Source organism: Lytechinus pictus, unplaced genomic scaffold (genome assembly GCF_037042905.1).
Source record: "Lytechinus pictus isolate F3 Inbred unplaced genomic scaffold, Lp3.0 scaffold_19, whole genome shotgun sequence".
Taxonomy (NCBI): domain Eukaryota; kingdom Metazoa; phylum Echinodermata; class Echinoidea; order Temnopleuroida; family Toxopneustidae; genus Lytechinus; species Lytechinus pictus.
Genome location: NW_026974140.1, coordinates 2,498,678 through 2,642,856, shown reverse-complemented (window position 1 = coordinate 2,642,856; position 144,179 = coordinate 2,498,678). Strand labels below are relative to the sequence as shown.

Below are 144,179 nucleotides of genomic sequence, written 5' to 3'. Positions count from 1 at the left end.
CCATACCCCCTCGAACTATAGTTGATATAAAAGAGAGAGAAGGATTGGAAAGCCCCTGTGAACCACACCCCCCCTCTATTTTCGCCACACCGGGGGCAGCGGTGGGATTGAAGAGCCCCCGTGAAGCACATCTCTTTCCCCCTTCCCTCCATTTTCGCCACACTGGTGGCAGCGGTGGGATGAGATCAATTGACTGTTGTTAACTGGCATTGGAGAGTTAGCTGATTGCAGTGTCAGACTGGTTGCTGGAATCCGCTGCATAGACATGGAAAACGCGAGCTGAGTGGATGCAGTTACACTACAACATGTATGCTTGATTGGCTGATAGTACAGCAGGCGTGGCAGTGAATGGACCGCCAACAAGGAGGGCTGAGCTACGGGAAGGCAGCTAGGAGAAATGGCTGCTGAGAGGGAGCAGGTAGTGAGCTGAGTCGGCGGTAGTACAACCCACGTGCATCAATGCAGAGCTACATGTATATAGCAGTACCTAACACAACAGGTACTGTCCACTACATTCAACAGGCAGCAATACAGCTATAGCAGTACCTAACACAACAGGTACTGTCCACTACAATCAATGGGCTGTAGTACAGCTAACAGTACCTAACACATCAGGTACTGACCACTACAATCCACAGGCAGCAGTACACCTAGCAGTACCTAACACATCAGGTACTGTCCACTACAATCAACGGGCAGCAGTACCTAACACATCAGGTACTGACCACTACAATCAACGGGCAGCAGTACACCTAGCAGTACCTAACATAGCAGGTACTGTCCACTACAACGGGCAGCAGTGCAGCTAGCAGTACCTAACACAACAGGTACTGACCACTACAATCAACGGGAATCAGTGCAGCTAGCAGTACCTAACACATCAGGTACTGACCACTACAATCAACGGGTAGCAGTACACCTAGCAGTACCTAACACAACAGGTACTGACCACTACAACCAACGGGAATCAGTGCAGCTAGCAGTACCTAACACATCAGGTTACTGACCGCTACAATCAACGGGCAGCAGTACATCTAGCAGTACCTGACACAACAGGTACTGACCACTACAATCAACGGGTAGCAGTACATCTAGCAGTACCTAACACAACAGGTACTGACCACTACAATCAACGGGAATCAGTGCAGCTAGCAGTACCTAACGGCTAACACATCAGGTACTGACCGCTACAATCAACGGGCAGCAGTACAGCTAGCAGTACCTAACACAACGGCTAGGTACTGTCCACTACAATCAACATGTAGCAGTGCAGCTAGCAGTACCTAACACAGCAGGTACTGACCGCTACAATCCACGAGCTACGCAATCACTTGCAGTATCCAATATACAGCAGGTACCAGAGCCAGGAGACAGCAGGGCTGTGACGGCATGCAGAGCCAGGGAGACAGCAGGGCTGTGACGGCATGCAGAGCCAGGGAGACAGCAGGGCTGTGACGGCATGCAGAGCCAGGGAGACAGCAGGGCTGTGACGGCATGCAGAGCCAGGGAGACAGCAGGGCTGTGACGGCAGAGCAGGGCCAGGAGACAGCAGGGCTGTGACGGCAGAGCAGAGCCAGGAGACAGCAGGGCTGTGACGGCAGAGCAGAGCCAGTGAGACAGCAGGGCTGTGACGGCAGAGCAGAGCCAGGGAGACAGCAGGGCTGTGACGGCAGAGCAGAGCCAGTGAGACAGCAGGGCTGTGACGGCATGCAGAGCCAGGGAGACAGCAGGGCTGTGACGGCAGAGCCAGGAGACAGCAGGGCTGTGACGGCATGCAGAGCCAGGGAGACAGCAGGGCTGTGAAGGCAGAGCAGAGCCAGGGAGACAGCAGGGCTGTGACGGCAGAGCAGAGCCAGGGAGACAGCAGGGCTATGAAGGCAGAGCAGAGCCGGGGAGACAGCAGGGCTGTGAAGGCGGAGCATGGCTAGTGAGACAGCAAGACAGAGATGGCATGGCAGAGCCGCTTAGACCGAAATGCTAAGGTCGCAGAGCGAAAGTCGGGAGACACCCGTGATGAGACTTGGAGAAGCAGAGTGGTGGAAAAGCAGTGTCATTATGGTATAAACAAAACAAAAACCCGTCGCTATATGCAAGGGGATGGAGTGGTGAAAAGAAACTGAACAATCGGCCTTTAAGTTGACCGCTGTTATGGGCACATTGACAGGGCTAGAGCACTTGAAATTCTGTACCTGCTATTAGTGGGGATACAGTGCAGTTCTGTGTGCCTATGATTTGTGTGATACTTGGTAGCGGAGATTAAGTTATGTGTATGAGATTCACCGGAAACAGTTATATGGACTCTACTTCATATACAATTGACTGTTATATGCAAATGATATTCGTTGGACCTTCTGTCGCTACAACCACGGTGAGACGTAAGCAAACAGTGATAACGTGGATCAGTGGAGGAGCTGAATCACAATTGATTTGTGTATCAATCCCAACGATTGGCAGGACGTTCACACATAGCCTATAACAGAAACTCTACATTCTTGAATGGAGAAGGGCATTTGGACTATGACATCCAAGTTCAATCAAATCATTTAGTGAACGCTGGAATCATGGGCAGGAGGCCGCAGTAAAACGTTTTTTTCGCGGAATGTCAACTTTATTTGCCAGGGCGGACAGTGATAATTGTTATGGATTGAGTAAGCATCATATTCATACGAGATGAATGACACACATCAGGCAGTCACCAGTACGGTTTGTAAGGTGGAAGCAGACTGAGGCAGATGAACTGGTTGGAAAATGCTGGTCAATGGAATGAACCATCTTGCAGCCCATGTTAATCACCTTTTTGTTTTACGGAGAAAAGGAATGTTTCGACAAGGTTCTGTGTTGAATTTTGGAAAATCGATGACGTCGCATTAAACGATGCCTATCCAATCACACGGACTGGCAACACCAAAGAACTGTTAGGAGAAGCAAATGGTTCCGCAGTTTGGACCTGGATAGATGCTACGCAGGGAACTGGATGAGGACAATGAGGACACGAGGAACCGAGAGCAGCCCTTTCTACTAGAATGGACCAAGGGAAGGAGAAATATGGGTTGTGTAATGCCCCATCGATAATGATCTGAACAATGACTGGAAAGACATTGGGCATGATGATTGGTCTCTCTTTAAATGAAAGACGCAGGATTAAGAGACTGAATAGACTTTGAACCCTGATTTCTATAAGAGCAGTAGATTTGATTTTAGTGGGTCATGAGTATATCAAAAGCGAAGGACTGTATACCTTGATGACTACGTCTAATGCTTTGGCATTGATAGGTATGGTTCATTATTTTTGTTGATAAAACGTAGGTTCTATTGTATCCTTATTCTCTTTTCTCTTTTCCTTGCCATTTCTTCTCGGCACTTCAAATCTGTCACGCTACTCAGCGTAGTACTATCCTACTACTCTCCACTACTTGCATTAACGAATTTCCATACCTTATTCTTTTTAACAAACTTTCCTACCCTCCTATAATACCTCTGCAGACTACCTAGAAGCAGACTATTCTCCCTTCTTTTCTCACAACCTTCTTGTCACTCATCTTTGTCACTGCATTCTACTATCTATTCTCCTTGTCCTTAGCAGGACACGGCTTGAGTTATGTACGTCAATATAGTTCGGTACGTCAATAAACGATGGTTTAGAGTTAATACAGTAAGTGTCAGACTGTAAGGTTATAACTTTCTTTGTATGAAGTGTGTTTTCTGTAGGAAGGTGGAAGAGAATATTAGAACGTAGGTAGATTTTTGTTAAATAGTTGAATAGTCAAGGATCGGGTTGTAAGGCAAATTGGTAGGTGGTAGGTATACTCTCGTTATGCATAGTTATTACATAGATTGTGTGTTTATGGTGTCACGGTAGGCTTAGGGATTTAGAGAGCTAAATAGTCTATAATCTTCTAGTAATGAACTTGATTTGGTTGCGTAGGTATAAGTTATTATTATATTTTAGTAAGGCATTGGTTTCGTAGAGATACAGTAAGATCCCGGGTGCTTAATGCAACTTTGGTGTGCTCAAAACGGATAGGATATTCACTCAAATATGTGTGTTACTATAAGGGATATGGTAGAACACTAGAGGGTGGATGCTCAGTTGTTTTGTTTTGTATTGTGACTTAGCCGATTAGAGGGGTATAGCATTGTTTAGGAACCCCAAGTAGATGTAAGTAGAGCAAGAAGTTAGATGGAAGTAGACAGTTATGTAGGTCTTTTTTGCACTTTGGTAGGACGGTATTAGTCAATGTGTTGATGGAATGGAAAATATTTTGCCAGACCAAAGTAATTTCCTCGATCCAGGAGTATCGAGCTGGGGAGGGGGCTGTGTGACGAAATGTCACTTTGAGCTAGGTAAAAACCCGCAATGCAGCTTTAAGGTAAAGAACCCTCTCGCGGGAAGAGAGGGACAGGCAAAATTCTCTCCAGTTTAACTGTTTCACTCCCAGGCCGACCAACACCTACACGCAGTAGCACTGATTGACCATTACCCAGGAGTGGAATAGGCTTAAACTACCTTTTTATAAATGACCAAAATCTCCAGACAATGGAAGCTTGTGAAAACCTAGCACTAACCCATCCAATACCGCACAGCCCTACTTCCAGCTCCACTCCAGTAGTTAAGACAAAGTTCGAGAGGTATTGACTTAGCGATTAATTGTAACTCTTAGGAGTAGAGAACAAGGGAGGCTATGATCGAGGCCAGATATAGTTACCCTGGTCGGGCTATTTCCAGCCCCTGTGTTTAGAGTGGGGAGAAATAGCTGAATTTTAAGTACAGCTCCCTATGGGTAAAACTATCTTCCGGGGTTTACAATGCTTAATGAGCAGAAGTAATGCTTATGTAACTCTCCCAGAGTCTATGCTTGAGTGGTATAGAAGGGCTCGCTCGAAGGGTATAAATTAATAGGGAGGATTTTTCGGGTAAAACAGAGGCACTTCCAGAGCAGACTCGAGCAGGCAACTTCCGTACCGCCAAGCATCTAAATTTCAGTCGTGAGACTGGGGGGCCAGGCATCAACACCAATGTAGGTTACCATCTACATCCACCTTGGGTTGGGTGGGGGGCAGAAGGCTGGTATACAACGCCTATGGGTGGGCGGTGGTGCACAGTTACTAATGGGTAGCCTAGTAAATGCTCGAGCTAGCTTGCTCACACGAACAGCATCCATGTACTGGCTGTGCATCCCCAATTACTCTATGGGGTTTACATACTAGGCCACATCACGTTAGGTTAGTGGGGGATTCATAGGGCTTGTTACATCCTTGGTATGGGGTTACATAATAATACATGGGTCGAGGAACTACCTCGGGACTGCCTAGTATGTGTATTACACGAACAGCGTCCTAGCCTCCCCTACGTATATTATGGTCGTCTCATTGCCATGGCTGTTTGCATAGCCATACCAAAACAAGGGGGATTCATAGGGCTTGCTACATCCTTGGTATGGGGTTACATAATAATACATGGGTCGAGGAACTACCACGGGGCTGCCTAGTATGTGTATTACACGAACAGCGTCCTAGCCTCCCCTACGTATATTATGGTCATCTCATTGCCATGGCTGTTTGCATAGCCATACCAAAACAAGGGGTATCCATTGTTAGTATGGGGTTACTAGTGTACACTAAAGCACTGCCCATGGGTTTACATAGGAGAAGAGTTTAATAGGGTTAGGCAAATTGTTACATAAACTTGTTGGGGTTCCCCCATCCACTGTTTACACAGGGACTTAATCATTAGGGTAGGAAAGACTCAGGCATGTGGGCAGTTAGGCTGACAGGCGCAGTTGGGAAAGCAAGGGACAGCTTACTTTAATGCATAGTACATTAATGATGTACTCATATACCTGTTCCAAACCCCTTCCTCGCAATGTTTGCCAAGCCAGCCCCACAGTGCAATGAGAAGGGATTATGCAGATAGATTAGGGACCGTTATATATTGTTATGGGTCAAGGGATATATATAGTCCAAAACATTGATGCCTGCGCCGACCCAAGTTCTCATTGGCTTGTTCTATTATTATATTTATCATGTTCACTTTTTATATGGCCATGTATAATGCATTGGTATTGGCCTTCACTGTATATACACTGCATCAGTATGATTGGTTGGAAGTAGTATCAATAAAATGGGAGCTGTAGAGCCCCAATATAGTTGCACTGCAAGATTATGCTCTCCGTGTCGTCATTGGTTTAGCACCTATGTCATACACAATGCGTGGATCTCAGCCCCACTGTTGCTTTGTTGACCGCTCGCTACCAAGAGAGGGATTGATCGAGAGAGAAGCGCCCCGTACCCCATTTTCCCAGTACTACCCATACCCCCTCGAACTATAGTTGATATAAAAGAGAGAGAAGGATTGGAAAGCCCCTGTGAACCACACCCCCCCCCCTCTATTTTCGCCACACCGGGGGCAGCGGTGGGATTGAAGAGCCCCCGTGAAGCACATCTCTTTCCCCCTTCCCTCCATTTTCGCCACAATATATTGATAAAAATGCTTCCAAGGAGTCACAGGCCTACTCAAGATATTTGAAAATGGGATCTTTAACCTTCTCGCGAGAAGTGCGGTGAGTTAGATAGACTGCAAGGCCCGGGTGCAGGGTGTACACTGGAAGCCCTGGAAGATCAGTCTTGCTGAAGAGGCTGTGGTTGTAGTAGGTCCATGGTAAAATGAACCTTTGGCTCATTAGCTGTTAGCTGAATGCTGTTAAGTGTGTAGTCTGTGATAATTGGATTCATTTATCATGTTCTTGTTTAAGTCTGAACTTTTTCAATTCTAGTCAAGATTGGATTTGTTATAAATGTAGTTTTTTTTAATTGCCTTTTGATATTTATTCTCAAGAAAACCGTGACGAAATGAATGGTAACTTGCCTTCTAATAATCAGTCATCTTTTGACAGGCGCGTAGCCAGGGGGGGGCGGTGGGGGCGGTCGCCCCCCCCAAAAACGTCCCCAAAAAGAAAAAAAAAGAAGGGAAAAAGAGAGGAGAAAAGGAAAAGGGAAGAAAGGTAGCTTTGTGTTTTTTTTTTCTTTTTATTCTTTTTTTTTTCTCAAAAGAGAAACTCCTTCACTCTTGCTCTAAATTTATGATTATGAATTTTGCTTCCGCGCTGCGCGCGGTTAAATGAAAATATTGAAGATCTCCATTGTTTCCCCCACCCTTTCTCTAACCCTGTTTTTCTACCTCAGCTATATGTGTTTATTGCCAGTTAAAGTTCAAATGTTTACATTAGGGCATGGAATTAGAGTAAGGTTAGGCCGAAGTATATGAAGTTATCTTTTGTTTTTAATTGATCGCGCAACTTCTGGTCGGGTCGGCTCCGGGCGGGTAAAATCTTTATATCAATTTCTGCCGTCACCTCCATAAAGTCAACTTCTCCCGCTTTTCAGCTCATTACTAAACAACCATAATTTTTGGGGCAAACAGGTTCCTAATCCAAAAAGAGGAAGGTATAAAATTCGTATCGTATAAGGGTATTAAATAAAAAAGTACAATATTTTTTATCAAATTCTATTCAACTTCATGTCATTTCCCTGTACATTCATCTCCTGTCCTGTTTTTCGCCCTCAGTTTGAAATTTTGAATGACTCTTAAGTTTCTTTATAATTCAAAATGAAGCGCTTCAGGATAAGTCAAAGAAATTAGGCATCCTTTTTATATAATTTCAATAAATCACAGAAGTTTCAACTTTTTGCGCACTATTTTCCTTTTAATGAAGTTCAATAATCTTAGAAAATTAATTGAATGAGAGCCGATGGGGTATTGGAGATATCTGCATTATTTTGATGAAACATCCGCCCTTTAAAATTTCAGAGTTTCGTTGCTCTGCGCGGGGAGGAATATCTTCCTCCTGGCATATACACTTCTTCTCCTCTGTTTTGCGAGTTAAAGATATGCACTGTCGCTAAATTGTTTGTAATCAAATCTGATCTTTCCAAGGGAAGTATTCAATATATGTCTGAGAATATCCTTTTCTCGGGACCCTTTTCATGGCAAAAAATTGATAAAACGCTTTAGCTTCCGCACTTCGCGCGGGGTTATTATCATTTTAATTTCCTCCATTGTATTCCTTTTTTGTGCGTTCACAATCTTTTTTGAAAACAAGGTTCATGAAAACCAGGTTCAAAATCACAATATAGTCAACTGAATTGGAGCTGATATAGATACTAGAGACAAGAGAGACGAATCCTTTTCATTTTAATTTATGAAACACCAAAAGCTTCGAAAATTAAGAAATAAAGTAACCTCAAAGATAAGGAAGGCAAAAAAAAAACAATACTATGTTGATAAATTGTCCTCTGCAATGGGGAGATCTACTGAGGTTTGGAAGGTTTGAAGATCTGTTCTGCCAACGTCACGTTCCAGCAGTGGTGAATCTGGTGTAAATGATTCTGTAGACAAAGCTAATGAATTTAATACTTTTTTTTTCTTCAGTTGGCACAGAACTAGCCTCTATAGTTTTAATAATGTTCAACATTCTACAAACGATACTGTCTTAACATGCTTAATGCTAGCTTTACTTTTCAGATGGTTGCTGACGAGGACGTTCGGAAGGAAATATTAAAACTAAGAGAGAACATTTCTATAGGTTTAGATGAGATTTCATCCAAGATCCTGAAGATGTGTGCTCCCATTATTGTTCCATATCTTACCCACATAATAAACAGATCTTTTATCGAAAATGAATTTCCAAACCATTGGAAAAAGTCTAAAGTCATTCCTATTCATCAATCAGGTAACAGAAAATCTCCAAATAACTTCCGTTCTATTTCAATTAAATTCTACCCACTGCATCGAAATTACTTGAAAGATTCGCTCAGCGGCATTTGATATCATTTTTAGAAAATAATAAACTGTTATCTGAAGTTCAGTTTGGGTTTAGGAGTAAACACCCTTCTTTAGTTAGAATTTCAGATCAGTGCATGCGTCCGCTGCTGATCAGGGGAAATATAATGGGGCAGTGTTTATTGACTTTAAAAAAAGCTTTCGATTGTGTTGACCTTTATTTACTTCTTAAAAATAAAGCAATATTGGTGTTTCTGATGAATGTTTGCCATGGTTTAAAGATTATTTGCATAACAGGTTTATTTCCACTTGTCTTGGTTCTACCAAACCCAAAAAAGAATACTCTCGTCGCACTATCCAATACAGAGGTGCATCTCAATATAATACTCTTCCCCATCACATGAAATTATTGGAAAATATCGATGCATTAAAAAAAGGCCTTAAAAACATTTATCCAGACTTCTTGTAATTTTTAGTTCAGATCCCTCATTCTTTCTTTCTTACTTTGTTATCTTGTATATATATTGTAAATACGTTTCTTCTTACTTTTTCACATTTTGTCAACTTGTTTATCGTAAGCCAACTAAGTTTTTCTTTTCCTGTATTATATTTACATGTATATATGTAAAGGACCCCTCTGTAAAACAGCGTTGATATGTTATCAACGCTGAGTAGGGCAATCCCTCCGTCTTTTTAATGATCATTTCTTTGTAATTGTAAATATATCTATCATTGTTATTATTTTCAATTGACGGAAAATAAATACAATACAATACAACATTGCGTGGAATAAAAAAAAATACATTTTATATCTTTTTACCAAATAAACATGCATGTTCCCATTTTACCCAATATTGGGTTAACTTTTTTAGAGTGTAATTTACCCACCTCTTCACATTCAGTCTTCGTCATCATAGTCATTACTCGTTCCAGGCTTAATATGGCAATGGGTAGACTTATCAAAATATGACATTATTACAACGATATACACATACAGTACGACGTAATCTTAATGAACACGGGAAGGATGAAGAAGTGTATCATCCATGGTGAAAGTGAATTGAGTGGACAAATTTACTCTGTATTTAACTCCAGGCTTGCCATCGTCATTATTCTCTCTTTTTATATGATGCTCTAATCTGTGAAAATATCGACTTAAAGATTTTTTTGAACTGCTTATGAATGAAATACTGCAACCCTTGGACTCGATCTTTAATGATGAATATTCATGGAATATTATTTTCTTTGTAAATTGCCGGTAAAGGATCGGCGTCACAGAGCCCGTCCTCTCGGCGTCGTATGGAACAGACCTCCGGTCATTTGATATAACTAAGAGTATATTTAATAGTGACGGACAGTTATATCCTCTATGGTTTGATGTAACTGCTAAATTAGAAAATGAGAAGGTATTATGATTAAAAAACACGTCAGACTTAAAAAACAACAACCCGAGGTTTTAGTCTTAGATTCTAATTATAATAACTGATAAATTTAAAAGGAGATGGCCATGGTGACGATATATTGACATCGAACATAAATATAATGATAATGATGATGCTAAATTATGATAATTGCATGTAATATTAAATAATGGTAATAACGATGCTGATAAAAAGTGATGATGATAATAATGACGATAAAAATATTGCTATATACCAATAATGATAATGAAAGTAACAATAATTAGAATGATGATAATAACATATTGATGAATCAATATGTTATTATCATCATTCTAATTATTGTTACTGTCATTATCATTATTGGTACATGAACTTATTTTTAAAACCTGTATGATTCATATTTTTTATGACACTGTTGTACAACATGTACTTTGTACAATGTATTTATATAAGATAATAATCTATCATTGTATTACTTAGTTATGAAATTATGCAAAGTTGTAAAAAGAGAGCATACGTCTAAAAGCTGAGAAATAATAAAAATGTATATACATTGTTGGCTATAAATTACGAAACAACAACATTAGCAATGATAATGATGGTGATGGTAATGATGATGATGATGAAGATGAAGATGATGATAATGGTGATGATGGTGATGATGATGATGATGATGGTGATGATGATGATGATGATGATATGGTAATAATAATGATACTGATGATAATAACAGTTATAATAATAAAGATGATGTTGGTGATAATAAGAATGGAAATACTGGAAATGGCAACAACAACACCACCAACAACAAATTATTAAATTTGAAATTAACAGTGACCATAGACCACCACCCCCACCCAACAATGAATCGCCTTTTTCATATCAAGGTTGGTGTACGTGGTGTATAGGCCTATAGTCCATCTAGGTCATCAAGTTAGGGTCATCAAAATGATCATTGTTGTGCCACGCACGCAATCAACTTTGTATCTTGTTTTTCGGCCATCTCTGATATTTTAAGCATATATCCTGTTTATCTCTCTACATATAGCGTTATCCATCTGCTCTCATTCGATTTGAGCCAGATGTCCTATCCATATTTTCATTCATATATTTCTTGATTTCTTATCATTTCATTGTTCTTCCTGATGGTCAATGTACTTTGCACTCAAGATGGAAAATTAGATTAAAGATATAAATAATCACGAAGAGCATCGCACCTCACACTTTCCAATAATGTCTATCATATCGCACCTGTCTATGGTTATACAAGACAGCTTATTTCCCGTGTCGATGAGTATATAGCCTTCTTTTGTTAATTATGTGTATATATTTTATTCATTTCAAATTAGATACTCACGTTGGCAGGACATTATATTTACAACTCTCCATCCAGATGGACTGGACGTTACATGTACATTTAGCGCTTTCAACTCAGGTGCTCAAATAGTCCTTCTGCGATGGTTATATTGACCAAAGTCATATAGAGATACATTCAAATTTATCTCTGTGTTCAAAGTGAGGAATCCACAATATACAAGCTCTGCTTTCGAGTAGGATCCACCATTTTCACAAATCATGTATCATAATTTATTTATCTTTTACCATATTTTTAATCTATTCATATAAAATTTTACGATCATGTCTGTTTCAAGTCGATTTAATGACTTTATTTTATCTTTTTTTTTTTAAACTTGACTTGTTATGGCTGAATTTACTTGATTTACTTGGTATATATTATTGTGGAAAATGAAATAAATGAAAATATCCATATAAAAAGGAAAGTAAGGATGGTTTGCTAAGAAACATGAAGAAAGAAAGCAGTGAGCGATATAGGAAGGAAAGGGAATGGAGAAACAAGGGGTTCCGGAAAGGAAGGGTTAGAGTTCAAACAGAGTAGCGTAAAAGGGAGTGTCAATCAGTTGAAGGAAATATATCCTGATCACGCTTTTTGAGATAGAAAATGGCAAGGGCTATTTTAAATATGCACGCCAAAGCGACAGGCTATTTATTTGCCATGACATTATTTTCTACCTTTCCATTCTCTTTGTATTTTTGGGTTTCTTTAACGTTTTCCTTTTTTAACAAACAGGATGTGTAGGCATTTTTAACAAAGCAACTGATGTTAGTGAGAAGCAAAATTTATGACATACTGAATATATGAAAAGGGACATTATTGACTGTAAGAAATCATGAAAGGGATACGTATCTCATTAGCCAAAGGGAGAGCGCTGTTATTGGCAATTAGACCTGGAGAGGAGGATTTTGGTAAGAATTCATGAAGAGTAAAGGCACTTCTAAAAAATAAATGATACGAGCGCGAGCGGAAAATTGATGATATTCGAATATGAAAACGGGATATTTCAAACACTTTTAAAAATCATTGACAAAATAATAAAAGCTCGATGTGCTAGCTGATGTATTTATTTCGTAGATTGCCTTTAAAAGTGGACATTTCATCATCTTAAACAAGATATGGATCTCTTTAATCACAGGCGCGAATCAAAGATTTTGCACCTCGGGGGCCCACCTAATTTTGGCGTTCCTGCGAACTTTTGGAAAATGGCGCCCCCTCTTGCCAGGCAGTGGTGTACCGTGGGACACGGCATGGGAGGGGGGGGGGGCAGTAAAATTTGTTGAGTCACCTATATAGTGGGCGCGCGAAGCAAGCTCGATTGCCAGGTATACCGACCTAATAGAGACATTTTAAGGACTGTGCCATTAAAAGAATAAGTATCTCACTGATCAAATAATGCGAGCGCGAAGCACGAACATTTTTTTATATTAAGACCTAAGAATTGGACCTTATAAACAAATTTTTGTAATCTTGATACGTATCTGTCTCACTAAACATACAATGCGAGTGCGAAGCGCGAGCTGAAATTTGTGTATATATTGACCCCAAACAGGGACATTTTAAGGACTATTATATGTCACCATATTCATCTTTTTTTTTAGGGGGGGTGGCAGCCGATGGGGGGGGGGGGGGTCACATGCCCCCCTGTTGTTACACCACTGTTGCCAGGCAAACAAACGTACCTTAAATGCACGTTGAAAGATCTTATTTCATAATCACGTGAAAAAATGCGATTGAAGACCACTTTTTTTTATGTGTTCATGAAAAAAATATCCATGAAAAATGTTGTCAATCTATTTTTTGAAGAGAATAAATTTGACCAGGTGGGTGTTTCATAAAGCTGTTCGTAAGTTAAGAGCGACTTTAAGAATGACTGGTGAACGTTCCTTACGCTCTAAAAAGAAAGGATCGCCATTCGATCTTAAAAACGCTCTTAACTTACGATCAGCTTTATGAAACGGCCCCCTGAAAGCATATAATTTTAAGCACTTTGGGGTTCAACTTCTCATCAGAGTAGGCCCTACAAAAATTATGTGAGCGCGGGAGCTGACATTTCTTTACCAGGGGCGGATCCAGCTTTCGCTAATAGCTAGGAGGGGGTGGAAAAATAATTTCATCTATATGTTTCCCGATCAGATATTCTAAGCACTTTTTGCAACCGTGAACATGATGGGTATACTTAACAAATGATGCGAGTGCGACACGCGAGCTGAAATTTTTTGATATTCTGACCTCAAATTTGGACGTTCTAGCGCTATAGTATTGGTAATCATGAATAGGATGGGTATCAATCATTTTATGCGAGCGCAAAGCGCGAACGTAAAATTGTTGATATTTCGACCCAAAGTTGGACATTCTAAGCACTTATCTAACCATGAACAGGATCGATCGTCACCTACTTAACAATAATGCGAACGCGAAGAGTGAGATAAAAATCTTTGATATTCTGACCTAAAAATGAGACTTTCTAAGCAATATTGGTAATCATGAACAGGATGAGCATCTAGCTCTACATTATTTTGATACGAGCGCGAGTGTGAAACATGATTTTGGCGCCCCCGGTCATATACATCTAATTGGCTACCCAATGGTCGAATATAAATTTGGCGCCCCTCCCTATAGGCTGATCATGAATTTTGGCGCCTCAGGACAAACATCAATTCGGCGCCCCCTATATGTCGAACATCAATGCGGCGCCCTCAAGTAAAACATCGATTTGGCGCCCCTAGATCAAACATCAATTCGGCGCCCCCCCCCCCTGGTTAAACATTAATTCGGCACCCCCTACGTCAAACATCAATTGGGCTCCCCTAAGAAAAACATCAATCCGGCGCCCCTTGAACTCTCTTCTTTTTTTCTTCTCCCTTTCTTTCCCCCTTTTTTCTCTTTCTCTTCTTCTTTCCCTTCTTTTTTTCTCCCCTTTTCTTTTCCTCTCTTTTCTTCTTCTTTTTGGCTCCCCCTTTTCGCCTACCCGGGGGGCCCGGGCCCCGAAAGCACCCCCAAGAATACGCGCATGAATCAGGCAATGCTATATTGCAAAGCGCGATAGAAATTGTTTAAACAGTGACCTGAAAGATTTTCTATTTCCTATTTCTTATCCTCACCTTATTTTCCTCACTTTTAATTTTTCTTTTCTCCTTCGCATTTTCCCTTTTCCCGATTTTCTTTTTCTATCTTTTTTATTCGGCTTTGACCCCGTGGATCCGCCTGTGCATGTTGATCATGTTAATAAAAAAATACAAAATTACATCCGAATTACAATCTCTATACCGCACAGCCAAATTGTACTATTAAAAAAAAAATCTGGAGGAAATCATCCAGAAATGTTAATCTTTTTTAACCATTGTGTCAATGGCCAAGTTCAATGGCAAATCGATATTTGAATTTTATGCCCTAACATACAGAAGTTAATTAACATTAGCTACTCTCTAAAACACCGCCCTTTCGTAATTTTCCTCTGTCTGATCCGTAATAAAATAATTACCATCCCGGCAAGACTGTAAATATTAATCGTTTTCATTTTTAATTCAATTCAGTTCAATCCAATAACCTTTAAAGGCTAAGCATTATTCACATTAAGACATTAACTCTGAAAGCGCAGCTTGTAGCGGGTCACTCGGGTGCACAAATCATTAAAGAAAATATGACATGATAAAATGCACAATTATTAATGAAAGGGGTGCACTCCATTCTGAAATAGAGCCCGTTTGAAAGAATAAACACGGAAATAACTGGAAGTTGTTAAACTGACAAGAACACATTATTTCTTTTAGCTCAAGAAGACAAACATGACAAAAGCCTGAGGTCTTATTAAACCAATATCATCTTGATATACCGTTTAGTTAGAAAAGAAAATCGAACTACTTCTCTTGCTTTTCCTCGATATGATATGAAACTCCAACGATGCGTCCATTACTCCACATATCTTGACCTTAATAACTGGATTTGCCCCCCCCCCCCCGTTCTGGTGCCTCCATTTAACGTTATAATGTTTGTAAATTACTACTTGGTCTCAACTCACTTTGTCTACTTTCTCACATGATCTTATTCTATACAGTGCGTATAAAAAAACGGGACAGATTTGAAAAGTCTATAAAATTTTTGTTTCAAATTATGATGTCTATATTTTGGTGTTAGTATGTGCTCTATGGTCTTATCTTTCAAATGCCATTAACAATATTTAGTTTCGTTCATGCTTGAGCGAACACAGAATGATTTTGTCTGGGATTAAAAAGGAGGCTTGCGCTAAAATGGCGTATGATGATAAAAATGATGATCAGACCAGGGGCGGATCCAGCTTTCGCCAATAGGGGGGGGGGGGGGCCGAAAAATATTTTCATCAACGTTTTTCTCTATTGGCCGCTATAATCTGCTTTTTCTTTTGGTTTTTCAGGGGGTAGTCCTAACTAAAGACTGAAGTTTTAGTTTGTATTCTAATGAACAAGATAAGGTATCTCATGTCGACATAATATAATATGCGAGCGCGAAGCGCGAGCTCAAATTCTTTCAGTTGCTATATTCATGAACAAAGATAAATATCAAACTAAACAATGCAAGCGCGAAGCGCGAGCCGAAATTTTAATATAGTAACGTGAAAAGGAACTCAATTAGGACTGTTTGTAGTGATTAATGAAGAGGATACAAGTATCACCAATTAAATAATGAGTGTGCGAAGCGCGAGCTCAAAATTTTTGATATTCCGACCTGAAAACTGGACAGTCTACTAAGCACGTTTTTATTTAAATAAAGAACAAGCTTTGTCTCAAACAATTAAATGCGAGTGCGAAGCACGAGCTTAAAATTTTTCTGAGATGATAAAGGGGCATTTTGAGAAATTTTGTTAAGAATTCAATTGGTAAGAAGAGGATAGGTATCTCACAAATCAAACAATGCGAGCGCGCAACGCGAGCTGAAAATTTGTATATATATTAACAATTTGTGTAAATCAAACAAAATAATGAAAGCTTGATGTGCGAGCTAAAATATTGTGTGCAAATTGATGTCAGAACTGGATATATTAAGTGCCATTTAATCCTTTTGAATGAGATTCTTTACACAGGCAATGCGAGCGCGAAGCGCGAGCGAAATTTTTTATATGAATTCTATTTTTCCAATTCTTCCCCTCACCTTTTTCTTGTTTCCTTTCGGGTCGGGCCGGCCGTTACAAGGCTGTAAATCACACATCATGGGTATAATACCTCTTTCTTACTTTTCTTTCTTTTTTTAATCGTTTCTATCAAGTTAAAGAGTACACTTTTTTCTGCAGATTGCCGAAAAATAGGGGGGCCGGGGCCGGCTCGGCCCCCTCCTGGATCCGCGCCTGCAGACTTCTTGCTAATCAGCAGACTTTCTCCTAACCTTTTCATTATCTGTGCCATAATTTTAGAATTATGCTGTCAAATTTTATTTACATATTTATTTATTTACTTGAATTATTTTTTTTCATTTAAACTTCTTTTACCTTTTAATTTTTCTTCATGAGTAAGAAAAGAAGACTTTTTGTCAACCCAAGCAAGGAGATTTGCATTATTAATTGAGAAAACTTGTAGTTATTCAAATCCTTTTATTAAGTGAAACAAATTATGTTATGGTACCTTTAAAAGACATGAATTCCATATTTTAAGGGGTTATTGATTCCTTGATCAATTTTAATTATATGCTCGACAGGACAAACAGGAAGGAATTAATGTCTTTCAATGGCAATGGTGCATTGAGTCAGTTTTGAAGGAGCTAGATATGGTAGATCGGGTAAAATGTATTAAAAAGTTGTGAGCGAGCGAAGCGAGCACGCAAATATTCCCATTTTTTTATTACAATATCAAATTTTGTGGTAGATTTTGACATAATATTCAGAAAATAATATCATATTTTACTTTTTATCTTTCCTTTTATTTCCTTTCCACTTTTTTCTTGGTCATGATTTCTTTTTTTTAATTGAGGGGGAGGGGTATCATCCACGAGCCCCCGCTCATCTGTATGGCACTGTTCGAAATGCACCATAATCTTTGTAGCACACAATGAAAGGATTTGAAAAAAATACACGCTCTCACATACTTCGGTTGAAAAAAATTGTTTTTGCTTGAAGAAGGAATATTCAAAGCTAAAAGAGAACATATTAAAAAGAATCAACAGAACAATTCAAGCAAATAATTTGATTTAAAAATTAAATTTGACCGCATAATTCGAAAATTATGGCAAAGACAATGAAAAGGTTAAGAGGAAGTCTGCTGATTAGAAGGAAATCCGATCATCATTGTTATCATTATATGTTATTTTGGCGCAATCCTCCTTTTTAATCCTAGACAAAAACATTCCGTGTTCGCTCAAGCGTGAACGAAACTAAATTTTGTTAATGGAATTTGAAAGATAAGACCCTAGAGCACCTATTAACACCAAAATATAGACATCATAATTTGAAACAAAAATTTTATAGACTTTTCAAATCTGTCCCGTTTTTTTATACGCACTGTATAGTCCACAACCAGTTCGTCTTCTAACATATGTCTAATTGCCACTTAGCTCATATACAATTCTGTCTAATTTTCAGGTAGGTTAAACCATGTTGTAGGTCCATGGTTAAACCTATTAAACTTCGTCTGATATACTCTTGGTCTATAATTGTGAACTAATGTTTTTTGTGAACGAAAATGTATGTAAATGAAATGAAAATATATACCATCTTGGCATTAGACTTAAATAACAGTTAAAATAGACAAAGAGTATTTGTCTATTTTAACTGTTAAAATTGTAACTGTTTGTCTATTTTAAGTGCTTAGTTTAACTATTTTAAGCAATGGTGTATTGTTGAGTCAACAATACATTTTTACAATATAAGATTGAGAACTAGACTATATATTTGAGTAAGCCATACAAGCAAATGCAAACTGGTTGTTTGTTATGGAGACATATATACATGTATATATCTTAAAAGAAATATTGAACCTTGCACCGTGATCTGATTGAAGTCCATACCGTTTTTAAAAAAGTATAAATTGGCGTAAGTAACGGAGAGGCCATTTATGTTTAATGACATTCAGTAGATCGACACCATCTGGTAGACAGCCCTCCATCTTGAATTCACCTGCAGAAGTCAACTAAACAAGTAAAGGTGGGATGATGAGCAGGGGCGTCGATCCATTTCAAAAGTTCGAGCGCAATAATTGCACCGAAAAAAAAATACAATTTTGTACATTTTCATGCCGATTTTACTTATTTTATAGTCCTAATTCACAAGGCTTTTAGATATTTGCATTGCACATTATAAGTTATCAAAAGTTGAGGGCAAATCAATATGTTTGCCTCCAAATATTTTCATGGGGGCGATTGCCCCCCTTCCCCCAGGATCGACGCCTATGGGTGTAGTGTACGGGGTAGTGGTTCGTGGCAGCCACTCTCATAATATTTATTATTGCAACCAAGACTTTGTATTGTCGTTAGGATAATGTTGTTGATTTCGTTTTCCAGTGTCTCATATGGTTTTATTTTCAATAGGTAAACGCCACAAAACTTAGTAGTTAATCATTGATAGCAGAAATATGATGACAAAAAATTGATTCAAATTGAATATTGAATATATGTGCAGTAAAAGGTGTGTTAAATTGAATTTCTTTTAAAACAAAGTTATCAAACTATTTTAGGCCAGTAGTTTCAATTCACAACACATCTGATAATGTTGAAAGCTATTTCAATTATTATAGAATTGGTAAGGAATAAAAAGTGGTTGAATCGTAAAAGTTTGAATAACGGCATTTTCACTTTATTATGAGAGGAATTGAATATACTTTGGGACAGGAGTATACTGCTTGCATATTGAAAGGGTCAAATGTGACATAGGTCCACTATGTCTATACATGTTGTGTTCATGGCACTTTTGTTAAAATAGGGGGCCACGGAACCGGGGGCCTTCACTTTTTTCCCCAGTGTGGACAAAAACGTAAATATATTACCGGGCATTGGCGGATTCAGGGGGGGGGGGGTGGGCAAAGCCGGCCCGTACGTGCTCCCCCCTGAGAGGCACAATTGAAATTTGAAATGTAAAAATGCTGTTAATGACGTTCCACAGTTAAAATGAAGTCCATGTCATTTTTACCAAATTTTGCAGAGTTACTTTGGTATCTATGCATTATGAAAATGCAAAAAATGATATAGGTTCATGTATGTGCTTATTTTTTTTTCTAAGGGTCTTCAAAGTAGCCGTATTTGAATGATATGCAATCTTGCGCAATCAAGAGAATTATGTCTCTCTTAGACCTCACGAATTCACCAAATGAGTTTCATCTTTACTCAGCGGATACCGCATCAAACTTCATCAAATTTTCAAGATATTATAACAAAGTGTATACCAAAGTACGAGAAAGTCTTTTAATTGGTAAAACTATATGTATTTGGAGTCAGCATGCAGCGCCCTCATTTGGCAAGAATGGTGCAAAAACTCGGAAAAAAACAAATCTTCAAAGACGTGAATTTACTAAAAAATTAAAAAGGTTTTTGTAAGCTGCACTTTTTTTCAAAATCCATGTCATTTTCATCAAAGTCGGCTAAATTGTAGAGAAATGCATATCGAAGGTGTATAAGGAAGTTAAAAATATGGGGTCCATGTGCTCATTTTTTAACTATGAGTGTCCAAAGTGATGCGAGTCGGCATGAAAATCGCCTAAAATGCGCCGAAAACGTGCAAAAGTCTAATAATATACCGTTTAAAATGCGAATGGTTCCGTAGTTTTGCTCCCAAGCATTCAAAATCCATGTAATTTTCATCATACCCTCCAGATTTGTAGAGGAATATATTCCAAATTCGTTAAAATATTAAAAAAATATATGGGGTCTATATGTGCTCGTTTTACTATCAGTGTCCAAATAAGCGTTGCAAGTTGGCCGGCCTGAAAATCGCCTAAAGTGCGTTGAAAACAAGCAGAAGTCTAATACTGTCTAAAATGCAAATGGTTCCTGATTTTGCTCCCAAACATTCAAAATCCATGTCATTCTCATCATACTCCCCAGATTTGTATAGAAGAATATATTAAAATATTAAAAATATGGGGTGTCCAAATTATGCGAGTTGGCTTGAAAATCGCCTAAAATGCGCCCGCGAAAACATGCAAAAGTCTAAATAATACCGTCTAAAATATCTAAAATACGAATGGTTCCTTAGTTTTGCTCCCAAACATTCAAAATCCATGTCACTTTCATCCTACTCTCTAGAATTGTAGAGGAATTTATTTTGAAGACGTTAAAATATTAAAAACATATGGGGTCCATGTGCTCGTGTTTAAACTATCAGTGTCTAAACGGTTGCGAGTTGGCTTGAAACCATGAGCCGAAAACAAGCAAAAGTCTTATTATAAGACTTTTGCTTGTTTTCGGCTGTTTTCAAGCCAACTCGCAACCGTTTAGACACTGATAGTTGTAATTGCTCCCAAACACTCAAAATCCATGTCGTTTTCATCATAGAGGCTGTTCACACCGCAAGGGGGGACCGTGGGCGGACCGTGGATCGCGCTATCGTAGCGCGATCCACGGTCCGCCCATTGGCATTCGCCGGATTCACACCGCAGTGAGATAGCGCGGTCTATCGTAGCACCCCCTTTTTTGAGAGGTCCTGTTGCCATGACGCGTGACGTCATGAGGTCAGAGCGGTCAAAGATTTCGCGCGCTATTACGAACCCGTACTAGTTAGTTGAGAGCTCGATATCGCTGTGCCTATTATGCTAGCCGGCCTACGTTTATTTCATGGCGTTGTATACATTGTGCATGTATTTCTAATTTGATTAATCTAGATTCTAGACTCTTGTATTTTAACTGTGTTTGATGACTTCCGGCGTGCTATCGTAGCTCGGGTTCACACCGGCAGAGATAGCGCGATCTAGCGCGCGCTAGACCGCGCTATCTCTCGTGGACCACCCCCAAGAGGTGCTCCAGTGGCACGCCGTTTTGGCTCGCCGTGGCTCGCTGTTGGGCGGACCGAAACGACGTTGTACCTTCCACACCGCAGAGATAGCGCGATCTAGCGCGCGCTAGATCGCGCTATCTCTGCCGGTCTGAACAGGCTCATACTCTCTAGGTTTATTGCAGAAGAATAAATTCTAGTGACGTTAAAATATTAAAAATATGGGGTCCATGTCAGTGGCGTACCTAGGATTTTCCACAGGGGGGGCAAAACCGTCCGCCAAAAAATTTGACAAAAAAAAAAAAAAAAAAAAAGGGTCTTCGAACACAAATAAAGGATTTCGTACCAGAAAAAAATTGACAAGCAAAAAAAAAAAAAAAAAAAAAAAAAAAAAAAGGTCTTCAAGCTCGTCAGGGGGGCATTGAAGGTCTTAAAGCTCGTCAGGGGGGGGCAAAAAGGTTTTTCAAGCCCGTCAGGGCGGGCAAAGATACGTTTTTGCATGGGTTGTGACTCGTCAGGGGGGGCAGAGTGCCCCCCCTGCCCCCCCCCGTAGGTACGCTAGTGGTCCATGTCAAGCCCCCGAAGCTACCGCCATTTTGTTTAATCCATTAGAAGCTAAAATAAGCCCTCATTAATATTAATTTCGTACGATGCTCCCTCGTCAACTGTGGTTTTGTACGTGTATTAGACAATACGCACATCAGCGCAATGACAAAGGTCAACTTGGCAAATTCATTAATGTATTCATTTTGTTACGCGCTCGTGACGCGAAGGATTCAGCGAATCAAGCAAGCGCAAATCTGAGACGATACGTCGCGCTCTATAAAGTATCGATATCACAATCGATATCACTTAAAAACAAAGCATTGTTTGTATTGCGTCTTATAGGCCTTTGCCAATTCCAAAAGGGAAGATGAAAAGAATAGATCAAGTCGTGATTAGGTAAAGAGGTCTCTAGTGCTTTTGCCATCCCTAAATTGTCACATGTTAAGATATACAGCAATCTTAGTTTTTAACAAATGTAAAGAATCTCAACTCTAAATTATAGCCGGCAGAGGCCGCGGAAAGATCAAAGGGGCTGTTGTACTGAGCTAAAAGTTTTTTTTTTTGGGGGGGGGGGCGGGGGTGGGGGCAAAACATGGTTATTAAAATTTGATGGTAATTTTCACTGGTTGAGACTATGGTTACTGAAAAAAATAACTGTCACCACTTAAAGAGTACATTTCTTGTTAGAAACAAATTTCGAGAAGCAAAAAAAAAAATCTTCATGGATCCCCGTGCGTTCTTTCTTCATCTGGCGTCCGTTTCATAATGAATTACAGCTATTTAAAAACATTGCAATTATTGTGATTACCGTGGTAACCTTGATTATGATTGGTTGGTTATACCATCGTAGTTACCATACATGTAACTCATGATGAAACGGGCCCCAGTTTATCATGTTTAATACGTTTCCTGTCCCCTTTATTCTCCAGCATTTCTTACTCTGTTTTTTTTTCATTTAATCATTTTCCCACTCAAAATTCTTTTGTGCCGCCTTTCTCCTACATATGTAGAGCACATTTTCAAAAGGGGTTAGGTCCATTTTTCATCAAACTTGATTTTTATGTCTTAATGTATAGATTTTTAGTAGCTATATAAGATGATACCATAGAAAAGTTGAAATTCCTATTAAAAAGTGAAATTGAACTAATATGGCAAAGAAAATCACCTTTTTTTCAAAAGGGGTTAGGTCCATTTCAGTTTAGTTGCAAAAGGGGTTAGGTCCACACAGACTTTTTTGGAAAATAATATCTACAAAAATATGAAGACAAGTAGATTTCTTTTATACCCAATTTTATGTTCTCATGGTAGGGTATCATGAAAATTCAGTTTCGCATAAGAATATTGCAATGTGGGAGAATTAAAAAAAAATTATTTTCTGGGAGTGGACCTAACCCCTTTTGCAACAGAAACTCTTCTGTTAGAACTCATTTGTCAAAGGGGTTAGGTCCATTTTTCATATATTTTATTGTTTTCTGTCTCTAAACCTCTAAATTTTCAGTCACTCTGATGATACCAAAGGAAATTTGAAATTCAAATGAAAACGTGAATGGAAGTGGCAAAAAAAAAATTTGGATTGAAAAAAAGAGATTGGATTCACTTCAATTTACTTGCAAAAGGGGTTAGGAACACAATGATATTTTTTTTTAAGTATATAGAAAAAATTGAAGACAGGTAGATTTCTTTTATACCCAATTTTATGTTCACTGTTCACATGATAGAGTTGTACATCATGACAATTTAGTTTCTCATAAGAATATTGCAATAAGTGAGAATAAAAACTTGGTTTTTCTCGGAATGGTCCTAACCCCTTTTGCAACTAAACTCTTCATATATTTCCTTCTTCTTTTCCCACTTGTTATCTGTCTCCTGGTTTCCATAAATCTCGTCTTATTTCTCCTCCACCCCTTTTGTTCCTACTTCCCACATTCTAGCTCTCTTACCACCCCCCTCTAAATTATCTCTTCATATGTGCCCCTCCATTTCTTTCTCATCTCTTTTCAACCCACTTCTCATCACTCTTTCCCTCTCTCGATCTTCATCTCATTTTCAATTTTGCCAATTCCAAATCCCTTTCATTTTAGCTCTGTACAAATACTATATGAACACAAATGAAAGACATACAGGAATTCTCTGGTTAGTGGTGAATTTTATTAATTAGCCATAAAAAAATATCACATTATCAGAGGATTAAGCTTTACCTTTTTCTTAAGCGTATGTTAATACTTTGAACCAAAATAATTTTTTTGTATGCTGGGGCAGCGATCCTGGGGAGGGGGGGGGGGGCACAGTTCCCCCTACTTCTTGAAGCACTGAAAAGTGCCTTTTTATGCAAGAAAAATGCCCCCTCACGAACGTGTACTGTGTCCCTTTCACCTGACGAGAACCTGTTTTAGGTGTTACCAAGTGCTCTTCCTTGTATGCAATTTTTTTACCCAAAAATGCCCCCCCCCCCCCGGAACGTGTTCTGTGCCCTTTCATCTGAGGGCCCGTTTCATGTGTTAAAGAGTGCCCCCTTGCCTTCTTGTAAGTGCCCTTTCTCGAATCACTGCCCCCTTTTACCCAAGAAAAGTGCTCCTAAAGAACTTGTTCTGTGCCCCTTTCACCTGAGAAGGACCCGTTTTATGGTCACCATGACGATTGCCCTTTGAAACAAGAAAACAATATTCTCATTTCGATAATATACTTATGAAGGAAATCCTTTGTGCATTAAGTTTAATAATTCATGAGTGGGGTATATAAGCAGTTTCGTACAGATGGAGGGGGGCTTGAAGGACTCTTGCCCCCCCCCCCCAAAAAAAAAAAAAAAAAAAAAAAAAAAAAAAAATCACGACCAAGAAAAAAAGAGAAAAGGAAAGGGTGAAATATATCATTCTGAATATTTTAGATTTTCTTTTTAAAAATGTCAAAATTTTGCTTGCTCGCAACTTCTTAAAAATTTCATGTAATACAGCATTTTCCCTATGCCCCCCCCCCCCACTTTCAACTTCACTCCGCCGCTCCTATTTGTATGTTTATAGCTTCTCCTTTTGCAACCAGTTTTAATGAAAATCAACAAGAAATTTCATACATCATGATTTTGGGGTTGTGATAATAATTATTTTTTTGTGAAAAATTGGACTTGGAAAAAAAAACCTTTTCCATCTTCATCAAGTGGTTCCTAAGTCAGACTCTTCAATGTTGAATTGTTGGATTTCTTGAATGAAAACATCTGTTACACCTGGCCTGCAGATTGAAAAAATAGAGAAAGAAAATCAATGAATTTAAATTAAAATTGTCGTGATTTATGAAACTTAAATGTTTTAAGAAAAGTGAGACTATACATATATATGTTTCTTCAACACATAACAGGAAATCTTACTTCTACTAATTATAAACTTGTACTTCTATAAAGCATATCACTTAAACCTGTTCTATGCAGTTTACATACCACTCTCCATTATCACTACATGTACTCTATGAAAAAATGCCAGAGATTTCTCATAAATATGAATATGAATCAACATATGTAAATTATATAAATAGTCAGAATTAAAGTTGATATGTTTTTTGCACAGAATATTTTGATCTGTGATTAAAAACGACACTAACTATAATCTAAAAACAAAATTGAAATGGGTTTTTCAAAGGCAGGTCTATTTGTTGCCAAAAAAATGTGAACAACCTCCATTATTAAAAATATTCACTAATTAACTCACTCATATAACTGCTGTAGGTTGTATTTCTCTTTGTGGTCTAGTCGCTGTTCTATTAGGCCTACTTCACCAATTATTTATCATCATCAATCACCTCCATGGAAATTGTAAAACTGCATCATCCTATTGGACAAAATGTAAAATAACAAGATTTTAAAAAAAATGTTAATCTACAAATATGAAATATGAATATCACACTAAAGAATGCATAAAATGAATTTGGTAAAATATGAAAAATAAATATTGCTTTGTTTATAAACAAATAGGAAATAAAAAGGCCATTTAATTACTAGTAGATCAAGGACATGACCTTATTTTATAAATTTGCCCAAGGTACATAACTTTTGGCATTGGTTCTATTTTAGACTCGAGAGCCTGTATATTTAAGAAGTGTACATTCATTACAGATCCTACCTCTTTGTGGCTCAGATTATTTTTATTTAATGTAAACATGGTTAACATTCAATGCATGTAATGTATCTGTAATTTTGTATGGGTTAGTTTAAGTTTTATACCTGGATGAGAATCTGCAAAATGATGCATGCACTTATGATCATCATCTTGAACCATATAGGTAGACCTCTACTGTTTTTCTTGTTCTTCAAACTCAACCTGTTTGTGAAAGGAGAGAACAATAATAAGAAGTGATCTTTTTCATGGCCGTATAGGGGGAGGGGTTTGGGTAAGAGCTGAAATGTGAAAACCTTCATCAAAAAGAGAATTGCATGACATCCTTCAATTTTACTTTAGAAAATGCATTTAACGGCCCTAGGTAATATTGGTCGCTTCTGGCCCTCGCTTTCTGAATTTTAGGTTTCTCTAAATTTTTTTACATGTCTGCCCCCCCCAAAAAAAAAAAAAAATCTGGATCTTTTTATTTCCGAATCTTATTTCATTAGATTTTAACATAATTTCATAATCTCATGCACTAGGTCTAGATCTATTTGTAAGAAAGTATAGATCTAGTCCAACGAGACTCAATGCTGTCGCACAGCATTGAGTCTCGTTCATGTATCTAAATTAGGTCTAGATCTAGACTAACGATGGACTCTCGATCTATCTAGACCAAGAAAGTAAAGCTTCGGTTCTAAACCCTATATCGGTTTAGAAATTTTTGATGTCTGACTTTGACTTTTATTCCTGGCTAAGACTTCATTGCCATTATTGACCGAGAGTAGATCTAGATCTAGTCCGACTCCTTGGTCCACTGACAGTCATACTCGTACATGTAAATGGAGTCGTTTAGGCCCAGACCTAGATCTAGGCCTAAATTACAGACCTAGTCCTAGATCAGAAGCCCTGGGGGTAAGTATCGAGGGTTGGGAAAGTATAAGTTAGACTAGATTTTAATTAGGTAGGCCTAGCTCTTGATAGCATCAATGAATAAATAAAAGTAAAGTACGGTACGGTAGCCTAGATCTAAGTATAAAGTAAGTAGGGCCTAGGATTAAAGATTTAGGTCATAGATGTATTGATAATAAGACAAACATGCAGAGCAGCATGTTATTTCTAAGACCGAGTCTATATATTTATGAATAACATTAACAATAAGAGTTAAAATGGTGGGGGCTAAATGCAGAAGCCTGAAGTTATGCAAAATAAATTTGATATCTGAAACAAAGTGAGGCCTGACAGTGACACAATGACAGGCGTATTTTCATCCACACTCCGCTTCACAGTTTATTCCTGACTGAGTCTCGATCTACTGAAGATAGATGCAGATCTCCCTGTAGATCTAACGTTACAGTGTACAAAAAGAAGCCTCATTCTTCTTGTTTTAATCAATCGTGGGTTGGTCCTTGTTTGAGGTGAACCAAACCAGCCCGATTATCTCTCGATTCCCAGCCGGCTAGGAGCCCGTACAAAATACACTACAAGCAACATACAGGCTGCACTGGGCGACGATGACAATCTAACTTCAATTTCAAAGACCAAATTCTGCTTTCCTTTAACAGAAGAATGATAGCAAACTCTCTAATTTGTTAAAGAAATAACCTAAGATCACAAAATACAGTGTGAAATGTGTAAATAGTCCACTGAATTAATGTGGTTATATCAATTTATACGTACTCACCGGAGTGTTCGTAGGTCCATTTTGTGTGTGGAAAGAAAAGTTTCAGAATGAATAAATTAGATGACGTAATGAGGTCAAATGAATAATTATTTCTGTAACACGATACCACTAGTATCGATGACAAAGAATCGGGGAAATCGCGTATTAATGACGCTCTTAGCCAATGAAAAGGCCGGATTATGAATATCTTCATGCTCATGAATGTCAATGAGGGCTTATTTTTGTCTTCAAATGATCGCGGTAGGCGGAGCCTAATCTCATTTGTTTTGTGCTGAACGCGCACGCAGCTTTCGGTCTAGTAATATATTATAAGGTCTTTGGTCCATGTGCTAGCTCGTTTTTAAACTATCAGTGTCTACTAAATAACGGTTGCGAGTTGGCTTGAAACAGCCCAAAATGCGCCGAAAACAAGCAAAGTCTGATAATACCGTCCGAAATGTCTAAAATACAAATGATTCCGTATAGTTTTGCTCCCAAGCATTCAAAACTCCATGTCATTTTGCTCATACCCAGGACCAAAATCCAATTGAAACCAGTTGGATTTCCAACTGGTTTCAATTGGTTTCAATTGGTTTCAACTGGTTTCAATTGGTTTTAACTGGAATTTAACAATTTCCAGTTGAAACCAATTGAAACCAGTTGGGCAACTGGAAATCCTAACTGGAACCAGTTGGGTAACTGGAAATGACTTCCAATTGGAAATGATTTCTAACTGGAACCAGTTGAGTAACTGGAAATCCCAACTGGAACCAGTTGGGCAACTGGAAATCCTAACTGGAACCAGTTGGGTAACTGGAAATGACTTCCAATTGGAAATGATTTCTTACTGGAACCAGTTGAGTAACTGGAAATCCCAACTGGAACCAGTTGGGCAACTGGAAATCCTAACTGGAACCAGTTGGGTAACTGGAAATGACTTCCAATTGGAAATGATTTCTAACTGGAACCAGTTGGGCAACTGGAAATCCTAACTGGAACCAGTTGGGTAACTGGAAATGACTTCCAACTGGAAATGATTTCTAACTGGAACCAGTTGGGTAACTGGAAATCCCAACTGGAACCAGTTGGGCAACTGGAAATCCTAACTGGAACCAGTTGGGTAACTGGAAATGACTTCCAATTGGAAATGATTTCTTACTGGAACCAGTTGAGTAACTGGAAATCCCAACTGGAACCAGTTGGGCAACTGGAAATCCTAACTGGAACCAGTTGGGTAACTGGAAATGACTTCCAATTGGAAATGATTTCTAACTGGAACCAGTTGGGCAACTGGAAATCCTAACTGGAACCAGTTGGGTAACTGGAAATGACTTCCAACTGGAAATGATTTCTAACTGGAACCAGTTGGGTAACTGGAAATCCTAACTTGAACCATTCAGTTGTGTAACTGGAAATCCTAACTGGTACCAATTGGGTAACTGAGATGACTTCTAACTGGAAAGATGGGTAACTGGAAATGAATTCTAATTGGAACCAGTTGGGTAACTGGAAATTATTTCCAATTGGTTTCCAATTGGAAATTTTCCAGTTACCCAACTGGATCCAATTGAAACCAGTTAATTTGCATATTATTTGCCAGTGTGCACAGATTAATGTTTTATGAGATTAATCATCATTAACAATGTATCTATTTAATTCTTTACAATTTCAAGTACCACACTTTTTAAAGATTAGTATTTAGAATACTTAGCAGTGAAAACAATGTTCATAAATGTTATAGATTATAATTAAAACAGATTAAAGGATAATTAGTACACCACTAACTGTTACCAAATTACATCAAATAAAAGTACATATATTTGAAGATCTTCCATATAAATATATATACATGAAAGTCTGTATTTTATCAATGCCCTTTACATTGGTATTAATAGACATATAACACTGCTTCTGTGTTGGCATGATAAATAGTTACTGCAAATGCTAATTAATTTGTAACTAATTAAGTTCGTTCCAACTGGAAGTTCCAATTGGATCCAGTTGGAAACCAATTGGTTTCAACTGGTTCCAGTTGAAACCAGTTGCCTCCAATTGGTTTCAACTGGAACCAATTGAAACCAGTTGCCTCCAATTGGATTCAATTGGTTTTAATAGGGAAATTGGAACAACTGGAACCAATTGACAACAATTGCCAACTGGTTCCAGTTGCCCAATTGGTTTTAACTGGAACCAATTGGCAACTGGTTTTCAATTGGTTTTTAACTGGAACCAATTGGCAACTGGTTTTCAATTGGAACCAGTTGTTCCAATTTCCCTATTGAAACCAGTTGGCCAACTGGTTTCAATTGGTTTTGCCCTAATTGGTTTTAACTGGATTTTGGTCCTGGGTATACATACTCTCTAGATTAAAGGAATATATTCTAAATACGTTAAGATGTGCTCGTCTTTAAACTACCTGCAGTGTCTAAAGAGTTGTGAGGGGATTGGCTTGAAACAGCCCAAAATATGCGCCGAAAACAAGCAAAAGTCTGATAATACCGTGACCGTCTAAATAATTATACGAATGGTTCCGTAGTCATGCGAATGGTTCCGTAGTTTTGCTCCCAAGCATTCAAAACTCCATGTAATTTTGCTCATACTCTCGAGATTTGTAGAGGAATATATTCTAAAGACGTTAAAATATTAAAAATATTGGGTCCATGTGCTCGTTTTTAACTATGAGTGTCCAAAGTGTTGCGATCTTGGCTTGGTACAGCACCCGGTACAGCCCAAAACCGCCGAAAACGTGCAAAAGTCTAATAATACCGTGGGTAAAATGCGAATGGTTCCGTACGTAGTTCTGCTCACACTCATTTTCATCATCATAGGCCTATACTCTCTAGATTTGTAGAATATTCTGAAGACGTTAAAAGAATAAAAATATTGGGTTCATGTGCTCGTTTTTAAACTATCAGTGTCTAAATTGTTGCGAGATGGGTACATCCCAATATCCGCCGAAAACGATTTTCAAGAAAAATGATGATTTTGAAAGACTCATTCTGGCGAGCGTTTAATCAACATTTTTGTCTGACGAGTTGTCAGATCTGACAACTTTCCTTGATTCTGATTGGCTGAGAAGTACTGTTACTATGGTTAATTGTCGGATAAAACAGGACATGTCGGATAAAATCATTTCATGAAACGCTCCCCTGGTCAATAATCGCGGGGTCAACCGTATATTTAGGGTATTTTTCTTTCCAAAGCTTTTTTTAAAGACTAGCCAAACGTGTTTAGGGCGTGTTTTTTCCCCAAGCTTTTCCCCGCAGGGCCTTTTTTCCTCCTCGATCGTTTCTGAAAAGTGTTCGGGTTCTTCCCGATTTACAAAACTTGTGGGGTCATATTCCGTGGCGACAACTGGGGCCAAAATGAGTACTGAAATAAATCCCGCGAAAAACTTGTTTAGGGGGTTATTTTGCACACAGAGAAAAACTCGTTTAGGGGTGCTGGAAATAATTTGGTCACGCATGTGTACAGCAATACATTTGACTGCCCCCCCCCCCCGGGCCCCAAACATGCCAAACTGACTTCATTGACGTTTTTATCCACCCCGGGGGGGCCACTTACATTGACGAGTGGATACCATGCGCGACCAAAAAAACACGTAAAAAGGATGTCTTTTTCAAGATAGGGCACGTTACGTACGTAACGTGATAAGGGTGTCAAAAACACAAAAATATTGAAAAAAGGGTATCTATTTCGCTAGGAAAAATATACGTGTTTAGGGTCAAATGTGCGGGGATGATAAAACAAAATCAAAATGTTTTATAAAGGATGTCCTTTTTGCCCCAACACTACGTGTTTAGAGTCCGATTTGCGCGAGGTGTGGAAGGTGGGGCCGTACTAAACCAAAATAATGGTGTCTAAAGGTAAAACCGACGACCGACGGACGCGTGACATAACAATAAAATACCTCTGTACTTGTTAAGGGGTTCATTTCAGGGAATACTTGCTAAGAGTATCGTTTTGTTTCCAATTCTTGTTAAGGGGTGCATTTTCAGAATATGGAAAATACATCGCTGTACTTGTTTAGGGGCTCAGTTCTGGGAATACTTGCCAATAGTATTTGTTTCCAATACTTGTTAAGGGTAGGGTTTCACACGCCAATACTTGTTAAGGGGTGCATTTTCAGAATATGGAAAATACGTGTTTAGGGTGCTTTTCAAGACCCCGTGGTCGCGCATGGTATCCACTCGTCAATGGAAGTGGCCCCCCCGGGATCCACCTGTACCTCTATGTACCCAACGCACTCCTTCAACGCTGTTCGTTCAAGGCAGCTTTTTATTTCGATTTTTTTTTAATATGATGACTTGTCTTTGAAAAAAAATCTACCGAATTGTATCGATATATTCATCAAGTAAATATAATTTATTTTTATTTAAAATGTTTGATGGAACAATTAATCCTAAAATTGTTCTTTTCTTTTAATTTTACTGACATTTATTCACCATCAAATACTCTTTTGTCTGAATTGAAACTACAAATGTTTTTGTTTTGATCGATCCTGCATGCATGCAATTCAATGTCATGAATAGTGAAAAGCTGATGATGGAAACATTATCTAAATATCAAACGTTGCGTTAGATAAGTTTTGCGGAAGGAATCATTTGTTCTCCAGTCAGTCTGTGTACAGTTTCTTATCATTTTTGTCCGTATTCTGAAGTATATATTTACCGACATGAATCCCAATCACTTAACATTTATCCCATCGATGACCAGCAAAACACTTTCGTTTTTTTGCCGGTTACATGCACCGAAAGGAGTGGGACTACACTGTCTACAGCTCCAGGCACAGTTGAAGCTGCCGCTACATCACTGTCGTTTGGCGTCGACAGTATCATCAACCAACGGCAACGCGATGGACTATCATCGATATTTCAACGAGGTCTCAAATTCCCGCAAACCATCTCCAATTCGTAAACTTTGTAAGTAACCCGATAGTTGTTTGAATGGTCCATTCTTCGCAAAGCAACACTGAGCAAAGCAATGTATGAATTTTATGATGGTGGGCCCCAAGTCTGCGCACCTAACAATTTGAGATAAGATTTAACATGAATCTCTTCTTATTTCACAAAATTTTTCAGTTAATAATGTTCCTTATATTATTAAGAGTAAGTGTACCAAATTTCTCATTAAAAAATGAAAGAAAATATAGGATTTTCTGGAAAAAACCTCGGGCAGTCATTTTCAGATTGAAAAAATAAATGGTACCCCATGTCTGCGCACTCATTCACTTTGCACACGATTCGGGGATTTTGATGAGAAAGGCTGCATTTTGAGGCCGTCACATGAAATGCCCTAAATTCATTATTTTTCCACGATTTTGAGTCGGATTTTTTTATGAATACCTGTCTATGTATTGCATGTGTAAAGTTCGTGCTCGTTGCGTATCTTCTTTTAGTAGAATCGCGCAGATACGCGTGTGCGCAGACAAGGGGGACTGCGCAGACTTGGGGGAACTTGCCATACGTTTGCAATTGCAATTAAATTTATAGACTGATTGATATCTTATGAAGCCCCAAATCGGACATTTTTGACAAGAAAAAAAAAAGTTATTACGTACGTACGTAGTATTTATTACGTACGTACGTAGTAACTATTACGTACGTATGTAGTATCATTACGTACGTACGTAGTATTTATTACGTACGTACGTAACAAGCACCGCATCGAACCTGTCGGGGAACCTGTATACAGACTTACAGTTACCTAGTCGGATTATAAGAGTTTGGATTTATAATGGATGTCGAATTTTTTCATTCATTTATTTTGATTTCCACGCTTTTATGACTCCAGGTTGTGACTGCATATTCACACTTAGACAGGAATAACCGTCGTTTCTGGGGATTTATTCAACAATTTCTGACATTTTACTGTAATCCCCATTTACCCTCTTCAGTCTATGTATGGTGAGTGGAGCCAACATAGTTCAGCGGAACAACCAAAATACAGAGACTGAAGCTTTTGGTCTAATTCACACTACACTCTACAGCACATTTTAATGATTTGCTGGACAATATGTGGGGGGGTCACCCCTCCCATAATGTTTTACACTATGGTACAGCCAACGAACGTAGAGGGCAGCAACACTTTGCAGTATTGCTTTTAGGAAGGTCCACTCCGCTCAGATTTTGTGACCATTTTCCCCGGGGGGGCCACTTCCATTCACGAGTGGATACCATGCGCGACCATGGGGTCTCGAAAAGCACCCTAAACACGTAATTTCCATATTCTGAAAATGCACCCCTTAACAAGTATTGGCGTGTGAAACCCTACCCTTAACAAGTATTGGAAACAAAACGATACTCTTAATTGGCAAATATTCCCTAAAATGAACCCCTAAACAAGTACAGGAATGTTTTATCGTTACGGGTCCTTCGGTCGTCGGCTTTACCTTATTTGGTTAAGTACGACCCCACCTTCTACACCTCGCGCAAATTGGACTCTAAACACTAAGTGTTGGGGCAAAAAGGACATCCTTTATAAATCATTTTAATTTTGTTTTATCATCCCCGCATATTCGACCCTGAACACGTAATTGTCCTAGCGAAATAGATACCCTTTTTTTCATTATTTTTGTGTTTTTGACACCCTTATCACGTTACGTACGTAACGTGCCCTATCGTGAAAAAGACATCCTTTTTACGTGTTTTTTTGGTCGCGCATGGTATCCACTCGTCAATGTAAGTGGCCCACCCGGGCCATTTTCTCCCAGAGCACTTTTTTGGAAGATTGTAGAGTTGATTTTTTTTCGTTTGTTCAATTTTACTATTTTTTATTGATAATAAAATCTCCAAGAAAATATGTTAAATAATATTATTTTAGCATATTTTTATTTTTAAAAATTGTAAGACAAAAGGTAATCATGATTCTTGTAGTTTATATAGCAATAAAAATACAAAGACTGATGACATTTGTGTTACCGTTCTTCTGCTTCATTTCGCTGCCCCTACCAAATCTACACAAGCTAACGCCAGAGCCAAGACCGTGATGTACCGGTCTGGCCGCGCCGAAACTTCCCCGGTCACCTGTACCTCGGTGCGCGTACTGCGCTGTGTGAATGATAATGCTCACTGCACTGGCATAATAATTTCGACGCGACTCGACTTAGCTAGATATGGACTTGAAAGATATAGACTTGGTCTGTCATTGATGTGGCACTATAGCGGATGAGTAACGATAAATATTCAAGGTTAGAATTTAAATTTTCACTTACAGTGTAGATTGTAGTCTGAAAATCTAAAATAATTATGCTATATCCACAAATCCAACCCACATTTTGCAATCCATCAGGCAGGATCGAATACGACCACTAAACAGCAAAGGCCAAAGCCAAGTCCCAGTCTAACGTTAGACATAATATCAGACAGAAATAATCTGGTTCAGTATCGAGCTATGTATATTCCGACGGTTCTTGACTTGAGACGAACTATCAAGGGGCGAAGGTCTATGTCACATCTACTATTTTAATTCTATAATTTTACAAAAATTTGTGTTAGCATATGCATGCAGCCCACCGTACCCTACCTCAGCACCGACCGGCCCGGGGCGCCGGCGAGGTCATGCCAGCCATGGCGCTTGTATACTCAAGAGGCGGTGCTGGATTGTGTAGGCGCATTATGGTGCAGCGAAATTTAGATGAAGACGTATCAACCTCACGTATACTTGTTATCATATTGATATGCAAAGTCATAAAACTGTTGTCACCACCATGTAATATTTTATGAAAAATACAGGAACAAGTATTTCATATTTTTAAGCATGATATTTGATGTAAAAACATTTCAAGCAAAAATAATGATAAAGAGGAAATGAAAATAAATCAACTCTACAATCTACTAAAAAAGTGCTCTGAGAGGTTTTCGGTGGTCACAAAATGACTTGGCTAAATCCGGGTGAAATTAGCAGACTGGTTTATTTATGACAGAATTTATTCCTGTTTTACTGAAGATGTACAAAAAAATTGTGACAATAATTTAGTGATATATTATTTTAAGAATGTGGTACATTATTATTCAATTTTTAATGTATTTTTTGTTTTCATTGTTTTAATCTACTATTGTCATAATCTATTAGTTTACCTCTATTTTGCTGTCACTCCGTGAGTGTATTGTATCGGATCATGGTTTCGTTGGCATGACTACCAAATTGTTCGCGCACTTCATTTGTATGCGCGTATCGAGTGGACCTTCCTAATAGCAACACGCTTGTGTGTTGCTGCCCTCTACGTTCGTTGGGTACAGCTTTATAGTCAGTTTGTGGCGTGGTAAGAATATTATTAAAGAAATTAATATTTTAAAAATCCAAGGGCCAGCATGAGGCGGATCCAGAAGGTAAAGGGGCCGCCCCCCCATTGGCGGCGCCAAAAAAAGGGGAAAGAAAAAAAAAAAAAGGAAGGGAAAGGAAAGAAAATTATTAAATAAAAGAGGCAAATACGAATAGGGAGACGAGTGAATGAAATAAGGTATTTTGTGTGATTTACAAATTGATTTTATTTTAAGTGCTCTGTAATTATTTTTTTTTTCGTCTGATCAATCTCAAATTATTTCAGCTCGAGCTTCACCCTCGCGCATTATTCATGTGCTGGGAAACTAACCATTCTTTTCATTAAAATATGAATAGAGTACGTAGGCCTACCCTGTTTTGAGATCTAAATCTCAAACTTTTTCCGCTCGCGCTTTGCGCTTGCATCAATAAATAATTTAGTTACATACCTATCTGCCTACCATGTGCATAAAAAGTGCTTAGAATGTCCAGTTTTTAGGTCCTGAGCAGCTCGAGCTTCGGGCACTTTAAGATTTAAAAGGGCACCGACAAAAGTTTAAGATTTAGATAGCAGTATAACTAAACAATTTATTGATGCGAGCGGAAAAAGTTGGAGATTGAGATCTAAAAACGGAATACCCATTTTGTAATTGAAAAGGATGGTTATCTTCCTTCATGATTAATGCAAACGCGAAGGTATACAGATATGTATAACTAAACAATAAAACTAAATATAACTAAAAATAAATACTACGTACGTACGTAATAAATACTACGTACATACGTAATATTTATCACGTACGTACGTAGTATTTATTACGTACGTACGTAATAAGCACCGTCGTCGAACCTGTATTCTTGACAGAATGACAGTCGGACTAGAGTTTGACTATTATAGATGTTAATCTTTCGATTTCCACGCCTTATGTGACTACATTAGATCTGCTGGACACTAGTTAAGGGGGGGAGTCACCACTTCCCATAATAGTGTTGGCATTATAATATTTATACATTATGAGATCGAGCTTAGTCTGTTTGTGGCGTAGCAAGAATAACAAAATTAGCATAATGTACATTCAAAGAAGCATTGTCATTATCAACCCAGGGTGCTACATAACTTTTTAGAAGCACTTGCCCAGTCGGGCAAGTAAATTTTTAAATAGTTGGAATATGCTTGCCCAAAAATCTATTTCACTTGCCCGAAAAAAACATTGAAATTTTTTTTTTTTACCTCTCCAAAAGAAAGTTTTACGGTTTTATAAACCATTGACCTTTTTCTCTCTTTTGACATGAACTGATCTACTTTGTTATTGCATTTCTTTACCAAAGTGATTTTATCTTGCCTGCCATGACCAAAATTAGGGTAAATTTATCATATCGACCCTAATTTTGGTCATTCTATTGAGAGAATTTTGCTTGCCCAATTCGGGCAAGTACTTTTGGTCTTTACTTCAAAACACTTGCCCGACTCTAACTTTTACTTGCCCCGGGCAATCGGGCAAGTGCTTATGTAGCACCCTGTATCAACCACATCCTAAAATTTTATTTTTTAAGTGCAGGGGTCAGCATAGGCGAATCCAGGAGAAAGGGCAGCGCCCCCCCTTCCCCTTATTGGCGGCGCCAAAAAAAAAACTTCGGGGGAAAGAAAGAAAAAAAAGAAAAAAGGTATTAAAGGAGAGGGTAAAAAGAAGGAAAAATAAGAATATGAAGACGGGTCACGAGTGAATAAAATGACGGGAGCCGGAGGGGGGAGGGGTCGAAGGCTTTGAAAAAAAAATCTTTCATGTCAATTAATAAAAGTTGATATGGAGCTTTAAAATATTCAATTTTAAGTCAATACACAAAACATATTCCATTTCAGACATATATATTTTTTATATATATTATATATATTATTTTGTCTGATGCGCACTCGCATTATTTGAAACGTGAAGTAGGTCCTTCGTGTATTCCATAAAGTTCTCAAGATGTCCCTTTTGTCACTTTTTTTACTGTAAAATATTATCAGCTAGCACTGCGCGCTCGCATTTAGGTTAGTGAGAACTGAGAATACTTCTGTATGAATTCCAAAATTTCGCGTACTCATTCGGCCTAGTATTAAATGAAAAATTTCCTTTTTATGAATTCATAATCCTTATTGTCCCCTTTTTTCAGATCGGAATATCAACAATATTTTCAGCTCGCGCTTAGGTAGAGGAACTAAAAATAGTTATCCTTTTCATACGATGACATACATGTAATGTGCTTAGAATGTCGATCCTGTTCCTATAGGTAAAAAAAATTTAAAAAAAAAATATATATATATATATATGATAGATACATACATATATTTTATAAAACTGACATCATCAGCCCACCTAATGAATATTCATAAAGATGCCTAGAACTGTTTCAACAAAATAATGCAATTCTTTAGATTTCAATAACTTCGTTATTTGTCATCCGATTTTAATCAAATTTTCAGCATTTTGCTATATGAATTTTACTCTATTTCTTAAGATAGAAGTATCTCCAGCCTGGACCATCCCTTTTCTTTTGTTAACCGTGCGATAACTTCTGTGGGAAACCGGTGAAAACATTTACGTTTATTTAATGAAATTATGGAAATACAAGCATTGTTTCGAGGGAAAAGAACTTTTTAAATTTTGACCGTTTTCTGTGATTAAGGTATCAAATAAAAGAGCAGATATTGAAGTTTTTAGGCATGTGATTTTCTTTTTGAAATTCAGATACCCCCGCCAAAGGAGTTTTAGGTATCCTTTCTTCAAATTGTTTTTGCTCACTCATGCGCAAACGAGAAATAATCTAAGTAATTTCAGATGAAAGATGAGATTCTAAGCTTTACAATGGTAGGTCACTTGTCTATTGTATTTGTGATTAAGTTATGATAAATCATCGCTAAATCTCGGTTTCGTTTTTTGTGGGACGCACTGTATAGTCCGACTATACAGGTTCCCCGACAGGTTCTACGCAGTGCTTATTACGTACATACGTAACAAATACTACGTATGTACGTAATAATACTACGTACGTACGTAATAAATACTACGTACGGACGTAATAAATACTACGTACGTACGTAATAATACTACGTACGTACGTAATAATACTATGTACGTACGTAATAATATTACGTACGTACGTAATAATACTTCGTACGTACGTAATAATTTTTTTTTTTCGGTTTTGGGCTTCGTAATATCTGCTGTCAGACCAGAATTTTTTTTTTACATTTTCTTATTTTTTATTTGAGTCCTCCTACGGCCTACTGCGAAGCCAAAAGAAGTCTCAGCTGACCATTTCCTGACCAAAATAAATTGATTTATCCGTCTAACATTTGCAGTGCACTGACAGAACACGAGTTCGAATAGAAATGAACCTCAAATTTTTACTATTTAGTCAATTAGTGTTGGTGATATTATTAAACTTATTGATGTTTCAAATCGGCGACTACTTAAAATTTACCCATCATTACTTTTCTGTTCCTGAAGTTAGGTATGTGACAAAAAAAATAAAAATCATGGAATTACATTGTAACCTAGTCCATCGGAAAGGGCTGAAAAAACATTTAAAATGGTATATTAGCCATTACTCTAGGCCAAATATTAAGAGAGTTATGATTTTTTTAATATTAAAAATCTGATTTAATTATTGCCATTGTCTTACCATTGCGACCATTCAAAATGTGTGACCGATCGTAACCAAAGAAATGTTTTTTTACAAAATTATACAAATTATTCATTTTACTCTATAAAACTGAATAAAAACGGGTGAAGAGAAAGGATATCAATATTTGTCTTAATTAATCAATGTATTAAATATTTAATTAGTAATTACCAATTAGTAAATTGATATGTTAATTGTTCATAAACTCATTACCGAACACATTCAAACTTATATAATTTCCTTATTGTTTGGAATTTTTTGACAAGAACTTCTGCAACAACACATCTTCTAAATAAAACTTTCAGAATGATAAAACATTGAATACTTACAGAAAGATCTCAGTATTGCAGTATTTGATAAATGTATTGATTAGTAATTATCAATTAGCAAATTAATTAGTTATCTATTCAAATCTCACTGCTGCAAAAAAAAAATCCTGATTTGGTATATTTTGATGGAAATTTCTGCTAAGGAAACATGGAATATAATGGATATGTGATCTATGAATATAAGTAATGGAAGTATTAAAGAAACATTCAACAATTTCATATACATCATTTACATAAATGTATGACAACTATTATTGTTTGGCATCCATTGAATTTGTACCTAAAACTGTACCTCACTAGCTTACCTTGCTATGATTATGATATAGTTAAATCCTCATTTAGGAGGTCAGCAGCCCAAATAAATGATAAATGACATCCCAATTATCTTACAACAAAATACTGAAAACAAGCTAAAATTGTGTAATGTGTATATTTATATTCATCAAAGGATGTAATAACTAATAATATAAACAAGTAGACCCTAGATCTTAAAAACAAATAATAATTCAATCAATACGATGCACAAACTGCTAGCATAACTTCTCTGAGCCGGTGCACCCATGCCAGGGCTCCCGGCGACACTGCACTCATCATGATGGTCGCGTAGCGCGCAACTCTCGCGGCAGTTTGCTATTTCTGACAATCAACTTTTAGGATGTAAACAATATAAATGATCGGATTTTTAGATTGGTGGTGGTGGTGATTTTTTTTTACCTGATTTTTTTTACCTGATTTTTTTTTACCTGATTGCTAAGAAAGCATGTAAGCATGTAAGATTTGATTTATATTCACCACACACCAAGAAAAATATATGAACAAGCTGTTAAAATACGTTTAAAAACTGTCAAAACTTACCTTCAGGGCCGGTCACGATGGTAAAGACAACATTAGACTTTCACATGAGCCAAATCCAACTTCCATGCGTCCGATCTTCAAAATTTGACATCGAGGCGAACGAGATTTTTCAGCTACGTCATCAGTGAAAATAAGCCAAATTGGTGAGAAACCACCAAATCTACACCCATTTAAAGCCACCCCTTACAGAGCAACCCAAACTCGTTCTGAAACCACTGCTGGTGCTGCGGTATTGAGATCACATCGCGCGATAGTCACATTCCTACTGAAGTGCGTTTGACGTTCTGACTTAAATATGGAGCAAATTCAGGAGAATGAATAGTTTCCATCGTTTTTCTTAAATTTGAGCTTGAGAGGATTTGTGAATACTAAATGTCATATCAAGATTTGCATAAGAATTAAACATTTTTTTGCAATATTGTAGGTTGAAGACCGTTGATTATTGCCTATGGCGAATTAATGAGTATGGGCATTAGTAGAAAGATGACTTCATTCAAGATGGTCACTTACGACTTCTGACAATTAAAGTGAAGAGGAAAGGATTTTCAATGTTCCTGAAAAATGTTTCACAAGCTGTGGTCCAAGGAACTTTTTGTAACATTATGTGTAGGACTATAGGCTAATGGAGTCATTTTTGCAAAGTAATAGATCTGAATATGTGAAAGTTACTGAGATAATTACCGAGTCTGCAGTGGTTCGATCAAGTACCCCTGCTTTTCAATGCTGTCTCAATGCTATTGGCATCCAATAGCAATGGTTCAGTCTATGTACTAGATAATTTTAGCCAATGGCAATGTAGTTCAATGGAATAACCAGTACAGAGACTGAAGCTTTTGTCTAAGAAATCTATATTCTAAAAGACCTTCAAATTTGTTGTACTTTTTTCTTCCTTTCTACCCCAACCTTTCACCTTAATAAATATAGGTTATTTGTATTATAGCACAACATGTATCTGCCTTGATAGGTACTCAAGGCGCTCCTTCATTACCCCGGCTAAGCTCGGCGAGCCACCGATTCCAGTCCACACATATTTTTTTAGGAATAACTTCCTCCTGGTACCCATTAATCTAATCTGGGTTGAGTGCAGCACACTGTGGATAAATTTCTTGTTGAAGGAAATTATGCCATGGCTGGGATTTGAACCCACAACCCTCTGTTTCAAAGTCCCAAGACTAATCCACTGGGCCACAATGCGCCATGCTTTATGTGGTTGCAGATTCGACTTTTATTGTTCAAAGTAGACACGAAATGAAATACTCAGAAAATTTGCTTTGCTCAATTGATCGTTGGCCCGTCAGCCGATGTGCAGCGCCAGATCAACGAGGTTCCATCCCTTGTATTGTTGCACGCCAAACAGGGTAGCAGCAACTCCCATCTTTTAACGTCTTTTGGTCTGACGCGGCCGGGGTTTGAACTCCCGACCTACCGGTTGTGAGACGGACGCTCTACCAACTGAGCCAACCTACCAGTTCACATTCAGGGAAGCAGCTTGTATCTGTGCTCTTTTGTTTGGCTAAAAGTAAACATACTCTTGAAATTTCTGAAGAAAAATTGTTTTATGTTATAATGAATAGATTCGTACCTCATCATGATTGTGTATGCAGATTGGAGAAAGTCCATATTTAGAGCAGCTTTCTTATCACAGGTAACTATGTGTGTCCAGAGATAAAGATTTGTTTCCAGCAAGCATAATAGGTCTCCTCTAAGCCTGAAGGAAAGAAGCAAGATTGTCAAACTCATCCTCTTCTTCAAAATGATGGTGGTTGTAGTGGGGGAGGGGGCAGGTTTCAGCTCTCCCCTTTCAATGCTAGGCTCAACCTAGTACGTACATTAATTAACAGTCATATAAAAATACAATCATTTATGCAAGATTGTGACTTTACAAATATTGATATATGCAGTACAAGTGCCACGGTCAATTACAATCACTGAACATTCAACATTGCTAGAACTCCTATACTTGCCCCCCCCCCGACACAGTTGGCTACCATAACACTGTATCCAGCAGCAAAAAGGTCTTCTCTTTGACAGGGCACAGTTGTTTTATTTTCTCACTAAGATAAAGAGCTGGGATTTTGACAGGACATCACTTGAAATTATTAATTTTTGTTATTTATTGGTATATAATGCACATAAAAATTGACCAGCAGCACATGGATGGGTCAGTTTACAAAAAAAATATGAAGTAAAATATAACAAGGCAAATGAACAAAAATGTAATTACAGTATTTTATATCCAAACTTATGTCTACTTAAAAGATATAATTATCACTTAAATGGAAGATTGAGGAAGAGAGGGATAAGCACAGGGGAAGAGAGAGAGAAAAGGGGAGGGAGGGGGGGGGGGAGAACTTCAAAAATTGAAAGAAAAAATTGAGTGAGGTAGAAAGAAAAAGAGACAGGGGTGAAGAAGAGGAGAGTGATATGAAGAACATAGAAAAAGACAAAGTAATCTCAATGATGATTGAAACTACATAAGGACATGAATATCCTATAAGATATAAAATAAATTATGTGAGTATATATACATTCACCATGAGAATTAGATATTAGATATTCAAATAAATATTTTGACAAGACATTGGGTCGTGCTTATTGGGTCGTGAGTATTTGTGTTTCTTCCATTGCTCTTATATTACAATGTGTAAAACTTCTGAGATAATTTTAGATATAAATCAGAATTAACGAAACATTTTGTAGTAGACTGTATGGTGTAGCAATTCTATGTTATGAGAAACAAACATGCTACATATAATTTTGCTGCATACTAGTATCTTTAGTGTGTTCCACATGTATTTACAAACAACTTTCAATTCAACATGCAATTAGGATATAGAGAAAAATAATGGAGAGAATTGCACGACTAGCATTATAGGAGTCAAGTACTCCTAACCAAGATTGTGGCTTTCTTTTTCAATGCCATATAGTGATATACACGTTTTCATTACTGGTAATTCTTTTACCTATAGTTCTCACTTAAAATAGCCCACATCAAATAGTAAAATTTACTTTCAGTAATTCACATCAGACTACAATTCTTTTGTGTGGACCCTTTATTGCCATAATTGGTCCTGATTAATACTTCCACTTCTGGTCTGCACAAAAAAATAGTCTTCATCAATGAGTAGAATTTGCTCTCAATTATTTACAGCTGACAAGACTTCTTTTGTGAGGACCAGGGTAAAATAATACAGGGGGGTGGGGCTCAGGGCAATGTTGCCCCAAAAATATCTAATAGAGCCATGGAAATTGAAAAAGAGCCATGTAAAATCCTCATATTCACTGCAATGTTATAGCTTTATCCAATATAGCAGATATAGACAATGCTTTATAGCTTGTGAAAAATAGACCCTCCCCCAAAAAAATTTAATAGCAAACAATTTTTGTTTGCCTTACTGAGGCCCCTTTCAATGAATAAGCCTGAAAAGGAACCAGCTTTCATGGTCAATTGTTACATCCACTGGCAGATCCAGGGGGGGGGGGGGGGTGGGCAAAGCTGGCCTGTGTCCCCCCTTTTGAGAGGCACAATTAAAATTTGTAATGTAAAAATGCTGTCAAAACACAAGTGTGCCCCCCCCCCTTTTGAAAATGAAGCCTTTTTTTTTGCTTGAAATTTTTTTGTGGACGAAATTTTTCCTTATTTTTTTTTTTGAAAGCCTTTTTTTTTTTTTTCTTCCTTGGGAAAATGTGCCCCTTTTGAAAAATTCTGGATCCGCCCCTGGTTACATCAGGACCATAATCATTGACTGCAGCCATTGACTACCTGACCAGTGAAAATTCTCATATTAATACAATACCTGTATTGTATTAATGAAATACCTGTATTGTATTGATGAAATAATAAGACCTTTCATGATCATTGAATTGCAACACCCTTTAATGGAATCAATTTGACTTTGTACCCTGAAATGCAAATATTTGTCTACAGGAGCTTTTTTCATGACCTTATAGAACTCTTTTACAACTTTAAGCGTCCACTTTGAAAACAAAATGTAAAAAAAATTAGATCAGATTGGATTCAACACTAGAAGGCACTGTTTTTGCTCTGTTGAAATAGACCTAATTTTGATGAAAATGTCTGCTACCAAGGATTTTGATAGATTTTTTAACCCCATTGCTGGATCGCGAAAGCCTTCACCAATTCATGTCTTGAGTAAGTATACAAGTATGATGATGAATGTGATTACCGGTAATCAACCGCGTAGCCAGGATTTCATTTTGGAGGGGGCGGTAAATGCACGCGAAGCGTGCCAACCATAGACAAATAAATACGTATAGACGGAAAGGTAGCACCCGCGGAAAAGCCTCATTTAAATAACATTTGCATATAACGTACAGATACTCCATAGAAGCCCCATGGTGATAAGCGTATTTTGTACCACTTTCGGCCACACCTCCTGGGAGACATTTGAACCGAATCCTAAGCCCCCATTTGCATATTGCTAATGAATCATTTATTTTTTCTTTGCGTACTCGCAAGATACTGTGATTTGATTGGACATTACCTCATGAATAATGTATTTTTCTTTTGAAATTCGTACGTCATAATTTGACCCCTATCGTCACTTCGGCTTAATCAAGGGCTGAAAGGTGACGTCACCCGCACAGAAGAAGGTTATTTCCTTGAAAGATTTTCGGTGAGTACTGTCAGATTAACGCTGAATTTTAATTCATTTACAAAAATAAATCAAAAGATCTGATGTTATATATGGGATCTTTAGATGTCTGGGTATAACGTGAATTAATTTTTGTTTATAAAAAGTGAACAATTAGGAAGCAAACGACTTGCGAAAACTCAAAACTATTTCCATCGTCGTGAGCTAAAAATGGTGGCTATAAAGCCTATATTACATGATGTAAATCTCCATCTGCTACCATTTGAGACCTCGTATATTCAATTCACGCCAGACTTTCGGGCGAGAGTTTCTCTGAAATTTCGATTCCTACCGAAGATCTCAGCAGGCATGAAAAGAACTAGAATCTAGATAACGTTTAGGCTAGACATATTGAGTTTAGAAAGACATTCACTCCATTAACCCGTCCCTTTGAATTCACATATCAAGACAATAGGACCGTAGCCTCTAGTCTAGAGTAGATCTAGAGTCTAGTCCTCGATCATTTTGTAAAAAAAGATGTTTTTCCCAAACTTATTTCTACTAATAATACGGTACTACACTAAAGTTAGTTCTTATGTTTCCTTTTATTTTTTTAAACTTGAAAGTTGGGCCTACCGCCTTGATCTAGATCTAGACCAAGTCTAAGTTAATCTAACTTAGAGTTAGACGTAGGGCCTACCCCGCGGGTCTGAACGTCGCCACTTCGGACAGCCTCGGACTCGGCAACATAGATCTAGACTAGAGGGGAGTAGAGATCTAGTCTAAGTTGGGCCTAATTCATCGGTAGATCTGATTACAGGTCTTGGCTAAAGCTAAAAGAAAACATTTCTACCTCCCAGCCTATCTAGCTTAGGTCTAACTTGTTATAGACCTAGAGTAGACTTGGATCTAGGCCTACAACAAAGTCAAAGCGACCTGTAGAATCTATATAGGCTTAGGCCCTAGTATTATTTCAGTCAGGGTCTTAAGTTAAGGCCAAAGGGTTTATTTAATTTTGGAGGTTAGCTTTTGTTTGGCCTAACGTGCAGATTTTCCATCGGAGCACTTGTCATCAGAGCAAATGTCATTGTCATGAAACTATTTTAAAGACACTAGGTCAAGACAGCTTTAGTCTAGATCTAACACTTGTATGATTCAATAACATTGAAAGTTCGCAGAATAGTAGGTTTAACAAATATGAAATTTAGATCTAGGCCTACTTTTGATGTAGATCTAGATCTACTTACATTTAGTTCCAGATCTATGTACGTCAGAGTCTATGACTAGATCTAGATATATACGCTATAGTCCAAGTGTTATGTTTTTTTTTTTTTTTACAATAGCTTGTATTGCTAACATTTCTGTCTGTGTATTGTTTTAATCAACAGATATAAAACATGATGCTGCTTCACATCCTCTTTTAAAGACTCAAGAATTACAAGACCAAATTAAGCTGCAGGACCCTCCTGATTAAAAAAGGTAAAAAAACAATAATCATCCTATATATCAAACTGAATGACTTCATGTATTTACATACCAAACGACTTTATCCAAGAATGATTCCAGATGTCAATGATTTCATAATTCTACAATGGTTATATTAAAACCCATTTCAAATTTCAATACCCATGTTCAATAATTTACAAGATAATTGTTTAGTAAATTCTTTTTAGTGTCAATACACAAATTAATTTCTTTGAAATTTTGCTAACTCATAGATTTTGGCATCTGGAGTCATTAATTTTAGCCATGCCTTATTTCGGTGCAAATCAAAATCTACATCTCTGCAAAGAATACATACTGACTATCCAACCATGAATATGATATCAAATTATTTGGGAGAATATACTCTTTCTAGTGGTATAATATGCGTTCATGACATATTTTTACCTTAAATTGGGGTTTTGTGAGGTGTCCCTTTTTTTTTTTTTTTTTTTTTGGGGGGGGGGGGGGCTCACACGGTAGACCAAGATCTAAGTTTTATTGAGTAAATGAAAAGAAAATCAGCTCAGAGACTAGGCTGGAGTTTTGACAGGCTCCATTTTCATTTTCACCTGTCATATTTTCACGGGACAATTAATATCACCTACCGGTAGATCTAGCTTGTCAAAATTAAATAAGAAAATCAGAATATACTATACTATAGGCTAAGCAAGTGGAAAGTCATTTGTAATCAATTTATTTGCTTCCTATACCCACTCATGAATTCTTCAATCCACACCAGATTTTGTAAAGGCGACTCATTCGGCTTGTGATTTCATTAAGCTTTTATATATTTTTTTATTTCTTTTTATTTTGATGATGGCTTGATTGAATTGCTAACATTTCTGTCTTTTTGTGTGTATTTTTTTTCAACAGACATGGAACATGACTCTGCTTCACATCTTTTGTTTTAGAGACTCAAGAAATACAAGACCAACTTAAGGGTTTGTTTTTTTAATTCCAATAATAATTTTCTGGTGGAAGAATTAGGGAATAATGCATTGACAATATGCCAAACATCCTATATCAAACTGAATTACTGCATGTATTTACAATAGAGTATTGTAACCGCTTCCCCCTCACCACTGACCAAACAAAACCCACAAACAATTTAAGAGGGATAGGGTTATTTTAGGGGTAATTATCCTTGCTGATTGTAGCAGTAGTTTTTACAAATATGGATGTAGTTAATGATGATGTTTATGATAATAATACTTAGAATAATAAATTCATTACGATGACATAACAGTAATGATGAATAAATATGATAATTCAGCACTATAGTATGTAGGCCTATATGAAATTATGTAACAATTTTGGCAATGAAGAATTTTTAACAAAAATAATGATCAATGAATTCGGGGGGGGGGCATGTGACATTGCATCTGTGTTTGTGAGGACAGTAGTCTCTTTCACACCATTTCATCTTAAGCAGATGGGAACGAGCTCTGATCAAAATTTGATCTTTAAACTCAAGAGGAAAATAATTGTTACCTGATTTATGTATTTGGAATAAAATGAATTGAAATAATAATTTTGTCATTGTCACTGAATTAACAAGTCTTCTATAATTCTTTTAGCTGAGAGTTTAGGTGAATCAAGATATTTGAGGAGACACTGAAAGTACTAGTAGAATTAATGGACGAGCAATAGTGAGCAAGCAGCATAAATTTAAGAGTAATGAGACCTACATTTTGCAGCCATGGATCAAGGTTGGAGGGGTGGTAGTTGCAGGTTTTCTCTGTAAAAATCACCCCCATTAAAAAACATAACAAATAATATATAAAGTTATTTTAAAAAAATGAATAAATTTGAAAATAAAATAGAAAACAATCCTTTTGAGAACCAGGACCTTTAAGGTGGAGGGCAAAAGACCCCCCCCCCTTAAAGAATTTTTGATCCATGGCTGTTATGTAGATGTGATAGAGAATTTCTAAATATATATTTTTTTTAAATGAGAAAGATACATGGGTGATTTCAAGTTTGCTGTTGAACTTTTGGTGTGGCGTCTTACAAGTTTTACATCATCATCACAGCACCAAAATTACAATCAAATTGATTCATAGATTCATCTCACTTGATGTTGAGCTATTAATGTGATTTGGATTATTTTTGTAAACTCACATTAGGTTTTGGAGGAAGGAAGAACTAAATTGTGCTACGAATCACCCAGTGTATTTTCTTTTTTTAATGAATTGCGAGAAGAGCTGAGAGGTGGAAAATATAAGAGAAAGAGTTGTGTGTGTGGTTTAATAATGAGAGTGCGATATGGCAAAGAGAGATTAAAAGAATAGATAATGTATTATAATGATAATGTGAAGGGGCATAGGGTGCACAAGAGAGTGGACAGAGCCAATTGACAATTTACCCACAAGGAGAAACCATAAAGGGCCATTTTATTCTTTATTTATTTTTAGAGGAGGCGGGGATAAATGAGGGAGAAACAATTTATAAAGAGTGGGGAAGAGGAATAAGATGAATAGAGATGACTTTTAAAGACAAAAATTAGGCCAATCAGAGTGTGTGTGTGGGGGGGGGGGGGCAAAGCCGATCAGTGCGCCCCCCCCCCATTTGACAGGCTCAATTAAAAATTGTAATGTAAAGTGTGTCCCCCTTCTGAAAGTAAAGACCCCCCCTTTTTTTTGCTTTTCAAATTTTTCCTTGAGAAAATGTACCCCCTTTGGAAAAATCCTAGATCCGCCCTGCCTGAAACTGATGAAGTTTGGTAATGACATGTCACTTATCTGTGCTCTTAAAAATAGTGAACACAAAGAAATTAGATTACCCCCCCCCCCTGCAAAAAAGAATTAAATGATCATTATCAATAATTGGAAAGGCTTAGTGTAAAAAACACACTATTAATTAATTACAGAAAATAAATAGGTTCTAATTAAATCCAATCCTATTTTCTACAGAAATTTTGGATTCAGAATTGTTTTTACTATATCATTACTAACATACACTGCGATGTGAAACATGCCTCTAGTGATTCTGATCTGGAGAACAGCAGAGAAAGGTCGTATTTTTTTTAAATGAAAGAACCAAATTACAAAACCAGTAAGTGAAACGTTCAAACTGAAATACATTGTTATTATTTATATTGGCGTATATTGTTATTGTGAAATAAACTAGTTCGTAAATATCTTCCCCTTTCATTTACACCGATGTTAAAAAGAAGATAAAAACAGGCTGATTCACCCCCCCCCCCCATCTCCAGGTTAAACAAGATTAAGAAAAGTGTCAAGCTGCGGTGCTAGTGTACGTTGCATGTAAACTGCATTCTAATTCTATGCACGGATTGAAAAACGATGCATGCATGATGACTCATTGTAGTGAAGAACGCTGATTGGTCAATAGTAGTAAGAAGTAGATTAATCACGTGATGAATATATTAAATTTCATGAATAATTAACGCAAAGTTGACCTCGCTCAATGCGCATGCGTGACGCTGATCTCCACTTTCTGCTTCGTCATATAAAGAGTCTATTGGGATGTGTGGAGCAGCGAACTGATGAATTATTCATGTATATGCAAATGGGGGCTTAGGATTTGCCCAAATGTCGCCAACAAAATGGCGGAGCTTCGGGGGCCTGGTGCCAACACTTACAGAGCGAGCAAAGCGCGCTCCCTAGGGGGTGGGTGCTGAAGCCTTTTATCAATTTTTTTGGCCATGAAAAGGGTCCAGAGAAAAGGGTATTCTCAATGATATATTGAATACTTCCCTTGGAAAGATCAGATTTGATTACAACCAATTTAGCGACAGTGCACATATTTAACTCGCAAAACAGAGGAGAAGAAGTGTATATGCCGGGAGGAAGATATTCCTCCCCGCGCAGAGCAATGAAACTCTTTCATCAAATGCAGATATCTCTAATACCCCATCGCCTCTAATTCAATTGATTTTCTAAGATTATTGAACTTCATTACAAGGAAAATAGTGCGCCAAAAGTTGAAACTTCTGTGATTTATATTGAAATTATATAAAAAAGGATGCCTAATTTCTTTGACTTATCCTGAAGCGCTTCAATTTGAATTATAAAGAAACTTAAGTGTCATTCAAAATTTCAAACTGAGGGCGCAAAACAGGACAGGAGATGAATGTGCAGGGAAATGACATGAAGTTTAATAGAATTTGATAAAAAATATTGTACTTTTTTATTTAATACGACACAAATTTTATACCTTCCTCTTTTAAAATTAGGAACCTGTTTGCCCCGAAATTATGGTTGTTTAGTAATGAGCTGAAAAGCGGGAGAAGTTGACTTTATGGAGGTGACGGCAGAAATTGATATAAAGATTTTACACGCCCGGAGCCGACCCGAACAGAAGTTGCGCGATCAATTAATAAAAAGATAACTTCATATACTTCGGCCTAACCTTACTCTAATTCCATGCCCTAATGTATACATTTGAACTTTAACTGGCAAGAAACACATATAGCTGAGGTGGAAAAACAGTGTTGGGAAACAATGGAGAACTTCAGTATTGTCATTTAACTGCGCGCAGTGCGGAAGCAAAATTCATATATATATTTAGAGCAAGAGTGAAGGAGTTTCTCTTTTGAGAAAAAAAAAAAGAATAAAAAGAAAAAAACAACACAAAGCTACCTTTCTTCCCTTTCCTCCCTTCCCTTTTCCTTTTCTCCTCTCTTTTTTCCCTTCTTTTTTTTTCTTTTTGGGGACGTTTGGGGGGGGGCGACCGCCCCCCCCCTGGCTACGCGCCTGCCGGTAATATAGAAAGGGTCAAGATAGTTTAGAAATCACCTCTTGCATGTGCCCCCCACTATCAATTTTACTTCGCCACTAAGAAAAAGTGTGAGTGATGAACTTTTTGTTTGCCTTGTTATATTTTAAACATTCTCTTGGGGTGTTGCTAGGTTGGAATTATATCAAGGTTAGTTAGATCCTTGAGCCAGGTCAGACTTGATTACAAACATAACAATAAGTAGATAGTAGTAAATCAGTATAAAGATTAATTTCAATTCAACTCAATTATTCAAAATGGTTTATTAAAATAAAAACTTCAATCACAGCACAAAGCCGAATTACAAAAAGTTTTTACAATATAAAAGATTGAAACTAAAAAGAAATAATATAGTGTACAATATAACAAAACAAAACAAAATACGACAAAGCAACAATTATTACATAACATAAGATTTTTAAAAAATTCACAGGACAAAATATGTACAATCTGACATTAAAGTCAATGACAACAAATTGCAGAACCAAAACAAAAAATAGAAAGTTATAGAATCAATATTAGTAAAAAAAGATGAGAAAATTATACAAATTGTGTGAAATAACAACAATAAAAAGATTGAATACAAGATTACACAAGAGATGAAGGATGATGAGAAAATATAGGAAAAATAAAAGTGAGGAGAAAAAGAACAAAAAGAAAAAGAAACAAAAGAGCAAGTTTAGAGGTGGAAAAACAACAAGAAGAAGAAGAACAATAGCATAAACGAGAGGACATAATTGATCAATTGTGAAAACAATAAATGATGGAGGGGGGGTGAAGAAATACTACTTAAATATGCAAACATACATAAGGACAAGTGAGAGCGGTAACGTGGTTACTAGAAAAACACAAGATCTGTTAAAGTTATAGTCACTTAGAATTCAACATAATAATACACATGCTTGAGATACCTTTGGAACAGTGCTAATTAACTATGCCTCATTAACATAACAATGACATCAGTTTGTAAAGTTCAAGTCAATGGGTGGTATTCTAATAATCAAACCCATGTTTTACACCAGACATCTAGAACAGGTATACACTTCTATGAAGTGCTAGGTTTCATCTATATTCCTGACAAATGTTATGTTCCATCCATTGCAATAAGAACTCTAATGCAGTGGTTCCTACAGGAATATAATGTCTGAGATATTGGAGATGCATAGAACCAAACAAAATTTTTCAACTCTATCTCCACTTCATCCCTGGATTACAAATGGGCCTTTTGATAATTGTATTTACGTAATCTCTTAACCACTTTAATTAACAACAAGCATTTTTGGAGTCCTATAAATCGCAATAGAATACATTATGGAATAGTTTCTGCGCTCTATAAATTTACTTATATAAAATCCATTAAGAAGAAAGAGCAGTTTTCTGAAATAAATGTTTGGATTTGTATCGCTTGGTCTAATAGCAGATAGTCTAATTCCTAGATCGTCATTGCTTATAGTCTACCATCAATTTGGTGTAATCCATTTGGTTCAACAATCATTTGGTCTGATACATGTATGTGGTATATACTGTAGTACATAAGTCATTTGGTCTGATACATGTATGTGGTATATACATAAGTCATTTGGTCTGATACCCAGATGGTCTTATGTCCTCTTTATCTATTTTGTGTGCTTTGTCAAAGTTCATCTGTAGACTAATTGATGTGAATAATTGGTAAATGATAAATTGGTAAAATGGTAAATGGGTTACCGGTAAGTGGCAATTGGACCAAATGGTTTATAGAGGAATTAGACCATGTTCATGGGATGAGACCAAAGGGAAAGAACTGTAGACAGTGGTTGTAGACCAGCTGGCAATGGATGTGCAGTATATAAAATGAAATGGACATAATTATTTCATGGGCTTCATAGGTTTGCATGCTGGAAAGACTGGATGAAGAAGAATGGACGCAGCATGTAGGCAAGGTGTCCCTGAAGAGGATTGTTAGTTATCTTTTGGTAAAAGTTCTGAAAATAACTGTTTGATATGTCCATAGGAAGAATCGCTTTAATGAAATTTCTTATACAGAACTTATGCCAATCTTCACCAAAATATTAAAAAGCAGTCCTTTCTTGACTATTTTACCTGCATGGTGTATCCTAAAACTTCTTCATCCAGACATTTAACTTTTGTCAAGTATAATATAAAGCTTTAATCAATTTACACCTTTTCTTCCTGCTTGCTGATGCAGCTGAATTGTTGATGACAGGGCCTCCCACCTTGATCTCGCTTGCAGCAGGTATACCTAATGTGGACATGTTTCCCTTTGAGAAGTCAAGCATTACACTCAAGTTAGTTTTCATCTTTGTCATTTTATATAATTTTTAAGATTATGATATGCAGTTATTATATGAATCAGGAAATAGAAAAATTCTATTCCAAAAGTTCTGCAAAAGGACATTAGTTTTTCACCTAACTTTACTTCTAGAAGTTATTAGAAATATTTTATTAGAGATATTTTTAAGATCTCAGACTGACATTCAATAAAAAAAAAAGAATCAAAGAAGGGCTTTTCATTAAATGAACAAAACCCCAACTCAAACAACAGATGTATAATTACTAAATAATGTTATCTACTAATAATACGCATTTGAAATAATTGATAATCAATTCTGGACATAACACACTTTCACCATTTTGAATGCTTGCTCTGTTTCTCTTCTTTTAATGTTAATAACATCTGAATTTGCACTGTATCACATACTTTCAAAATAATATTTAACTACATTCTCAATGTTTTTTGGTACAGATGTACTTGTTATCCATAGTGAAAAAATACCAAAGTCTTTGTTTATTTTATTATTCATTCCCTTAAAGGAGTGTGGTGGGTATCGTCTTTTGGTATACTATTCCAATTTATGTTATACAGTATCAGTATTCTCTAGAATCTGGGTAATTATTGTCAGTGATTCAAATACTATTAAAAAAGTGGTTCGTGTACAAAGTCTATGGGAATTAGAGGGTTCTACAATGGCTTTAAAAAATTGAGGTTAACAGAAAAAACATACCCTATTATTGATACTTGCTGATTGGTCAGTTGCCTTTTATACTCTCTTTTAGGGATGGTACTGAACTTCAAATGTCATCTGAAGAAATGAAAGTAGCACAACAGTATGGTGTCACTTCAGGGTAGGTTGGTTTGGTTTTCATATCTTTAAAATCTTTATTGTTTTTTTTACTTGATGAATAATTACAATAAATTCTTGGTAAATCAAAAAAAAAAAAAACCTGAGGTATGATTGAGTGACAATTTCTGTTTCTGTTTTATCATGTTGGGATTGATTAATATTAAAATACAGTTATTATTTTTATTTATTCGGCATTTCAAAATACATGAATTATACAATTCAAATTACATAAACAATGGATCATAAATTATGTGACATAATACAAAGGACTTGGAATAGAGATGAAGTGGCTGCCTGGGTTTGGAAAAGGTTAACTGAATTACCATGACCCACAGGTCTTCCTTCCCACATCCCTTTACCTCCATCCAGGTCAGTATAAGAATATAAACAGAACCATATGAATTAAGAGTATACAACTGGAACTGGCAACAGTTAATTAATAGTTAATAGTAAATTACTGCCTTTTACTTGAGTTGTGATAAATACAGTATTCCATTCCTGTTCTTTCTGACTACATGAAATAAACCATTATATGAAATATCAGGAATATTAATCTTTTCATCTTTATTGAAAATGTTATTAGGATGGAATTCACAAAGTAGGTTTGATCTAGACAAGTGTTGTGGCTTACTACATCTAGCATGTACACTTTATAATAATAATGATAATGTTCACAAATTAGGTTTAATCTAGACAAGTGTTGAGCATATACACTTTGATCTTAACTTAATCATACTTTAGACCAGTCATTGGTTTAAATCAAAATGAAGTAAAACCATTTTTTCTTCTCTTTTTCTTCTGTTCTGGTACATTCTGCTTCTGGTGATTGGTCCAAACCATGTAATGTGAACTAGAAAACAAAGAAAGGAAATAATACTCTGAAAAGAGTGAGTGTAGCCCCTGAATTATGGTTGTAATGTTAACAGGTGAAAACCAGAAGATGAATATAAGAAACTTAATATATGATAAATATTCATTAATACAGTTATGGTGACCTCCGTGACTGGCTGATGGCCCTCCAAGTTAAAATGCACAATCCTCCAACACAAAGTAGAACAGATGGCAGCAAACTTGAAATGGCAATTACAGCAGGAAGCCAGCATGGGCTCTGTATGGTATGTACATCTACAGTGCATATCAAAAAAAGTTTACACTTTGAAAAAGCCTTGGGAATTTAAAAATATACAACATGTGGGTAATTTTTTCACATGTAATCTTGGGTTTGGGTCTCATCTATCCAATGAAAGTAAAAGTTTTGACAGAATGTTACACTTGAGTGAGCACTGTCCATTTTCGTAAAGCTCGCAGAAATCTGTTTGCGCAGAAATGCTTGTTTTCACGCTGTGTCAAGAGGAAAGGGCGAAATCAAACTTACCCTGCGAAACATTTCTCATACATTTTCCCTTGCACTTTTAGTCAATTGAAATAAAACGGATACATTCAAGCATTTTGTAACAATTTTGCCACCCGAATTGAAATTTTAACACTTAATAAGCACAACCTTTATCCTTTTTGTGTCAGCTGGATCTGAGGAAATAACTTAATCTGAACAAAAGTTTATATCAGACATCTCCAGCATCTTTTTTACTAAGTTTTTATCATTTAAAGTGGGTTAACATTTCATTTTTCATTTAATAGTTGTTTCTTCACACTTTTCCCAAGCTTGACAATGTTTATCAAAATAAAAATCAATCCTAAACCATTTCATGTAAATCACAGCTCAGTGTAAAGCAAATAACGTCACAACGGCCTCGGTATGTGGGGGAGTGGGGTTGGGGCGCAATGCACATTTTGAAGTGTTTTGGGGAAGGAAACAAGTTAAAAAAGGTAAAAGATATCTTCAAATCAATTTTACTAGCTAAATTCCACGTGTTCTTCATGATTAAGGTCTACTTTTATTCGCATAACTATTTCAAAGTTCTGCGCAAATCATCTTTCACTCACTTTTCAAAAGTAAGTGGTGCTCACCGAAAGCGGAAATATTTTTCGACAGTTATATCATCATTTGCTTGAATGGATCTGTACCAATGTTAAAAAGTGGAAAAATCTTCAGGATATTACAAATGTATGATTTTATAGGATTTTTTCTAAGTGTAAACTTTTTTTTGATACGCACTGTACATCAACTTGTATGAGGGCTGGGCTTTAAACATCTGGGTCCCATTTCATGAATATAGTAACAAAATTTGTAACAAATCTACTGTCAACCAATCAGATTGAAGGATTACAGTACCTTTAAACTGTTAATGCAAATTTCTTATTATAACAAATGTTATGAAACAGGCCCCTGGGAAGCCTATCATGAAATGAATGGTCATTAATTTTCACTGACTAAATTGTTATAAGCTACTGAAATCCTTGCACCTGATTGGCTCAAGGGTAATTTGTCAGTGAGAAATCACTGACAATATGCTTCATGAAACAGTCTTTGGTAAGATCACACTCATGCCATAAAATGTGTACTTAGAATTCCACAAAAACTTGTAATTCCACAGTCATGTGATGTCACAATGAGAGACATACTCACTGTTTTGCGCCTGCTGACAATCACCTGAAGATTTACTGTACTTTATTTGTCTTTTGTGACATTAATTGTTGAAAGAAGTGCACTTAAAAGATTATTGTGCAATTAAGAGTTAATTGTGATGAATGGTATAAAGGAATCCACTCATTATTCATTTCTTCCTTCTTCTTGCTTTTTTTCATCCTTTCATCTCCTTCTTTTTCTGCTCCAGCACACATTTTGTGAAGATGTATGCAAATAATATCATTTCACATACAAAAGATCATTATTGTTTAAATGGCTGTTAATTGTGATACGTGCTATGACGGTTGAGTGTTCTTAGAAACCATATATTGCCATAGAGATAAATAATGGCTACTCTTAAAATTGCTGAAAATGATAAAGAAATGTTTAGAAGATAAGTGGTTCATTAGAGCCAAGTCCTTAATTTCTGAGTAACTATAATATCTTTTCTTTATATACAGGCATGTGAAGCACTTATATCAAGAGGGGATAAGGTGTTAGCTGGTGTACCCTTATATTCAGGTGCTATAGCAATGGTAAGCATTTGATATAATTTATATGCTTTTCACACTGCACTTTTTTTCATTAACCCCAGGAAATTGGTGGGGCTAAGGGGGGTCTTAGCTTAGCCCACTTCGTTTTCACACTACATTTTAGCAAAGTGGGCTAGCACAGTAAATAGTACTATCTGGCACTGCAAAAAAATCAGGGTTAGCCGGCTTCTTGTGCTTGCAACGCAATTGCGTTGCTAAAAGATGCAGTGTGAAACGAAAATGGGCTAAGGAGAAGTGGGGCTAAGCATTAACCAATCACAAGTCAAAATTGCACGTTAATCGCGCTCTGTATGGTAAAATCATCAATATTCATGAGCTGTGTGATACTTGTCCGGGGTTCAGGCGTTAATCCCGGCTAGGCAAATAGTATGGGGTTAAGATAGACAGTGTGAATAAAAAAAAATAGTATGGGGTTAAGGATAGTATGAGGTTTATAAGGAAATGCAGTGTGAAAAGCATATTAGTAGAAGTAGAAGTCAGATTGAAATTCATGGCCATGGATGCCTTTTTTGAGTGATTGTTCTCAATGCCTCTTTCAGTGGCATTGGGTACATGTATTTTTTTTCTTTTCCCCATTTGTGCTGTAAAAAAAGATAACTTACCTTGCTCTGAAAATATGTAAGCTAAGGCCTGAGCAGTTGTATCTCTTGTTAGAAGTATCAGTATAGGAAAGTTATAGCAGGAGCAGCAGTAGTAGTAGTAGTAGTAGTAGTTGTAGCAGTAATAGTAGTAGTAATAATAGTAGTAGTAGTACTAGTAGTAGTAGTAGTAGTAGTAGAAGTAGTAGTAGTAGTAGTAGTAGTAGTAGTAGTAGTAGTAGTAATAGTAGTAGTAGAAGTAGTAGTAGAAGTAGCAGTAGAAGTAGTAGTAGTAGTAGTAGTAGTAATAGTAGTAGTAGAAGTAGTAGTAGAAGTAGCAGTAGAAGTAGTAGTAAGTAGTAAGTAGTAGTAGTAGTAGTAGTAGTAGTAGTAGTAGTAGTAGTAGTAGTAGTAGTAGTAGTAGTAGTAGTAGTAGTAGTAGTAGTAGTAGTAATAGTAGTAGTAGTAGAAGTAGCAGTAGAAGTAGTAGTAAGTAGTAAGTAGTAGTAGTAGTAGTAGTAGTAGTAGTAGTAGTAGTAGTAGTAGTAGTAGTAGTAGTAGTAGTAGTAGTAGTAGTAGTAGAAGTAGTAGTATAGGAAAGTTGTAGCAGTAATAGTAGTAGAAGTAGTAGTAGTAGTAGTAGTAGAAGAAGTAGTAGTAGAAGTAGTAGTATAGGAAAGTTGTAGCAGTAATAGTAGTAGTAGAAGTAGTAGTAGCAGTAGTAGCAGTAGTAGTACTAGTAGTAGTAGTAGTAGTAGTGGTAGTAGTAGTAGTAGTTGTAGAAGTAGCAGTAGAAGTAGTAGTAAGAAGTAGTAGTAGTAGTAGTAATAGTAGTAGTAGTAGTAGTAGTAGTAGTAGTAGAAGTACATGTAGTAGTATAGGAAAGTTGTAGCAGTAATAGTAGTAGTAGAAGTAGTAGTAGCAGTAGTAGTACTAGTAGTAGTAGTAGTGGTAGTAGTGGTAGTAGTAGTAGTAGTTGTAGAAGTAGCAGTAGAAGTAGTAGTAAAAAGTAGCAGTAGTAGTAGTAATAGTAGTAGTAGTAGTAGTAGTAGTAGAAGTAGTAGAAGTAGTAGTATAAGAAAGTTGTAGCAGTAATAGTAGTTGTAGTAGTAGAAGTAGTAGTAGTATAGGAAAGTTGAAGTGCCAGTAATAGTAGTAGTAGTAGTAGTAGAAGTAGTAGTAGCAGTAGTAGTCGTAGTAGTCGTAGTAGTCGTAGTAGTAGTAGTAGTAGTACTAGTAGTAGCAGTTGTTGTAGTAGTAGTATTAGTCGTAGACGACTCAGACATAGTAGGTGTAGTAATTGTATTTGTAATTTAAGCCAAAATTATATCTACATACTGTGCAAGCTAACAAGTATGTTAATATTGGACAGTCTATGCTTGAATCTTAGAATCCAACAACCATGAAATTCAACTTTTATTGCATTGGTACACATGAAAGCATCATTAAAATACACCAGGGAATATCAGGGAAAACAGTGGTTTAAAAGAAATTAGGAATCATTGACTTTATGTTTATACCAAATATGCTGTTCTTTCTAAAGTTATTTATTTTTGTTTTTGTCTTTATGATGAATTAGAGAATGGAAATATATTCTTGAGTGGGATGCAAATTCTATATTTGAAGTCATGTTTCCAACATAATCATAGGAGGTATCCTCATGTTTTATTTCATGCTTTGACTTAATAAAATTAAATCTAAAAAAATTGGATAATACTATGTTATATGAAATATATTAAAAGTTGTTTTAATTGATAAATTCGAGTAATAAATTATATGTTGCCTGGATGCATATGTATTTCTACTGAAAAAGAAACTGTTCAGTTTCACTGCCTGTTATTTAATTTTATTATTTTGTTATTAATTATTTTTATTATTAAGTTAACCTTATATTTCAACTTTATTTGTGTGGTTATTGCCTCTCTTGTCAATGAAGATCTTGCCAAGTGTAACAACTTTGATTGTTTCTAATGAGTCTCTTCAGATGAGACTCTTGAACATTATTTGAAAGATTAAGTCTGTATGATGGTATTTGGATGACGGTAATTTATGTGAAGTACACTTTCAATGTAAACTATAAAGATAGTTTGAATTCATTACACGGATCTAGTCATATATGTGCAGCTTACCGGATGAGATCAAATGGTAATTTAGACGAAGTTGGATTAGACAAAGTGGTGATTAGACATATTATATTTAGACCAAGTGATACTTCAGACAAAATGGGTTTAGACTGGGTGAAAATTTAAACAAAGTGGGATTAAACTATTTTGATAATATATAGACAGAGTGGTTTTAGACCAGGTGATAGTTTTATAGACAAAGTGAGTTTTGTTCAATTTCAAAGTTGCTTGTAATGATATTACCCTTGTGGATGTTTTCAATACGCAGGGGCTTGTTTAATAAAAACTCTTGTAATTTGTTGTTGTTGTATACTATCATTGAAACTTTGATTGTGATTGGCTGCTGATCCATTACAATATTGGCAAAGTTACGATAGGTGCAAATCAGATATAAGAGTGGCCCCATGATAGCTTTGCATGCTTCCACACAATGGCTACATCAGGAGGGAGCAATACAAATGACCTTCATATATCCATGCTCAGAGTGTATCTCTAGATGGTTCCATGACATAAGCTCTAGTGACAATTGCTCGGATAGATAATCTGCAAATTAATCCAAATCTTAATCTTAGCCTCCAAAACCCTAATCCTTATACATGTATAATTTGCATTATTCTGAACCAAAAACTCTATTACAATCCCAGCTCTAATCCTATGCCCTCTGAGATATTAAGACCGGAGCAAAGGTTGCAGGAGCATTATGTTGTGCCACCCTCTGGATTGGCTAATTGGCCATTGTAATGCATTTATGTTGCATGTGAAAGCTCATAAGTGTTTTGATTAATGTTATATTTAGACTTGAGAGTTTAAGGACATTGTGGTCACCACTTAGGATAGAGAAATGGAAAGAGGATGAGTGATTACTCTTGTCTTTGTCTTGTCTTTGACCACTTTTGATCTAATTTGTTTTTGAGATGGCATGGAATCAGATATCCAGTGATTTTCTTATCAAATTCTTGTTGGATTGGATTGGAATATTTCTTAAGTAACAAGACTTTCTTTGTTATTTCTGTGATCTTAATATTGAAAAAAAAAAATGAAAGTGAAACTATACAAACAAGTCTACTTTGGCATCCATACTTGTAGATTTCTACAGATTGTTAACATATTGCAATTTTACATTTATTTAGTGATGACCTTGTGATGCACTTCTTCTTCGGCCCATTGCAACAAGAGTTGCATTAATTTCAACTAAATAGTCAATCACAAGTCCCAAATAATTGTATAAGTTGAAAATCAGGTTGCATTTGATTTTTGTATTTGTTTTTTATTGCAACTTTTTTTGCAATGTGCCCCTGTCTACTGTGAAAGCTTAATATGTTTTGAGGCAAAAACTTGAGAGTTATACATTTTGGTTACCATTTACTTACTAACAGTCTATAAAAGGTATTTTTTTCAGTTTCCAATTATGATGACCTTCTTATCCCACCATGCAAATGAATTTTTGAAAGTATACTATTTGTATATTTTATCAGGTGTTACTATTCTTGAAAATTGTAACAAGAGTATCTTTTTGTCATTGTTGCATTTTTTTTTTTTTTAAGAGATTGCAAGAGATCATGTTTCAAAGTTCAGAATTCATTATTTACATGAAAATCAATGAATTTGTTATTTCTTTCACATTTCCAACTTAATGATTTCAGTGATTACATCATTTTCCTTTTTTTTTGTAAAAAAAAATAAGCAAAAGTCACTATTAAATACCATATGATATAGGGCACAGTATGTGCAGAATCTGCATATTCTTAAATATGTGAATAGGGTGTGCATTGTAAGTTGGTGGACCAAACTACCAAATGTAATTTATTTTTTCACAAATGGTAATTGATCTAACTACAACTAATAAAACACTAGATTTATATTCCGATTTCAAGAAGGAGATAGCTTTCACATAATTATTTCACGTGTTGTGTTCAAATGCAGATGGAACCACTTGGGGCAGACATTATTCATGTTAATGTAGACGGTGGCGGTTTGAATCCAGATCATCTAGAACAGGTTCTATCAAGATGGGATCCCGAAGATAGCAAGAAAGAGGGGTAAGAAAAGATAAGAAAAGAGTGGGAGAGATAGAGAAGGGGGTGGAGAGTGAGCGGGAGAGAAAGAGAGGGAGAGAAAGAGCTGGAGAGGAAGGGGGTAGAAAGAGGGGAATAAATGATTTAGCAAAATATGAAAATTGCAGATTAGATGAGAAATGTTTGAAAATGGTTGAAAGGGGGGGGGGGTGGAGGGGTAGGTACAGAAACATAGCAGTGAAGAAAGGAGATAATAAATGGGACTATCAAATCAGTATCATATCGGCCATAGCAAGCTTCATCAATTTTGTCATTCACTACGGCCAAATGGATTTCACTCCTGTTTATTTCATAATTCTTCATATGACACTAGAAAATATAATGTATTATGAATAATAATAATAATGACCCATCTTTGCATTCATCACATTTTATGATACTCGTAGCACTTCGATATTACCCTTGTCAAAATCATACTACCAAAGTGATCAATACTCAAGCATGTCAGGTACCCATTGAATCCTGGATGGAGAGTGGCAATTGAAGAAAAATGTCTTGCCAAAGACGTCAGTGTCAATGTGGTATTTGTACCAAGAGTAGTAGAATTTGAGTATCAGAGCTCATAGTCCAATGTCAAATTATACTTCTCCGCTCATCCACTACACTTAATCTACAAAGCTAGGATGTATATATAGCTCATCAGAACAAAGAAAAAATGATATATTAACAAAAATTAAGAACAGAAAAAGAATCAGGATCATACCGATATTCAGTCTTAAAGAAGTAAGACAACTTTTTGACTCGGTATTGTCAGATTGTTTTCATTATTAAAGTTGAGGTTAATGTGTTATGAAGTGCTGATAGAAACTGCAGAGGTTAATATGTTTCATCAAATTACCATAATAAGAATTTCATATAAAAGTTAGGTATTCTGAGAGATACATTAATATTTTACAAAAAAATCATGATTATGATAATTTTATGTAATGGTAGGTAATCTGAGAGCAAGGTTGTCATATTTCAGATGATAATTAATTTGTAGCAATGAGGAAATATGTACTTCTGAGAAAAGAATATCCAGTTTCTATGGCAAGGTTAGTTTGTTGGAGGTTATTGATGTAGTTATGTAATATGATACTGATAAAGGCAAATGAAATAATATTCAAGAGATCTTTTAGTTTAATTTATGTCTAAATTAGTTATCGTTTTTTTCTGTATGTGAGCATTGAAGACAAAGATTTTCTTACAGAATTGGTCATGAAACTGGCTTGACACTAAAACCAAGTTAGTATTAATAATTATGCTTAATTTTAGCATGTTTGTATAAGAGATAGTTATATAATGATTTTTTTTAAAGATGGTGATTAATTTGGGCTTGTTGCTTTTTTCTGTTTCTGTTGAAATAACTCTCGTAAGAACTCAGCAGTGAAACTTTCCACCGTATTAACGCATATCTATAAACTGTTATGTTACATAGGAAACATTTTACATGTACGTCTAAGTTAATCAGTTTTAGTGGCTGACCTCATGTAGATAGAGGACAGACATTACTTTATGGCCTATTTGGTTAAAGTGGGGATAATGGCTGAGCTGGGATTCAAACTCACAATTCCACAATCATGAATCCACTGCCCTCACCACTAGACATACAACGCTAAGATTTCAAGCATAAATGAGCAACTGTTTTGAATAAACAAGTCTTCTGTTTCATATCATTAATTTAGGGCTCAAACCATGCAGTAACAAATTGGAATCAAGCTTACATATATACACAACAAAAAAAGTAAGTCCCCCTTAAACAAACATCAATAATTTCCGAACCAATGCAAGTTTTTAATATATTTTTACATGAGCGTGTAGGTAATTTTATAAGCTACCCTCTGAGTAAATGTTATGGACCTATTTTACGTCATGCTTCAGTGAGCACCGCCAGAAGGCAAAAATGTCACTTTTCAAAAGTCACAAGCCAAATATCATGACTTTGATTCCACTTCATTGGAACGAATTCCACATTCTCATCATGAAAAAATAGTCAGAAGACTTGTAGAAGGTACTTTCTAAAAGACGATACAACATATTTGGCTAAATTTCACGGTTGAATAAACACAAGTCCAAATTTGCTATAAAAGAATTTTTTACACATTTCTATCGATAAAAATGATAGAATATGATGACAATTATTTTTGGGAAGAGTATCTTAAACAATATTCATCATTTCACGGTTCAAAAATACGATTTTCAAATACCATAGGCAAGTATTGTTTAATTTTGGTAACTGAAAATGATCTTTTCTCAACTTTTTCGTGATGTTCATGACCAGTTAACATGCTTCAATGATTTAAACGTGTTTAATTAAATATTCACGCTTGAATGAACATGTGGAATGTGATTAGCTCTTTTTTACGTTATTGGATCTGGATCTGGATCTGGATGTGTACACTGCTGGACCAATTGGTATGAATGCAGCGGGTGAGAGAGGGCACGGTGATATTTAGTCGTATCGTAGGTAGCTCTTTTCGATCTTTGACTTGAACACCTCTAGTGATGTGCTGTTCACTGTGTCAGGTGGGAGATGGTTCCAAGCCAGAGGGGTACTCACAAAAAAAGATTGTTTTAATTGTTCAGTGTTTGTTGATTGAATAGTGTAACCTATTGGAAAAAATGCAATTGCTAACTATGGATATCTGTCACAAACCTCCTTGCATAGTTCATTTGATTTGATTTTTAAGAAATTCCTGATGTCTAATGCATCAGTGAGCACACAATATTTGAAAATTATGCGAATGAGAAGAAAGTTCAAGGCCTTGGCCCCACTTTGTGCCGTATCAAATGGTTATTTTTGTATGCGCGCCTTTTGGATAGTGCTACTCTGAAGCCATGTGCGAAGTTTCATGAAATAACTGTTGGCAGAATTAACAAAAACCATCCATGAAACAAACCCTCATTTCACATATGTATGTTAAAATTTGGACTTCCTCTCTCATACACATTGTGTACATTATGGGTGCATATGTTTAAGAATAAGGAACCCCTTATTCAATATGGTGGAACTTTTTTTTCAAGGCTGTCTTTAGCAATGTCATTTGGCAGTAATGTTTATCAACCTATGGGCAGAATTCTGTGCAAATATGAAATCGATTTGTTTATTTATGGATGAGTGAGCATGCCTCAAAGGGGAAAAGGGGTATTTTCATGTCACAGACTCATTTTAAAGGGTAATAAAGTAAATATTGGGGGCAAATTCGGTTTCAAATGTGACTTAATCACTGTTGTTTTTATCATCCATCATTTCTATCACCACACACTTTCCGAAATTTTGACATTTTCATGGTTGAGCGAGCACATTCGAAAACTTGGGAATGAATACTCTTTATACTGCATAAATGCATTATTTTCCTAACAATTTCTCAGGATCAGTTGAATTTTATGGACAAATCAGTGATGGATCCAGAATTTTAGAATGGGGGAGGGGTCTATAATAGGGGGAGCCACCAACATTTTTAAATTTTTAACATGATCTAACAAGTTGTAGAGGATACTACTGTAATCCCCTATCGTCACAATACATTGTGCTCACTTAAAGGGGAATCCAGCCTTGGTCATAAAATGTTGTGTTGGGAAGAAGAAAAATAAATTTAACAGAATGGTGAAAGTTTGAAAGAAATTGGACAAGCAATAAGAAAGTTATAGCTGCTTTAAAATTGAGATCACTAATAGTATGTAGATTTCAAATTGGCAACTGGGTAAGTAAACTATGACAAGGGGCAAGGACAACTTTCCCATAGGCCATGCACTTTATTATCAGGGATTTTTGGTTTTCTCCTAAGTACCCATTCCCCTTGGGCAGTAATCTAAATATAACCAAGGTAGTATATTGTTTTATGTCCTCATGAAAGAAAAATATAATTTGAAATGAAACTTTTGGGGAAAATGACATTTAGCCATAATATGTATTAGAGTACATGGAAAAGTAGTCCTTGCCTTACATCACTATGACATCCCATATGCGGCCAATTTGAAGTCTCCATGGGTATAGTGATTACCAATATTTACAACCTTAAAAAAATCATAACTTTCTTGTTGTTTGTCCAATATTGTTCAAACTTTCACCTATCAACTTGTCTGATTTTTCTTTTTATTATAAAAACAAGTTTTTATTTGGATTGAATTCCCCTTTAACCATAAACATACGATATCAAAATTGTGTGTGGAGTGGCTAAATGATGGATAGTAAAACAGCATTAACACCATGAAATTCACCTAAAAACAATTTTTGCCCAACTTTGTATGTACACAATCTGAAAAACGACTCTTGTGACTTTCAAAAATGGTCATTTTTAATTCAATCTTTAATTACTCATATGCATGACTCAACCGATCAATTTCATTTTTCCTCAGGAGTTGCTTAATGAGTGTAGAAAACCATCTACGAAATATCATATCTCAAAATAATTCCATTCAAAAGTTACAGCAATTTGATTAAGGGGGGACTTACTTTTTTTGTTGTGTATAGATGTTAAAAAAGCAGTCATTATTTGAGCTTTTTTAACCTGTGTGATCATGATTTGGTATCAGGTTTTAGTTTTAAAGGGGAATCCAGCCTTGGCCATTGAATGATGTGTTGGGAAGGAGAAAAATAAATTAAACAGAATGGTGAAAGTTTGAAAGAAATTGGACAAGCAATAAGAAAGTTATAGCTGCTTTAAAATTGAGATCACTAATACTATGTAGATTTCAAATTGGCAACTGGGTAAGTAAATTATGACAAGGGGCAAGGACAACTTTCCCATAGGCCATGTACTTTATTATCAGGGATTTGTGGTTTTCTTCTAAGTACCCATTCCCCTGGGGCAGTAATCTAAATATAACCCAGGTAGTATATTGTTTTATGTCATCATGAAAGAAAAATATAATTTGAAATAAGACTTTTGGGAAAAATGACATTTTAGCCATAATATGTATTGGAGTACATGGAAGAGTAGTCCTTGCCTTACATCGCTATGACATCCCATATGCGGCCAATTCGAAGTCTCCATGGGTATAGTGATTACCAATATTTACAACTTTTAAAAATTCATAACTTTCTTGTTGTTTGTCCAATATTGTTCAAACTTTTACCTATCAACTTGTCTGATTTTTCTTTTTCTTATAAAAACAAGTTTTTATTTGGGTTGGATTCCCCTTTAAGTTATTTTTGACAGAGGGCTTATAAAGAGGTTGAACAAACATTAGTAAATTAAACTTCTGGGGCCATCATACATCGATTAGCAGTCATCTTGTGCAGACAGATTGTATAACCACCATGTTTCTCCTTTAATCCTTTTTCTTGATAATAATTTTTCCATTCTTTATATCATATATATTGCATTCGGTTGACAACACAAAATATCAGTATTAAATTCATATATGTTATATGAAGAATCATCTGTGTTTAAAAAAAGGCAATTCATGATACCAAGTCAAGAAATGGTATGTTAAGAGAAAGTTGCTTGCCATAGCCTGCATGCGTTGGCATATGCTTGCTAAAACATTCAGGTGGGTGTTTCATGAAGCTGTTCGTAAGTTACGCACAACTTTACGAACGAATGGAACATGTTCATATACATAAGTCAGCTACATAGAGATATAGGCCTATCACATAGCACAAGAAAGGATCACCAGTCATGCCTAAAGTCATTCGTATCTTACGAACACCTTTATGAAACACCTACCTGGTGTAACCGCCCCTTTATTATTAAAGGGAAACTAACGTCTGTAATTAAATAATATTTGTGAAAGAAGGTAAATAAGAAAAACATAGTTGTGAAAGTTTAAAAGAATAAACAATAATTGAACAAGGGAGGAGAAAGTAATGGCTGTTTGAAAAATGGGATCACAATTTATTTCTATCTTGAATAGGCAGCTGGTCAGTGGATAGTGACAAGTTACAGACAAATCTCCCATTTGTCATGCACATCAGGGGCCTGTTGCATAAAACTTTTTACCTGAGAAAACTCTGGTAAAAACTGAAAACTAAGGTTAGTGTGATTTCTGCCATTGACTTTAACACAGGGCAAAAACTCCGGTAAACACAACCTGAGTTTTCTTAGGTAAAAAGTTTTATGCAACGGGCCCCAGAAGTCTACCAGTTTTCTCCTTAGCTCCTTTACCCTCAGGGGTATGATAAATCTATTGCAGACTGAATGATCTTGCTATAGCACATGTTTGCCATAGATTCCAGTCCACATATGCGGGCTGAGTTTCCAACAGATTAAAATGTGACATAGATGTCACATTGTCATTTGTCCTCACAAAAGAAAAATAAAATTGTGAGTGTGACTTTTGAAAAATAGGTGACATTTACTTAGTTTTATACATGCCATAAATAAAATTGGTTTCATACTATGTGGAGTGGAAATAAAAACACAGTGTGTCTCTATTTTTGTGCTGTTGTTGTAACACCAAATGTTTCTACCTCATCTCCTAATGTTAGGTCCGATATACCAAGGGTGCTTTATTTGGTTCCTAATGGAGACAATCCCACTGGTAGCTGTGTTACACTGGAAAGGAGAAAAAGAATTTATGAGCTGGCCAGAAAGTATGATCTACTAATCCTTGAAGATGATGCCTATTATTTCTTGCAATTTGGTGAGGTATGTATGGGAGATTGTATTCATAATCAGACCAGGGCCCTGTTGCATAAAAGCTACTATTAAAGTAACTTTGCCATCCAATGGTAATAACGCTCAACATCCAATCAGAATCAAGGATTCCACGGAAGTTACAATAGGATGGCAAAGTTACGGTAATAGTAAATTTTATATCCTACATAAATTAAATCCTGTATGCTGATTGGTTTAAATAGCATCATGTGATCAAACATATTCTCACTATTTTGCGATGATGTCGAAAATGAAACGCCCACCGAAGAAAATGTGCTATTCCATGACGTCAATGATGGAATAGTCGACTATTCCATCATTGACATCACAGATCATGATGGCGCAAGCACTAATACGCGTTCCGCGCACTGAGCGCGTAGCTAAGCGCTTCAGGAAAAGTAGGTCAGTCAGCGCAGCTGGTTTGATTCAGATTTAAAAAAGGATGAACTAAGAGTACAAGAACTAGATTATCAAGATCTATTTCTATATCTTATCAAATTTTCATTACAGATCGAGCTTACTGATCTTAAACAAATAGGAGTAATGCCGAAAATTTGTTAACAAATTATAATTTCCTCCTATTAAAGCCTCTTTATTTACTATCTATTGTCCACGGCGGACGGCATTTGCATAGTCAGAAAGAAGAGGATCGAGGGTATTTGAATTCCAGTTCATCGTGGCTTAGCCGTGAACCAGAATAGCCTGGTGGTTAAGTCGCTGCCCGGAAAGCAGTAGATGGCAGGTTCGAATCCCATTTTTTCTGACTTATGATTTTCATTACAGATCGAGCTGACTGATCTTAAACAAATAGGAGTAATGCCGAAAATTTGTTAACAAATTATAATTTCCTCCTATTAAAGCCTCTTTATTTACTATTATTATCAGAGTAGGATATAAAACAATTATACCAGGCCTTTATTTCGAAAGTATAGAGGGAATTATTCATCCTCGGTTGTACTGGCATAATCACTATTTTTTCCCTCAGGGCTTCGACCCTCGGGAAAAAATAGTAATGCCAGTCCAACCTCGGATGAATAATTCCCGCTATACTTACTCAAAGCCTGGTGTATTTGTATAATAATATATAATAATAATAATAATATACAAAATTTATAGAGCGCTTTATACAAAAGTTTCAAAGCGCTAAGTAAGAAGGGGGAAATACAAGATATCTTAGAAAAAGAACAACAAAGGAACTGACAGTGAAAACAAAATTACGAAAAATTAATTATACGTACAAATAAAGAGATAATCGGTGAATACACATCTTAAATATAACGGGTCGATAATCATGTATGTAAATCTATATAATCCTAATAACTAAGCTTACAATCCGACTTAAAAAATCTGAACACAATATGATAATGCCAATTAACTAAGGGTGATAATTTCATACAGAATAAAAGAAGCAAAAAATAGGCAAGTGAAACTTATTAAAAGAGGTGGGTTTTAAGGAGGGACTTAAACAGTTCTAACGATGATGCCTCACGTACATTAATGGGGAGATTGTTCCAGAGCTTCGGGGCAATAACTGAGAAGGATCTGTCACCGTAGTTGGTTTTAGTTCTTGGTCCGGGCAGCAGTTGAAGATGTGCAGTGGTGTGGGAGCGGAGACGTCTGGATGCGGATGAAACTGATGAGGATCGGAGGGAGACGAGGTTCTGTAGATAAGAGGGAGCTTGATTATGGATACACTTGTAGACTAGAAGGAGAATTTTGTAGACAATGCGTTGCTGAACTGGTAACCAATGTAGAGAATTCAGGATTGGGGTGATGTGTTCATGTTTTTTAGTCCGGGTAACCAATCTGGCTGCTGTATTCTGGATCCGTTGGAGGGGAGCAATATGGGATTGGGGAAGACCGGCTAGGAGGCTATTAAAGTAATCCAGATGGGAAGAAACAAATGCATGGATGAGCTTTTCAGTAGATGTAGTGTTGAGGTACTTGCGGATTCGGCCAATTCTAGCTATACCCCAAGAAGCAGTCCTGCACTTGTTGCGGATGTGTTGTGCAAGAGAAAGGTGATTGTCTAAGGTCACACCGAGATCACAGACAAAATCCGAATTCTGAACGCACATTCCAGACAGAGCAAGGGGAGAGAGATCATCACGCTGCTGCCTGAACCGGGATGATATATGCAGCATTTCAGTCTTTGCTTCGTTGAGCTTCAAGTTGTTGGTTACGGACCAAGACTTGATATCACGTAAACACTCTGTTAGTCTAAATATGGCACCATTTCTGTCGTCGTCATCTGCTCTCATAACAAGATACAGCTGGGTATCATCAGCATACATAACGTGATGTATGCCATGATGGGAAGCAATCACATCGCAAAGAGGACCAGTGTAGAGGGTGAAAAGCAAAGGGCCTACAACCGACCCTTGTGGGACACCCCATCGGAGAGGGAATGTCTGTGACAAAGAACCCCTTACTGTTACTTTCTGGAGACGATCACACAGATAAGACTTAATCCACTCAAGCGCAGATCCATTTATGCCGTAAGTGGTTTCAAGTCGCTTGAAGAGTGTTTTGTGATCCAGGCAGTCGAATGCAGACGAGAAGTCTAATAGTACCAGACATGCTTCAAGTCCACTGTCAGCTGCTAACAAGAGATCGTTTGCAACCTTTAACAAGGCTGTTTCAGTCGAATGATGGTGCCGGTAAGCCGACTGGTTTGCTGGAAACAAGTCATTGGACTCCAGGTGAGACCTAAGCTGCATGGACACAATCCTCTCTAAAACCTTGCCAAGGAATGGGAGGTTGGCGATTGGTCTGTAATTCTTGAAGTCGTTCCTGTCGAGTGATGACTTCTTCAGGAGAGGTGTTATGATTGAGGTCTTCAGTGCTTCAGGGACTTCGCCAGACATGAGGGAGAAATTAATTGTTAACATAATGATAGGCAGAAGGTCGTCTAGACAGATTTTTACAAGCCACGTTGGCAACGGATCCAGGCTGCAAGATTTAGGCTTGAGTGACTCAACGAGTTTCTTCACTTGATTCAAAGAAACTGGTTTAAATGCTGAGAAACATTTGCCTGGTTCCAGGTCAGGAGCTCGACTGGCAGCTGGCGGAAACCGAGAGCATGCTGCAGAAGACTGAACTCCAGACACAATGCTAGCAATTTTGCCATTGAAGTAGTTGCCAAATTCATTGGCCAGTGCCACATCATTCCGATGCTCAGGTAAGAAAGTTTCCTGGCTAGAAGGAGACGTGAGTCTTTTAACAATACGGAAGAGCTCTTTGGTGTCTGCCTCTGTAATCTCAGCATTGAAGTACATAGATTTGGCTTCCTGTAACGTCGTGTTATAAGCCAAACAACTTTGCTGATACAGCTGTCTGTCGATGGAAAGACCAGAACTCTTCATTTGCCGTTCTGCCTGGCATCGGATTCTCTTAGCCTCTCTCAACTCCTCTGTGTACCATGGAGCAGAAGGTCTAATTGTGATAGTCTTGCTCTTCATCGGCGCATGTTTGTCGATGAGTTGACTCAGGGTTTCGTTGTAGATACCAACCGCTTCAGAAGAGTGTCCCGGTGTAGACGTTGCTAAAGAAGAATTACGAATATCTTCTGTAAAGGCAGCAATATCAATGTTCCGAAGTTGTCTATACTGCACAAGTTTCTTTGGGTTCTTGGGCGCTGCAAGATTCACGTCAGCAATGATGGCTGAATGATCGGAAGGATACCCAGACATTATACGAACAGATGAAATGATATCGTCTATTCTTCTTGTCAGGATCAAGTCCAACGTGTGACCACCCCGATGGGTCGGCCCATTCACATGTTGAAAGAAGCCCAACGAATCGATGGAGTATATGAAGGACTTGGCCTGGGAGTCGTTCACATCGTCAATGTGGATGTTGAAATCACCAAGAATTATGGGCATATTTTCTGAAATTCCTGCAGTCTCAAGAAGGGTAAGAAACTCCTTCAGGAACATACTAAAGGTGAACTTGTTGCGTGCTGAAGGTGGAGGCCTGTATACTGCATAGCATTTCAAAACTGATCCTATGGAGAATCGGATAGTAACATCCATGAGTTCAAAACTTTTAAAATCAGTCCTACTATTCAAGGTCACTTTCACCGAAGAGCGATACAAAATGCAGATCCCACCTCCTTTGGATTCAAGGCGAGGGCAATGCAGAAGGTTATAATTCGGAAGTGTGGACTTGATATCACCGATAACCAGATCATCTCTTTGGTTTCCTGATAACCAAGATTCTGTCAGGACTAGGACATCCAATTCATTGTCCATAATCATATCACATATACTTGTAGTCTTATTTGACATGGAACGAGCATTCCAAACGCCAATATTGTGAATAGCTTTGCTTATTAGAAGGACGAGGGAATCCAACAGGAGATCGCCGACGGACATAATGATCACTTGGATGAGTAGGAGTTTCAATCCAAAACGTTTTCACACGTCCACCTCGAGTACCCCTTTTAGTTTTAGGGGCGATGTCCCAAGTTTTCAATAGATCCCATTCATCGCGAGAGAATGGCATTAGACGACCATGACATTGAGAAGAAACGCTCTGTCCAATACTCAACAGCTCTTCGCGAGAGTAGTTAATCCTTGTCATGGTGTATGAACACAGGATAAGTACAATCACGGCAAGGGTGTATAATGTACATCTAGGCCTATATACTGTACATACCATGCAAGGACAAAAAATTGAACTTCTCAATGAAAACAAGTTTTTCAAATTACAGTCCATTTTAACGACAAGATTCAGTCCAAACTTCAATAGATGACTTGGATATTACAAGAAAGTAGCATACCATCTCAAACACTGAAACTTGATCAGCAAGTACGCATAAAACGGTGAAATATATAGCAAAAGTGGAGAGCGATGAAGAGTGCAGCCATGAGGAAAGGGCGCCACTATGTATATTATGCAATGGGCCCTGCTTTTATAGTAATCACCTGTATAGACTGACTACCTGTCTGTAAACACCACGAAGGGTGATTTCGAGTTTGGTGTTGGTGTTGAGAGCGTGAAAAAGCTGCTGAACCGAGCTGGGTTCAGAGGAACGATAGCGATAGTGCTATCGATAGCCTATGACGTCACGCCGCTGCGCTGCTGATTATCTCAACTTTACGCGAGAACTTTTCGACGACGAAAGTGAAATCGGAGAAATTACAGTAAAATCTCATTGTACAAAATGCAAAGGCTAAAATCACTTCAAGAATCCAAAAGAGTAATTATTATTGTATATTAAATTGTTAAAGGCTTTAATGATTTACACCAATCTTAACTGTAAAAATCTAATTTTACGGGGAGTTTTCATCTTGTTTGTCATTTGTTCTAGGGCTTCAAATCAACAACACCAACACCGAACTTGAAATCATAACTTTCCCAATCCCTAAGGTTTGGTGTTGGTGAATGGGGGAATTACACATACATGTACATCATCAACACCAGCTGTGATGCTTGGTTCAGCAGACGAAATTCAACACCAGCGCTCGACACGAACTGCTGGAAATATGTCATATTTTCTGAGGTCAATCCCAACACCATCATGATTTCAAGTAAGGTGTTGTTACTGGTGTTGGTGTTGTCACAACACCAACACCAGATTTCAACACCGTACTTGAAATCATCCAATAGTGGTTTCCCTTGCATAATTTTTATACGCCCGTACTATAATTCGGGAAATATGGTATCACGCTCGGTGTCCGTCTATCTGTCCGTCCGTCCGTCTGTCTGTCCGTCTGTTAACTTTACTTGTAAACGCGATAACTTCAGTTTGATTTAACCTAGGCTTATATAATTTTGTGTGTATGATCATGGACCTGCTAGTAGGTCCATGGTATGATACTAGCATGGATCCCAGGAAGCCTATTTGATTTTGAGGTCAGAGGTCAAGGTCACAGTGACATGTTATTATCTTTCCCTCCTGAAGTCCTTGTAAACGCAATAGATAACTTTAGTTTAACTTAATCTAGGCTCATATAATTTGGTGAGTATGATACTCGCATGGATCCCAAGTATCATGGTATCAAGTTTGGTGTCCGTCCATCTGCCCGTCTGTCCGTCCGTCTGTTACCTTTCCTTGTAAACGCGATAACTTCAGTTTAACTTAACCTAGGCTCATATAATTTGGTGTTTATGATGCTAACATGGATCCCAGAAAGCCAATTGAGTTTGAGGTCAAAAGGTCAAAGGTCACAATTACATGTTTTCATCTTACCCTTTTGAAGTCCTCGTAAACGCGATAACTTTAGTTTAACTTAACCTAGGCTCATATAATTTGGTGTGTATGATACTAGCATTAATCCCAGGAATTCTAGTGATTTTGAGGTCAGAAGGTCAAAGTTGAAGTCGCCACCTTCCACTTCTCTTGCTTGACCAATAACTCAATTTTCCGTGTTACAGGCGGTTGTATGATGTGCTCGCCTTAGCAACACTCATTTACTTGAATGTAGGATAAAAGTGCAATGACAATTATTTGCTAATGGGCAAAGAGGCCTTAGCCAGGGATCGAACCGCGGACTTTCAAGAGTCTGGTCAGGCGTCTTTACCACTGAACCACAGTAACTCCACTGCATTCAAATTACTCCTGTCTTACTCTTCTCTTGACAGGAGAGGAGTCCAAGTTTTCTTTCCATGGACGATGACGGGAGGGTTCTCAGATTTGATTCTTTTGCCAAAATAATTTCTGCAGGGTGAGTTTAAAGGACCTTTATTGTGATGCTAAATCTTTGGTCTGAGTGGTCTCTCATTGTTACTATGGTAACTGGCAGAGAATGTTTATTTGTCAGTACTGACAAGCTTCATGAAGTGATGACCTAGGTAACTCATCAAACCAGCTGAAGATTGGATGAGAAAACTCAAATAAATTTATAAGCATACATATGTGAAATAATTAAACTTTTGTTATGTTTTGCCTCGTATTTTAAGCTCAATACGGCTATAAATTATTGATTCATGATGAGGGAACTTAATCTCATCATAGCTGTACATTATCTAATGGCTGCTTTGCATTGAAATTAGCCTGGTTACTGAAAGTTTTCATGGTGATAAAGCCGCTAAGGGTAAGATTACCTGTTTTAATATTAAGGAAACACAAAATCAGCAGATTTGTTTCTCTTTGACACAAGTTTAGTAATATATTGAAATAAGGTTAAGAAAAACCCTGATGCAAAGGTGTGATGTTATATAAGGGATACGATGTTGTCATTAGGTTTGTTGAGATAACCCACCCTGTATAAGTGTAAAGTATAGTGTATTACATCAAATATCAGTAACTGTTTTAATGATTCAAATATTGAAATAAAAACGAATATGAATACATGATTAAATGTAAAATGTAATACTCAATAGAGTGATAAAATAATAGAGTGATAAGATTATAAAAATAATTCCTCAAAAAGCTGTGTGCACCTGAATTGGTAGCCTAGCTTAGCCTGGTAATAATAATAGCAGGGCCCGCTGGGAGAACAGTTTTCGGAACTGAAGTGGCTACCCTGGGTAAATATACCGTTATTATACCGTGGAGCGTTTTGGCCCAGTGGATTAGTCTCCGGACTTTGAAACAGAGGGTCGTGGGTTCGAATCCCAGCCATGGCGTAATTTCCTTCAGCAAGAAACTGATCCACAATGTGCTGCACTCAACCCAGGTGAGGTAAATGGGTACTGGTAGGAAGTTTATTCCTCAAGAAGCTGTGTGCGCTATTAACGCCTAGCTTAGCCGGGTAATATAGGAGCGCCTTGAGCACCTAACAAGGTGGATATGTGCGCAATATAAATACCCTATATTATTATTATAATTATTGTATTATTACAAAATATTCATCATAGATTTCAAAGATAATGCACTGTCTTTACATATAAAATGCTGGTTTTGATATAGCCCTTATGAATAAGCCTTCAGGGTTAGTAATGTGTTTATCATGTGGCGATACATTTCTTCTTTAATATGTATAATAATAAAATAAAATTTTGTCTTGTTATGACAGTCTTCGTGTAGGTGTATGTACTGGTCCTCAGGCGATAGTTACACGTATCATCATGCATATGCAGGCTTCTGTCCTTCATACCAGTGTCCTTACTCAAGTAAGTCAAATACAATATTTGTTTTAAACTTTGCACACACAAAAAATCCCCCCTCCCATGACAAAAGCTGTTTCACCAGTTGGGGGTGAAATCTGGAAAATTACCTTAATCATGTAACTTTGAAAACTTGCCAATTTGCTTTTTCACTGTGCTCACAGAGGCATGATATGGCTTATATTCATCATTTTCACAGAACAAATAATTGCTGAGAAGTTTCAGTACACACATTTAGTAATGTGACTTTTCAACTCAAATTGGTTGAACAAATATTAGCCTTCATCAAAGGGGGGGGGGGGCTTTCTTTGTACAGTTTAGTTTATCATTTTATGTATAGTTTGTTTATGCTGGGAATTAGTTATTTACTTTTTACTCATTTTCTCTTTCATTAATTACTTATCATTTAACTTATAATTTGTTTTCATTCATTTATTGATTTATTTAATGTTCCATTTAGTCACACATTCAATCATACTTGATTGATTGATTGATTGATTCATTCATTTAATCATTCATTCATTCATTCAATCAATGATAAAATTTATCTATTGATGTATAATTTAATGTGAGACGAATTACTGCTTGTGTGTTAAAGAGCACCTGTCCAGCAGCCTATCTATTGTGTATTATCATCATCATTATATATTACTTGATTTTTAAACTTTACTAGTATAAACACTATCATCGTTAATGCTGTTTGGCTTTGAAATGAACATAGTATGTTAATGTACACAATAGCCACTTGTGGTATATCAATATGTACATCATCTGGTACGAGATCTAGTCCCTGGGATCTAGTGCGCTTAAGATAATTTGTTTACTTAGTTGCTATGAGTACACATGAATGTGATAAAGTAACTGTATGTAGCACTGTCAGCATATCTACAAGTACTTCTTTGAAGCTCAAAGTCTGATACAGACAAATTCATTGTACATTTGGATATAATGGAATCTCATTCTTTTTTTTTTAATATGACCTTCTATTTAAATAAGAAAAAGTCTAGCAGAGAGTGAATTTTAACCCATTAGAGACAGAGTTTGCACATTCATGGACAACCTGTGTCATGGCATATAATCAGTCAAGCAGGTTGCGTGCTCCTTTTAGAGGGAACACATGATTTCAATATTCAAGTGTAAGAAAGTCTGATGGTGAAGCCCTTTTCCAGTGAACATAAAGTTTTAAGTCTCCCAAATTTTGAAATGGAGCATTGGTAGTTCATATCTGTCATTTTATCTATCCTCATTTTCATTTTCATAGCTTACGGGTTTCTTGAACTACTAAGGAGCATTCTTGCCCTATCAAGAAAAAAAGGGCTGAATATTTAAGATTAGCACAGCTAAAGGAATGAAATTTCTCCAAAAAAGGGGGTATTGAGGGCCAATTTCAGGAAAATGGCCTGCTTGAGCTCCAAGGTTAGATACACACAGTTGTTTAGTGAGCAATTGTATTCTAATGATCATTTTATTGTTTATTTACATACATGTATAACCATTTGCAAAAGGTCAATTTGACTGCTGGTTTTATTGTCAACAAACAATTGCTACACTTGCCCTCAAATTATTTATTGATGCATTGTGACTCCATGGACTTAAATGGTTAGCAAAACTATTCTTTATCTATAAAGGTCACAAACTTTTATCCTGGAGTTATTGGATCGGTGACTGGCATTTGCTTTGGCGACAATTGCTGTGTGCTTTATTTCGTTTAAGATATGGGGTTGCAATAGGGTTTTAATGTTAGGTTTAGTAAACTAGGTGTAGTTTTAAATCCGGGGTTGAAGGTGGTCATTTAATTAGTGTATGGATTTTCCAGCAGAGCTATTGTCGACAGGGAAAATGTCAGGGAACCATTGGATCACCTCACAACTTATTCAACCCAATAGCGCGGGATTTTAAGCAAAATATCTGTAATTCAGAATAACGCGTACCTATATATTTTTGTTTCCACTATCTGTATGTATGTTTGGTTTGAGAGGCTTTTATAAAATCTTGTTCTTTGTTTTTATTTAACAAGTGCACTTAAGGATATTATTTCAAGTATGTTCAAGTTCATCATATCTCATTCATTGCTATCATTATCATTAGTCTTTAGATGTATTCATTTCTTTGCATCATGCAGTCATCTGTCTTAATTAACATAGTGGATGATGTCTAGTTTATTGTTAGTGTTGATGATTAGAAACCTTGGTCCAACACCAAATATGGGTTTACAAAACCGATGAATCCAGTCACAATATCTGAACATCTAAATAATAATGCAGTTCTTGTATTGTGCATATCACATTATGTCATAACGTCCCTATGCGCTTCCAAAGGACTTGGATATTATGATGATGTTGGTGCCAAGCCCACTTATACTGTGTTATACAGTGACTCGGCTCGTGGTTTGGCACGTGAGCTGTGCTCAACACGGCAATTTTATGCTGTGTAAACATGATCAGTGTGGTCCGTGAGCTGTGTCGAACACAGCTTTTTTGATCCGCCAAAATCATAGGGTGTTTCAACCCGCGAGCCGAGTCAAACTTGCCTATTTTTGTGTGTGTATATAAACAGAAAGCTGTTTCGAACCCGCATGACCTAGGTCAAACACGGCATATATTTGTGACGTCTATTCTACATCCATCCATGATACATGGGCCGTGTCGAACTCGCCTTTTTTTTTTCAGTATAAACGCGACCACAGTTGCCCTCTTTGTAGCGTTCGACCCTGCTTGAGGATTCAACACTTTGTTTGTTTGTTATATTTTTATTTCAGCGTTCACAATACATTATCACAAATATTTACATTGTTTGTAATATACAAAATAATTCATAATGCATACAATATAAACATAATACATAATTTGAAGGAAAAAAATGGTGTGGGCATATACTTCACATTTTGATAATTAAAAAAGGAACATTAACAAAATTGAATGAACGCAGGAGACCGCCATCGTGAGCGGTTAAGCTTGTAATTGATTCAACACTAAAGCCGAGTCGTGTGTAAACATGGTATTCAGTTCAATTTTTTGCCCTGAATGGGGTCAAAAGTTGGCCAACACTACCTATTTGGATAATCATTGTTATTTATCCAGGGCATATAGCCACTTCAGCTTTTTAAAATAGTTCTCCCGGCTGGCCCTCTGTAATATAATGTTATTATTCCCCTTCTCCATTCTAATTTGTGAAACACCTGACAAGAAGGCAGGCGGTCTCATTTTCTCTGTCTTTGGTATGACTTGGCTGGGGATTGAACCCATGACCTCCCATTCATGAGTCTAGCACTACCACTGAGCCACTATATCAACACCTAACTTGACATCCAATAATTGACCAAGATGTAAATCAATCTCTCTCATTTACACAGCTCACCTTGTACAAGTTACTAAATCACTGGGGTATAGATGGACTATTAAGCCATGTAGGGAAAGTAGCAGCCTTCTACAAACAGAGAAGAGATATCCTACTTGCAGCAATGGACAAGCACCTGAAAGGTTTGTTGATTTAAATTCTAGGAAACATGATGAATAATTGATGTTCTAGTTTGATGAAGCTGATGAATAATTCATGGTTTAGTTCTGGGAAAACTGATGAATAATTCATGGTAGTTCTGAAAAAACTGATGAATAGTTTATGGTATAGTTCTGGGAAAGCTGATGAATAATTCATGGTTTAGTTCTGGGAAAGCTGATGAATAATTCATGGTTTAGTTCTGGAGAAAACTGATGAATAATTCATGGTATAGTTCTGGGAAAACTGATTAATAGTTTATGGTATAGTTCTGGAGAAAACTGATGAATTCATGGTTTAGTTCTGGGAAAGCTGATGAATAATTCATGGTTTAGTTCTGGGAAAGCTGATGAATAATTCATGGTATAGTTCTGGAGAAAACTGATGACTAATTCATGGTTTAGTTCTGGGAAAACTGATAATAACTTCATGGTATAGTTCTGGGAAAACTGATGAATAATTCACGGTATAGTTCTGGAGAAAACTGATGAATAATTCATGGTTATTTCTGGGAAAGCTGATGAATAATTCATGTTTGAGTTCTGGGAAAGCTGATGAATAATTCATGGTTTATTTATGGGAAAGCTGATGAATAATTCATGAGCGTTTCCATTTTTCCATTTTTTCTTGAATGTCATTTATGCTAGTTTTCCACTCCCAAGTTCAGTGGCATCACTAAGGGTCCAACCGTGGTAATGAAATGACTTGTGTGAAAGGAGAAAAATAAGAGAATCCTATTAATGATTTTTTTAACTAAATCATATGAAGAATAAGAAAGTTACATCTGTTTGTGAGATATCTGAGAGTACTTATGTAAATATCAAATTAGTAATCTGTTAAGTAGACTGAAATGTGGTAAGGACAACTTTCTCTTCATTGTCATGTACTTAATTGTCAGGAATTTGCCATTTTCTTTCAAGAGCACTTATTCACAGGGCAAAATTATAAGAATAGATAGTCACATATTACTCTATATGTCCTCATAAAAGCAAAATATGAGTCGTAAATTTACCAACACTTGAGGAGAGAAGACTGGCACTGTAAAAAATGTGCAAAATCACTTTCAATTTATCCTCTGTGTAATACATAGCAACCTCTGAAAAACATACAAACATATCTCTTCGTCATAAAAACAACTATCAACAATTTCAAATAAGAACAAGATTTAAAAATAGTCCATATCCTAAACAAAAGATGAGTGTGTCATCTAGGAAAGGAAATGGACAGTGGTCACCCCCACCCCACCATACATTCACTTTTGTCATTAAAATGATTGCCAGTCTCCTCTCCTTATAGTCAGCCATTATCATATTAAATTCATTAATTGTCTTTTATGCTTTATCTAAATAGCTTTAGCTTTTTAAATGTATAGCCTTTTAAATGCATTTTACTAACTATGTAATTTATCATGCCAGCACAAACTTGTAAACATGAATTATCCAGCTCGGGCTGTTTTTTCTTGTGTGATTGTTACTAACATGTTTGATCATCAATAAAGACCATTTTTTAATTGAATATAATTGAATTAGTAAAACTTTGGAAAATAATGAAATTTCAGTCATTTCCTGAATTGGAGCAAATAGAAGAGTAGAACATTTCAATAGCACTCCATGTATTGTCAATATGAAACCCCGGGCCATACAGAATAGATTGTCTGATTTTGTTCAAAGATTCACCAATCTGCTTCTCTGAGTTTTCATTTCCCTGTTATTTTTTTTTGTTATTTTTTTTTTAAATTCCCCTTTAAGTTGAGTGAAGTCACTAGATGGGGCTGTGCATTGTATGAAATATTGAACATGAATGGAACCAAATAAACCACTGCTTACTGTGTGATTGTTTAGAGTAAGCCAATTAGAAGGATATTATCCTAAATTAAATTTTGAACGCGGGAAAATAACACTAAATAGGATTTTTGAAACTTCAAAGAAAAATCAGATTTTAGGCTTGGGAATACAATGTAGGACAAAAAGAAGTAAAGAGTAGGAATTTTCAAAATTAAGGTTGGCATCTTTGCTTGTTTATACGCTTCCATACTAGTCAGCCATTCAAAGACTTCTCTAAAACATGAGTGTTGAATTTGGAATAAAATTTTTTAAATAAAAGTTTGCAGTGCCAGGAAGCATATTTTACCACCTGTTTGCAAACAGCTATGGACCTATAAAAAGGAACAAACCATTGATAGGCCTTGGGCCTTTGTCCCTCCGTTTTTAGTTTTTGTTAATAAATGTGTAGTAATTTTGTTGATATTCTGTACTTTGTTGAGTATGTCTGTTGATTCATTTTTCATTCATTGTTTGGGGGATTGATTTGTGCTGTTATTGTAGGGTCAAGTTTGATTTGATTGTGGAAATAAATGAGATTGAATTGAAATTCGTTTGTATCCAAAACTTGAAATATTTGAAACTTGATGCATATGCATGTGATAAAAACTCATTCATGAACAAAAAAAGGGCAATTTGCCTTACCGTTTATGAATGGTAAAACTCTTACTGAGCCGTTTTGACACACATGCTTAAATTGCAGTATGTTCACTCATTGAATGATCTCTTAGGTCTTGCCAAGTGGAATGTTCCGACTGGGGGGATGTTTGTTTGGATGGAACTGATTGGTATAAATGATTCCTATGACCTCATCTCTAAGAAAGCCATGGAGAAAGAAGTCTTGTTTGTCCCTGGTATAGCCTTCTATCCTGATAAGACCAAACCATCTCCATTCATCAGGGCATGTTTCTCTGTCTGTTCTGATGATAACATGGAAGAGGTAAGAGAAAGGCTCAACTTGAGCTGACCTAGCTGGGCCCGGAAGTGGCCTATCAAGATCACCGTTGCATGCACAATTTGCTCAGCAGACTGACTAGGAACCAATCAGAATTGTTCTTTCAAATTAGCGATCATTTGCTAACCTTTGTGTTACGGGGCCATGGAAAGCATTTCATGAAGACTTTAGTGAGGGATTTTCACTGACTAAAGTCAGTTAAAGAGCAAAGTAAAAAATGTTAATATTAATTATTTACTTATTTAACCCTCAGCCAATCAGATGCAAGGATTTCAGTAGCTTATAACAGTTGTTAGTGAAAATCACTCTGATTTTCTTCAGGAAACGCTCCCCCGATATTTTGTCTGTGACAATTACATTATGGTATCATAATATATGGGATTTCAAAAGACTATGGCACTTTAGGATTAGGGTTAGGGTTAAGGTTAGAGGTTAGAAATGGTTTAACAATATACACGAACAGCTGAGAGTTCTTTGTCGAAAATTGGTGAACCGGGACAGCTGATCACTTTGAGCTTAAGATTTTGAGCTGACAAAAAATTGTAACTGTGTCATCTGTCCAGAGTCCAGGAAAAAACTGCTGTTTTGATTCACTGATTTTTGACAAAGACTTCTTTGTTATGAAGGACTTTTGACAATAGATTTTCTATGTTGTAGAATCTGTCTCCGTCGTGATTGCAAAAACTCGCTAATGAGAACCCCCCCCCCCCCTGTAAGACTATGATCATGCTACACCACATTAAAGGAAAATATGTTCCTACCTTGAACATCATTGATTCACTACTAAAAAATGATTAGAAGGGTTTTCTGAATGAGAGACAATACTCTCAAAATATGAATTCTGATTCTTTTTGTCAGTATTTATTTTATTGAAATTTGAACCACAGTAACCTTGTGGAAAATATTGCTTTACAAATTCCACGAATTATCATTTACTGTTTTACACATTTATGACAATCAATTGTTTGTCTATTGTCTCAATTTAATTTCAATTCTATTTCTTTATCTTTTATTCTGTCTCACTTAGGGTATACGACGACTAGCTGAGTTGCTTAAAGATGAGCAGAAGACAAAGTAGGATCTTTTCATCTAAATGATAAAGCTGCCATTGTTTGATAACACCATCATATTCTTATACATGTTGCTTTTTTAGCCCCCCCTTTCAACATTTAAAGAATAAATCTTTGATGTGAAAAATATCATGTCACGATATTTCATTATTTTTTCTGTTCAAGTCTCGCACAACTTTTAAGATCAAATTCGCGATGCCTGGGTATGTGATTCGGAAGTCAGATCCCAAATTGCTAAAAAATGTGATTTGTTGTACAAATCCAATGCAAATTGTGTATGGTCATAGATTCATCATTATTTTCACTTTTACTAATTGTAATTTATTTCATGTTATGTACCACTGAAATTGTGTTGCTAACAATTTCCGTCAAAAACACAATAAAAAACAAAGCAAAATAACAAAGAAATATATATGAAATTAAACAACCTCTAAAATACCTAAGAAAAAAAAGAACAACTTTATTTTAATATATATTTGACTAAGTATCATACAAAGTGTGTCCAGACCAACATTTATCAGTTTTGGAGCTACATTTAAAGGTCAAGTCCACCCCAGGAAAATGCTGACTTGAATAAATAGATAAAAATGAAACTAGCATAGTGCTGAAAATTTTATCGAAATCGGATGTAAAATAAGAAAGTTATGACATTTTAAAGTTTCGCCTATTTTTCACAAAAAAGTGATATGCACAACTAGGTGATTCAGTCGATGATGTCCATCACTCACTATTTCTTTTGTTTTTCATTGTTTAAATTGTACAATATTTCATTTTTTATAGATTTGACAATAAGGACCAACTTGACTTAACCATATAGTATTAAACAATGCTAATTCAACATGTTCATGGAGGAATTAATCGTTGTATCACTTGACAGTGAGGAGAAAATTAGAATATTTCATATTTCATATAATGAAATACAAAAGAAATAGTGAGTGGATGACATCATAGTCTCCTCATTTGCATACCAACCAGGATGTGCATATAACTGTTTTGTTAAATTAAGCGAAACTTTAAAATGTCATAACTTTCTTACTTTACATCCGATTTTGATGAAATTTTCAGTGTTATGCTTGTTTAATTTTTTTTTTTTTTTTAATTCAAATCAACTTTCTGTTGGGGTGGACTTGTCCTTTAAAGATTTAAGGCCAAATTATGATTTATGCACTGATTAGCATAACTAAACATAAATTTGAATGATTTGGTACTATTAATTATCCAGTATTCGAAATTATATCATGGGTGATATACTTGCCAATAGATCTTTGTCTCAATCATGCGATCAGCAACCAAAATCTGAGGGGGAGCCACTTGTTTCCTATATTCATAAGGAACCCTGGAAGCGTTGTGGTGTAGTGGTTCTGACTCTTGCCTCTTAATCAGAGGGTTGTGTGTTTGACTTTGACATGTGGAAGCTCTCTTTCCCAAAGCTAACATAGAGGGCCTCCTGTTTCCAAATCCCTAACCCAGTACCAGTTCACCAATCTCTCCATGCAGATTAGCCTCTTGTCAAGGCACTGGGAGCTGATATTATACCTACCAAACCCTAACTCGCTCCACTGCACTCGTCACATCACTTGCTTGTCTCAGGATCATAAACAACAAACCAAGAGCAGCTGCCAAGGCCTTGACAAGAAGCTACATGCAGATGAGGGGATTGGCACTGGGTTAGTGATACAGGAGGCCCTCTATGTTAGCTTTGGGAAAGAATTATGTCGAAGTCCAATCTGGGGCCTGTAACACAAATCTTAGCAATGATCATAGAACATTTTTCTACGATTGATTCTATTGACTACAATGTACAATCTATCATGAAAATGAAGCATACGATTAATCGCTAACCTTTGTGTTACTGGATCCTGGACTGCCTTTGGCAAGGTGTCAGTCCATGCTTTGCCACTCTCCACCAAGGTGTTCGATTGTCATCTGGTGTGATACAAAAGCCTATATGTAGTATGCCTAGGAATTGAGTCTTGAAACTCTTGTTGGAATACTCCCAAGGGAGTGGAGAAAGTGCAAGCTATGCTCCGATTGCCAGGTGATAAGATATCTGTAAAGCACTTCGAGACGTACCGATATATTAAGCACTATATAAAAGTGGAATATTATGTTTTTTTATTTATTGAATAAAAAAAAATCATGGTATGTATAAAGACAGTAATGAGTGATTAAAACAATTAGAGACAAAATCAAACATGAATCAAAGGAAAAGAAAACACCTGGTGTAATTATATAACATTGAATTGAAAATTGAAAAAAAAAAAATTTCTATACATGCAGCTAACCCGTTCTGATGGAGGTAAATTATTTTCTTTCTCTCGTCTTGCTCACCAGATCATGTTTATATAAAAATTTCATTATTATGAACAGTAGTAGTATGAAAATGCTTTCAACTTTGAATATTCAGAAATATCAGGTACGTTTACATCCATGTATCTGACAACATGCTTTGTTTAGAATATTTATTTCATTCACGAGTGTAATGTATAGTGGTTTGTTTAATATTGATTGTGTAAATTTTTAATATTAAATATTCTGACAAAATCATCTTTTCCTTGTTACACACATATTATGGTATTGCTATCTCTTGATTAAGTCAAACATTGGTTCTTTTCCTCCTGTTTTGTTTGTTAAAGTAGAAATTTTGTTTCAAAATAAATACTTTGTTAAGTTGCAAATGATATTTTTATCGACTGAAGTATGGAAAGCCAAAATGAGGTTCTGAATCACTTATTTTCATTAGCTTTTAGTTAGACCATACAGATATTATTTGTCATTCTTACTTGAAATGCACATTGTAGTGTCATGTTATGGAATCATTTGAAATATATATATTAGTTATCAATGAGGACAGAAATAGAAAAATATTGAAGGTGAAATTTTGACATGGTTCCCTCTTTCTGTTTTTATCATAAAATGAAAATATTCTGAATGTTATTCTGATTTTTATTTATTGACTGGATCATTAGCAATCACAAAAGATGCTATTGTTGTGATTTTACTGCAGTTGCAGGCGGTGGGGGATCTAGCCAGGTTGAACACAATACTATTTCAGACGCCATATTGTTTTTGCACAATAGTCGGCCTTTCAAAACTATTGTTTCTAATCCAGTTACATCTACGCTTGCTTGCAAGTATGTATTTTGTATAAAAGATTGCAGCATTTTATTGTTTAATTTAGATTTGGTGCACTGTCTGCAGAATGAGTGATTTGAAAAAAAAATATAGAAAAAGAATTTTGAGTTGAATTTAAGGACAGTCGACTAAATGAGGGGAAGGTATGTGAAAATCTTGAAAACAACTGAAATATGATAAATCTACCAGTAGTGTGGAATAGATATTCGCAGGGATTATGATTCTCACTTAGAAAACTGAAATTGTACTTATGGTCATTGGAACACAAAATCTGAAGTTGTCAAATGTCTTTACTATTTAAAAGAGTATGCATGTATATTCTAGAGACTTTCACTTAAATCATAAGAATATAGGAGGTAAATTATATCGAATTATATGAGAATTTATATAACAATATTATATAGATTATATCTTCTGAAATGAAATACTGATTCCAGGTACTAATTGTAGATCTTTTATCTTTATTGAAGTCAATATTTTTATTCTAAAAAGATCATATTTGTATAGAATACGTGTTTATCAGTTGATTTCTGGTTTAACTGAACATCAATAAATATGGTATAAAAAATCCACTTCTATTTTGTATGTGTTGTGTATTGTCTTATGGTTTAAGTAAGGACTTTTATTTTAAAAAAATATATATATTTGTATATGTTGTGCATATACTGTATATATGTTAATGTAGAATTTAAATGGACATTCAACATGATAAACAAAATATACTTTTATTTTGTGTCTGTCATGTCATTGCTTCATAAAAATGACTTGTTGGTGCTTGCAAACTGATTCTCCCAGTAAAATGGTTTATTCTGAAGTCAATCATATTCTGTCATTAAAAAAAAAATAATTCAAGTTTTGATAGATACTGGATGATAATAGGGGACTTTAGTTTCATCTAAATGCATCAACAAAATATGTGCCTCTGATAGGTTTAAAAACAAGTTGAAATTGATTTTTGATCGCAAGAGACCCCTAGGATCGTTTTGACGCTGCCCGATTTGACTTGACACATCTTGAAATTTAATTTGCTGTTTGATATGAAAAGAGATTTTGTACGGTCACATGTGCCAATTTATTTAGAGATATGTGGCAATGGTATTCTGCCAAACTTTGGCAAAAGAAAGCAAGTGACAGTCAAATTTGAATTATTGTACTTTCTGAAACACCCTTTGTATGTTGCACGTTCAGGCAAAATATGGGGAGAAGATGATCATTCTATGGAAAGATATTGAAGAAAATATGTAAATGAGGAACACAAATTGATCATTTACAACAAATGATACTTTTGTAGTTCTTGCTTCTTTTTGCCAAAGTACGGCAGCATTGCCATCACCTTGAAAGACATAGAGTAAAGTTTTACATGCAATTCACAGAAATTAACTCCCTGAAATTAGCTTGCAGATTCTTTAAATCTTGTTCAGATATGTAGCAACAAAGCTTTATTGTTGAAAATATGTTGTTCGGACATGGTGTTATGGCACATTTGGATAACAAATAATAAATGTACAGGAACATATCCTAGCGCATTTTAGTTACCAAAATGTGCTGAAACATGGCATGAATAATTGCCCTACTTTTTAAGCTTTACTTTCATAAGTGTTAAATGACAAACTGCGCAACTTCGGACATTTAGTTTGCACACACTTCTTGAAGAATTTAATTTTCGTGGGCATGCAACATAAAAAAAAGGCTGTCTGTGCAACATTTGAGATACCTCACAGCCCATTGACTTTGTATACCAAAATGTTGCTGAGCTCTGTCTGAACTAGCTTCTTTTTTTGGGGGGGGGGGGGGAGAGGTAACAAGAATAAGAATTGACTAAAGAGAATTACATTTCAAATCACACGACTGGTATTTATTACATTCACAACATGTACATTCAGTCCTAACTTATGTTTTCACTTACCACTCATGAATACAAATGAAAGTCAATAAATATCTGGAATGCTTATAAACAATAATAGTCAATATAGAAAGGGACACAATTAAAAAAATGCACATGTACAGTATCTGCTTCTAACATTTACAGGATAATAGTTACAAGGTATTTCTCAATTAATGGTTTACATAGACTGTTTACTGGGATTTTCAAGTTCAATATTATAACATCACAAGATGGAACGAGCAGTGCAGAGTCCCATTAGCATGGTCTGACCAATAGAGTACTGTGTTATATATATATTACAATACATTTGATACAATTATCATTTGTGATGAAACCTGAAGGGTTATGAGTGTTCATGAATCCTCATATTCTCTGCTGCATACATTCCCCATGACCAAATTACATTGAGTCCTATAGAGAAATATTGACTGAGATTTAGATAATTCTGTTTCAGATTATTTGCATACATACAGGTCAAATTAGGAAGAAAAAAAATACATGAAGCAAAACTATAAAAAGATTGCGGCAGAGTGAACCCCATATACTGTCATTTATAAAGAGAATTAACAACTGATTTATAAGACTGAAGTTTGGAAGAAGAAAATCGTATCACTAAATCAACTGTGTTCATGTACACAGAACAATTTCTTTTAGAATACCGGTATATCACACCACAATTACCTATTGTTCAATTTAGAATTAGGAAAAACATCAAATTTTCACAAATTCTCTTCTGAAATTTTGTCTCGAAAAATCAAATGTCAACGTGTGATGTAAATATAGAATATCTATATGGTGCATTAAGGACGGTTCATAATTAATTTATGATGCAAACTTTAAAAAAAATTCATATAAACTCCATAGTTCCTAAGTACAAGTATACACACAATTTACAAAGACATCTTAGTGCTTTAGTAAAATGAACAGGGCTCAACATTAACAAAGAAAACTCTTCAATACAGATTAGAGTGCACTAACCTTTTTTTAGATTTAAAAACAGCCAACTCTCAAATATAGAACTCACTCTTATAGGAACTTTGCAATTGAGGGTAATTTCCATGGAAACCTTATTTTCATGGTGAGGCCTGTTATCATGGCACTTGCTTGCCAATGGTGGCAAAGTTACAATAAATTTAAGTTTTCTGCAACATATTCCAGTTCCAGAGCTACACTTTGTAAAGAGGTCAGCATTCAATATTCAAAGATTGGTCATTTAAATGTCTATCAATTGTATCAAAAGGTTACACATCCTATGCAAGAAATTTAGTGAATTAATGGGGGAAATTCACCTTGATATTAAGATGTTTATAACAAATGAAATGGAAAAGGAGATGGACCTGAGCAAAATATGTTTCATGCCACACCTCATTACATCTCCAATTGAAAAAGAAAAAAAAATAAGAAAAATGAAAATCTGATAAAAATTGTCACTAATGCATCTGAATATCAATTATCCATTATTGCAATAATGCCTCACTACACTCTTAAATGGAAGAAATCATTAATGTCATAAATAAGTTTTTAAAAAGTTTTGATGACTGATCATCAAGCTAAGAGGAGAGAAGTTTGAAGATGGATAAAAAGTTGTCAATTTTGATCAGATTTATGGCTAATTCAGAAATAAGTACTGGTATTGTGTTTTTCATTGCAAATTGCGCTGAACTTTCAAAACAGTTTTCCTTTTATAAATAACAATATAAAGGTTAATTACGGTACTCTTTTGAGAGAATTTCAGCGCTCTTTGACCGAGACCTTATGATGGGGTACTCCAATCTGAAATTGACGAGTTTAATAAATAAAGTGAAATTTAACAAGCAAAACACTCAAATTTTCATAAGTCTTAGAATAAAAATAAAAGTTGTGGAATTTTCAAGTTTTGAATTATTTCAATAAAATAGTTTTGTGCATGTCATCATGAATATATACCATGAGTGATCAAATGTCAAGTCCCCCTTTTCTGTTTTTGTTTCCTGATACATAATCTTGATTAATTCATTTTCATTCATCTGCAATGAAAAATACATGTATCTCCCATGTCATGTAGCAATGATTTCAAGCACTTTAAATGAGGTCATATATAGAAGAGAAAATTACGAAAATTGTGTAACTTCATACGACATCAACAAGGAGATGACATGATTTTCTCACTCATTGCATATTTATAACAATTTTTTTTTTCACTGAAATAACATAAACCTTTAAATGAATTGACTTTTTTTATTTTTCATCATATTTTGAAAAAAAGAAAATCACAATTTTTTTTTTATTCTACTCAAGTTATCACATTGAAATTATTTAGTAAAGGCCAGAGTAGCCCTCAATCAATATTGAGCCCTGTACAAATATAACCTTGAATTGATATTTACAATATTTACAGCGCTTGAAGGATCCTTGTGTCATCAATATAAACTTGTCTTCTTCATTATCCTGAGGAATTCTTGCTCGTTGATTTCACCATCGCCATCTCGGTCTGCCTCATCTATCATTTCCTGTCAAATTTGAAGAGATAAAATAGTTGTTTATAGATAGACAAACTTGTGACACGATAACATTTCATCAAATTTGTCAAAGAGGATGATAGATTCAAAGGCCCGTATTGTGAAGTCGGGTTTAAATTAAACCCTTGTTTGAAGTTGCAGTTTGACTATGGAGAGCCAATTGGGGCACAAGTCTCTATTAGTACATGTTCAATTTATTAACTCTTCTGACACTCAAATCATTTATTACTGTCTCAGAATGATAACTGAAATATTTTCTTCATTATAAAAGCAAAGAGAAACAGAATAGTAAATATAAGAAATATACAATATAAGCAGAATTTTCAAGTTTTTGGCTCCCCATAATTTTAAAACAGACTTAGACCACGGTTTATAAAGTTAAAACTAACTTCAGAATACGGGCCAGAGTATGAGGATTGAAACACAAGCACATTGGATTCTATTCACACTAAACTTACTAGATTTTTTACTACCAGAAGTTCGGAACAAAGTACAAAAGCTCTGATTATCTGCAATGACGGGAGGGAGGCGGTAACCATTACAAATAATTTTGTGATTCGCCGACCAAAATACTGAATTGAAAATTAAAAAGTCTCACCACCATGAAATCAGAACAAAGCTTTATGTAAGTGAGAAGATGGCACTCAACAGCACACTTTTTCTTTTAGTATTTTTCCTTCTGGTATTTTCTAAAAGTATTAGAGATCTTGTATATCAATGTTTGCTCCAAAGATGTAAAACATAGATGCACTCCTTATAGAATGGGTCATCTCATTGAAACAAGGGTGAAATCCCTTAACATGTAAGGACCTACTATCATTGAAATACATAATCAGATTGTTCCTTTGAATATTTGCATATATCTGTTTCACATAATTATGCAACAACTAAAGTCTTTAGTTATATGCATCTTATTTCTAATCCGATTTAGATTAATTAAGCAGTTTGCTTCAAAATTCATTCATTCATTCAAGCTGTATTTGACGGATATCAAGATGAAGTTGCCCTTAAAATTCAATATAATTTCTTGGTGAATATTCCTTCTGAAGGAATTAATGCATTCCTGTCTGGATTGCATTCAAGAATACTGTACTTGGTAAGATAGATACCTGTAGCTCTTCATCTGTGAGGTTTTCACCTAGTTCTTTAGCTACCCTTTTGAGATTCTTGAAAGAGATCTTGCCCGTCTCATCGTCATCAAAGAGCTTGAATGCTTTCAAGATCTCCTCCTTAGAGTCCTTTTCACTCTAAAACATGGAAGAAAAAAGAAAATAAAACAATATAAATATAAAAAATAAACTTTTTCATGAATCAACAATATTTACATAAAAAACAAACTTTCATCTACACCCATACAAAAGTGAAATGCCAGTCTATTCCAATAGATAAAAAGTATGATGCATTTGTAACCCCCCCCCCTAAATGGATTAGTAGACTGATTTCAGTCATAAAAAGTTCATGTTTGTATATTGCTCTTTTGACAACATTTAGAGGTCTTTATATGAAAAGGGAATTTTTGCTCCACGAGTCACTACGTATTCAAGAACATAGAAAAATGTATTATCAAATGCCCTTCATAGCAATGAACAATCTCTGTCGAAAATTGGTGAATCAAAAGCTAAACTCTAGGCAAACTAGATATTTGCAAATTTTCATCAGCTCTAAAACTTAGGATGAAACTGTTGTTCGGATTCACCAATTTTCAACAAAGACCTACCAACTGCTGTCATTTGATGGGTAATTTCAATACACCTAATGTGTTCTTGATTCCATCATGCGTCACAGAGTGAAAACTCCGAATCTATCTGTTAAAGTCAAATTCGAGTAATCTTAGTGAGCATCAAACTCAAGGTGAACAGTTTTCATCATGACAGAGTGCTTTGTGTTTTTTGCTAATCAAAAAAATGATTAAAAAAACAGTAAAATGAAAGAATCAGTGATGTTCTTTCATATTTGCTATTCATTGCAGACCTTTGTGTTACATGACCCTACCATAAACCCTGCTTCAGTTACACTTACCATCTTGGCAGTCATGAGTTGTAAGAAGTCATTAAAATCAATCGTTCCTGAACCTTCTTTATCAATGTCCTGAATCATCTTTTTAATCTCTTCTTTCTTGGGTTCAAAACCAAGGGCTCTCATAGCAACCTGTTTCAATACAATAGGTGGAAGATAAATTAATGAGGACTGGCTGTTGATAATCGATAGTAGTATTCTAAGGTCTACATGAAGTGACTTTACCACAGGACACAACCTTGACGGAACTACATGTATCATTTTCAATAAATGCAGTTTTGAAAAATATAAATACTATTAAATTAACCTTATTACATACAAAAATTGCATTATTTTATGTTAGAGATCACATATCACCCCAGCATTTTCAATAAAGGGTTTTAAGTACAATATGTACAATTGTAATTGCTCTTATTCAAAGCCCCCCCCCCCCCCCATTTAATTGTTTCATCTAATAGTCCAAAGAAGTTCCACATTCAATCCAGGTCCAAGGCACAGAACAGTAACAATATTTGTGACACTGACAGGGTGTAATACATCAATAATTAAACAAAGATACATGTTCATAAAAAAAGGAATGGAAATTTTAAAGACTAAACTTGAATAGGGTATTAGGAACTATTCAAAAGACGGAAAAAGGCTCTATGTTGTCATAAACTAGAATACGAATTGTCTCCAAGACAACAAAATAGTGTACTGAATGAATTAAAGTGGCACATTGTAGAAAATGTAGCAGAGCTTTTACAAGGATTATATATTTTGAACATACATGTATAATAAAAATATACTTATTTGTATAGCGCAGAAACTATGTGCATATATTCTACTGCGCTGTAATTAAGAGCGATATATCAAGAAAAGTGATTGTGAATTCAACAAGAATATTAAGACCAAAATTCATTTTGGTATATATTCAGACTCCCATGAATTACTAGCTATTGTTGTTATGACATTTCATTCGATGGCAAATGTATAAATGATGAATAGCACAAAGGAAGTTTTCACTGTTATGCTTTTGTTGGAGTTGAGTTGACCTTTAACTTGAAGAACAACACATCTTAGGAGAATAGAGATGGAATGCCTTCCTACCTTCAGTTCCTTAGCATCAATTGTGCCTGCTCCTTCTGTATCAAATAGATCAAAAGCCTCTTGAATCTCTTGTTTTTGTTCTTCTGTAAGCTCTGGCTTTGGACCTTGCTTCTTTCTCTGCCCCCCAGCCAGGGTGGTCTTGGTATAACGACTCGTCTGTGGATAGAAAAAAAAGTATCAACATTTCAGGTATTAATACACATATAATAACCAATGAAATTAGCATTACATTGAATAGTTTATAATCATGATAAGATTACGGAAATATGTAAAATTGTATTGATCAATTATTTTTCATGATAGAACAATAATAGCACAATATACATAATTAGAAGTTTTCAAAATATGAAATTAAAAGCAATGAAGTAATGCCATAACACACTTTTAATATATACCGGTAAATGTAAATCAGTTAGCAGTGAAATATGGGGAGGGGAAACCCCATATATATATGGACAAAGATTTTGAACTGTCATTAGAATGAGGAAATATAGATGTTTTTGGTTATATTTTCTGAGTACAAAGGGGAAAGTTATACTTCTGTGACATCACAAATCTTGGTCCCATTGCCAATACGAGGATCTCCATTACAATAGAGATTTTGAAATGCTCAGAACTTTCTTATTGTTTGTCCAGTTGTTTCCAAATGTTAATTTTTCTGTTTTCATTACAAGTTAACTTGCTTCTAAGGTTTCATTCTCCTAATTTTTTTTTTTTCTGGTTAGATCACAATATCTATAGAAATAAGATCTACATGTAAATGCATGGTTTTGTACCTGAAAATATTAGCGCTTACCATTCCAGCTCAGTGACTGGAGTTTTCCAGAGACAAAGTTCTCCACTGTTAAGATACTCATCCTCAAGATAATCATTTTTCAGCAGACTTATTTATTTTAATTTTTTTATAACAATTCACAGTCACGATCGTTTCCAGTTAATTGTTTTGATGTTGAGCCATTTCCTTTTTTTTGGAGTAAATTGCATGGCTGGTTCATGATAGAAATGAGGAATAAGCCTGCATGATGCTATCGCTTCATGACATCACCCATGGTTAGGACCAGTCATCCTACATGTATGTACAAGGTTATGATCTAACTGTCCTCAGTTAATAACCCTGTGTGGTGAAATAAGGTCTGGAAATGTTCAGCTAATTTCTTTTGTGCACAGTCTGTTTCTACTACAGTCATTCATCATGTCTTGGTAAAAAAAACTACCGGTAGAGAGGCCTACAGTTCTTTCAATATACAGCTACATGTAGTCAGCCTCACAAGGATATGCTACTATTTTTCAAGCACTCTGGACTGGTGAATAAAAATAATAAGAGTTCTCTAGATCTAATACCCAAGATTGTAATGAAAAACATATCATAAATAAATGAGCAGAGTTTACTTGTTTGTGACAAATATGGCCCAAAGTGGCATTATCGAGAAAATGGGAACCAATTCCCATTTTAAACTGGACACATTTTCAAGACAAGACATGCCCTACCTACCAATGACTTCCGATTACATACTTCATTGCCGTTGCTGAGGCTGCTTCTGAGCTTCTTAAGATCAGAGATTTAATTGATTGCTGTTTCTTCTCTATAATGAAATCGGAACCTGCATGGAAAATTCTCCACAGGCATAGAGTTGTAAATGAACATGCTGGTTTCCATTTCAGTATGTATAATCAAGAAAATTTACTTCAGAGATTTATTTTGTCAGTGACGATTCTAATCTCACCAGTAGACTAGAATAGAGGCATAAGAGAATGTGAGAATTATTTTTGCAGTTATGATGCTAATATATCTAAATAGTAGACTGCCCTTGTTCCACTTGCTGAAACGGGAACCAGCATGTACAACTCAATGGTCAATTCTCCGTACAGCAGTTGTACACAGTGGTGCCCATTTAGACAGTTATACTAGTTGGCAAGATTCATCTTGTCAGTGATGATTCTGATGACAGATAGAGTTTACTAGTGAGATTTTGTTTTGTTTCTGATTTACTTAATGAATGTCATTGATTTTTTTTAACTGTATGAAAGTGGTATCTAGAGCGATCTTGAAGATCAGGGAAATGCAGATGGATTAATAATCAGAAAATTATATAATTCAATAAAAAAAAATTGACTAAATAAAGCCATGCAAGGGATGATGATTCATCGTCAATATCATTTGTCCACCAATGGAAATTTGAGGCTAAGGAATAATATCGAGTGAGAAAGAGGGAACCAGATGCATGGAGAGCTTTTGCATTGTAACGACAATGTTATGCAAAAAAAAAGGCTTTCAATTTGGCATTAAATCTTTTGAACATGAAAATCTCTGAAGCTGGCCTTAATCACTCCTAGTACCAGTGAGGTCAAAACATAACGGTATTGACTTCATAGGCAACAATAGCGGATATAACGGGGTGGTGCATTTGTAGAAAGTAGGCACAGGTGGTAACACACAAATGCACACAATGATGGCGACAAGGATGGTCGACGGGATGAATTGTCTAGTGATTTTATTTTTATTTTATTTTAGTCATGTACTTTTTTTAGTGAAATTAGTTATTGCTTATTGCAGTTTAGATATCACAAATTAGATCAAAGCCTAAGGTAAAAATTTGATTACATACCTGTGGATTTTGTACATTTATGCGGGGGGGGGGGGGGGGGTCGGGGGGTGGAGGCCCTCACATACATCAGTGGTACGGGGCCGTACAGCGTTGAGAACCCCCCTTTTCAGACCTCATTTTCAGTTCTCTAGATACTCTGAATGATAAAAGTTCCATTCAGAAACCGCCCCACTAACAAGACCCATGTTACGAAAAATCTGTTCCCCAGCCCTGCCTATACAGTGCGTTTCAGAAAAAAGGTAATCCAAATCTACAGGGCTGATATTGGGATCATATTTGATTTTGTGAAATTATTCTGCATGGATATGAAAGAGAAACTCATCTGCTTTCCATTCATACCCTATTTGTACCATAAAATGTTTTTCAAAGAAATTTTTAGAATGAAGAGTCAAGGCATTCCTCTGAAATGATTATTGAAAGATTAATGTCTTATTCACCTACACCTTCAACATGTCCTCCTCTCCTTTGCACACAAAACCGGCAGCGTGGATAAGAATTAAGAATATCTTGGACAGCTCGTCTTAACATTGCACAAAAGGCATCCACCTCTTGTTGAATTCGGCCCTGCAAATCATCAAGATCTTGGGGAGGAGTTGCAAACATTTTGTTTTCCAAGTGCCCAAAAGGAAATAATCACAGGGCATGAGGTCAGGGGATTTTGCATAGTGGCCATTCTACGTCCTGGTTGAGGGCAACAACTTGATGTCGAACTAAAGAGTTCTCGAACGACGTTGGTAGGATAGACAGGAGCACTGTCCTGAATCCACCAAAGATGCAGGTACACTCCTCGAACCTGTCTGTCAAAATGTTGGTCCAATGTGGTACGATCTCCTCAGAAATCATAAATGCAAGTCGGCATACATGTACATTCGCCCATTTACACTCCTTTGGAAGAAAAAAGGTCCAATCAAAAGATTTTTGCCAGCTCAGGCATCAATGAAAGTATTTACATCTGCATCTACCTTTCCATCAAGTTTTCAAAAACTTTGAAAAAGTGGTATCTGCACCTGTTGTCTTCAACATCAAATAATTCGGTCATGCATGGCACAAATGGTACAAATAGGGTATCAATGGATAGCTGATGAGTTACTCTGTCACATCCATGCAGAATAATTTCACAAATTTAAATATAATTTGTATATCAACCCTCTAGATTTCGATTACCTTTTTTTAAAACACACTGTATTGTCAAGCATAATCATCGCAAAGCTAGCTGCATTTACTCATGAATATTTAGGAGTATTCCAATACTGTAGATCGCGATCAAGAAAATAGCAAAACAATCTCGATCTAAAGGAATATTCATGAGTCTTGACCAGCGATAACCTGTGAATGTGTAATTTGCATTTGCAATGTGTTGGAATCAGCAGTGAAAAATAAGTGCGAGGAAATAGCTACTGGCTGTAAATCACCAATTTTGAGACTGATAGAAGTGTGGACAAGGAGTGAAATGTAAGATGAGTTGTTATAAATGAATTGTAAGTTGTATTAAGTTCGCTAGGCACTGTGCCTAGCGAACTTAATAATACAACTTTTCAACAAGCAGTACGTAGAGGCGCTGGTCAGAAAATTGTATTCGTCCCAGATTTTACAGGGACTGTCTCAGTTTTGAAAGATTTCTCCACACAAGAAATCTAGGATAGTTGTTGTTGTTGTTGTTGTTGTTCGTTGTGGGTCGTTTCCACACCCAAATGATCTCCTAGCTGGTATACTCTCAGTGAGTTTGTCACAAGGTTGATGAGCTGCTAGTAGGGATCCCAAAACGAAAATCTAATTTTTGAAATCTATGTTTAAAAGCATTGAAAAGTACCTCACCTGAATCAGCATATTAAAAAACCCCAATTGAATGACTTTTAGTGTTCCAAAGAGATCTAAATATCTGTTAATCTGAGGCGAAATTAGGTCCGAATTGTGACAGATTTGTGTACAAATTTCTCTTTGAAATTTGGTCGACACGTACGGCACAGAGCTCGGCACTGAACGAGGGATTGTGGGCGTGTCCTTTCTCGTCTCGGTCTATTATTACGCAAATACACAACTCGAACGAAAGTACGTTCACCGTATCAGTTAGTCTCGGATCCGAGCTTATACAAATAAACAATGATTAAATAACAAGAAAATAATAGAAAGAAGAGAAAAGGGAAAATGAATGGCTCAAATGCAGTCGTTTGGTGACGGATAGTATGCTCTGACCTCTTGCTGATATAAGGATTAGATATGACATAAGTTTTATGCCATGATAACTAAAGCATGGGGGGGGGGGCGAGGGCACTCTGACTTTCAAAATAATTAACTATTTAAACATCTATATCTAGGCAATTAAGGGAGGGTCCGGGATTTCCAAAGGGGGGGGGGGGCACTATTAGCCATGTTAGCGGTGGCAGTCAAAAAATTTAGGGGGGCACCAAAATTTTTGACAAAAAAAGGTTATCAAAGGGGGGGGGGGGCCGAAAAAAATTTTAGCCCCCCAAAAAGCTAACAACATCCCCCATAGGCAGCGGGGGGGGGGGGGGTGTGCCCCCCTAAATTTGAGGTGGGGGGACGATCGTCCCCCCCTAATTTTTTGTTGATAATCTTTTTTTTTGCTTGTCAATTTTTTTTTCCTGCGTGCATGCCCCCTAAATTCCAGTGGACCACCCTAAAAAATTCATGTGGTCTCCCCTAAAATTTGGGTTGATACACTTTTTTGGGGGAGGGGGCTTGTCACAAAATTTTGGTGGTCCCCCTCCCTAAATTTTTGATTTCCGCTGCCAATGGTCCCCACCTAAAATTTAGGGGGGACATGGCCTATGGAGGGCACATTTTCCCGATGCAAATTTGATGAGCATTACAAAATATTTTTTTACCAAAAATTGAAAGTCATTTCGTCCATAAAAATTGACAAGCAAAAAAATAGGGCATATATATATATATCCTCACTTTCAAGGGGGCATGCTTGGGTAAAAAGGGCATGCTTATATTACAAATTACAATTTTGGCTCTCGATAATTATGCCCCTTGGACCCACCAGTAATCTAAGGGGAATTTTTTGTTTTTAGTTTTGATATGGCTACCTTCTCGGAGGGCGTCCTCGCCGCGGTAGCTGGATAGTGCTGCAAAAGAGTAGGCCTTATACATATTTTGCAGCATTAACTGACACTCCGAGACTTATAATTTTACCTTATACTTAAAAAATGAATAATAAAAAATAAAACATAAACACTTGTTTTTAGAGTAAGTTGATGCAAAATATATTCAGTCTGGGGCATGAAGACTTGGAACTCTGCCCCATATCATTGTGCTTGCCTCGCTCGATTTGTATCATTAAAAAAAAAAAAAAATGTTTCCACATTAAAATTTTGATCTAAGTACAATGGCCAGAAATAATAGTACGAATAAGCTAGCAGAATTTGTATCATATTACCCATATTATTGAACGCCAACGAAGGCAGTTTCTAAATCCTGTTTGCTTTATTCCACTTTTCCACTAAGATTCATCCCTTTTGCGTGTCATATGAAAGCAGTTTTGTGCGCAGATCTAGCGTACCGGTAGGACCACATGCAGTCATTAATAGGTCTCTTTAATTTTTTTTCCAACAATTGATGTCTCATGCTTTCTTTAAAATTAATAAATTAGAATCCTTGTATATGGCCCTGGGAAGTGGGGTGCTCGGGTTGTGACCCCCAAGTTTTTTTGTTTTTTTTAGCTGGTGGTGCGTTTTTTGTACACGTATATAGTTTAAAACAGGAAGAAGAATGACATTGATTTTTGTACCGCATTATTTTCATTAATAATTTTATTGGTAGAAATAAGGTAGAAATAAAATTTAAAAAACATTTTTCAAAACTATTCCGCGGCTCCTGGAAGAATGGAGAGATGGACGGAAGGAGAGAAATAAATAGGATGAAGGGGTGGATCCAGCTTTCGCCAAAGGGGGGGGGGGGGCCAATTTTTTTTTCACCATTATTTTTCCCCAATCGGCCGCGCGAATATGGTTTATATTTGTTTCTATGAAGAAATTGTCACTTCTTAGCTTTTGTCTTATAAATCAACATAAATATATGATATCATAACCCTTTTTATATAATGCGAGCTAATTTATTAAAAAAATTATGTTTTTCCCCAAAGTTTGAAATTTCTGGGCAATGTTTATCATGAAAAAGATGTGTATGCAACTAAATAATTACTAAGAACGCGAAGTGCGAACAGAATTGAAATCATAGGCACTTTTTGTAACTTAAACAGGATAGGTATATAACTTAGCAATATTGATGCGAAGCGCGGGCACAAAATTGGAAGATTTAGACCTAAAAACGAGACATGTCTAGTCATGTCTTTTAAATCATCATGGAAAAGGATGTCAAATTGCCGATCTTTGTTACTTTAATAATACTCGCGCAAAGCGCGAGCATAATATTTTTGTATACGTTTTGAACTGATCAAAAAGGTACCTGTTAAGGACTGCTTATTTCACTTAGCCATGGAGACGTTACATATTTCAACAATAAAATAATGCAAGCGCGAGCCGATTTTTTTTTTACACTTCTACATAAAGAATGGAAAATTTTAATCGATTATTGTGACCATGAACAGGATCGTCGCTATAAAACAATTAATGCGAGCGCGAAGCGCGAGCGGGAAAAAAAATCGAGATTTAGACCTAAAAAATGGGACACTCTATTCATGTTTTGTATAATAAGGATGAGTAATAGGGGTTCTTCCTACATAAAAAATGCGAGCACAAAGCGCTAGCAGAATTTTGTTTTTCAGAAACTGGATAATGATTGAAATACTAACAAGTTGAGTATCTATAGATAGACATGCGCTCGCGTGTTTCCGATTTAGGCCTACAATCTAGGCATTCTGAATATATATTTTAACATGAAATTGAAAATCAAAGCGAGCGCGAAGCGCGACCTTAAAATATTTGACATTCTGATCTGAAAAAGGGGTCAATTTCAGCTCAAGTACTTTGTGAGGTGAATTTGGATCGCACTTAATAAAGAGCTGATAGATTTGACAAAGGACCGGGACATGAAAGTGATGAATATCTTCCTATTCCTCTTGCTAAGCGCGAGATGAAACAGAAAGGACAATTAAACCATTAAAATTAATATCTGATCTATAAATGCCTAATGAGACGCGAAATCTGATGATAACATGGTATGAAAACTGGAAATTTCAAGCACTTTTGTAATTATGAATATGATGTATCAGGTAATATTTTTAACCGTTTATGCGAGCGCAAGTCGCGAGCCAAAATTTTTATAAGGCCAAGTCACAAGGATTACCCTCCTTTTAACTGCCATTATCAATATGTTACTACATTATAAATCATGTATTTACTCTACATATGCATTAAATTCTGTGAATCCCATAATCTTGAACCATTAATGCTTCTTTCTTTGACCCATGCTATTTCTGCCCATTTATCTCTTGAGTGTTTTTTTTTCTCTCTCTCAAGGTGTGTATGGCACATTGAGGAGTATAGAATCATGTTGGAGATATTGAAAGGGGTAGAATAATTGAATGAAATTTATGGGGGGGGGGGGCAAAGATGTTGAGACAGAAAGGGGGTTTGAGAGAAAAGAGGGGAATTAACTATAAAGGAACAGCAGTCAGGAGAGGGAAAGAGAGAGAGAGAGGGGGGGGGAGGAAATCGAAGGAAGATATGCATACGATAAAAGAGTCCTCGTAGAAAGAGTGAGAGAGAGAGGGGGGGATATGGAACTGAGAGATCATAATGAGATAAGAAAGAAGTAGTAGTGCATGGGCGGATCTATCGCCAATAGGGGGGGGGGGGGGTGCCAATTCGTCTACGGCCAACTTCAACTTGTCCACTCCCCGCATATCGAAAACTTGTATGCAGTGTACCGGACATGTAAAAACATAGCAGACGACGTTTGCAGACCTCGCGATCATCGTATGACTAGTGGTGTGGAATGTTCCATTGCGGCTTTATGGGGGAAATAGCATTACAGAGGGATAAAATGTATACACAGATAATGTTTCAGCGTTGATTCGCAATATTTTGAGTCAATTTTCATAAATTATCGTTGTTTGAACATTTAAACATCATTATAAAATGAAAGAAATAAGCAAAACTTAATTTTCAGACTTAGCTATGCAGTGGTATGCTAGCATGCACCCCTCGTATACATAATGGACCCGTCATGGGTGTAGGTTTGCTCTTCGGACATCACTTTCACAAAGAAAATCTCCTCTGATTTGATGATAAAAGTGCCCTATTTCCTTATTAACCAATCCCCATGGTTCTTTCATGAGTATTTGCCTTACAATGTGCCCTTTATTGTAATCTGGGCGGAAATTCATGATACCACCACCCACCGATGTGACGACGGATATAATCCACCGGGTACTATAAAAATGTCCCCCAAACCCATTATCCCAATACATATTCCTGACTATGGATGGTTTCTAGTGATTTTAATGTAATAAAGTGCCATATTTCCCACCAATTGAATGTAAAAAAAATTATGGTCATCTGATAGAAGAAGTTGTTACCATTCATTTCAGGGGGGCGGAAATTCTATCTGAATCAACGCTTGTCCTTGATACACATTTGTTTGTGAAAAAAGGGTATAATGCAAGGGAATTCTGCGTGTTATAAGGGTGCGCGCGTGCAGCGAGGACCTTCTGTCCGCTAGTTTTCCATATACTACATGGTCTACTTTCATTTAGTCTTATGCCAATCTGTCCATCAACATTTCGTCTAACAGCCACTGGTCCATTAACCATTTGGTCCAATCATCACTTTGTCTAATAACCATCTCGTCTATGACCATTTAGTCTCATAACCGGTTGGTCTAATATATACCCATTTTATTTTCATTCATTCACAATAATACACTTATAGTCCAATTAGATGAAATGGTATATGGACCAAATGGCTTTTGGGTCCACTGGTCATTAGACGGAATGGCATTAGACTAAATGAAGAAGAAAAAAGACTATGTGGTGAGTTGACGAACTGATGGACCAAACGATAGTAGACGAGTTGGCAATTAGACAAATTGGAAATAAACCGGGGAAGGGGCCGAAAAATATTTGCACCCGTATTTTCCACAATCAGCCGCTCAAAGTTAATAGGGGTAGTCCTAACAGTCACTTCTTTATTCTCATTAAACAGCATACACAAAATACAATATACAATAATATCATAGCCCCTATAGTGCAAGTGCGAAGCGCGAGCTAAAATATTTTTGAAATTTCATGTTTTTTATCCTCAAAATTGAACATTCTGGGCAATGTTTGTGAACTTGAACAAGATGCGTATTTTACTAAAATTGCTGCGAGCGCGAAGGAGCAAAAAAAAAGTAAGTAAGAAAAGAGAGAAATATACGTTCTGGCCTGATCGAAAAGGGACTTGCTAATGGCGGTTTACAGTTAGCCAAGAAGACGATGCATATTTCAATCAAAATAATGCGAGCGCAAAGCTCGAGCTAAAATGTTTGAAATTCTGACCATAAAAATGGACATTCCAAGCACTTTGTGTATGAACAGAACACAGTGGGAGCACGAAGCGTGAGCGGATAACAATTGAGATATATATAGACCTAAAAGGAACACTATTTTATATTTATGTTTTCTAAATCGTGAAAAGGGTGGGTAATTGGTTACCGTCTTACATTATTTTATAATGCAAGAGCGAGAAGAATTTTTTTTATATTCTAATCTGAAGCGAGATAATTTAAGCATGCTGTTTTCAATAAAGGATAAGCAGCCCGTCTCAATAAACATGCGTGTTCTAGAATTTGTGCATTCTTAATACACTTTTTACCACGGAAATCAATAATGCGAGCGCGAAGCGCGAACTGATAATATTGGATATTCCGATGTGAAAAGGTCAAATTAAGCACAATATAGGTGGTTTGAATAAAAATGAATAAAACGGCTATTTCGACTCTCCGTACGGCCGCCGCAGAGCAAATGTGACCGAGGTATAAATCAAAAAGAATAATGAAAGTTCAATGTCCTAGCTGACCGTACAGTATTTGTTTTGTATTTTGACTGCAAAGCTTAAATGTCAAGCTCATATATATCAGCCTATTGAGCAATATGTACTCATCGAAAATAAGCAATGCGAGTGCGAAGCGCGAGCGAAAATTTCAATTTTGCATGTTCTTTTAAATCATCAAAGTCTCCCCTCCCTAATTTTATTCACTTTTCTCCCTCCCTTTCCCCCTCTCTTTTCCTTCTGTTTCTTCTTCCTTTCTCCATTTTTTGGTCTTTATAATCCGCCAACAGGGAAGGGGGGATGACCCCCCCCCCTGGATCCTTCTATGGTAGCGATGGGGAAAGCATTTGAATTATTCACCTCACAATGTTAAACGGGGAAAATAGGAAATGGCTAAATTTTGAAAATCATTAATGTGGAGCCCTATTCAAGTTTAGTTTCATCTATATACACCTTGACAGGGGCTGATCCAGGATTTTCCAAAGTGGGGGCATTCAAGACCTAGTATGCTAAGAAAAAATCATTCCATACACAAAATTCCTGGGAAAAGTTGAAAAATAAGTCCTCACTTGAGAACGAACGACAAAATCCACTAACAAATATTTGATATATTACGGGAGGGGGCACCTTTATTTTTCTCCCCTTTCCTTATTCCTCATCCATTCCATAGGCAGATCCAGGTGCCGGACCCAATTATGGGCGGCGGCAACCCCTCCTACTGGCGGTGCGAAAATTAAAAAGGTAAAAATTGTAGCCCCCCCCCCCCATTAGCAAAATGTTGATCTACACCGGGTATTTGTCTGTCGTACCTCCCAGTAAATGAAATAACCCAAAAAAAAAATCACCGTTGCACTAGTATTAAAATTTTTGCGAGTCTTTATTTTTCAAATATTTTTGTTTATAATGGTATTCATTAATTATAATTATAGTGGAGGTTCGCATCCCGAGAATGTGAAATGAAAAAAAGAAAACAAAAATTGCACTGAACAGGAAACACTAAACGTCCTTGTCAATTCCAATTTACTAAAAGTCATTCAAATAAAAAAAATAAGCATCATTTTTTGATACCTTAACTTGTTCATCACGAATACAATGAAGCCGACAATTATTTGCTTTGTTTTGGATTAATCTTTATAATAATTCACTTCAAATAAAATTTATACATAAACAGGAAAATATCACAGAAAAAAAAATTAATTGCAGTTGTATAAAACATCATAGAAAATAACATGACAGATAAATTTTATCTCGACAGGCACACTGTTCATTCGATCATAAAACAATCGCGCTGTTTCACTCCTTGTACACGCACATCTCTACCAGTGTTGTTTCATCTTCATCTGCCTCAATGGCAAGGACACCAGCATGATTCATTCACTTCAAATAAAATTCATACATACATATACAGGAAATATCAAAGAAAATAATATAACAAATCAATTGCAGTTGCATAAAACACGATAGAAAATAACATGGCAGATGAATTTTATCTCGACAGGCACACTGTTCATTCGATCATAAAACAATCGCGCTGTTTCACTCCTTGTACACGCACAACTCTATCAGTGTTGTTTCATCTTCATCTGTCCTCAATGGCAAGGACACCAGCATAATTAATTCACTTCAAATAAAATTCATACATACATATACAGGAAATATCAAAGAAAATAATATAACAAATCAATTGCAGTTGCATAAAACACGATAGAAAATAACATGGCAGATGAATTTTATCTCGACAGGCACACTGTTTCATTCGATCATGAAACGATCGCGCTGTTTCACTCATTGTACACGCGCAACTCTATCTGAATTGTTTCATCTGTCCTCAATGCGGCAAACACCAGCAGTGCAGTGACGATAATAAGTTGCAGTTGCACGTGCGCGGAGAATGAATTAAATTCGGCGGCTGAGTAAAGTCTAGCGAGAAAGGTACGTCACCAGCGAACTTCACGATAGACCACGCCTACTTGCCGAGGTAACCAACGTTGATTGACGGCCCATTTTGTTTTTTGAGTAGTATGAAAAAGTGCAAGCATGTATAAACTTCATTTTAGTTTGAATTCATTAAAAAAACACATTTTTCTTCTAATATAGATGTTTCAAACATATTCCATGTGGAAAACATAATTTTTAAAACATTTATTGCTATATTTTTATCATGAAAAAAGGATTTCTTACGCAACAACAAGTATGATATGTGTGGGCAAGAGAACTACCGTTTTAGTCATAAAGCATATTTTTTATGATTTTATTGTGAGCCTACTCAAAGGATTTTTGTTTATTTTTATGAATTTCCAGACCAAGTTCAACAGCGCCGTCTCGAGCTTGCAATAACGCATGCGATCGCACGCATTTTTCTCCATAGCGAATACACGCGACGAAACTCTGTGGATTTCTCGTGGATTTAACCTCCAAACGTCACTTTCGATACCACATGAAGGTAAGACACTTCATCCCACATAAGTTAATTTAAATGTAGAATACACAGGGCCTAATTTTTTTCACTAAGATGAACTAATTTGCTGAGGAAAAGCATTTCAATGCTCATTTTTGCCGTCGAGAACAGACGATGGTGGCAATGCACACTGTTTACGCACTTGCAATTGGCTTTTCATTTGCCCATAGCAATTTTGCTCAGTGGATCGGCCGACCTTTTGGTAACTCTACTGCTAGGTACTAGGATAGTTCATTCACCTGTCAAGTGCTGACACCAATCAAGTGGGCATAAGCCTGTCTAGGCTCCTTGACCTTGATGTACTGACAATATCAAAATCATAAAAAATATCATCACGGAGTCCTCTAACTAGACTCGAGTAACGGTCGTTAAATGATTTAGTAGAATTAACTGACAATGACATGACATGCAGTGGGTGTCAAAAAAATCAAGCATAAAATTAAAATCATTTATCCCCCAAAATGGGCCAAATCAAGAGAAAATAAGCCAAACATTGTCAACCTTATTTCCTCACACAGAGAACAAGGTTACAGTATATCATAACCTTGTTTACTGAATGAATAGCACATGCCACAGCACAGCTCAGCTAACTTTCAAATGAATAATTGAGATGTCTAAAATATGCAATAAAGTAAAACCACTCACATAAGTCTTAGCGAATGGGACCGAAGCTAAAAATTGAAACTTCTCAAAAAACATTTTTTCTTCACATTGTCGGTATTCTTTGCTCTCTCTGACTCTGACACACGAATTATATCCAAGTATCGAAAGTTACGGCCCAATACATACCATTCTCTTCGTTACTTCGGAACAAAAATCTTGATTTTTAGATCGCCTTTCCTTCCCAATATGTTTCCAAACACAAGTTTAATATCACCTTCGAGACGATATGTCGGCGGTCATTCCAGCGACGTGATTGGCTAGCTCTATTCTGTCCATGGACCTAATATGCTCTGTCTACGTCTTCTATAAATCGGTGGTTCTGGGTTCACTGTTTCTCATCAAATTCAAGGAAAGTAATCAGACCCAACAAGCTTTGTCATTTTTAGAACCAATTACAAGCATACTAATTTCTAGTATACACCCAGTTGTTGTGTGTCTGGACAGGTTGTGTGTCCGGACGATCAATTTAGAAAGTCATTTGGAAAAATTTACAAGTGAAGTTTCATCAATTTTCATTACAAAATGTTAGGAAATATTATAGAGAACCAAATAGAAGATGATTACGACTATCGAATTCATATGTTTAGTGTAATCCAAAGACAAAAAAAGGAAGGCCTCAAAAATATAAACTGTTCGGACACCCGACCCCCATCCTACTTTTTTTGGTTATATATAATTATGTGTACATTTCATATTTTAATTACGATATTTATTTATATCTTATCTATAAAAATTAGTATCATATAATACTCTTGTTTGTATTGAGTTATTGAAAATGTGAAATGTTGATTAATTAAACCTGAACCTTGAACCTGGTCGGACAGAAATGTTGATGAAACGCTCCCTGGATTAACAAGTTATCAGCCAATCAAATTGAATGATCTAGGCTAGGCGCTATTAATTAGCTTGAAACTGTTATTGCAAATTTGTTTTTATAACATGTTTTATAAAACGGGTCCCTCTGATCTTTGACAGCCCGCTATTAAACGTTAGGCTACATAGTCCGGGGGGCGAAATTATTTTTCCCACCGAGTTCTGGACCAACATATGAATATTCATGACTTGCGTCTTCGGATTGAGAGTACGCATGCGCGTGGACTTGGCCTCGACCAGTGCCGATCGTAAGCATTCACGTTGCTCAGAATGAATTAGCATCGTCAAATTACCGGTACCCTTACATAGTTACATAGGCCTTATAGGCTTAGATCTAAACTAGCTGCCATTAATGGCAAGACATGTGCTAGGGTAGGGCTAGCTTAGGCTAGCGCATTAACTTTACCTCAAATCTGGACCAAGCTGTCTAATGCCTAATACTAATAGGAATAGCCGACTATTAATGCCATGGTTAACTTCGAACTTGTTAATTCCGAACTTTACGTTTGATTAGGTTTGGACCAATATTAGCTTATTTACCATGGTTTAATATGTCTAGTCCGTACGGTATACAGAACCAGTCCTAGATCTAAAATAAATATCTTAGTTCTAGTCTAGTCTCTAGATCTAGACTCTGATCTACGCGCTATCAGCATGGAACCACTAGTGTACCAAAGGGGGTGGGGGCAGACTGCCCCCCTGACGAGTCACAACTGATCCAGGGGACGTGCCCCCCCCCCTCCTTGAGAAGCCAAATTAATAATTTGTAATGTCAAAATGCAACGAAAAAAGACGTATGTCCCCTCTTTTGGACGTGAAGATCTTTTTTTTTTCTTGTCAAATTTTTTTCAGCTACGAAATCCTTAATTTTGGGTGAAGACGGGGATCAAGATCACTGACGTTAATTTGTGCCTGACGTTAGAATACGTTCCATGCACGCACTGGTGTACCTAGGATTTTCCAAAAGGGGGGCAAATTTTTTAAAGGATATTTCGTCCGCGAAAAAATGTGACAAGCCCCCCCCCAAAAAAAAAGGGTCTTCACCCCAAATTATGGATTTCTTAGCTGAAAAAAAAAATTGACAAGCAAAAAAAAAAAAAAAAGATCTTCACGTTAAAAAAAGGGGACATACGTCTTTTTCATTGCATTTTTACATTACAAATTATTAATTTGGCTTCTCAAAGGGGGCACGTCCACTGAATCAGTTGTGACTCGTCAGAGGGACAGTCTTCCCCCCCCCCCCCCTTGGTACACTAGTGGTTCCATGCTGATACAGCGTAGATCAGAGTCTAGATATAGAGACTAGACTATAACTAAGATAAATTTTTGTTAGATCTAGGACTGGTTTTGTATACGGACTAGACATAATTATTAAACCATGGCAAATAAGCTAATATTTATTTTCCAACCTAAAAACTGGACATTCGTAACACATTTTTCAAATCATGAACAGGATAGGAATTTAAATAAATAATAGATGCGAGCGCGAGCTGACTTTTTTTCCAACCTAAATACTGGACATTCATAGCACTTTAAAAAGAATATGAACAAGATAGGAAACTAAACAATTAATGCGAGCGTGAAGCGCGAGCTGAAAGTTTTTGATTTCCAACCTAAATACTGGAAATTCTTAGCACTTAATAATGAACGGAATAAGAATCTAAAAAATTAAACAATGAATGCGAGCGCGAAGCGCGAGCTGAAAGTTTTTTATTTTCCAACCTATATAACAACTGGACATTCATAGCGCCTTATAAAGAATATGAACAGGATAGGAATCTAATCAATTAAAGTTCGGAATTAACAAGTTCTAAGTTAACCACGGGCATTAGTCGGCTATTCCTATTAGTATTAGGCATTAGACAGGTCCAGATTTGAGGTAAAGTTAATGCGCTAGCCTAAGCTAGCCCTACCCTAGCACATGTCTTGCCATTAATGGCAGCTAGTTTGATAAGTGTTTAAGAATTGGATGTATATATAGATCTAAGCCTATAAGGCCTATGTAACTATGTAAGGGTACCGGTAATTTGACGATGCTAATTCATTCTGAGCAACGTGAATGCTTACGATCGGCACTGGTCGAGGCCAAGTCCACGCGCATGCGTACTCTCAATCCGAAGACGCAATTCATGAATATTCATATGTTGGTCCAGAACTCGGTGGGAAAAATAATTTCGCGTCCGGGGGCTGGGGGACTCAGCTGATCGGGTACATAAGATGGTCCCAACATGTTGGCATGATATCAGTGGTCAAGAAAATGTGTTGCTGTCGGGTCATATCCTGTACGGAAGGCCCAGAGGACCCCATTTTTGTCGGCCATCTTGGATTTTTCATGAAAATCAATTATTTTCATATTTTTGCACAAACAATGGAAAAATATTAAATGAATACGCATTTCACAATGATTCAGACAGTAGAAATCGATTGCAATCGTTTTCTGGACAGTCCGGTTAATATTTTTTTTAAATAGAAGAATTTATGCCAAAATCTCCATGTTTTTAGGCAAAAATTTGCATGTGCATTGTTCTGTTTTGTCATTAATATCAACAATTAATGCAAAATATCAGCATTCAACACAAAAGAGAATATATCAACGAGAACATTGATATGCTTCATGACAGTATTAATGTCTTAACTTGCTTAGATACAGGGAAAATACTTCCAAATGTATTCCCCGATATTGCGATAAAATGATACCTCCGTCACTAGTCACATCAGTGATACCGACTCGCTGGCTTGCCTTCCAAAAGAGTACAGTAGACTCAATCGGTCTTGCCTCGCCTTTGTTGGTGTGACTAGCACGCATACATGCATGTATATATATATAATGGGCGACGCGATAGGAAAGTGTATATTACATATATGGGTATAGGGCAAAAGGCGGTTTTTACATATAAGCAACTTTTATGTTAATGAAACCTCTTGAAAAAGTTAGAGGAGGGATTGCTCTGCATGTTGCAAGCAATTACATTCGGACACCTTAACCGCAAGAGCCTGTCGAAGGTACCCCATCCTTAACCGAAGCCCCTCCGAAGCTCAACTATTTAAATATCTTGCCTTTTGGAGCCCTCGATGTGGCAAAATGATGCTTCGGTTAGGTAAAAACAACTTTTATTTTCTTGAAATCACCTGCAGACGAAAGAGTAGACTTTTCTCTATCAGCTACATTTAAAGAAGTGAGGGCACAACAAAGCCTACCCTCTCAGGGGGCCCCAATTCACCCACCCCCTTTTTCGTATTTTGTCCATTTCTTGGAAAATTCGTCATTTTGGAGCCACATTGATGAAAAAAGTGTTTCTACTATGTAGTGAACGTGGTATATGAATATATAAATAAATCATAATAATGATCAAAGCAAGAGAATTGATGATATTTTCGCAACTCTATTTGTAACGTCGAATGCCATCATAACCTCAAGTCTTTTCTGCCTCCAATTTAGTTACAATCTCAAATAATACTGGTGTAAGAAATATATATATATTGGCCTATATAATTATCATGTACATGTATATTTTGACAAAATATTGATCCGTTCCCCCTCGAAGGACCACTGATATGAATATTATCTGTTTAATATATTAAATATCTGCTAATAAACATTAAGATCAGTGGGGAGGAGGAGTCCCCCCTCCCCGCCCATTTCCGAATTGTAACATATATCTTGTGACCAGTGGCGTACCTTGGGTCACGGCATTGGGGGGGGGGGGGGGCACCAGCAAAAATTTTGAGTCACTTAGTGAGCGCGAGAAGCGCTCAGTAGTAGAGACATTTTAAGGGCAGTGTCATTAAACAGATATGTATCTCACTGATGACATATGCGAGCGCGAAGCGCGAGCTTATTTTTGTTTAATTCAGACCTATAAAAAGGTCTGAAAGGTAAAAAAAATGGACATTATAAGCACATTTTTGTAATCATGATACGTACCTGTCTCGCTAAACAAACAATGTGAGTGCGAAGCGCGAGCAGAATTTTTTGTATATAATGACCCCAATCAGGGACATTTAAAGGGATGGTCCGGGCTGGAAGTATTTATAGCTTAATAAATGCCGGAGTAGAATTTACTGAGCAAATTGCCGAGAATTTCATCAAGATCGGATAACAAATAACAAAGTTATTGAATTTTAAAGTTTAGCAAGTATTTTGTGAAAACAGTCGTCATGAATATTCATTAGGTGGGCTGATGATGTCACATCCCCACTTGTTCTTTTGTATTTTATTATATGAAATTAGGTCTATTCAGTTTTTTTTCTCCAAGAACTAGAAAAATTGGATTGACAACTGATTTAGTGCACTAGATATTTATTGCTGCAACTTATTTCATTATAAGGGAGACATATTATTCACACAAGTATGAAATAATGAAACAAATATGATTTTGTGTAATAACATAAGAAAACGGAAAGTGGAGATGTGACATCAGCCCACCTAATGAATATTAATGATGACTGTTTTCACAAAATATTGCTAAACTTTAAACTTCAATAACTTTTTTATTTGTTATCCAATTTTGATGAAATTTTCAGCATTTTGCTCAATGAATTCTACTCTATGTATTAAGATATAAATATTTTCAGCCCGGACCATCCCTTTAAGGACTATACATATATCGCCATAGTCATCTAGTGCGAGTGCCAAGCGCATGCTGATTTTGTTAGAATTATATACATCTAAAAACATGAAGCACTTGTAGTCATTGTAATCATGAATAACGTACGCATCTCACTAATCAAATATTGCGAGCGCGAAGCGCGAGCTCAAAATTTAGGAAACTTAGACCTGAAGAGGAACATTTTAAGGTTTGATTGTTTGTAGGAATTCACGAAGACCATAAATATTTCACTAAATGATGCGAGCGCAAAGCGCGAACTTAAATTTATGTATATATTGAACCCAAACAGGGATATTTTAAGGACTATCTTTAAAGGAATTCATTAAGAGTACACATATCTCACGATAGTCATCTAATGCGAGTGCCAAGCGCATGCTGATTTTGTTAGAATTATATACATCTAAACACATGAAGCACTGTTTGTAGTCATTGTTATCATGATTATCATACGCATCTCACTAATAATTATTGCGAGCGCGAAGCGCATGCAAGCTGAAAATTTAGGAATTCAGACCTGAAGAGGAGCATTCTAAGGCTTGTTTGTGGGAATTCACAAAGACCATGCGTATTTAACTAACCAAATTATGCGAGCGCGAAGCGCAAGCTGAAATTTGTTGATATTCAGATCAGAAAAAGGACATTTTAAGGACTGATTTTAGGAATTCATGAAGAGCAGACATATCTCACCAATCCACTAATGCGAACGTAAGCACGGACAGGAAATTTTTTATATTAAGACCAAAAAATGGGACAATCACTTTAAGTATTCATGAAAAAGAAGCATATGTAACTACGTAAAACAATAATAATTTGCCGTGCGAGGAAATATATTTGGTGTATATTGACCTGAAAATGGGAGGTTTTAGTACAACAGGATTATATATCTCGTAAAACAGACAATGCGAGCACCCGGAACAATGAAGACATAGGCCCTAAGCAAATTATGTTTCATAAAGTAATCAAATTTTTTTGTAACATAACATAACATAAATATATATCATATAGACATATATAATAACATTATAATGAACAATAATTTATTCCTTTCCCACTATGTTTCTCTCCCTTTCTTCCTCTTTTTCTCCTTTTCCCCGTTTTTTTTTGGGGGCCAGCCGATTGGGGGGCACGTGCCCCCCCCCCATGCCCCCCCGTAGTTACGCCACTGCTTGTGACAGAGAGAGATAGACAGAGTTATGAGAACACTAAAAATGTCTGACTGACGTCATTTCTTTGCCCACAATGCATCCGTACATGCATCAAGCTAGGCGTTCGCGAGAGATCGAGACGGTACGGACGGATTGACGCAATCAGCTACCTTTAAACTGTACAGTTTCGATCTGCGCCGTGTTATCAAGTATATTAGTTGGGGCTTCCATGTATGCACCTATGGTATGCACCCATAGTACCGGTATATCATAGCGCAACTATTGCGCTTGCCCTTACATCTCGCGTGCGTGCCGTTCGCACGAAAAAGCAATACGCTCAGCTGTTTGTTTATTATGACGATTGGCTCTAACATTTTACTTGAAATTACCACACTTCTTTCGGTCAGATTGTTATCAATTCATTCCTGCCATTGGCTGGAATAGTGACTGATTATTTCATGTACGGAAGGAGGTCTGGTTGGATGGGTTATTTTATTTCCTAACTTGGTCTTGGAGTCGGACTTTGTCGCTTGCCACCCACGGTCGCGGTCACGACTCCGTTGAGTCAAGTCTCGGCACCGCTCGCGTTCTGCATTGCCTTTTCTCTGTAATCTCAGTGCGTGCAGAGCAGCGCAGGTTGATGTTTTGACTGCAGAAGTTGAGGCTGAGAGTGAGACTGAGTTGAAACTGAGTTGCCCTATCATTACCAGAGATAACAAGACAATGATGAATCTGCATGCTGAAATCTCACAAATGGAATGACATCTGGGCTGGAATTTCTGGGCAGTTGTCCAGATCCCATAAAACTTAGATTCAAATTTATACTAGGCCTAGGCCCTATATTATTTTTAAGTTAAAATATTAAAGTCAGACTCGACTCTGTCTCCAGTCTCCCAGGCCACGCCAGTTGGAACTTGGTTGGAGTTGGCCAAAAAGTCAAGTCTCAAGATCGGAATCCCAAGAAGAGGCCAAGTCCCATCAAAACGTGAAAGACAACGCAAGACGACTTCCAGGCAGAGCACCAACTGGTACTGAGTGGCTAGCTGAAACGGAAGCTGGAATTGGAAACATTAATTGAGTTGACTGAGCTGAGTCGGTAACTAACAGTCACAGTGTCGTCAGTTCACCTTCAAAAGTCAAAATGGGCAGCATAAATAAAAGTGACAGGGTAAGTAATTTGAGTAAGTTGAGTGTTATGCGTAAAAAGGTTTAAAAAGTCAATATAAAACTGATATTATGTAAATGGGTGCAATATAAATTACTATAGGAATACATGTAGCTGCTATGACCCCCCCTCCCCGAGTAAGTAAAACATATATTTTTTTATCTTTTAATAATTTAAAATGTGAAGTATTATGAAACTTTTATGATTTAAAAAAATCTTACATATACATGTAACTGATGTAAGTAACAAGAAAATTATGCCTTTGGAAATTATATAGCACTGGTAAGTGTTAATCTGTAATGTCAGTTACCGACAAACAATAATAAAATGTTCAAATCAAAGAAAAGCAATTAAGAAAAAGAAAAAGTTTTTTCATTGAAATGTTCTTACTCTTAGTAATTCAGGTATACTTCCACATCAAGCACACTTTCATATGAAGCCCTGCACAGAAGATACAATGCAATGATTCCACACATTTGACTTCCATGTGTTATCTCTATGGGAAATTAAGTGTAACGTCAGTTACCGTAATGTCAGTTACCAGCCTGGTCGTGGAAAAATTATCATAGCCCCAAAAGAGACAAAAACAAATTATTTAATATTTTGACACATCTTAACCTAGTAACGAAGGTATATTTACATATTCAAATTACTACTCCAGCTACTCAGGGACCCTGTAATTGCATGTCCTTTTTTGCGTAATGTCAGTTACCGACACATTTTTGCTTGCTGATGCGTAACAAATGTGGTTACATTGAAAAACTTAGTATCAGAGTATACAGCAAGGTTCACTTTATTAACTCTATCAAAAGCAAACTCCCTTCATTTGTTGTTTTAGAGATACACACAATGAAAGGTGTGTATTAGATTGTGCCGTGTAATGTCAGTTACCATGAAAATGCCCAAGGGCATTTTCACCATAGATGGACACAGAGGCAAAAAAATCAAATTGTCAAATTAATTATGTTTTATACACTGTAATAATACAAGACCTGAAGTTTTTGGGACAACTTTTTTCCGACTCTGGCAGCCATTTTTATTTCAAAATGGCCACCAAAGTATATACAAATTAGTGTTGAAAATGGTATATTGATACATATTTTGTTTTGACAGATTTTTAAAGAACAGGTTTGATCATGATGTTTTCCCCTGTGATTTAGCTTGCTATTATAACACTTTATAAAATCACATAGAAAGAAACACCAGTAATTCATTTATCTGATAGAAAAATATTGATGAAGTATGTGATAAGGTATGTAACGTCAGTTACCGAAAACATGAACTTTTTTTTCTCATTTCCCAGAAAAGAGGATATATTATATGAAACTTGGTAGACTTCCTCCTTAGGTAACACCCCTCCCTTCTACACCAAAATTAAAGATAATCAATTAACAATCAAGCTATAGGGTACCATTATATATATAATGTGTAATGTCAGTTACCAAGTGGAAAATATAATGTCAGTTACCGAGATGTAATGTCAGTTACCATGATAAAACGTTGGTTAGTTAAATGCAAATGTGGTCAATTTTATGGTGAAGAAATATTGTATGTAAAATTGTTTTGCATATGTACGTGTACTTACCAAGTACCTAATTGTTTGTATCAGACAATTTTTTTTTGGGGGGAGGGGTACTTTTCCCAACCTATTGCCTAAATCTGCAACATTTGATAACCTTAACATTGTGATGAATGGGGTTTCCAGGGCCCCTTTTTTAGTTCCTAGGATTCTTTTGAGAATTGCCAGGCTTTAAGTAAATTCCTTGTTTTTATACCTGTTAGTAGTGTAGATGTGTGATACAATTTTTGTTTTTGGTTTACAAGTTCATGTACATGTACATGTATACATGAAAATTGAAATTTGACAGTTCTGATCTACTAAAACTGTTTTTTTCCCTCTAATTTACAAATAGTTCAGTTTCAGTTTAGAAGCTGGAACTTATTTTTGACAGCTTTAAAAAGAAATTAGCAAAGAGAATGATTAAACAAATTATGAAGAAAATTGAAATCTAACAGATATGAACAAGCATTGCTTGCACTGACCAGAATAGAAATCAATAATAAAACTGCATGGCTGCATGAGATTTGGGGGAGGGGTAGCCTAGGGGTAGAGACCCTTATTTATTTTGCCTTTTATGAGGGGAGGTTGGAGAAGGAAAATGCTTAAAAAGTCAATATAAAACTGATTAATATAAATGGATGTATAGTCAGAAAAATTCATGTGTACAGTCAATGCAATATTAAATTACTATAGGAATACATGTAGCTGCTTTGACCCCCCCCCCAAGTACTGTACATAAGTAAAACATACATTTCTTATCTTTTGATAATTTAAAATGTGAAGTATTATGAAACTTTTATGATTTAAAGAACTTAGAAGCCTTTGCATATACATGTAAGTACCAAGAAAATTATGCCTTTGAAAATCATATAGCACTGGTAAGTTAATATTGGGTCATTCCACGGGGTTGGGGCAACAGCACTTTTTTGTGTTCCCTATGAATTGTTGGCTTTATCCTGAAAATGTGTTTGGCGTTTGGATCTTGCAATGTGGTTTTGTTGGAAGGCAGTTATGTAAGCAATTACTTGATGCAGAAATAAAAATGTTGAACCTCAAGTATTTTTGATGGTGAGACTTTAAATGATGATGTCCAGACTCTTTTTTGGGGTACCAAGTGTGACATCCAAAATGGTCATTTTCAGTTGAAGATATCTAATTAAAAGATAAACTTAGTCAAATTCAAATGGCCATGATTGATAAAGCAACATTTGTTTAATAACAAAACAGTAATGGGATAGCAAATGAAAAGAGGCTTCATATCATAAATCATTCCTACAACATCGCATACCACCGTTACATGCGATGTCCGCGTTTATTTTTTTCTGTAACGGCGGTAAAGTGGTAAATAACTAAAAGTCAGAAATCATTCTTTCCAAAGTTATGTGTCAGAAATAAAGGGCAGGCAGTAAGCAACTTTTCATCAAAAGATTAGCTTTGAAAACCAATGTTAATGTCATGTAAATTAATCGAGAGTCGCCGATGTTTTGGGCGATGTCCGGGCCAAATTTGTAACGGTGGATCACATTTCACCGCGTATGTAAAAAGGAGAGACCGGAGAAGAGACCGTCGTTGTATCAGACGGACGGGATGTTAGCCGAAATCCACGTGCACATGAACGGCTATGATATCGGGTGTTTTGCAGCATTGCAATTGGGAATCTTCCCGCAATGTCCTTGTAACGGTGGATTGGATCTCCACGATGTTTTCCCTTTCAAAGCGACGTAAGTACGGAGATTTATCCCGATACTCGTATTTTAAAATCAGTTAAACCTTATCTTTAAAATGTGAAACTATATTATCATGCAGAAAGTGTTTTTAAGTTTGAAAAATCTCGCTAATTTTCCATAATCTTTTACTACAGTCCCACATGTATCTTTTCGTGTAATAGTAAAAGTGAAATATGTGATTGAGACATCGCCGTGTTTGTTCCAGATTTGCTAAACGACCCCAAAGAAATAATGTTTTTATTACTGTGATTCCGTGCAAACATGTTTTGAATGTTAGCTGACATGATTCAATCGCAATTTAGTTGATTTTTTTCAACACCGAAATATGTTATTTCAATAGGCCAATGGATACCGGTACTCAAAACTGCTCTATCACCGATGATCATGCTGACATCTCAGATTTGGTACAAAATCTCGCCTTGTTTAATAAATTGGCTCCTACTGATTCTACTTAATATGGGTATCAAAGACCTGATGATCAAATTTGAATTTCCCCCAAAAAATGAGAGTTTAGAACCAGTGGCAGCGCCACGGGGGAGGCAGCCCCCCCCCCCCCATTTTTTTTTTTTTTTTTTTTTTTTTTTTTTTTTTTTTTTTTTGCTTGTCAGCTGATCCCAATCCGAAAGAAGGGGGGGGGGGGGCAAAATAATTTTTATGTTACTACCCCCTACACATAGTACATGTGCTTTGTGTATGATGAAGCATGGCCATAATCCAATTACTAGTAATTCTTGGCTGTAGGCCTAACCTTCCCAAAACTTTTCATCTTGTTGAATGTTATACTTTTCAGCACATTCTTTTTTTCTCTCAATATTTTTTCAATATTTTGTATTTTGATTTTTATATATTCAATTGTAAGGAGAGGGGGGGGGTTCGTTTTATCAGAAAGCAAAAGCCTGTGTGATTGTTTTCAATGTGATTTTTTTTATTGTAATATAATGAGATTTTTAAAACATGTACAAGTGAACAAAAGAAAATGTGACACAATCAAGCTTGTTTCACAAGAGTTTATTTGCTGTATCAGAAGGTAAATTGCAGATTTGAATTCCATTAATTCATTTAATTCCAATAAAACATACATATATTATGTAATTGCTTGAACAATTAAACTTCAGCGATGAAAATTAAATAGGATGGTCATAAAAAACTTAATGGAATTGTCTAGATAACCACCCTTGATTAGAATGCAGAATAAAATTAGATTAAATTAATCCATTGAGAAATGAAATTGAAGTACAGATAATTTATGAAAAGGTAATGGGCAAGTAATTGTATTGTGAAAACAAAGTAGAACACAACAACACAAATACAAAAACCTTCTATAAAACGTAACTTTATATTTAATTTATGAACTATGAAATGATGAATTCTATTTGCTATGAAAAAATACAAAGTGAAGGTTACTGTGTATTTTGCAAAAACAGATCAGATTCATTGTCCCTAGTAATCCACCCCCTTTAATGAGAAAATGTCAAGACATAAATAAGTAAATGATTTGATATAATATAAAAAATATTTGCTTATTGCTTAAAAAATATAGTCAAACTTCCAAATACTATTTTTCTCAACTACAGGTAGCCTCTGTTCAAGGTGAAAATGTATATCTTCAGTACATGAAGTGTCAATCTGGTGACCTGTACTCCTGGCCTGATGGCGAGGCACAATTCTACCTCCATCCACTTTGTGACATTGACATAATCCTCTTCCAAACTGAAATTTCTTATTGGGTCACCAGTCTTCTTGAAGTTCATAAACTTGTAACCTGAATGCAGAGAGAAATATTGCATGTTAATTTTAATAGTCAGGTTTAGTGTACAGTGTAATAAATTTTTTTGCATTTGCCAGGAAGAAGTTTACCAAAGAGTTCTTGCAGTTTTATTTTTGAACATTAGAATAGCTTAGTACATTTTACTTTCTCGCTTACAACTCTGTTAAAAAAACAGAAGATATAAAGGTGGTGAGTTTTTTAAATTAAATTTGTCCACTAAGTACTTTACAATTGTCCTTTTCGCATGTTGGAACTTAATGTTTTATCTAATGTATGTAAGTTCCAGTGATGGCATGATTATATTTTAATTAATGTCACTTCTACACTACCATTTTGAGGACATGATGTCCATGTAACTGAGGTAAAACAAATTAGAGTTAACAAATTGAACAAGTTTATATGTGTAAGGTATAAATGCGTTGTCCATGTCTTCCATGTCAACTTTGTCTCGTTTTGTCTTGAAAAACCATAGCTTAGAAGAACTAAACTAGTACCTTTTCCCTACATATTTTTTACCTGAATATTGTATCAAATGTATCAAAAAATTTTATAATTGTGTATGAATAAAAAAAAAACATTTTACCTGTTCATTGATATGAATTACAGAAGCTTGCTTGTAGATGTTGTATTTCTACACTTGAGTAAGATGAGTTAACTTGCATTAGTGTGTTGATACTAGAAAAATATGTCAAATATTCAAGTAATGCTATTCAATATGACCATTACAAGGACATGATGTCCGTGTAACAGAGGTATCTACATTTGAAAGTAATATCTTGAAGGAGATATTTCAAAGTAATAAAAGATTTGGAGATCGTAAGATAGCACTGTTTCGTTTTTTCCCCTTTAGACAGAAACATAAATGTTTCCAGAGACAGACGGAAGTGAAACCTTGAGGATTAGTATGATTTTAAATATAATGTCAATAATATTGTACATTTTTCCTTGTTTAAACTCTAATTTAAAGTGTTTTTACTTGCAAAGAATTTGACATGCAAAATGTTTTTCTTCTAGTATAATCAATTGAACTTGTGCAAATATTCTAAGGCAGAAAGGGTAATTTGGTATGTAATGACCATTAATGGATCTTAACTTACAATGCTTCAAATTATACCTCTGTTACAGAGACATGATGTCCATGTAACGGTGGTAACACCAAACAAAAATAGAAGGTTAGGCCAGAGAGAGTAGTTGAGTTTTTCCAAAGAGAATATTCCATTCTGTTGAGGCATGACTTCTGTCAACTATTTAGTTCTACATGCCATCATAAATTGAATTTTCTTGACTGGTGAGAAAAAAGAACGACACATAATTTGTCAATAATTTTGTACATTTTTCTTTGTTTAAACTCTAATTTAAATTTCTTTTATTTGCAAAGAATTTGACATGCAAAATGTTTTTTTTCTAATATAATCAATTGATCTTGTGCAAATAATTTAAGGCAGAAGGTGTAATTTGGTATGTGATGACCATTAATGGACCTTAACTTACAATGCTTCAAATTATACCTCTGTTACAGAGACATGATGTCCATGTAACGGTGGTAACACCAAAAATAGAAGGTTAGGCCAGAAAGAGTAGTTGAGTTTTTCCAAAAAGAATATTCCATTCTGTTGAGGCATGACTTCTGTCAACTATTTAGTTCTACATGCCATCATAAATTGAATTTTCTTGACTGGTGAGAAAAAAGAACGACACAGAACATGGCACTGGTATACACACAGAGCATCAAGTTCCATTTATTGATGCTAAATCTTTCAAAATATATATGCCATGTTGGAAAATGTGGAATAAAGTGACTAAAAATGTTGTTAGCAAAATATTTATGAAGAGGAATTGAGATCAACCCTTTTATTTTGACAGTGGGAGAGTATAGTCTAAGTAAGGATGATAAATGATGTCCGTGTAACGGTGGTATTTTGTCAAATCTTGTTTCGCAATTTACTCAAATATGCAGGGTGGTATGAAATGCCTGTAAGTGGATTTAGTTGAAGAATTGTCCCATGAAACATATGAGAAAAAAAACTTTTCATTTATTACATTTCTATTTTTTGACCCTGATGTCACAATTTTTGCCCCAACCCCATGGAATGACCCTATTGTTAATGTGTATTGTCAGTTACCGACAAATAATAATAAAAATTTTCAAATCAAAGAAAAGGAATTAAGAAAAAGATTTTTTTTCTTCATTTTAATGGTCCTAGAAACTCAGGTATACTTCCACATCAAGCTCACTTTCATGTGAAGCTCTGCAGAGAAGATACAATGCAATGATTCCACACATTTGACTTCCATGTGTTATCTCTATGGGAAATTAAGTGTAACGTCAGTTACCGTAATGTCAGTTACCAGCATGGTCGTAGAAAAATTATCATAGCCCCCCAAAGACAAAAACAAATTATTTGATATTTTGACACATCTGAACCGAGTAATGAAGGTATATTTACATATTCAAATTATTTCTCTATCTACATGTACTCAGGGACATGAGATAATTCAATTTTACTGAGCACCCTGAAATTGCATGTCCTTTTTGCGTAATGTCAGTTACCAACACATTTTTGCTTGCTGATGCGTAAAAAATGTGGTTACATAGTCATAGAAAAACTTAGTATCAGAGTACATGTATAAAGCAAGGTTCACTTTATTAACTATATCAAAAGCAAACTCCCATCAATTGTTGTTTTGGAGATACATGTACACACAATGAAAGGTGTGAAAAATTGTGTCATGTAACGTCAGATACCGTGAAAATGCCCACAAGTATGTTTTTATTGTTATGGGGTTCTGAAAGCCCTTTGTCGTTTTGAATGTCAGGAATTGCACAATTTTGGCGATTTGCAACATGCTTTTAAAACCAGTTCTACAAAATGCATTTCAGAAAGGGAGATAAATAACACATTTTACCTGTTTCGATCATCCACAACAATTTTTGTTTTCTGAGAATATGCAAAGGCCAGTACAGTTGCTCATTGGAACTAACAAGGTTGGTTTCTGACTTTCATATGAGTTGAAAACGCATACATTTTGAAACATGGAGAAACTAAATAAACACAGAATATTATATAGTACAAATGTGTGAGAAATTATGAGATTATATAACAGTGAATTTGTATAATTTGTGAATAATTCCAGGTCCTCCACCCTTCCTCTTTAAAAACTTTAAGTCAATTAATTTGAGTATATTCTAATTTAGAAATTTACATGAATTATTGAAATAAAATGGATTGTATTTTTTGTTACAAAATGAGAGATATAATTGTAAACCATACTGTATAACTGTAAAAAAAGAAGAAAAAAAAGACTGGTTGTTACATGTATATGCTTTCAACCATGTACATGTGATGTCTATAGATGTAGCTGTTTATGCCAGATTGCCAGTATTGAGCAAACCCAGGTGCAGTAATGATTTTTTTTTAAAGATGAATGAACTGATTTGAGAAGGACGTTAATCATTTGGATTGACTATGTGCCCAAGTGAGTTGAGATAAGTACATACACATGTACATGTATTGTTACCATGCCAACAAGCAATTTTCTCTGTCTCTAAATACTCATCTTCCATGTCCTTAGAAGAAAATCTCTCTTCAAATTATCTTGTTACATGCATGTACAACACTATACAATTTATGTTACAAGTTTAAAGGGATGGTCTGGGCTGAAAATATTTAATCCTAATACATAGAGTAGAATTCACTGAGCAAAATGCCGAAAATTTCATCAAAATCGGATAACAAATAATAAAGTTATTGAAGTTTAAAGTTTAGCAATATTCTGTGAAAACAGTCGTCATGAATATTTATAAGGTGGGCTGATGATGTCATATCTCCACTTTCCGTTTTCTTATGTTATTACATAAAATCATAATTTTTTCATTATTTCATACGTGTGTGACTAATATGTCTCCCTTATAATGAAATAAGTTGCAGCAATAAATATCTAATGCACTAAATCAGTTGTCAATCCAATTTTTCTAGTTCTTGGAGAAAAAATTTGAATAAACCTAATTTCATATAATAAAATACAAAAGAACAATTGGGGATGTGACATCATCAGTCCCACCTAATGAATATTCATGATGACTGTATTCACAAAATATTGCTTAACTTTAAAATTCAATAACTTTGTTATTTGTTATCCGATTTTGATGAAATTTTCAGCATTTTGCTCAGTGAATTCTACTCTATTTATTAAGCTATGAATACTTTCAGGCCGGACCATCCCTTTAAATGTGTTGTAACAATAAAGCATGTACAGTACAGTAGTCTCATGTGTGTATTGTACTGGATTATGTGTACAGCACCCACAGCAGCATGGCCATAATTAGTGGGGAAAAATGCTACCCCAGAATTTTCAAATTTACTTTCTTGTAACATACATGATACATGTACGTGTACAGTGTACACTGTATTTGAGCAAATTCCACCAAAATGTGAGGAAGATCATTATTTTTTTTAAATTTCCAAGTATGCCACCCCTCCCCCACAAAACATTGATATAGATAACCCACCCCCATGTCCCATGAGAACATTTCTGCAGACAATTCCCCAGTGCATTTTTTTTACCTTGTCCATGGCAAATGAAATATATTTTTTTCTCATGCAATTAATATACATCAGGGGTGTGAGAGTTCAGATTTTTAGCTGATTTCAGAATTTTTGGGTTTTGATTTTTAGCTTAATTTCAGCTTATTTTGGGCTTTCCTCTGTACAAAAAGTGTGGGAGTTCTTTCTATTTTAGTTTTTTTTTCAACACTGCTTTTTTCATATCTTTTTATTTATGAACACTTACACCCCTGATACATGTACATGTACATGCATTTAATAGTATTGATGTATTTTTAAAACCTAGCTATTGTGGTAAACTGTTTTTTTTTTATGGTGTGAAGTTTTCATTGTCTAGATATATATGTACTGTATCAAAACTGCTAATTTTATTTCCCAGCTCTAAGTAGTGCGAAGTGCAATACATGTACCTCATTTGAATAATTAATGATAATAAATTCTAATTATAATTTTTGATGGTCATCATTTACTGTTGATGCGGTACTCCATTGTTCATGTATTTTTGTGTGCTCTATAATGTGCACCAACTCTGTCCCTAAAATAGATTAAATAAAATGTAATGAAAAGTAATGATGTCAACGATAAAATATCTTTAATCCAGTCCATTGTTTGATTGAATACAGTTTTACATTTTACTTTGAAGAAAGAGTGTTGATTTCTATCTTTTACACACCCCACAAATTATAATGATGAAATTATGCAAATTGAGAATAATATAGAAATACAATGTAATGATGAAAATTAAAATACTAATGCTCAGAATTTGTAAGGCTGCTCAAATGAGGACTCAATTTGATTGATATTCCTCCACGTTCACTGCAACCAGTTAAACATTAATTCTTATGTTACAAAATTCTTTATTGTAATGTGTTAGTATTAGGGATAATGATTTTCCTATTTAATTAAGTTTTATTATTTTCTCTTGTCTTCCACTTGCAGATAACCCTTAGAATTATACATCCCATGAATGGGAACAACAAAGAATTCAATTTTGTGCCTGAAGACACTGCAGCAGATGTAGCACAGCATGTCTTTGACAACTGGCCACCAGGTAATATAGGGTTTGTTCACTGTTCATAAGGGTCCCTACATGTACATCATGACCTGTCTTTGTTTGTAAGGACTGCTATTCATAAGGACTACTTTCACATATAGACTAATGGAGCATTACATGAAACTTGTGATCAATTGCGAGTCTATTTTCATTCCCGAAATCAAGCACATGCCGTGCAATTAATTGCAAAGTTGCGATTGATTGCTAATCTGCTCCATGAAACAAGGAGTGTAATCTTATTTGCTAAAGTTAAAAGTGATCAATCAACTGTAAAATTGCAACAGAATATTTGCGATTGATCGCAAATTTTTTCTTGCAACACCCCCAAGACACCGTTCTCACTACCTTCCTAAAACTACATGAATTTTTATACTGGAAACTAGTTTTGTGGAAACTAGTTTAACGTGTAATGAGAATGGTCGAAGCGATCGTCCAAACCGGTTCATAAAACCACCTCGCAATGTACATAGTTGTCGAGATTGCTTTGCCTCGTTAAACTGGTTTTAGCGTAAGTGAGGACACAACCGTTCTTCGGGAAGCGATCTTCGTACATTTTTAGCGCGCTACTCCACACGACAGGTGTAGAATGCCTACGCTGTGGTTTCGAATTTCATGTGAAACGTGTCACCCCACTGAGAGCATTTCCACAGCAATAAGATGGCTTTACGTGAAGTGGTTTTGAAAACCACTTTCGTGTGATCAAATGGGAACGCTAGTATAGTGATCTTCCAAACTGGTTTCCTGAACCGGTTTCCAGGGGGGCGTTTCATGAAAGGACTTGTCGGACGTTTTATCCGACAAGTCCCATTTTATCCAACAGTTACCATAGTAACAGTACCTCTCAGCCAATCAACATCAGAGAAAGATGTCAGATCTGACAACTTGTCGGATGAAAATGTTGATGAAACACTCCCCAGTAAACTAGTTTTAGAAAGCGTAATGAGAACGGTGTCTAATATTCATATGGACCCTTATTCACTCATACTGTAAGGACCACTTTGCATTAGGATTTTTATTTGTTAGAGACTGATCTGTTCATTCTTGAGGACCTTCACCCTGACACAAAGTTTATTGTAAAAATAGCAGAATTTTTTTTTAAATATTGACAAAGGTTTGTGAAAAGCCATGAAGGAATAAAAAGTTATTAGAATTTTAATTATTTCATTTCCCGGAAAATTGAAAATGTTTTTTATTGTATCTTCAGTACATCAATCCACAAATCATTTCACGCTTGCTCCTAAAAGGAAAATACAAAAATAAGTCATCATGATTCATGAACCATGATTAAAAAATGAAATTTATGCATTTTATATTACATAACATAAAGGGCAGCTGCTTGTTTATGACGTCACAAATAAAAAACTTGAAATTCTATAAATAACTTTCTGAATCTTTAATGAGTTTTCCTCACACCTTCACCAATATTTTTGATATTTTTTCTGCCATTTTTATAACAAACTTTTCGTCAGGGTGAACTTCCCCTTTAAAAGATAAATCTGACTATTAATCATCGATGGGTACAATCAGTGTTAATCCCCACCTTATAATCAATTATCCCATGTTTTACAATTTAAGAGGTATACATATGATTTCACATGTTTACAACACATACATACCAAAATTGATGAAAAAAACAAAAACAAAATGTTTTTTTAGTTTAGCTAGCAGAGTGAGTCAAAAGGGTATACCCAGATGATTTAAAACACAAACATGAATCACAATACCACAGAATCAGTGTTCAGATGACCTTCATTCCAATGCTGCTTCTCCTCGGATTAGGGCCGATCCAGTGCGCATCACTAGTGCGCAAATTGACAGAGGGAGTATAGGTCAACTTTTTTGCACGTGTTTCGGCTCTCGAAAAATCAATCTTTTGCTTCCAGAATTCAGTCTATTACCTCATTTTGTTTACTTCTATTCTTGGTTTATCGAAAATAGTGTTCGGAAGTGAATTTCAGCGTAGATCCAATTTGATATTGACACTGTTAACTCAACAATATCTGAGATCATTGTCTGTCCAGTTAGTTCATTTTATATTAGAACTTGAAGTTGAAGACATGACCAAAAAAATGAAAAGCAGTGGACGATGCAATGACCAACACAGAACTTGAACATGACAACAAGTGATATCTGAGCACATCGCGCACCTTGAGCTTGGCAAGAGTCAAACTGAAAGTAGCCTGACACAGTGACGTCATTGAATTATGATTCAAATCACGATTGCGTTTAAACAACCTTTTTCGTTCGTGATTCTACAGAAACGTCTTTCCAAACGCCCCTTTTTCCGTGTTTCATGTTTGTGATTTGAAAGACGTTTAATTTCACTTTTGACTTAATAACGCAATCATGATTCTGATTCTAGGGTGAAAAAGTGGCGCATAAACGCACCCTTAGTATATTGTATGGCTTTCAACCCAGTAAATAAGATTGCATTGATCGATCTGATATTATAAAGTTAGAAGAAATCTTGGGACCTGCAGGATTTGAACCTCTCATCTTGCGACTCTACCACCAGGCCATCAAAAGATTTAGTACTCGGTATGGGTGAATCTGATGCCCACATAGATTCATGTACTGTAGGGCTATTACAGAGCACTGTATGATCATTGATGAGAATATCATGTGGAGTCGACATTGGACAATACATTTTTTATATCATTTAGGTATAGGTACATCCACCTTGTTTCTTCATGTATTGTAATATATGTACTGTGTTAAGAGTAAACATTGTTTATTCAAAGATCAAGGTCAGTTTTCTTTTTGAGAGCAAGGTACGGAAGGCCATTAAAGGAGCTATTTATTCCCTTAGAAGTTAGAACTGGGTAATGGTTGTATCAAGAAGTGGTGAAAATTGACTACATGTACAGTACATGTATAATATTCTGAAATGGTGAATTCAAGATTTTTTTTTTTTTTTTTTTTTTTTTTTGGGGGGGGGGGGATTTCGTTGTTGAACCTTAAAGTGAACATTGACCTGGTATGCTGACAGTCTACAATGTTGTTTCATTTGCCTCAGACAATACAACATAAGATAACACATGTACATTGTCTCAATCTGATAAATTTGTAATGCAGTGTATACTTACAATGTCTGATACAGGATGTTTATATCATTTTCAGTAATGAATTCAATTTGTATTGAATTAATTGATATCTGTCACAAAAGCAGACATTCATCTTTGATCAAACATGCCATAATTCTTTACTATCAAAGGAGAACTTTGTACTGGTTTACAGTATTTCATACAGTAATATTTTTTATATTAAAAAAAAATGAAAACCTTCAATTCAAAATTCAAAAGTATCGTTTGTACACTAATTTGTATGATCAGTTGAAGTGAATGGGATCAGTACTTAGATTTAAAAAAAGACTTGTTTTATTTTGCATGCAGTAGAAAAATGTGTGTCAAAATTCTGCATGATAATACCTCCTGTTTTTTTTTTTGGTTCATTGGAATATTGCTATCACACTATTTCACACATAATTTTGCTGAATTCTTTATTTTAAATCTGTTTGGGAAAAGTTACCACATTTTTGTGATTTCACCCAAATAAACTTTAGGTGTAAAGCCTCCTACATTAATTGTTAAGGATGTGATAAAAAAAAATATTGACTCAGAATAATGCCTGTTATAAATGCATCTTTTATTTAGTGGTTGAGAAAAAAAAAGTAAAATAATCAGAATCTTCAAATTGGCATTGCAATGGATTCTAAAAATAACATAGATTTTAGAATGGAAAATGTAAGAATACAAATGGTGCTACTTTGAAGAATAAATGTTGATCTAATGGGGCAACACATACTCTGGTATCAGAGGGTATTTCACGGAGTTACATGTAGGAATGTGTATTAAAGTTCATGTATTAATTTAGTCACACGCTCTCCACTCCACGGACATTAGTGTATTACATGTATGTACTGTAGTGCCAAATGATGAATTTGTGTAAAAGGTTAAATCCCAATGTATCAGTAGATAAATGCCACTTCTTGTCAATATGTGTTTTTAATTACATCTAAATGTGTAATCCAAAAGTCAATCCAAATGTAAATCCATATATCATCCAAATGTTAACAATTATTTGTTGAGTCTGTGAGAATCAAATATTATGTCTTTTTACTCTTCTACAGATTGGGAGAATCACAGAGTGCGGTCAGCCCATATACTACGATTGATATACCAGGGAAGATTTATTCATGGAAATGTATCATTAGGGGGTGAGTACATGTACTGTAGTTAGAGACGAAGAAGAAAAACATTTATCAAAAAATTAATTTCCCTTTTCCTGGTAATCTTCTGTATCACTATTAAAACCAAAAATACTGCATGCATTTTATAATTGTTTCTGCATATTCATAAACTTGCAGGATGTACTGTTAACCGAGAATTATTTATTTCCTTACTTCTTGTTTTATTGATCCATGTGATAAGATTAAAATGGGCCTTGTTAAGTTTAAAGTAATTTTGTATGTATGTTTATCTACACATAAATTAAACAAAAACTTGGCTGGGGCTGATTTTACAATTTTTGACAATTTTCATAATATGCAGTTGTCATACATGTACAAATCAACGGAACAGTAAAATTAAATGTGACATCTTGAAAATAAATATGTATTTGGTTTTGCAAATTAAATAGCTTATTGTAATTTAAGTGTTAAATGTTTTCGATTTCCTGAAGTTTTGTTTCCATTTTGTCATTTTCTTCTTAAAGCTCTACAGTTGCCTCTCGGTAAGACGACAGCAATGCATATAATGGCACGAGAAACCCTACCAGAACCCAACTCACAAGGTTTGATATTCTCACTCATTGAATAAAGCAAATTCAAGATGCAATTCAAATATGATTCAAGATCCTGAAAATCAAGGAAACATGCTTCTGAAAGTATGGTTGGGTTAAAGCAAAGGGTTTGTTTATTTAACATAACAATAGTATTTTATGTTTGATATCTTATAAGGTATTTGAACCATATCTACTTGAAACTTGTTTCTGTTGATGAATGTTGATGGTTTTGGTGTGTACAATTGAAGCATAAGCACTGCATTTGCAAAATAGAAAGAGTGAAAAAGAGTTGAAAAGTGCTGTTACAGTAGTATTTTCTTCTACCCTTTTTAAAAATGCTGTCACTCCTCAGTCTTGTTAAATGAGTGATTATCCCAATTTCCATCATTTAATATTCTTATAGTATGTAGTACATGTTTCTGACAATTCTTGGCATCCCAAAATTTACTATACATTTTACCCTTATGAAAAAAAACTACATGTCTGTCTATATTGTACAAAGGATGAAAAATAATGAACGTGCAATATTAGGTTTAGGAGACAGAATCTAAGAGTGTTTACATTTTACCATTGTAAGAAAGATGTAATGCTCAAATCATGAGCATATACATTTGTTGGTTTATAAACCACATACATGAGTTATACAGTGTAATGAAAATTGGTTCTTGTCAATGGGCATGCAAATCACATTTTAGCAAGATATAATGCTTATTAGACAAGTATGCATTGCACATTGTTTTTAATAGAGACATACACTACACCACACCTCTACCCCTTTGCTAATTAATTGAATACGCTTTTTGCGGTATATCCAAAAAGAAATCATTTACCTTGTTTTCTTTGTGCTACAAAAAAACCTTTAGAGATTGTACTACGGTAATCATGCTGTAGGCTGCTTGATCAGGGCCATTTTGTCAGATACAGTACATGTACGCTGTTGAGTGTTTTTTTTAAATGTAGAAAACTTGAGAATGAACAGTATGCATGATGTTTTGTTGAATATAAATTTTAAGATTGATCTTTGTCCAGCTTTAATTTTTGGTTCTTTTTTATGATAATGAAAAGAGCTTGATTTGAGATCAGGGTGAACTTTTCATAAAAGCAAGGTTTTTGTCTCGCCTGCATAGCAGAGCGAGATTATAGGCGCCACTTTTCCAACGGCGGCGGCGGTGGCAGCGGCGGCGTCAACATCAAATCTTAACCTAAGGTTAAGTTTTTGAAATGACATCATAACTTATGGACCTAGTTCATGAAACTTAGACATGAGGGTAATAAAGTATTATTGAACATCCTGCCTTGGTTTCAGGTCACATGACCAAGGTCAAAGGTCATTTAGGGTCAATGAACTTAAACCATGTTGGGGGAATCAATATCAAAATGTTAACCTAAGGTTAAGTTTTGAAATGTCATCATTACCGGTACTTAGAAAGTATATGGACCTAGTTCATAAAACTTAGACATAAGAGTAATCAAGTATCGATGAACATCCTGTGTGAGTTTCAGGTCACATGACCAAGATCAAAGGTCATTTAGGGTCAATGAACTTTGGTCATGTTCGGGGTATTTGTTGAATTGGCATCATAACTTAGAAAGTTTATGGATCTAGTTCATGAAACATAGACATAAGGGTAATCAAGTATAAATGATTGTTTTGCACACATCTTAGATCACTCGATCATGGTCAAAGGTTATTTTTGGTCAATGGACGTAGTATATTATTATCATATGAATGTTTTCTTTTGTGAATAATTATTCAATAGCTGTTTGCAAAGTCAGCACTGCTGCTATATCGAATCGCATGATGCAGGCGAGACTGCCAGAGGCATTCCACTTTTTTTTGTTGTTGAAATGTTGACATCTAGTGGAATTTGTAATAAAAACAATTCTTGGTACCTGTAAAGTTTTTAAAGGGGAAGTTCACCTTGACAATGAGTTGGTCCTAATAAAGGCAGAAATATAAGAGAAAAGTATTGGTGAAGGTTTGATGAAAATCTGTCAAAGAATAACAGAGTTATAAATTTTTACAGTTTCCATTTTGTGACATCACAGTCGAACAGCTTCTCCATATATACATTTTTTAAATGAAATTTTCTATAAAAAAGAATGACAGGGATTTTATTTGTGGGTGGATCATCCTCAGACATATCATTTCATATACCCTTTTGTAAGAAAAGTATGACATCACAAACCAAAAACTTTTAAATTTCATAACTCACATTTCTCACTGCCCTGTTTGTCCCATTGGTTATGACTTTGACATGTATCACAGTAGACTTTGCCTCAAATATTCAGTCACATATGTATGTTACTACCATATGGACCATTATTTTAATTCTAGTCTGAATTAGATTGATTGCCAGACTGTGCAAAAGGTTGATATCATAAACTCAATCATTTCAGATATTGTTACATGAAATACCAACCTGACATCTGCCATTAGGTTACATGTACACATGTATATTTGCATAATTCTGTGAGTGCCAAACAACACCTACCAGTACTTCCTTTAAAATTTGAATAACACTGGATATGGGGGGGGGGGGGGGCAAGGGGGTCACTATCCACCTGACCTGCTACCCACCCATGTCCAATTACCCCAGAAATGCATCCTAAATGGTGTTATCTACATAATCTGAATTTATAAATCTACTCAAATAAATGTATCTCTTTATTTTCATCCTTTACAGGACAGAGAAACCGAGGAAAAACAGAGGAGAGTAATTGTTGTGTGATTCTCTGAAAGAAACTACTTGGAAAAAACGTGACAACTTTCACGAACTGAACTTTTTATGAAGATCCTGATACCATCCATATATTGTTGGACCTCGTTCTAACTCATTCTCAGAGTCGATTTTGAAACGTTGAACAATCATTCCTACATGCCCAAACAAGAAGTATCATCAATGTATCATCTCAACATGGAGTCTTGTGCATGCTTTGTTCGCATAGTTTTTATATTTTTGATTTGTATGCAAGGGCTGTTGGCCCTCAGGAAATGTTCACAAGTCGTATTCAGACATTGATTCGGTAGACAGACATGCCTGCGTTTCTAGTGCTATGTGAGACCTTATGTGTGTGTTGATTGAATGATTCAATGATAAACTGTCCATTCAGAGACAGAATAACCAGTATCATTATACCACATGATCAAGTCCTTCTGGTTTTGAGTAAATTTTATGTTCCTTTTTTGTTGGGTTTTTGGGGGGTAAATTTCCCAATACAATAATAACATTTTGTAATGTGTACACTAACCCTACTATAAGAAAGAAAAACATTGATGGGAGTTTTGCATGTCTAGATTAGATTACTTCAAGATATTGTAGCTTACAAATATAACTATATTAATTTTGAAAACTTAAAAGTATAAATATGTTCAGGGAGACTCATTTTATATCCCTTTGCTTGTAATACCATCTATAGGTAATACTGAAAGAATTTTGGCTCTCGATGAAAATACATGTACAGTTGTGCTCAGAAGTTAGTGAACCCATCACAAAATGCACTCTGTCATGCTAAGTATTGAATATAGACAATAACACAAACATTTTTGGTGAGCCCAGAGATACAAACTTTATTGAATGAAATATTTTATCCCCTGACTTTGCAATTAGATATCTAAACATGACAAAACTTAGAACACTTTAAATTTATTCATTTTCTGGTGGGGTTCACTAACTTTTGAGCACCTCTGTCTACATTTCACATGCAGTTTATTTTCATTTAAAGAAGAGAAATCAATTTCAAGTCTCCAGAAAACATTGTACATTTGAGTGTAAGAAGAAACCCAAGGTTAGTAAAAGTTTATTTCAAGTGAATTACGGAAAGCAAAATGATTCTTGTGTATGTCCAACAAGGATTCAGGTCAGTTTATCTTTAATTTAGGGCATTCCTAGATGGAATTCCAGGATCTCTCTTCTTCATATCCATTTTTGAATTTGATGTCTGAAAAAAATGAAAATAATAATAGTAATATAATAACATAGGATTTGTATAGCGCAGGTATCCACCTTGTTAGGTGCTCAAGGCGCTCCTATATTACCCTGGCTAAGCTTGTCTTAGAACTATTCTGGTGCTCACATCTTTTTGAGGAATTACTTCCAGCCAGTACTCATTTACCTCACCTGGGTTGAGTGGAGCACTATATTGGTTAATTTCTTGCTGAAAGAAAACATGCTATGGCTGGTAATTGAACCCATGTCCCTCAGATTGAAAGACAAAAATTGGAAATTGTTACATCAGGCAAGCTTGCATACTGTAATATCATTGGATGAAATTTGAAAAACATGTATGTGTTAATTGCCAATCCTAATGAAAAACGGGTAAAAGTAATGTGTTACAAGCCAAATCCAAATTGGTTTCTCAAATGGTGTATGCATCCATTCAAATCCAGATAAAAAAAAAAAATCTGTGGAATATATTAAAAGTTCTGCTAATTATTAATCAGGCTGCCAGGTAATTACATAAATGTCCTTCCCACCCCCTTCATAAAAAATTAGGTTTTTCACTGATTTTTTTCCTGTACTGAACCTTAAAAAAAATTCACAATATTTTTATTTGCTCTATACATGCTATATTTTAGAAATTTATGACTGCTCATTTTTTACCAATGAAGAATGACTTATAACACAGGGAAAATAGTGCCTTTAATCACAAGTTTATCATCTATCACTCATGCATGTATGATTGATGTATCATGCACTTAAGTAGGAAATTAATCATATTTGTTTATTGAAAATTGGAACACGGCCATGATTCTAGTCTGAAAAAATGTTAATATATGTTGAATGGATGAGTGAAGGGAGTCTGGAACACCCATGCACTATTTATCAATTTTCAAATACAATTTGGCACATGAAATGTCTTGAACACTATTAAGAGGTATATGTGTGCGCAGTAACTAAATAACAAATACTAATGTTAATAGTAGGAAGTCATTGTTTTCAAACAGAATGCAGTTACTACATTTATTGTTTTCTTTCAATTGAAATTCCTGTGAGTGTATTATTTATCAAGTCATTAAGATATGATTTACTAAGCAATTTAAAGGGGTACTACAGGCAGAAATTAATGTGATTAGAACAGATGAAGTAAAATCAGACCCCCAAAAATCATCAGAATTGTGCATGTCTTCATGAATATGGAATGCACCAGCTGATGTCATATCCCCACTTATTCTTTGTATTTTATTATATTTATCAACATTTTGTCCCCTCCAAGAATAAAAACAAAATTGGATTGACTCTTGATTGAATTTGTAAGATAATCATTGCTGCAACTATTTTGTTCCAAGGGAGACATACATGTATATACACATGTATGAACAATAATTAATATGATTTGTGTAATAACATAAGAAAAGGGAAAGTAGGGTAATTACATCATCAGTCCACCTATTGTATATTCATGACAGCATTCATTTAACAATGCATACATGCACATTTTTAAGAAGTAATTTTTACAGAGCAATTTTCAAATTTGCATATAAATTATAATAACAGAAAAATCAACCTGATTATGACTTCAAGGAATAACATGAAGACACTGCATACAAACTTAATTGCAACCATGAGGTCTGTGTATTAAAAAGTATAAGTACATTGCAAATGAATTTTAAACAGGAAAAAATATTGTTTTTTATTGTACTCATGATAGACTGAATACATTAATGTGGATTCGAATGAAACATGTATTTCAAAAAAGAGATCACAATTCATAGTCTATAGTTTGGAACATGATTGTTTATGGGCAACAAATGAATTACTGTATGTATATTTATAAAGCATGAAATGTCCCTTTTTTTCACCCAAAATACTGTTACAATCATATACTTTCTATGGTTTGGGATGGAATATTGATAAAAATGCCATGCTGGGTAAAACAATGTTAGAAATATTGGTATCCCTGCCTTTAAAAAGTCTAATCACATTTAAATCAATATGAGAATTACGCCTTTGTCTACTGTATACAATACTGCATCTTGAAGTGGTTCTCATACACTTATATAGTATGAAAAAAAATAATGTTTGATAACTGCATGATGTAATAATAACCTTCACTGAAGAATTATGATCACATTGGGCTGTTTCCGTGGCAATGAAGGATTTTGGATGGAGCTTGATTTTGTTGACAGTCAACTGTTTCAATCTCCTGGATAGTAATGAATTTAATGATGCATCTACAAACTAATAAACTGATTTAGTTTAATTTTTATGTGATTTTTTTTCATATGGTTTCTTCTTTGTTTAGGTCAAATCAAGAAAATAGCATACACCATTAGAAAGATAGAGTAAGCAGCATGGGGGGGGGGGGGGGGGTGAGAATAAAAAAAATACACATGAATTAAATTTTATCTATTTTTTTTCTCACTATTTTATCCATATCATTAGGCATACATGAATATTTATAGTGCAAAATTGGTTAGCGCAAGAATTTTTAAAAATCCATTTTAATTTGTCATTAGTTTATTATTGCTGTACTTCCTCTTTAATAGTGATTAGCTGTCAATATTTCATATTAATTGAGTAATTAATGCAACCATATTCGGGCGAGTCAGGGTACAAAATAAATGTGTCTGGATTGCACATCATAATTCTCTTGTCTTATGGAAGGTATTTGGTTGTGGTTTGAAGGTGTTATTAAAGATCTGTAACCTTTTGTGGTCGAGTTTCTGCAAAAAGGTCGCAACTGCTAAGTGTTTCTGTTGATGCTTAGTGCATTACAGATCTTGAAAGAATCTCATTCCTGCTAATATTTAACCAAATGAATAGAAGTGATGAGTGGTTCCTTTTTTTTTTTTTATAAATCCCTAAATTGAATATTCTTCCTCCTGAAGGAGAATTATCTGCACAAGTGAGAAGTATATGTCCTTATTAAAGGACCATTTTCTTCGCAGAAGTAGAATGATCTCCTTTTAAAAGTAAAATCTCCTTGATTTTTTATTTGTTTGTAGGGAATACATTGCCCTGTAGGTATTTAAAGATGATAAAAGTCCAAAGGTTTTCTTTTTCTTTCCTGCGTACCATGATGTGCCAGGTATTATGACACAATCCACAAGTCGGTACAATGTACACTGCCAAGTGCTATCAACCTCAGAGTTGGAGTGATTGAAGGAGCGTTTATTTTTAAATGAGTGATTTGTAATTTTGTTGGTTTGATTAAAAGCAATGATTTGATGTAAATTTCTTTGTAAATGTGGCAAGCTGGAGACTGTGTGTGTAAATTAAGAATGACAAGACTTTGTATAAAATATGTACATGATTTAGATAAGAATTGATAAAAATGACTTTAACAAATGCAATTTATATTATGTGAGCATGATGTTTGTCTGTATACACCATATATATACTAACACAGATAGATATATTTAACTAGAATTAGATAGAACATACAGTATATTTAATGTATACTACACAAACACATTCTATAGTTTATGCAGAATATTAAGAAATATTGCTGAATATTTCAAGAATTTGGAATGAAATGAATGAATAAATGTTTGAGAGATAAAAACAGGAAAACAAAGTTTACTTCTTCTGTTTATTTTTCCTCGTCATTTCCTGTTTCCAATTTTGATTTTAATCTTGTAAAATTATCTGATAATATATATATATATATAAATGTGTGTTATGATACAGATTGCATGAATAGAATATCAATACTGTGTTCATAAACATCCATACTATGTTTATAATTAGTGATTTCTTTATTTATGTTCTTGCATAAATCAACATAATTATAGAGAATTTATATGTACAACTGTGTACAGGTTTGCTTTCTCATTTGCATTTAATTCATATTTGTTTATTTTGCTTGGATGATACTTATTGAACCATCTCATAGAAGTAATCTTTTTAAAGAAAGAGAAAATTGTAAATTGGCCATGCTATGTAGCACAAATTACTAGGTGATTATTCAGTGTGTTTGTAAAAATATCACCAATTGTACAACATACCTATTATATGTCCATTTCTTACTTGTAAATAACACACTTTTTCCTTTTATGTTTTGTTTATTTTTCATTCTGTAGTTCAATGTGAAACAGGAAAAAAAATCTCACACTTGTGCCTACTCCCTCATACTAAAAAAAGCAAAATATTATTGTTACCTAATGATAGGATGAAGTTTTATATGCTTATGAGTATTTCGATCGTGTTCATTTTATGATAACATTGTGTTTTAGTGTCAGAATTCATAGAAAGTTGCAAAAAATGACATTTGGAAACTGATATTGAGATGTTGGATTTTAACTGATGATGGGTCAGGTGCCCAAAGACCACCACAACCCACGCGAGGTATTTTATTATAGTGGATTAATTTCAGAGAGAAGATCCATCACAAAGCTTCCATGACAACTTAAATATTTCTTTTTTCAATAGAATTTCTAACTATCAATAATGTTTCAAACATGGGATGTTTTCATGAGATGGCCCCTGACCATAACAAATTTGAGAAATTGGTCTATGAAAGTCATATGAATTCCTGGTTTTTGCTCTTTTGTTGGAAATGTTATAATTTGAACACAGGCGGGCAAAATATATTTTTTCTTGACTGTTCTATATGAAACCATTTCAGTTTCTACCAATGTTTATTTACATATGTAATTTGTGTTTTGGTAGACACACAACACAGTCTGTGTACCTTCTATTGATCATATTATTGAGAGTTTAATCTGATTGGTTACACATATAGATTCCTAATACACAGTCAAGAAACAAAATGACACAATCTTGTATTTTGCCTGAGATATTACAGCAGACTGACTGTATTATGGGATAATACAATTTACATTCCTATTCAGTTTAATAGTGCCACATTCTTATCTCTGTGTAATCAGTCTAGACCTAGATCAATGTATTGAGGAAAAGTCTCATTCTATTTTTCTTGATGGAGTGAAGAAGAATCCTTGCTTTTCCGCAACTTTTTCATATGGTCTTCAGTTTCTACCAATATGGAACATTCCTCACTATCAAAACAAACTTTCTTACTATCATTAAAATCAAAGAAGCATAAAATAAATATATTTAAAGGTGTATAGTCTTACAGGACTGATTGGTCCCCATTAATATTCTGAATCAGTTTCAATTGTGGGGAACACTGTGAACTAACAGTAAATTTAGCATATAGTAATGTATTATCCCAGCCATAACTAACTTATATCTAATATATATTAGGAAATTTGAATAGTCATAAATATTTGTAAATACATACATGATAAAGCTGTGTGAATCTAATTCTATATCTAAAAAAAAAAAAAAATCAGAAAACCAGTCAGTGCAAATTTTTAATGCCTTTCCATTTCAATTGATATGGTACTTACTCAACTGTCTATACGAGTAGTGGGACGTTAACATGACAAATGACTACCGGTACATACATTAGGCATGGATCAAGAATCAGATGTTTACGTGGTGCAAATTTTTTTCTGAAAAAATTGTCAAGGGGGAGGTGATTGCTCATTCTACAGTGAAGGTATACTGTCTGCTGTGCCATCACATTTTCCGATTTTATGGGGTGCGCCCGCACCTTCTACCCCCTTGGTTCTGCCCCAGTACATAGATGCCTTGTATTGGTAAGACAGATATTGATGGGGGGGGGGAGAGGGTTGGTATAAGAAACGGATAGAGTCAGGAATTTCCCTTCATTGAAGACTTTATTAATGAGTAAAGGAATCTTGTTGATAACCGGTTGATTTCAATTAAGAATAATTGATTAACAGAATTGAAAACGGATAAACTATTCATGGACAAGGTAAAGAGAACAATGGGTACTAGATTAAGAGTAAGATATATGATAATACAAAAACATAGTATGTGATAGAAAATATTCATATCTGAATGAGAGTAATCCTGCAAGTGTAAAGGAATGGAAATGATTAACTGACTTATGCTTTGTACACTAGTACATGTATGCACTTCAAGCATCCGTATTTCTGTAAAATAATACGTAATGTCATGAATGTCTAATCCACATGTACAGTAGAAGTTGAAAAGATTGTAAACTAGATATATTTTCACTCCTTAAATAAAGATAATTATAAAGATCGTTTGAACTTTCAAGACTGTTATGGTGCTTATCTCTGCCAAATGCAAGATGGGAACTAAAGTGAGGAAAGTTATGATCATGCACTGGACATTCCTCACCATTGTTCTCTTACATTCTTCCTAGGCATTTTGCACATCCATTTTACGCATGTATAAATTGGTTCATATGAGGCATGATACAATGCTATTCTAAAATGTCTCCAGACGAAAAATCAATTATTTTTTTCTTGAACACAAGTGAACAGTATTATAGGCATAATAAGTCACAGAGTACTGTTCTCTTTTCAAGACATTTGTAATGACTCTCCACAATCTTGATAGGTTTCTTCTTGCTGTACTGTTTCATTTCATCACCAATTAATAATGCCTCGGCTCTAATTAGCGAGCATGAGAAATACCCACAACTCGAGTGTTTCATTTCAAATTTACCACAAAATCACTGTGTTTTGGCTTTTCAGAATCTTAATTTGTTATCAGTTACAGTCTATGGTTTAATGGCATGTAAGTGTCTGAATTGTGGTGGCAAAATGCAGCAAGGCTTTACAATTTGATTTTAATTGGACTTTGTTTCCTTCCCAGTTCTCTGTATTTGCACAAATGACATTTGCTTTGCATTTCACATTTTGCCGGAAAACAAGCAATGGTTTACACCGTATAGCTCAACTAAGATAAGATTTTGATTGAGGATTCTAATAGACAGTATGTACATGCAATTTGTATTGCAAGTGAATTTAAAGAAATAAATTTTTAGTAAGATTGGTAAATATCCCAGCTTAAGTTTTAAACTTATATTGTGTAATCTTTAGTTTGAAAACTCTAGGTGAATAAACTTTTTATGAAATATGTAGGGAATTATGTGTAAAATATGATGTTCAAAAGTATATATTTTTGCTTCATTCGTCTGAATTCTCTCTTGATCTTTACGACTACCTGTCAATTTTCCAAACTCTGTCTCTGCCTCTCTCTTTTTACCCCCCTCTCTTTTTCTTTTTCTCTCACCATCTCTTTTCCCCACTCTCTCCATCTCCCTTTCTTTTTCTTTCCCTCTCATAATTCAATTAACTCTCTTCATGACTTTTTTCTTTGAATTTGCTTGAATTTGAAAAATTTTAAGACTGGCTAGAATTCATATTAAAAAAAACCGTTTTAAATACTGCATGATGTTGATTCACCATGCTCTTCTCATTACATTGACCAATTCACAGTGTATGTAGTGTGTTAAAGTATAGTTGATGATTGAATGTGAATATTTAAAATTAGTTGTACCTAATATTTTTGTAATAGTTCATAATCATTTTGTTATTGAAGATTTTGTTTACCATGCAAATAGTACAAGGGTCTTTTTATTCTGCACCTTGGTTGTAAATGATTATTATCAAATACGGCAATAAAGACAGAATGATTGCTGTATTAACCAATACTTGTGTACTCTGGCTTGATTCTTTCACTTGTAAGTTTTCTCATGAAAGTGATGAATAGCTTGTGTGGGGGTAAGACCAGGAAGGGGGGGGGTGTGGTTTATAAACCAGGTTACTTACAGGGGAAGTTCACCCTGAAAAAAAAAACGTTTGTTGTAGAAATAGCAGAAAAATGATTCAAAATATTGCTTAAGTTTTGAGGAAAATCCATTAGTTATTAATAGAATTTTAAGTTTTAGATTTGTGACGTCATAGAAGAGCAGCTGTCCCACATTTTATGTAATATTAAATGCTTGAATTTCAAGTTTTAAAGGCTCATGATGACTTCTTTTTTTTGGGAATGAGTGTGAAAAGATTTGTCAATTGGTGACTGAAGGTACAGTACAAACCATTTTCAATTTCCTGGGAAAATGACACTTCATTGGCATTTCATCACAAATCAAATAATTAAAATTCCATTGATTTTTAACATTCTTTTATAGATTTTTCTCAAACCTTTGGCAATATTTTTAATTATTTTTTCTGCTATTTTACAATAAACATTATGTCAGGGTGAATTT

General features: G+C 35.8%; 3 protein-coding genes and 1 long non-coding RNA gene across 9 annotated transcripts; 2 read left to right on the top strand and 2 right to left on the bottom strand.

Annotated features, from left to right (window-relative positions):
- Positions 1-24,941: 24,941 nt before the first annotated feature.
- Positions 24,942-27,999, bottom strand: LOC135157719 (uncharacterized). 2 transcript variants are annotated; one of them, XR_010296693.1, is made up of 4 exons: positions 27,731-27,999; positions 26,176-26,272; positions 25,664-25,783; positions 24,942-25,190 (listed from the first exon to the last, which is right to left on the bottom strand). It is a non-coding gene; the product is annotated as an uncharacterized LOC135157719 (long non-coding RNA). The 2 variants fall into 2 exon arrangements; XR_010296692.1 differs by having other exon boundaries at positions 27,735-27,999.
- A 4,175-nt stretch (positions 28,000-32,174) lies between these two features.
- LOC129261200 (kynurenine/alpha-aminoadipate aminotransferase, mitochondrial-like) lies at positions 32,175-88,309 on the top strand. Of its 5 annotated transcripts, none has more exons than XR_010296738.1 (13): positions 32,196-32,635; positions 53,834-53,933; positions 54,703-54,771; positions 55,756-55,885; positions 57,759-57,833; positions 62,476-62,591; positions 69,040-69,199; positions 75,797-75,879; positions 77,173-77,269; positions 80,616-80,742; positions 83,310-83,518; positions 84,561-86,011; positions 86,301-88,309. XR_010296738.1 is itself a non-coding variant. In XM_064114555.1 (12 exons), the coding sequence occupies exons 1-12, from the start codon at positions 32,389-32,391 to the stop codon at positions 84,609-84,611; spliced, it is 1,464 nt and encodes a 487-aa protein (XP_063970625.1). In that variant the 5' UTR covers positions 32,175-32,388; the 3' UTR covers positions 84,612-88,309. The 5 variants fall into 5 exon arrangements, 2 of the variants coding, with proteins under 2 accessions (XP_063970625.1, XP_063970624.1); XR_010296737.1 differs by having other exon boundaries at positions 84,561-86,017; positions 86,287-88,301; XM_064114555.1 differs by having other exon boundaries at positions 32,175-32,635; positions 84,561-88,309.
- A 1,257-nt stretch (positions 88,310-89,566) lies between these two features.
- Positions 89,567-99,877, bottom strand: LOC129261036 (uncharacterized). The gene is made up of 5 exons (XM_064114556.1): positions 99,648-99,877; positions 95,227-95,382; positions 94,141-94,269; positions 93,231-93,368; positions 89,567-92,112 (listed from the first exon to the last, which is right to left on the bottom strand). Exons 1-5 carry the CDS (start codon positions 99,657-99,659, stop codon positions 92,023-92,025), a joined length of 525 nt encoding a protein of 174 aa, XP_063970626.1. The 5' UTR covers positions 99,660-99,877; the 3' UTR covers positions 89,567-92,022.
- Positions 99,878-119,786: 19,909 nt separating this feature from the next.
- On the top strand, positions 119,787-139,339 carry LOC129261037 (ubiquitin-like protein 3). The gene is made up of 5 exons (XM_064114417.1): positions 119,787-119,986; positions 127,265-127,376; positions 131,509-131,595; positions 132,093-132,170; positions 134,849-139,339. The coding sequence occupies exons 2-5, from the start codon at positions 127,289-127,291 to the stop codon at positions 134,899-134,901; spliced, it is 306 nt and encodes a 101-aa protein (XP_063970487.1). The 5' UTR covers positions 119,787-119,986; positions 127,265-127,288; the 3' UTR covers positions 134,902-139,339.
- The last annotated feature ends 4,840 nt before the right edge of the window (positions 139,340-144,179 follow it).

Coding starts and splice junctions, on each gene's coding strand:
- LOC129261037 (XM_064114417.1), top strand. CDS start 127,289: ATGAATGGGAACAACAAAGAATTCAATTTTGTGCCTGAAGACACTGCA. Junction 127,377..131,508: donor CTTTGACAACTGGCCACCAG/GTAATATAGGGT, acceptor ACTCTTCTACAG/ATTGGGAGAATCACAGAGTG. Junction 132,171..134,848: donor ACCAGAACCCAACTCACAAG/GTTTGATATTCT, acceptor CATCCTTTACAG/GACAGAGAAACCGAGGAAAA.
- LOC129261200 (XM_064114555.1), top strand. CDS start 32,389: ATGAATCCCAATCACTTAACATTTATCCCATCGATGACCAGCAAAACA. Junction 54,772..55,755: donor CAGTATGGTGTCACTTCAGG/GTAGGTTGGTTT, acceptor TCATTAATACAG/TTATGGTGACCTCCGTGACT. Junction 75,880..77,172: donor GCCAAAATAATTTCTGCAGG/GTGAGTTTAAAG, acceptor TTGTTATGACAG/TCTTCGTGTAGGTGTATGTA.
- LOC129261036 (XM_064114556.1), bottom strand. Junction 93,369..94,140: donor AACTCATGACTGCCAAGATG/GTAAGTGTAACT, acceptor TCCATGTTTTAG/AGTGAAAAGGACTCTAAGGA. Junction 92,113..93,230: donor TCACAGATGAAGAGCTACAG/GTATCTATCTTA, acceptor CAAATTTGACAG/GAAATGATAGATGAGGCAGA.